Consider the following 144,179-nt stretch of genomic DNA (forward strand, 5'->3'; position numbering starts at 1 on the left):
GTCTTGTTGGCGAACTAACCGGACTATATTGAAATAAATAGGACAATGCGAAGTGATTGTCTACTAAATGGCAATTATCTGTAGGTCTGCAGTGCATAAATAAGCAAATAAATTAAAATAAATATCTCAATTAAACGAAGATCTTTTCTGAGTAAGGAATATGGAAGTGAAAACATTTATAAGACCTGTCATCAGCTGCTTCAATTTATCACATTGCACATTGTGTTATATACACCATTTAATCAATGGTTGCGAATTAGCATATGGAATATTTTTCAACATGTATATATATATATATATATATATATATATATATATATATATATATATATATATATATATATATATATATATATATATATATATATATATATATATATATATATATATAATAAATATTTATTTATATATATATATATATATATATATATATATATATATATATATATATATATATATAAATATATATTTATATATATATATATATATATATATATATATATATATATATATATATATATATATATATATATATATATAAATATACATATATATATATATTTATATATATATATGAAATTATATAAAATCGGAATTATCGAAATAAAAATACCTTCGGTCTATTTTTGTAGACAAATAAAAAATATAGTAGTAAAACAAATTTATTTCATTACTGAGCAAAAAAAAACGTTTTGCACAAGATACGATGGATACACAGCTGAAAATACGGTTTTGTTCATAGTGTTTTTATAACTTTAAATTTTATATTTTTCAGGGTAGACCAGTAAAAGTATAATGGCTGTTTGAATCGCTGTCAATATTTTAATAAGCTGAGCAGTGAAAGATAAATATTAATTAACTCTCAGTATGATACAGATATTCCTGGAGTCAACAAAGATATGGATCCATATATCATTTGACACATGAACAAGTGGGTCACTAATAATTAAACAGCGATGACGGAGTAAAATTTCAGTGAATTAATTTCACACACCGTAAAAAATTTACCGGCCGCAATGCATATTATAATTTTTCAAGCGCGAATTTCATACAAATTTACAATTTTAGCTGTGAGAAAGCTTAATTTTAATTAACGTTATTTTTATTACTGATATATATATATATATATATATATATATATATATATATATATATATATATATATATATATATATGTATATATATAAATATATATATATATATATATATATATATATATATATATATATATATATATATATATATATATATATATATATATATATATATATATATGTATATGTATATATATATATATATATATATATATATATATATATATATATATATATATATATATATATATATATATATATATATATATATATATATATATATATATACAAACACACATACATACATATTTGCAAGTTTAATGGGAATTCGAAATGTCTTCAGTTGAATCATAAAATTGGTCTCTTAAAAAAAGAGTTTTTGCCAAACTAGCCGTAAGTCGTAAGCTTTATGAACGATCACACTGCATTATTTTCCGGGCAACAAAAGCTTCTTCGTCTCTGTTGAGATAATTTAAGTGTGTTATAATCCCCTGAGGGTCAAATCCGTTATTTCAATACAAAGATTGGGATTTTCTCTTTCTTAAGTTAAGTTAGATTTCAAAAGAGACATAAACATATTACATATTGTAAATTTTGTGCACTGAAAGAAAATTAAAGATTTCAAGGAAGTGAGAGAAGGTATTGCTCATTAAAATTATAGTGAGTAAAATTTTTCTATTTAATTACCTTCAATTATTATAAAAATAGTTCAATGCTGCGATTATTGAAATGAGTTTTTGGTGCATGTACCTTAACAGCATTCTTGTATCTATTACTTCCTTGTGTAATTAAATATATGTACATTTATTCGTCAACACACCATAACCTACAAATACTTGTATCTATTCCTATAATCATACACATACATTATTGTGTACCTACATAATACAACACATCTTTTTTAGTTACAAGTGCTTCATTTTTTATTTAAGTTTTACTTTGTAAATACAACTGTTTTATACCCAAATTTACTTTAAAATGGTATTACATATTTTCAACTGTAAAATCGAAGAAAATGAAATAATTCACAACATTTTGAGTGTGTCCAAATACTTGTTCAGGATCTCTGCTTAATAAAAGCTTACTCAATTCAACATAGATGGCTGTTGAACTCATACATACTGTTTCTTGAGATTGATCAATATATCAAGGAGTTCCGAATTTCCGATTTGAGGAGTGTGGTAGTCAATCATGGGTAGAAAGGTGAATGATGAACGTGATCGCTTAGCCACCCTTTAACCAGCCCTATAAATACCTAGACTTCCATATTCTTCATGTATGTTAAGATGTATAAAAAAGCTTCGTTAGACACTTATTAATGGTTCATTCTTTATAAACTCTGCCTTTATAATAAGAAGCACGTTTGCTCACCATACATGACGACATGAGTTCGAATCCCAGTTAAGTCAATATTTATTTAAGTGTTTTGAAAGCACTTATTAGTTTCGCTATTATACCAACAGTAAAAATATCTTGAGAAAGTATAAAACGTTAAAAATTACTTAGAAATTATTAAGACCCATATGGAAATATGTATTTAGGATAATTGAGTATCTGAAAATAAAAAAAGTCCATGGACACTTAAGGAAGCCCACATATGAAATTGAGATAAAATTGAGAAAAGTGGGTTGGTTTGGACATGTGGAACGAATGAGTGAGGAAAGAGGTACAGACAATGACTTGACATGATCAAGTATTTCAAATACTTAAAATTGGTCAGCAAGTCAGGAGTCGGCATGATCAGCTGGTATGTATGAGAGGATACATGAATGTGGAAGAGGCGAAGTTTGTTTGCAAAGACGTATTGGTGTGGCGTTTTATTCTGTGTCTGTCACCATGTCCCTCTTCACCAACGTCATTTGTATTTCATCAAATATACCATATATTATATTTCAATCCTCTTATTTCAATAATCTGGAGGCCAGGGCTTATAATCTTGGCTTCATAAAAATAACGATCTAAAGAACTTCTTCTTCTTTTAGGACTATGTCCTGTCATTCTCCGGTCCACTCCTGGGAGGTGAAAGACCAGCTATCTCTCCATCGTTTAGGTGGTCTTCCTGATCCCGCTTATGCATTTGATTTAAAGACGTTTAAAAATTTAGAAGATATATTTTGATGATAGGCAAGGTTAAATATTTGATTACACCCATATCGCACACTCCCTTCAACAACTTCACATTTCAAAAACTTGATTTTTCAGGAGATCGTTTTTAAAGTTCAAGAATGTAATAAAATGTTTTGAAAATAAATATCAAGCCACTTATTAAACCTTTTACTGTACAACAGATCTGTTTAGATAAAACCTGAATGTTTTTTCTCCATTTGAAAAATATTTAGTATATTTAAAGAAATAATTAAACAATACCTCTTCTTCAAAATCCAAAAACAACAATTTCTGTCCTGTAGGGGGTAATATTATGTTAAAAATATGCCCCTTTTGCTGGGATATAGTACATTCTTTGGGCATCCCGAAAACATGCACAACTGAAAATTATCAATTTTTGATATATGATGTTGTTGAAAGGAGTGAGCGATATGTGTTTTTATTTTGATATAACCAGCATCCTTAATTTTATCTTCCCAGTTTGCTCCAGGACACGTGGGTGCCAGTGACGTCACAATTGGTTTAGTGTGCTCTCTAGTAATGCCATTGACATTACTTGGAAACCACGCCGACATATTATGACCTCTTGCAATGTCAACGAGTGCATGAGGAACAATTCAGATTTAATGTACCTCGATTTTTGCATCCGTTATATTTCACTGAGTCACTTATTTAATTTGTATTACAATTTAATTTGTCTTACTTCATTCCAGCCAATAACCAAAGGTGAAAGAATAAAAAAAAGTAAAGGGGGACAAAGAATTTAACAATATTTAGCTTATTTAAAATTATTTATTGTTCATTCTAACAGTGTGTAATTAAAGGATAAATACCATTTTTAATGTTCAATGTTCAAAGTATAAAGGTGTTTATACAGAAAAGGTGAATTAGTGAGAAAATAGATGTGTGTGTTCAATGTATATAATGTAGAAAGGTATTCATTCAGAGAAGGTGTTCAATCTAACAGGTTTCACTGTACATTTAAAGTTTATGTTTTTTTTATTTTTTTTTATTTAAAATTCTTTTGCATTACATAAATTCAAAAACAAAAAATATTTATAAAAAATAAAAATAAATACAAAAAAAGATCCCACAAAGGCATGGCCTGTGTGTGGGTATACAAAATAAATAGTCATAGTACAGGGTATAAGGGTATAGGTTTCTAAGTATAATTAGTTAATACAAAATACAAAAAACTTAAATTAAATACAAAAAAAAATAAAAATAAAAATACTTGACTCTCAGTGAGCAATTTTTTATTTTATTTTTTTTTAATTAAAACTTAAACATAAAAAAGATGACAAAGTAAAAAAGTAAAAAGCTAGCGATCATGTTCTAAATGAAAAAGGAACTTAAATCTGTCTCTTTTATAAATAATCTAAGCAAATTTTTTAATTTACACGAACTTAGGGAATTAACATCTAACAAATAGTCTTTGTGGAATAAGTTGAACAGTTTTGGAGCTATGAAAAATAAGTGTCTTTGCGCAAGTCTGGATTTACAAAAAGGGATTTCTAATAAATTATTAATTCGTTGGCTAGATCTATTATTATTTTTAGGAAATAAATGTTGGCGCAAATGAACATATTTTAGACACTGTTGGCAATAGATTTCTCGTAGCTCCAAAAGTTCGGCTTCCTGAAATAATTGGTTGGAAGGAAAAGTAGAATTTTTTTTAAGCATGATTTTAATAATAAGTTTTTGGACTGTTTCTAAAGGCTTTAAATGAATATTGAATGCTCCCCCCCATCCAATTATTCCATAACAAAGAGAAGACTGTACAAGTGCATGATAGACCATTTTGTTGGTGTTAGGATGGACATAACTAGACAAACGTTTAAAAATATAAGTCAGATACCTAAGTTTGTTCACAATTTTTTCTATGTGCTGGTTCCATTTGAGTTGACAATCTATTGTTAGACCCAAATATTTTGTCGACTTTTCAGATTTCATTTTTACACAGTTATTACATATGTCGAGGTTACAATTTTTGTTATGAAACATGATGTTAAGATTCGATGAAGGGGCTGACGAGTAAGAATTGTAAAAAGGTACGAATAAAGTTTTTTCACAATTAAGAGAAAGGAGGTTCCGATCTAGCCACTCTTTGATTACTGTTATACATTTGTTGGCTTTGCTGGCTGTCTCTTCCCAGGATTTACCTTGTACAATTATTGCGGTATCATCAGCGTAGGAGAACAGTTTACCAGGTACATCGATATTACAAAGATTGTTAATATAAATTAGAAACAATAAAGGACCGAGCACTGTTCCTTGTGGAACTCCGTGTATCACAGTGTTAGCCTTACTTATAGTTGGTCCAATCTTGGTGCTTTGAAGTCGATTTACTAAGTAATTTTCAAAAAACAATAGACAACCATTTTTAATACCAATTTTACAAAGTTTTTTTAGTAAAATTCCATGGTTAACTGTGTCAAATGCTTTTTTAAGATCTAAAAATATTGTAAGGCATTTCTTATTTGAGTCTAAATTAGAGTAAATGCATTTTGTAAGGTTGTAAATTGCATCTTCTGCGCTATAACTAGATCGGAAACCAAATTGGTTATGAGATAGAAGATCGGAAGATTCCAGAAAAAATATCATTTGGTTTTTAATACATTTTTCTAGGATTTTAGCTAGTTGCGAGATTAAAGTAATTGGTCGGTAATTATCAGTTTTACTTGAGGACCCAGCTTTGTGAATTGGTACTAGATTACATATCTTGAATTGGTTAGGAAATATTCCTTTTGCGAGACATTCATTAAAAATATAAAGTAAAGGTGGTATTATAAATATCTTAATAGACTTAATTGTTGTACTGCTTAGTTCATCTGGCCCATTAGCAGTGTTAATATTAAGTTCGTCAATATATTTTGAAATTTCAGCTTCTGTTATACGCTTAAAGTGAGAAAGTTCAAAATTAGGATTCAGATGGCTTTGTGTGAGAATGCGAGGAGAATGTGAAGAATCATTTAAACGTGTTTTAAGGGAAGGATTATTATCTATGAGCGTTGATGCAATGTTGGTGAAAAAATCATTGAAATTGTTTGCTATTTCTTCTCTATCAGTAATAATAATGTTATCATCAGTTACTAGCTTTTGCGGAAAAATATGTTCACTTTGTTTCCTATTTGTAATTTCAATAATCACATTCCATGTTTTTTTACAATCTGAGTTCGAATTTAGTAATTGATTTGAATAGTAATCTTTCTTGCATTTTTTATTAGAATATTTACAAAATTACGGTAAATGATATATCCTTTACGTTTGTTTTCATTAATAGGCTTGTGATTAGTCAAACAAAAACTTTCATGATTTTTATACATTTTATATAGTTTATTTCTATGTTGAATACAAATTATTAGTCCACACTGTGAAATTAAACACTGTTAATTATAAATTATAATTATAATTAACATATTACAATAACTGTGAAAATCGTTTTCAGTTTAAAGATGGGATCCTGATTAGGGACGTGAATATAATACTGTTTAACTCTTTCAAGCATGGTGGAATTAAAAAAGATCCCACTTTTTTTATATCTATTACAAATATATACGGTGGGTAAATATGGTAAATACATGTTTTTTATACCACCTCAAAAAAATTAAATGACTTGAAGCACAAAAGTTTACATTATCTCCCTCCTATCTTAACAGTTGACAACATTCACCAATAAGCGTCGCATCCATACTTTGCGTAGCCAGTAATCTTGGGCTTGCCAGTTCATTTTCATAGTTCTGTCAAGTTTTCAATAAATAAAATTCTGTGCAACTCTGGGCATTTTTACTGTCTCAAAGAGTTAAATCCATATGAAATTGTTGTATGGGTGCTTATATATGTACTTATACTATATTAGTAGTCCACAAAATATTATACGATGTATGTACATGTGTATATATACATTGTACATAGACCCCAGTATTTCCATAGGGGACCTGAACCATTAAACAATTGAAAGTCGTAATGGCGGATCTAATGTGCCATTGTGCTGACTATATGTACAACATACATAAGTATATAATTTAACTGCTTATTTTTGTATTTATGTACAAGATGTACCTGGCCATGCGTTGTTGTGGCTCAGTCTGGTTAAATGGAAAAGAAAAAATATATAGAGCACACATTTCTCACTTATCTAAGAATCACTTGATCAACTTTTTCTCATAGTATTTTGAATATATTGCTATTCATTTTCCCTTGAAAACCAATTTCAGGTTATTTTTAATATTTCACCATTTTGACAGTTGAAAATTTGTTTCACTTGTTTTAAATTTAATTTTGTACCAAATTCAGATTTTGAAAAAATGCGTTTTATTAAAAGGAACGTATGAATAAATTATACATGTAATGCTTGGTTTGTTTCTGCGTTTTTATATTACAGTTCTATGAGCCTTTTATAAACGATTTGTGTATTAATCTAAAAATATACTTAGTAAATAGCAATGTGGTATTTACTAAGTATTTTTTTAAAATTGAAAATGGATAGATTTTACTACAAAGTGAATGCCGAATCAGTCAATGAGATTTTTTTAATGTTTGACTTGTAGGTGTTTTCCGGTGATGTGTACAAGTAATTTTTTAATGTACAATATAATACATTGTGCATACAAAAACTACTTACTACAGATATTATCGCTCACTCCTTTCAACAACGTCCTTTATCAAAAATCGTGAATTTTCAGTTGTGCATGTTTTCGGAATGCCTAGAAAATGTACTATATCCCAGCAAAAGCGGCATATTTTTAACCATACATTTACCCGCTACAGGGCAGAAAGTGTTGTTTTGCATTTTGAAGAAAAGGTATTGTTTAATTATTTTTTTTAAATATGCTTAATATTTCTCAAATGGAGAAAAAATTTCCAGGTTTTACCTAAAAAGATCTGTTGCACAGTAAAAAGTTCAATAAGTGGCTTGATATTTATTTTTAATACATTTTATTATATTTTTAAACTTTAAAAACGATATCTCCTGAAAAATCAAGTTTTTTGATATATGACATTTTTGAAAGGAGTGAGTGATATGTAAAACGTAATACGTACAAACATAAAGTATTAAATATGAGTATATGTATGATGATTCAAAAGAAGTTCGCTAGATTAAAAAATTTTAACACTCGTTGTATTTACTCACTGTGAAGATCTCGTTCTGGTATTTAGTGACGATAATTTAAGACTACATATAATAATGTTTTAATGTTTAGTTGACACTTTTTTAGGACCTGCTTTGGGACATTAAATAGCGAAGCAAAGTCGATAAGTTTCAATTTGACAGATTGTTGTTTTATTTTTTTATACTTTCACAAATATTTCAAATGAACCCATATATTTGAAGGGATTTAAAAAAAAACATACCTACATTAAAATAAATAATGAAATGCCAGCACTAATGCATGATTTTAATAATATTCATCGAAATACAAGTGCGATTTGAATGCATGTTCACACATTCGTCTATGTATCGAAATACATGTGAGAAAAAGTTTTTTTTCATTAGTTTTATTAACTTAAAATATATATTATTGCACCTTATTATCTTATCCAAACCCTTATCCGCACCCTAATGGTGCGTATGGCACTGCATCATATAAACACAGTGTTATCTTGATTGTTAATACATGAAGGAAAGGTGATCAGCCCTCCGCTTAAGGGTAATATTGAATAAATATTAGAGTGAAAAATCTTCTTCTCTGTCTTAATCCTCATTACTGAGGGTTGTGACCCTTGCGGAAGCATTGAATCTTCTCCAGTTATCCCTTGAATGTGAAACTTGAAAAAATCACTAATATTTATTTGACCCCCTCCCCCTGAGAATCAAACCCCGGACCTCCAGAACTGTAGCCGAGCGTGCTGACCATTACACACGTGCGAGGCGGACGACACCTTAATATACCAAATGGATAATACCGTCATAAAAACTCAGTTACAAATTCTCTTCGTAAACTACATACTTATTCATAAATTTAAACACACACGTTTATATCGAAATTTTACTTGAATTCTCAAATTACATGTTATAAGTTTAAAAAAAAAACGTGTTACGATATTAGACTTAAAATACTCATATTACTCTGTAAAACAAAGAAACGATACTTAAGTTTATAAAGTCGTTCTCAAAACTGAAGTAACGTTTCCATCTTAATTTTTCTCTATCGCACTCTGCTTCATCGGCGGAATACTTTTTAAATTTAATAAGTAAAGTAATTAATTTCTTAACATGTACTAAAATTTTATGAAAAATTATCAAATTAATAAGCATTTTTCTTAGATACCTATGGTACACAAACAAGATGTTGATTCTCTGAGGTTCTTATAATCTCAAGTCACTGCTTACCTGTTTTAACCCTCGAGTTGTAAGGTTCCCAGTAAGTCGCTCAGTGAAGTGTTTATCCCACAAAAGGTATTTCTTGTAACGGACGATAATACGATTAAGTTGGTCCTAAAAAGAGAAGATAGCTTATCATAGTGGACTCTGAGAAAGACACAACTTTGTCCTTTCTAAGAAGTTGTATCTAGAAATATATTTGGGGAGTGATTTAGATTCGGTTTTAATGGAGTTTTGTACTTAAGGAAACATAAAGATACCTTCAGTAGCTGTCTGTAGGTTTTCGTGATTTGTAAGTTCAAATTTGTGATAATCCTAAGAATGTTCTGGAATGACTGATTTTAAAATCAAAAATCATTGCAATTAATAACAATATAATTAAATTTCTCTCAATATAAAAGTGAAAAAACGGTTTTTAATATTAGGTTAGATTACGGATTTTGTAGCATTAAAATAACATTCAATTTTACTGAAAATATCCCGTAGTTAGACATTAAAAATATTTTAGAAATATTGTATTTACGACTAAAAAATTTAAATTATTTCAATATTTTGAGTGTGTTCAAATACTTATTTACAATGCTGGATTATCAATAGGTGTTATTTTAATAGGTGTTATTTTTTATATTATTTTTTTACATCTCAACATAGATGAATAAGAATCCGGAAGAATAACATGAAAAATAAATACTAAAAAATAATATGAAGTTAAAAATCATTTGCAGACCATTAAGAAAAATTAAAAGGTAGCATGAAATTACTGCAGGTATTATTACTTTAAAAAAATAATGATATCCTTGATATTTCAGCTTATTTAAAAGCTTTTATCAAAAGACTAACCCATGACTGTTTTTTGTATGTTTGTTCTGAGACCCATTTGTAATATAATATTTAAATTGAAGATGCTGTCAGAGAACAGTACTACTATGTAGATGAACAGGATAAAACCAGTTTGTGAAGGAAGAGTAGAGTGGTAGATAAGTTGTAAGGTGAACCATGGAATTGTATACGATTGTATACTTAGAGGATTATGACATAGGTTGCATCTTGCATTATGCGTTTGTTACGTATCGAATGTAATAGCCTTTAAAATGAAATCAAGAAATACTATTTCTAGTCTTGCTTAAACCATAATTATACTATGTAAATAATGGATTAATATTTTCTTCGATATTAAAAAAAAACATAAATACTCACTCCTTTTAACAACGCCATTAATAAAAAAACTTGATTTTTCAAGAGATCGTTTTTAAAGTTTAAGAATATAATAAAATGGATTAAAAAAATATCAAGCCACTTATTGAACTTTTTACTGTGCTACAGATCTTTTTAGGTAAAACTTGAAGGTTTTTTTTTTGTATTTGAAAAATATTAATTATATTTAAAAAAATAATTAAACAATAGTTTCTCTTCAAAATGTAAAAACAACACTTTCTGCCCTGTAGTGGGTAAATATTAAGTTAAAAATATGCCACTTTTGCTGAGATATAGTACATTTTCTGGGCATTCCGAAAACATGCGCTACTGAAAATTAACGATTTTTTTATATATGACGTTGTTGAAAGAAGTGAGCGATATTTGGAGCAAAAAAAAATTCTTTCCTTATCTAACTACAGTTTTTGTTGAATAAAAAATCAAGAGTTACATTTTTAAGGACGAAAATTCTAATAAGTGGAGAAGAGAGTATTTTGTAGCCTGTATTATTTTTACTATTTTTTCCTTCAATTTATTATTCTGTACCTCAAATATGAAAGTCTGCTGTATATTTTCCATTCTCATTTATGGGTAAATCAAACCATTTAAACCCTATTTTACTCTTCAGTAGCAAAATTTGGGCTTTAATTATTTGGGTGATAAGTAAACATTTTTGAATATTGAAAGCATTAACTTTGTGGATCATAGTGATATATTATTTTGAGATATAAAATACTTTGTTTTTTGATCTACTCACATTTTTATTAACAACCAACTAGTCTCGGCAACAACCTGTTGCCCTCTTCAGGGTTTAATTTATGACTAAACATAAATATATATATATATATATATATATATATATATTTATTTTTATATATATATATATATATATATATATATATATATATATATATATATATATATATATATATATATATATATATATATATATATATATATATATATATATATATATATATATATATATATATATATATATATATATATATATATATATATATATATATATATATATATAAAAGAAAGAAACAGAAACAGTGTACAAGTTATTGGGTTTCGATAAGGATAGGGGTGGGGGATAAGTAAACTAGTTTTATTTAAAAAAAAAAAAAACAAAATTTAACACTCGTGCTAGGTGCTATCGAAGGTAGGATTTTAAAGAAAATTTATCTTGAGTGCAGTGGCATGCACAGAGTTTTAAATCGGGATAGGCAGTAGAGGTCGGTCGAAAAGTACAGTAGGCACTGTTTGTGTTCCTATACCATGGTATAACGCGAGTAAGAGTTGGGTTAGAGGGTAGGTTCTTCTTTTCTGCCCAAATGATACACACGTCCCGGTTGACTGTACTACAAATCCTGGACTTCATACACGACACATTACCGTAATAAACACTAGAACATATGTTATTCAATGGTGTTTTGTATTGTTCACTTTTAGTTATGAGCATGACCATCTTAAATACTAATAAAAATCGACATTAAAATTTTATGATAGTCGTAATCGCTGTTTAGAAGACAAAGGCTAAACGTATATTATGCAAAACATTGTATGTAAATTACTTCTTATCAAATATATCTGAAGATGAGATGTACAATAAATAATAACCAATAACTCACTTTACCTAGACTTGACCCATCCATGACCTCAGGGTAGCGTAAAAATAAATACTTAGTCACCAAAGGCCACGTTGAATACTAAAAACATGATGATTTTACGAATAACAATAATACTGTTTTATGTTATACATCGTGAGTACGTCGTTAGATTATGCTTTGTTTTTTTTAAATGTTAAAATCTGATAAAACTCTATTTATATTTGTTAACACGTGTTACATAATCTTACACATCAAACTTTACAATAAATGCTAAAATAATACATTTAAAAAGGCACTGCCTTTTTCAGCAGATGTGAAAAAGTGCCTACGCAATCGCGGAAATAGTTAAGAATTACAAGTCATTATATAATTTGAATTACAGCGAATATTCTACATTTTACTCAATATTGCAGATACCTGTTTTCGTTGTATTTAAAATAAAATGGGTAAGTAATATTGGTTCGCGAAAAGAAATAATTAAGAAACGTGAATGTATTCACAACTCTTGTTTTTTTTTCTCAGCAATAAAATGTTTTCGATCATATTTTAGATCAAAGATTTTCATTAATTTAGTTTATCTTAATTAATGAAAATCTTTGTTTTAAATAAAGTTTTATTAATTTAGGTAACACATTTAGCATTTGGACTCACTCCAAAAGTTGATTTTTGTTGATTTTTTTTTCAAAAAGATGTAAAAACATTAAGCCACAATGCGGTCCAGAGTTAAGTTAACATCGTTAACTCTGAGTCAGAGTTTCCAGCTTCGATTCCACTAAGTCACAACTTAAAAATAGGACTTCAATAATTATACTTGAATAAAACAAAAACATTGTTTTTAACCCCTTTTATTATTGGTACGTTTCTTTAACCAATTTCGACAAGAACCTTGTCATTTTTAGGTATGGATATGTACATATCCATATTAAGTACATATCTATCCCAGGATATGACAAAGTTTTTGTCGAAACCGGTTGGAGAAAAGTACCAAAAATAAATGTTGTTAAAATAAAGTTTTAGACTTATTTTTTATAAAATGTGCCACAGTATCCACAAAAAAACATTGAAAAAAAAAATTCTGATTAAAATTATGGAAATATGTTATACATAAAATATAAAAAATACATATACGTGAATCGTATATTTATTTTATATATTTAAACGACCTACTTATGTATGTATATGTTAGAAAATGACATAAGTTATTACAATATCCGTAGTACCTTTGTATGTACGTGAAATCTTTGTATTACAACAAAAATAATACTTATCAACCCATCCGTATATATTTACAATACCTGTATATAAATTTATATATTTGGTACCGGAACAAACGTAGATATTTTTATCAATATAATAATATTAATTTGGTATGTAAATTTTCTTTTCCTTGTGCATTGTTGAGAGAGACAAAACTTATTTCTTACAAAATATGTATTATATTATGTACGAGTAAAAAATAATCTGAATATTTTTAATGTATTAAAATTTTGTTAATGAATTCTGGATTTGTTCCACTTGGAGTTATTTATTCGAGATGAATAAGTATATTTATTTGGGAATATAAGTGTGTAAATTTACAGGGCTTGCGATTTGTCATGGGCTGGTTCTAAGTGATCAAACTATGAACAAAATTTGGGGGTATTCAAAAGATTGTGAATAACATTGGTAAAAATATGTATAGACGTCTCTTAGTATCTCAATTAATTTGGAAAGATTTTACATTTCATAAAGACTTATGCTAATTTAATAATTTTTACTTCACCATAGATGTCATAGACGAAAATTTACTATAAAAGTGTTGTTGACAAGTTTTTAATTTGAAGCATTTTTTTTCCAAATTAGAGTAATATGCCTGTCAACTATCTCGAGTCAGGTTGTATTCCTATGGTAAAACCAATGGCATTAGAACCTGATACGTATTGACCGCAATGGCAGCACCATCTATTGAACGTAACAGCAACACAAGCAATATTAAACATAACTCAGTGCATTATTGACAGCTGCTGTAAGTTTGAGTTGTTTTTTCACTGATTCTTATTTTTTTTTCATTTCATCAGAAGCATTGTCAAATTAAATATATTAGAAATCTGTGCATTATATTTTCTTTTTTTTTGAGCCGCAGCAACACAGTACAGCTAGTTTCGTAAAAAAGTACATTTTGCGGATGAAACGAAATATTCCTTATTTTTTCCAAAGTTCTTTGTTAGATTAAATCATCGCGATGATTGCAATATTAATTACATGTTATCTCGTTTTGCAAAATAAATCCAAACGCGTTTGACGTGCAGAAATAAATGTGTGCATGTATTTGTACTTTAGCACTTATTTCAGTAGTTTGCCTTCAGCTGGTACTCGGGGAGCTTATTAAAATTGCATATTACCTGTAATGCAATCACTCATGGCGTAATAAACCTTATTAGGTACAAAGTAAACTGGCTCAAGTCGCTGCCCTAAAATACTAACTTGTACGAGTATATCAGAGGCTGCAAGATAGAGTCGATATGTCAACAAATTAAATTATTTATTGATTCGGCATTAACTTTGTGTTTCAAAATACTTCACATTATTATCAATGATTCCTCTTCAATCAAAAACCTTGTTCCTTAACCCCCCCCCCCTTCACTACATCTATAACCTATATATACCCTTAAATATATTTTTTGTTCGTTAGTTTTAATTTTTACCAGAAGATGAAAACATCTGTAAGTTTTCGAAACTAGTCGCATATATAAATAAAACTCATTAAGTGGTATATTCAAGTGTTTAATTTTTTTTTAATAATCAAAAATTAATGTTACAATTATCAGTATGCGTTATTTAGAACATCTGCTTCTAAACTAGACATTTTTATTGAATATAGAATTATTAGATCATTGAATTAGGTATTTATCAGATTATTAAAATGATTTATTTTTCACGACTTTAACTATTATACATTTCACATCTCAACCTACACGATGAAGAATATGGAAACCAGGGCTTACGAACCGTCATGGGCTGGTTTAAATGATCACTTTACACGCGGCTGGAATGTATGAGGAGATGCATGAACGTGGAAGAGGCGAAGAATGTTTGCAAAGACAGAGTGGTGTGGCGTTCTATTCTCTCTGCCTACCCCTGCGGGGAAGCGGCGTGATAGTTAGTTAGTTAGTTAGTTACTTTATACACGTTGAACATTCACCAATTCTACCCATTATTGACAACCACACTACTCAAATTATTGGAAGTTCTATATATTTGAACCAATTTCGAATCGTTGTTCTTGAATCACTAGAACTTCACTAGAGACATATTTTGAGTTTCTGCTCAATAAAAAGCTTCTTTTCATCTCACCAATAGATGTCTTTAGTGCAGTTCAAGTGATTCAAGAACAGCGATTTGAAATTGGTTCATATGCATATCATCATTCATCATTCATGGATGATAAGGAGAGTGTTTCATCATTCTACCCATGATTGACAACCACACTTCTCAAATTTTCGGAATTCCTATATATGTATGTGTATTGATCAATCTCATGACACAGTATATATGAATTAATTATGATAAACCAGGTTTAAACCAAACATTATGTTATAATAAGGAATAGTTTTTTGAAATGGAATTATAGACTCCCCGATTATTAAAAATGCTCAGCGATTTCAAAATAATGTAATTTTTTTTTACATAACAAATAAGAGTAAATATGAAATGTATTTAAATGTAAAAAAAAAAAATGTATGTGACTACTTTTGAGTTTATTAATTAGTTTCATGAACTACAGATGTTCTCATCAACAGGTGAAAAGACGAACAAAAAACATTCATTTTGTTGGTTTATCCATACAATTGTTTTGTTTTCATATTCAAATATTCATGTTTTTCCACAAATTTAATACGAAATCAATAACTAATATAAAATAAATACAATGTATATTCACTAAATTTCATTTTATTAATAAAATAGACTATTTAAATATTGAAAAACAATACCTGGAATCATACTCTTTAAATATGAAAAAAAAATTATGCGGTAAAGAAATTTTTAATCATCAACCAGTCTGAAGAAAACTGGTCGCTGGTCAAATAAAATTCATGCGAAAAAAACTACATAGTTTTAATTTTATTCTGTTAAATACAATTCCACCAAGAAATGTCAGTTCAAAACATAAATCTATTTTTTTTCTTCCTATTTTCATTTCATCACTGCATTTTTATTCACGTACATTGGTACCGCATTAGACCCTTGTTAGACGATGCATTAAGTAGGTATCCGTGAATGATGATTCCAATTATGTCCACCAAGCTGCGTACTGACGAAATCCGTTTCTTCATCGCCGGAGACATGCGATATGCTCATCGGGATATGGCTCCGAGGAATCCACTTACCCAAGACTTGGAGACAAAGATACAAATGAGTCGTTGGGGGTGGATGCGACATTAGTAAAAAAATCTTTTCATAAGAGACAAAAATCGAGAAAAACCGCGTCACTTTCTACACGATAGCTATAATTTGATATCCCCTTCGTTGATTTATTGTCACCGCTTTGATTGAGCAATAAGGTCAATTCATATCAAAGTAATGGCGGAGACTTTAGACGGAACGCCGCTCGAGAAAAGTGATTTTCATTTGTATTACTGTTATCTCGGCGGTGCTGTAAGACTCGTTTCTTTTCTTTGCGGGGTATATTTTGCTAGGGTTTTTTGTAGTTCGGGATCCGATGTAGGGTGTCGCGGTCACGTGGAGGGGAGTCAGCTTTCAAGTTATCACCAACACAGTTGTTCATTGGCCGTCGAGTGCGCAGTACGCCGCGCGCACCACCGACCGACCGGAACCACCTTTCTCTTCGAGTGCGCGCATTTTAAATTTTCGACCGATCGAACCCGTTTCGCTTTTAGAACACTTCCGTTTTTCTTCTATTTTTTTTCGCATCGTCCGCGATGGTTTCTGTCACGTAAATTCGGAAGTAGCCGTAGCGCGTTTCGGAAGAATTAACTATTTTGGTGGTGAGACGAGATTTATAATTTGATAAAAAAGACAGGAAATGATTATATTTTTTGTAAATTCAACATAAACTCCGAATCATCATTTTTTTACTAAAGTGAACCTTACATTATTTTGTGCTACGTAAAAAAATATATATTAAACACCTGAATTCTACGCTACAGTTTTGGTTGAATATATTTTTTTAAGCTTATTTTCTTTTATCAAAACCATACATATTTTACAATTAAGTGAGGTGAGTGTTGTACGTGTGAATTCAGGATTTTCATCGGTGCTCACTTTCTATGTGGTCCGACCTGCTTAGAAGGAAACTGTAGCACTAATTTATCAAGGTAATTATTTTAATCAGTTTTCTGTATTGCCAGATGCTATTGATACGATTTTTGTTAATTCATTAATAAAGTAATTTATTCAAATTATTATAAGTAATAATATACTGTATACATTCTCAAAATAATACAGAATTGTTGAGCTTTGAATAATAAACGTCTTTTACTTAAAATTAATGTAGAAACCCTTTGCAATAATGTTTCAAACAGTTGTTTCTATTGCTTGTTGACCGAAATGATATTCGTCTTGTATAAATCTGTATTAATTTTGGAATTTGACAAACAATATTTATCGGAGAGTGAGCCTGAAAAATTATCTTATATCTATTTTTTAAAAAAATATTTTCAAACGCGTTTTTAATCTATATAATATGTTATGTGAAGGCTAGTTCAATTTTTTCTGGTTTTTACTTTGAGAATTTCGAGGGCGGTAATTTATTATAGAAAATTAATAATTTTATGGGTCAGGGTATGTTTCAAGGGATAAGGATCTCATTTTCGTTTATTTTAAAGATGTTGTTTTTAATAGTCTCTTAAATTTCTAAATAAGAGCAAATTTCTCTCCATTGGTTATTTCAGCACATTCTTTTAAAGTCCCTACTTAATTATTTTTAATTGTAATTACTATTTAAAAAAAAAACTATTTCGATACAATATATTTTTCTTAGCTTAATTTATCTTTTTTTAAGTTTTATTAAGTTTTAATTTTTTTAATTACCCATTTTAATTACCATCTAGATTTAGCTTAGCAACACCGCTTATCATGGCCCTACTTAAGCTTCAACTTTATAAGTTTTATAGCCTAAACCTACTTGTGAGTGGATTTACTCTTTATGTTTAAAGTTATTATAAATTCATGTAATTCATGAGTGAAAATTTTAGACAAAAATACTCACTATCTCGCTAAGGCATGGATTTAAACAATTCAATGGTTTTTCATTAGATACTAATTTATATTTAGATTAATTAAAAATGAATCCTCTGTGTCGATTCATAAAAATAAGGTCTTATATTTCATGTTATAAAAATATTCCCATACATAATAATACACATGTACGTTCCAGCCTGATAAGTAATAACTTTAAAACGAGAATTTATTGGGATTTTAATTAAAAGTTTTTAAAGTAAATTAAGTTTTTTTTAATTAAAATTAGGCTTGTGTTTTAACAACAAAAAAACAGATTAAAAAAACAGTCAGATTATACGAAGAATTATGTGAAAGGGGAAACTAATGCTCGTAATTAAGTCATAAAATAGACAATAAGGCGTGTCTTATAACCCATCATCTTCTATGATGTATTTTTAATGACCATAGAGAAATATGGTTAATTTATATTTGAATACCTCATATCTTGGTATGATTTTAAAAGCGATTTGAAAAAACGATATTTTCAAAACTGTTTGGATTGCACCGCTATTCAAATTCGTTTGAAAATCGAACAATAATATGACTTGAATTAAAGTTTAAAAAAGCTTAATTCGAAACTAAGTTCTTATTTCAAATTTGAAACGATTCTTATATTCAAATTCGAAACGATTTTCAAAATAACTGTTATGAAACGGTTAGAAGTACGTTTTGAAATCGCGGTTTCAGTAACTAAGTTATGTAACGCGCTGGTGGAATGTTATCAGAACAGTTTCGTATAACTAATATCGAACTCGAGTCGAATAGCTTTTGTTTATTTCTTAAGTTCCGGCTAACGAAACGTGTGTGTAAGTGATATGGAAGATTTCTTTAATGTACATGTAAATTATTACTGAAAGGGACGCTTAAAATATAATAAATAAAATATATTTATACAATTATTTAAATAAACTAAATAGATAATTATTATCTTCCCAATTTCTCGCAGGCGTAAGCAGAGAAGACATCGTTAAACCATATATCAAATCTTACATATAAATATTGACCTTTGCAGATCTCCACGTTTGTTCTTATTAGTCGCCCCTTATAGTAAGTTTTACGTGTTATGTTAGGTTTTTATTTTTGACATCCATCATAAATGAGTTTCATATCCAAATCTTCTATACATCCCTCTTCCTTAACCCCTATCCGCAGCCAATGGTGCATAGGGCACTGCATCGATGCAGTGTTTTCTTTGATCGTTAATCACTTGATCATCCCTGCGCTTCAGGTACCGGTCCAGGCCGATATTAAATAATTATAAGGGTGAAATATCAGAATATGGTTGGTAATAGAAGCATTTAAAAAATATGCGTCTTTTGTTGGGATATAGTACATTTTCTGGGCATTTCAAAAACTTGCAATATTGAAAATTGACGATTTTTGATTAATGACGTTCTTGAAAGGAGTGAGCGTTTTGCTCTCCCAAGGTCTCCATTGTAGAATTCTTAGGGTTTAACTGTAGAGCTATGTTCTCTGAATATTTTTATGTTATATTATCTTCACGTGGCCTATTAGTGATGAATATATTATCAGTGTCAGTGGACTTTGTGAACCATTAAGTACAACAAGCAAATATGTACTATTTTATTCAGTTGTTTAAACTATATTATCAGCGGTACAGTTTTCACTATAGCACACATTGACAAAGACCAGTCTTCAAACAAAACTTTGTTTAACTCTCAATTTTAAGAAAAACGATAATATTTGCTATTGAGATTGTCATATTAGTATTCATTATTGACTTTTGTATTGTAAAGTAATTTATTATCGGAATATTATAACTAAGTAACTATCACACCGCTTCTCTGCAGGGATAGGCAGAGAGAATAGAACGCCATACCAATCAGGCTTTCCAAACAATCTCTTTTCTTCTTCGATGTTCATGCATTTCCTCATACATACCTGCTGATTATTCCGACTCCTGACCTGACCATTTTCAAGTATTAGAAACATTTGATCACGCCAGTCATTAAAATCTTGATCAGGATAAATTTACATATTATTTTTATAAGTATTATTTAAAAAAATTGTATTTAGATCTGACTTAGTTGTGTTCTTGGCGCTTAATTTGCAGTTACCGCCAAATGATGTATTGAATTTATGATACTTGTTAATACACGATAAATGAATATATGTAGCAATATCGCTCACTCCTTTCAAGAACGTCATAAATCAAAAAACTTGATTTTTCAGGAGAACGTTTGTAAAGTTTAAAAATATAATACAATGTATTAAATATAAATATTAAGCCACTTATTGAACTTTTTACTGTGCAACAGATCTTTTTAGGTAAAATCTGAACGTTTTTTCTCCATTTGAAAAATATTTAGTATGTTTAAAAAAATAATTAAACAATACCTTTTGTTCAAAATGCAAAAATAGCACTTTCTGCCCTGTAGTGGGTAAATATTCAGTTATATGTAAATATGCCGCTTTTGCTGGGATATAGTACATTTTCTGAGCATTCCGAAAACATGCACAACTGAAAATTGACGATTTTTGATTTATGACGTTCTTGAAAGGAGTGAGCGATATGTCAAAAGTATATTTGTATATAATATTTAAAGGGCATAGATCGAGATGTAAAAGTTGGATATGAGAAAATAACTCACTAATCCAGTATTGAGTATGCGAAAAATTACATTAAAAAAAGGAACAAATCATTAAATCATGTTATTTATATAAGCTTGTCTGCTGGTAGGATACAATATATAGTGTAAGTAATTAAAATAAATATATTCACACATTAATCAAAACTATTTAAAAAAAATCTCAAATGAATTTTTGCAATTCCGGGAATCGAACCTGCGACGTCAGTTGCATAGTAGAGCGTCTAACCAGCTACGTAACGGCGCCTTTATATTTTATAGAGTTCATTAAAATAATATTGATATACCTTAATGCCCAATATGGTGTAATTAACTTAAAATTTGTTGTATGCCTTGAAGTCGCGTTACACAATATTATTTATAAAATGACTTTGAGAAGTAAAGGAAGTGATTTTTAATGGTAGGAATAATAATAATTAATAATGTTATGTAAAATATTAGCTCATGGAGTGATTACAAGTATGTATACGGTATTCTAACGTTATTGCACTGAACTTATATGTATATAACGTGGTAATATTTTTCTTTGTAAATTGGGTGTAAATAATATGTAAAGTGGGTGTATAATAATAAAATAAACAATGTGTTGCTTTGTAATTAAAGAAACGACAGTAAAAGTTTATTCTTAATTAATCTTTACAAATAATTTTCTATCTATCTGATTCTGACAGTTAACAATATTATATTTTTTCTATCTGATGTCTTTTGTTTTATTCAGCGCGACGCATGCGACATCTGGTGGTAGAACTGTTTTATGTAGGTACTATTTGTAAGTACTTAACAAAATGTATAGGTAGGTACCTAGGTATTTTATTACATGTATATTCATATGTACATATGGTACTCATACGCACTGCTTCTATTGTACCGGAACTGCAATCTACTCTTGCTTTTTTTTAGTAAAGAGAAATATTTGTGTTTTTATTATTTACACAAATATTTCAACTCCTTACAATTTCTGTGAGCCTAAGCGGCTCATTGTTAGAAACAGGTATCAATTTGTGGTAGAGTGGATTCGAACCGAGAAACTCTGAGTCCGCGACACCAACCACGGGACCACAACCCGACACTACAGCTTTTGACTAAATCGGATCACACTTGAAAATAATTTTAGAAAATTTCTTTGATTCCATAAAAAATACTGATCCATTTATAGATTTGGCGTTCAATTTTTAGAACTCAGTTTTAATTAATACCTTAAAATAAAACACTTATTTTTAGAGTCTACTAAATTGTATTTTATTATTAAAAACACACTGAAATAAAATTTATGTAAGTTGTTTTGCCTTGTTATGGTATTTTTAAACTACTGTCAAAAAATCAGTGTTGATGTTAATATTTAATATATAAAATGAATACTGATTCATATTGAATGAGTAAAGAAGGAACAGTAAAAGAAATTTATGAGGCGAATGTAGCTACAAATAGTAGTAGAGGGAGACCAAGGAAAACTTGGCTTGATCAAGTATTTCAAATACTTAAAAGTTGTCAGCCTGGTCATGAGTCGGAATAATCCGCGGATATGTTTGAGGAGATGCGTGAATATGGAATAGGCGAAGATTGTTTGCGAAGACAGATTGGTGTGGCGTTCTATTCTCACTGCCAACCCTTGAAGAAAGCGGCGTGATGGTAACTATATGTTTATGTTGTAAATACATTTATTAAGTGTCACAAAGTTAATGCCGATAGCATTAATCAAATTAAATGGAATAAAATGTTTTGAATATTGAAAGCATTAAATTTGTGGATCATATTGATATTTTATTTCGAGATTTAAAAATACTTTGTGTTCTGATCCACTCACATTTTTATTAACCAACTAGTTTCGGCAACAACCTGTTGCCCTCTTCAGGGTTTCATTTATTACTATATATATACATAAAAAGGAACAGTGTACAAGTTGTTGGGTTTCAAAAGGGTAGGGGTGAGGTAATGGTGTTTTAAAGAGGGGTAAGAGCAAGGAAGGGGATAACTCTGTTTAGGTTGGGTTTGATTTTATGGGAAAAATATTAAAAATGGGACTTTGATAAACGTTTATTTGGTTGTTAATTATATTTAATTATTGTTTAACCACTTTTTTTATTTCTAAAACCTCTAAATTATTAATTTGACTAGTTCTGTTATTACAATGTAAAATTTCTAGTTCTGTTCTAGTAGAATGACTAGTTCTGTTATTAAAAGTTCTGTTATTACAATGGAATAAAATGTACCTACGAATAAAATTAGAAACCTAAATTTAGTCAACGATTGGAACGGATGTCTTTTAATTAACTTTATTTCACGTTATATAATGTAATTACGTATTTTTATTACATCTCTCGTAGATATAAAATAAATTCCGTTTTATTTACCGCTATCTGTTCCGCAAAATTTGTCCCCGAATCTTTGATTAATGCAAAAAACCGGAAGATTTTAACACGTCTCTAGGTTGCTTTACAGTCACGAACAGTTTTATTTATTTTTAAAAGAAATGGCACTTTTGATCCCATTGCTAAATTATCGACAACCGTTTAAAAGAAAAAAGAAATAAGTAAGAAATTGAAACAAAATGCATAAATGTGTCCAAATACTCGTTCACAAAATCTGGATTATCTCCAATTACAGGAGTTATTTTCATATTACTTTTTGACATCTCATCAAAGATGAAGAAGAATATGTAAGTCTGGGCATTAACGGGGCTGACGAACGTCATAGGCTGGTTTAAGTGATCACTTTACACACATGTAACATTCATCAATTCTACCCATTATTGACATCCACTACTTCCAAGAATATTAGTGTGGTTGTCAATAATGGGTAGAATTGGTGAATGTTATACGTGTGTAAAGTGATCATTTAAACCAGCCTATGACGGTCGTCAGCCCCGCAAATGTCCGGACTTCCATATTCTTCTTCATCTTTGATGAGATGTCAAAAAATAATATAAATAATAATAATATAAAGAATTTAGGTAATGTTTTATTTATTCAGTTTTATGGAATATTTTAAATTAATTTAAAAACATTACTAATTAATATATGAACAAATAAACGAGATAGCTATGTACTTCCCTAATTATTATTTAAGATCAAATTATAATATTTTTTTTGTTTGGTTATTTAATGTTTTATTTACAGTTCAGGGGTCAGTTTTAAAATGACTGCTTCATTTAGCAGTCAGAACGGTTCCATAATAAATTAAAGCCTAAATGTAACACATAATAATAATCATTTTAGATAATTTTAAAAGAACCATTTTCTTAAAATTCTACCCCAAGGGCGCTAATAAAAATATAATTTTAATTAGGGCAGACGTTTATTTGAGCCAAATCCCATGGGAAATACCATACCATGAAAGTAAAAGCAATCGACGCTAATTCATGAGACAAAAATCATGCAATGAAATGATTATTTATCATAATTTTTTTTTAATTAAAAAATAATAAATTTAATTTATTACTGTTTTGTTGTTTTCATCAAAACAAGAAAACAGTACCGTAAAGTGGGTATACTTTGCACCATGGGTGATACTTTGCACCACCTTCTGTAAAGAAATTGTAGAGCTGGTCATTTCTGATACATGTCATTTTTCATTCTACTTTCTATTGTTTCTGATAGATGGCACTTCAATCTACTTTTTAGTTTACGGAAGTAACAGTCGGTCGCTATTGCTTCAATGCGTTTTTCCTGTCCGAACGTAAAGAAAGTTTTCTGTCTGAAAATTGTGCCCGAAAAAATCCAGTGGAATCAGTATACTGAAACTAGTTACAACAAGTGAGTGGTCTCTAAATCGTAGGTAGATAGGCCCTGCTTTTCTCAAATGCTGTATTTTTTAGTTACGTTGTCGAGTTTATGTAAAAATAATATTTTTTTAAGAACTGACTTGTTTTGACCACATTTGGGGTAACATTGCACCAAGTGCAAAGTATCCACAAAAGGCCATAGTTAATTAATTTGATGAAAAGTCTTAAAACGGCTAAAACAACTTGACATGTTTGCTAAATATCTATAGGTTTTGTGTACTTACTTAATTCCTGATGGTATATTTTTTTCAAAAATGTCAAGAACACACAAACAGCGGCCTTATGCCAGACGATACTGCGATTTTACACCGAAGAGAGTGGAGCAGTGTTTGGAGGCCGTTTGAAATGGTACAATCAGTCAAAGAAAGGCTGAAGAAATTTTCAAAATCCCCAAAAGGACGATTAACTATAAGCTCAAAGGTCAGCACACAAAACCTGTGGGAAAACCTCCGATATGTGACAAGGGCGAAGAGCAATCCTTCGTAAACTGCATAGTAGACATGAGTGAGTACGGTTTCCCAGTGAGTGTTTTTAACATTCGCTACATTTTAATAGCCTATTTGGATAGATTTGGCAGAAGAGTACGAATATTAAAGAACAACGTACCAGGCTCTGAATGGATAAGATCATTTTTGCAAAGACATAAAACCTTGACTGTTGCTTAAACTAGTCAGTTGCTTAATCGGTTGCCATTAAAAGCGTATGATGATGACGTGTGCCAGAGTTTTCAACAGTTTTTGGAAGAAAACAGATTCAACCCAAAGAATTCAGTCTTAAAACGCAGGAAAACGATACCGATAGAACCAGGTAAGAGCATTGCTCACGATCCAAATGTCGAAATGAACGTTGACGAGACACAAATGCTACCTGAACCAACTACATCAATGATCCCACCTTCCGCATCAAAACTTCCAGCATATCTAGCATTAACTGATTATAGTTCACACGGAAGCTTTGAGGAAGAGGGAGAAGAACAAAAACGATGACTGAAACCAGTTATCGTATTTGTTCTTCCGTTTCATTAGGACCAGTAAAAAAGAAGGTGGGAGAATATGTCGAATTTCATTATGAAGGAGAAAAATTTCCGGGACAGATTTTGGAAATAAAGAAAGACAGAGCTGTTAAATCCATGCAGGAGAGTCTCAAATCGTGGAAGTGGCCGATGAAGGATGACTTTCTTCAATATTCTTGGAAGGATGTAGCGGGTTCCATAAAAGAACCGAAAATGCAATCCAAAAGAGGTTTCTTTACCGTCCCGGAACTTGACCATATTTAGACCTAATTTAATTTTAATTCCTATTACCTATGTAGTACGATATGTTTTAATATCCACCTTTTATTTCATATAATTTTAAACCTTCAGTATTGAAAAAAAAAACATTTTTGTTAGATTTTTCAATATTTAAAAAAAAAAAATTCTATCAAGTGTCTTATTTTTCCATAATTATACAATATTATAATCTGCATGTAGTGAACTATGAGCCAAAACCCTTCATAAGGTGCAACAAAACTTGTAGGATAGCCTTTACTTTGCATAAATTTGGATTCTAGTACGAAAAGTGTAGAGAAAATATCATGGTGCAAAGTTGTACTTTACCCCGGGATACTTTGCACCAAAATATAAATATAAAAAAAAAATACAGGCAAAATAGATAAAAATTTAAAAACGTATCAAACATGTTACAGGTATATGTGTTATTACATTGCAGTAGTTGAAACCTCAGAAAAAGTAAAAAACCTGATCTGAATAGACAATTTTTTGAAAAAATGCAGTATTTTGGTGCAATGTATACCCACTTTACGGTACCATAAAAAATGAGATACTTTACATAAATAGAAATGAAGTGGATGAAGAAGTTGATATTGATGTAGGACCATATTTGCTTTAACTAACAATTATGTAAAAATAAAAATAAGACATTTAAAACCTATTTTCAAATTTTTAGTGAGAATAATTTTCATACAATTTTTTATTTCACCAAGGAATTCATAAGTTTTAAAATGATCATTATTAAAATATATCGTATATTAAATTCGATCATTTATTAAAAAATATTGATTTTATATTTTTAATGTTTCTCGCATATTCTTTGTGGCACATTTTATAAACTTTATAAAATAAAACAACTTTGTTTTTAACCACTTTTTATTGGTACGTGTCATCATAGATTTAAGAAATACTGGTATTTACCAAGTAAAATTTAAATTATAAATGGATTGATATTACGACAAAGTGACTGCCGAATCAGTTAATATAATTAAATAATAGACGTTTCCTTACTAGATTCAGCAGTAATACATCACAAGACATTATTTATAAACGAATTAAAAATAATATATTGCTCTGCGTCACAAACAACTCGTTATCAGTCAGTAAAAATATTTTATAAAAAGACTTCTGAATTCGGGACACAAAATTATTGTGGTATCTATAGGTCAAATAAATAAATAAAAAACCTTTTCTTATCTTTTTTTCATACTCACTTTCTATTTATGTAAATTATGTAAAAAATAAATATGATAGATGGAGTTGTAAATTTCTCAATAATAAAATAAAGTCACGTTCTCTTACGTATAAATGAGCGTATGTATTCTCGGTAGCCATATGATTATTCAATGAAATCATTCATTTATTTAAATCGGTTGCAGCATCCCATAAAAATTATAATTTTAATATTTTTTACTCTGATACTTCTTATTGAATAATTAAAATGTAATGTTCAATACATTTTTTTTAAATTGGAAATTTTTACAACAAAAAAATTACGAAAAGATACGATTTTTCATGAATATAATGTTACTTACATACAATACAAACGCATCATTGTAATTCTTAAAAAAAACTAATTACTACTATATATGTACGTGAATATTATTGTACGGTCATATGAAATATAGAAATATGTATACAATTACGTTCATAATTATGTATTACTAAATACAGTTTCCTTGTGTGAGTTTAAATCTTAAATAAGGTGTCTCAAATTTAAATAAAATATATATTGATTCATTTAACATATTCATGATACTCGTATATTTAACAACAATGAATTTAAGACAAATTGGTTGATAGACGTCCATATTCTTCTTCATCTATGTTGAGATATCAAAAAAAAAAAAAAAAAAAATAACTCCTATAATTGGAGATAATCCTGGTTTGTGATCAAGTATTTGGACTCACTCAAAAATGTTGTACTAAAAAAAAAACTACATCAAATTATACTTATAACAACTCTGTATTTTTCTGTAACTTATAACAACTCTATATTTTTTCTAACTTGAATTTTTACTTGTAAAAACACTCTGGGCGTTTGTGTGAATAAATAAATAAATTTCTTCCTTTCCGAAAAAATATAGAGAAGCTGTATCTTTTCTCAAAGCTTTGAGGTTATTATTTTTCTCTCGGTAGGTCACTCGTTAGAAGTGGTACGAAGGCACAGATACAAAGTAAACAACAAGTGTCCTCACAATAGAGGTATCTGAGTATTAACCCCTATTTTCCCCGTCTACCTGATATTATAACAATAAAATATTCCCTTGAAATTGCACATGCTACTTTATACCTGCTCCGAGACAATCCACAGGTAGATTTGGTAATTTATCTGGTTAAAAGTTAAAACGTTTTTCGTGTCCGATCGGATGAAGAAGCGTAACCTCGATATTTTTGATGTAGCACAGGGAACAGGTACCCTAGAAAACGATCCGTTTCGAGACCGAGTACAAAAAATGATATTTTTTTGTCGAACAGCTGGTATATTTTTTGGAGATATTTTATCGTGAATTTAATGCTTCCATGAGCCATTAAAGATGGTTGAGTTCTATTTTTTCTAAATTACCTAACGTCCAAGTGACTCTGAAATCTATCTGCGGCTTATGCAACACCACTTATCATGGCCCTACTTAGGCTTCAACATTTTTAAAATTTAAAGCCTATGCCTACTCGTGAGTGGATTTCCTCTTTATGTTTATACTTGTAGTTACTATAATTTCTTGTAATTCATGAGTGAAAATTCTAGGCTAAAACACTCGCTTGGTTGAGTTCTAGAAAAACTATACGTTTAAAATATAGTCGTACTACCACCATTAACATCATGCCGTTTTCTGCAGGGGTAGGCAGAGAGGATGGAACCCCACACTCTAGCTTCCTTCACATCCATATATCAAGTCATACATGCCCTCAGATTACGTAGACTTTTGACACCACCAGATTTTTGAGTTCGATTGATCAGGTCGTCCTTTTCGGCCATCGTCGTTCTGTTCTCCCGTTCACATTTGCCAAATATAATTTTTTAATCATTCTCTCGTTATCCATTCGCTCCAATAAAATAGTCATGGTAACAGTTATAACAAAAGTTGATTTCATGGTTTATGTTTACCTTTTAAAGAATTCTCGAAATATGGCATTTTATGCCGTTGTTTTAATAGATACATACATATTCTTCGTAATATTCATTTAAAACAATATTTTCCTAGTTTCATAGTGTAGTAGTTAATACGTATGGCTAAAGTTCTAGGGTCCCGGGTTCGATTCCCAGGGGGTGTCAAAATAAATTTAAGATAATTTTCACTCAAATATTTATTTAATATTACCCTGAACTATAATACCAGAAGCGTAGAACTGATCACCTTTCCTTCATGTATGTATTTAACGATTTATATTACACTGCTTTTACATGGTGCAGTGCCCTATGCACCATTGAGTAGGGCTATAAAAATATTTTCTGAAAGGTTATGAATGATTGAAATGACTAATATTTTATAATTTATTTATAAATAACTGGTTTATTATATCACACGTACTACGTTAATATAGGTAAAAGGTATGTAACCTCGATTAATACATGATAAAATATCATACACATAGATCTACTTTTTTAAAAATAAACGTTAATTATTCCCTATGATGTACTAAAGTCGATATAATATAACAAAATTGATTCAATATTTATCAATGGAAGACACTAAAAGCGTTATTTTTTCTATCATAATATTACAAATGTTAAAAATCATACTTAAAAATCGTTAAATATATTACTCACTTCACTTTGTTCTCAAATTAAATGCACATAAAATATTTTTTAATAGTTTAGAGCCTTGTTTACAAACAATCAAGTTTTTTATTTTAATTTTTAAGTGAACAGTTTTCATACTCATCTCTTTTGCACGATGAACACGGAATCTTTTTCTTGAATTATAAATTAATACATGAATAATTTGACTTTGTCTACCTATGCGAGGAATTTCGCTGAACTTGCTCGTAAGTAGGTTAAATTGATACTCTTATTTTTATATCAGATTAACGGTACCGTAACCCACAACTTCGATACGTTTCTGATATAAAAACTGCAAATATTATATTGGAACCTCATTAATGCGACGTTTCCATTTTGGCCGTGGCTGAGCGGAATTTCGAAGAGGAGAGATGAAGTAAAAGAGAATTTATATTCCGTGACCGATATATCTCCGCAGACGGGTTCAAGTTCAAGTGAAAGTACCGAGGCACGGAGCAAAAGTGAACGTTCTACCGCGAGAAGGGTAATAGCATTTCGTGCTTGTGTTTAATAATTTCTACTAGCTAACTTCGATTTGGCTGCGGTTTGCGATGGTGGAGATCAGGTCGCAGTGGGCGAAGAGAGTACCGTTGTAAATATGCCGTGGAAAGCCTTTAGGCCAGGGGCTCCCAAAGTGTGCGCCGTAGAAATTAAAAAGGGGCGCCGTGAGTCGATCCTCTATCATTATCCTTAACCACAAATATTTTCATTTTTGTTGTTCTCCGTTTCAATTCTGAATTCTTAAACATATAATAAAACTCAATTTCATATTGTGGACGTCTTAAATTTTGAGCCTATCTACCCAACTACTATTATTGTAGGTAGGTACCTATTTCTTTCGACTATGTGTGTCAGAGATATAGCTTCAACAATATGGCGCAGTTTATATATATATATATATATATATATATATATATATATATATATATATATATATATATATATATATATATATATATATGTGTATATATATATATATATATATATATATATATATATATATGTGTATATATATATATATATATATATATATATATATATATATATATTTTTTTTTATATATATATATATATATATATATATATATATATATATATATATATATATATATATATATATATATATATATATATATATATATATATATATATATATATATATATATATATATATATATTTATATATGTATATATAAATATACATGTATAGTCACTATGTTTATTCCAAAAAGCTTACTAATGTAAGTACGTGACAAAATACTAAGCTTGTAAGTGCGCCGCGGGCAGAAAAAGATTGGGAACCTCTGCTTTAGGCTGTTCTGTTACGGGCATGGGTGACTTCATCACGAACCATATTATATTTGTAATATTAATTCATTTCACGTCCGCGCATTTCTTTCAATCAAAACTGGTTCTTCGTATTAGAATGTATTGTAGAAACTAATCTCCCATTTCTTTTGTCGCCTTACAACAACTGCTATGGCAGTTTGAAGTTTTTATTGTGTTATTTCATTTAGATTTTTGATACAGAGATACTGACATGTCAACCTGTCTTTTATATCAAAAGATCTACTTTTTAATTTCGTTGACATACAAAAATAAACATAACAATTTAATCTGGAATTAAGTTTTATTTATATTTAAGATAGATGATTTATTTTTTTAAATTTTAATTGGTTATATAATTTCCAAAGTCAATTTCAAATATAATATTTCCTGTTTTGAATATTGAAAGCATTAAATTTGTGGATCATATTGATTTATTATTTTCAGAAATAAAAAGACTTTGTTTTTTGATCCACTCACATTTTTATTAACCAACTAGTTTCGGCAACAACCTGTTGTCCTCTTCAGGGTTTAATTTATGAAGTCTTTTTATTTCTCAAAATAATGTGTAATATTTCCTTGTTAAATACTCAAGTGGCAAAAAGTGTTTTAAATATATTTTTATCATGCCTTACCACAAAGTAAATGCCGAAACAATAAATGTCATGATTTGGTATTCGCACAGATTCAAGTTTTCAACTTCCAAGAACGAATAGCGGATTTCTATTGTATGTACATGTTTTTTTTAATATGTATTGTTTTTATTGTCATATTATAAGTTAATACAATAACCACACATTTGAGGCATAAATATAAGTTATAATTAAAATATAACTTTGTTTTAAAATCACTATAAATATTTTATTATAACTTGTTTATAATGTCTACCGATTTAAAGAATGCAAATAAAAATACAAGTGTTTTTATTCGTATTTTTTATATCGTAGTCGTACAGGAGAAAGTGACCAACTAACAAAATATAAAATGTTCAGGAGGGCCATTTAAGCCACTTTTGTTTGGCAAGAAAATAAACATTGATGCGGTTTGTCATTTTTAACAAGTCAGTATATTATACTTCCAAGTTTAAAATCGCTTTGGGAATTTTTCAGGGCAACATTAAGCTAGTAGGAAATAGTCAATGATCACATTTTTGTAAACAAATGCACTTGGTCACTTTCTCCTGTACGACTACGATATCTGTAAATACATATCTGCTAATATATGTATTACACATATTTTATTTCACTGATTTCTTATTACAACATAATAATCATTGTATCGGCGTGAAGTCTTACGTAATGAAACGTATAATTTCTACCTGTAAATGCACTTTGTAATAATTACACCCTCCAACTAACGTATACCGTTGGATTGCAATAATTTCATTTCTGGTAAATTATTGATGCAACGTTTTGTCTGTGGCCATTACACATCCAAATGTAGAACACATACATACATATATTCGTTATTAATTATACATATAAAAATATGTGTAAAATATTCTATATTTATATGTATTATTGTTATTTTATATTTACGCAATTTTTATTTTATTTCATATCATAAAAGATTTTACAGAGATAAATTCACTTATGTATAGGTTCAAAAATTACAACTTTAGATACTACATACAGCATCATAACTGAAATAGTTTTTTTTGTATTTTTAATATTGAAGGCATTAACTTTGTGGAAAAGAACAACAGGTTTTTGTCGAAACTAGTTGGTTGTTAGTAAAAATGTGAGTGGATCAAAAAACAAAGTCTTTTTATTTCTCAAAATGAAATAAGGTATATCAAATAAATGCCTATCAGCGAAAGCTAAACTGGAAGTAGGTACTCAAAAAATCTTGGTACCAACCTTAAAAAATGGAAGTGAAGCATTGAGTTCGAGGCAAGCGAGTAGACAGAATAGAGTCGAAATGCGATCTCTCAGACAAAATGATGTATGATAGATGTTCAAATGATGGTTAGTTATTTTTTTACAACATTGTTTCTTTGTTATATTTGAGAATTTAGAACACCTTTTAGCCTATTTTTAAATGTTGTCACTCTTCATTATATTTTTATACATACTTATGTATTTTTTTCAATAAATTGATTAAAATATGACATTTTAGGTTAATGGTATAAAAAAATATATTAAATTTTCCAAGATTATCGTAAGCCAGAGCGAACATAGCTATCGAGGTCTTGTGGTTGAAGATGTGGGTTCTCAGTCAGAGGGTTTTGATTCCACCTCAACGCTGCCACAACGACCACAAGTCGCTTAAGCTTACCTGAAAACAATATTAAATCGAAATATTGATTTATAATTATTATATAACATAGTTATTTATTTTAAATCAAATTTAATTTATTAAATGTAATTCAAATTGAAAATAACAAGGTTAAAATAGCGATAAAGGTCTAAAATAACGTAGGAATATTGTTAAGAGGGTATTCTCGGCATTAACGTGTGATTTGAAAAATATTTATCATTTTAATAAATGAATCTATTAATATAGATAACCGAAAATCGGAAAAAATTTATATGGAATTTTTACTAAATTGTACACAAGTATATTGATGTTTATCTAGGCACGTTTTCTCGTTCATGGATTGTGTTTTAAATAATTGAAAATAAATTATACTTAAATATTTTAGATTTCGTGAATGGTCAGACAATTATTAGAGACAAAGAACGAGTTCTCTGATTTTTTTACAGGAAGAACTTTGTTGTAAAAGCTCTCCTTAGGTGTTTTTACACGAAAACTGCTCTATATAATTCGGGAAATATTATAATTAGGGAAAAAATCCATGTTGAAATATGTACTCGAATTGTGATCAAGTAGATAAGAAGATAAGTTTGTGATACTACATTAGAGTTTCATCCTTATTTTGCATAGTCTCTTCATGCTTCATTTTGTTAGTTATCAAACAAGAAATGAAACTCTAAAATATAAAATTAAAACAGGCACTTTTTCCACTTCATAAAAACGTATTACACAAACCGGTAACATATTTCATTCTGCATTATATTGCAAATCTTGGATGTCCGGTCTATGCAAAATTCTTCTAAGTCTATTTCAAAGTCAGCCAAATTTAGAGAATTGATTGGTGTTTTTCGTACGTGACCATTTATGCATTGTTTTTGTTCACCAGTCTTGACCCGTGAATGTTACAAAAATCACAAAATCGTGAGGAGACTAAAAAACTTGGTTTAGTATCATCTAAGTGCTTAAAGCATGTTCTATATTCTTTTGTCTTCTGGTCATGACAATGAAAATATTATTTGCTGGTCACTTTAAATATTGGATATTGTATTCCAAGTATGGCTTGTAGCCAAGCTTAGTTTTCGTCAAGGCAGTGGGTTTTTTTTCCAGGTTTGTCATTAAAAAGTCTTCTGTTTTCTGTTGCAAAGCGATATTCTTTCTTAAATGCGAATAAATCAGTTCAGACAAATCCAATATCCTTGCTCTTGATGGACGCACGTTTATCCTTCTTATTTATTTCCTATATCTCTTTTTGGAATTATTTTAATTGTTTTTCCTCGTTTTTTTCTTAGGTTTAATTTTTATCAAGAAATAATATATATTTTGTTGTTTTTCGCTTATCAATTGTATGTATGGTTTTTCCATATCATATGCTTATTCTGTTAAATTATGAATAACATACGTATATATATATATATATATATATATATATATATATATATATATATATATATATATATATATATATATATATATATATATATATATATATATATGTATTTATATATATGTATATAAATGTATATATATATATATGTATATATATATATATATATATATATATATATATATATATATATATATATATATATATATAAATATATGTATATCAAAGACGGGGACCTTACCGCCTAAGCTGTTATTTTCATAATTAAGCCCCAAGTTTTGTCAAATAATGTTGCCAACCTGCAATAACGATAGTTAAGTAACTCGATAATTCATTTAACACTTTGTTTTGTTGTTGCAATATTGTAATTATTATAAAACTGCAATTTCAGTGCCTAGAGATGTGAATCACCTTTCAATACGAGTTTAAAGATTTAGACGAATGCAATGGAAAACCCTTTTGCAATAATCCAAGTTACCGAATTGTTGCCCACTGCAACAGCTAATGATTGATTGCAAAATTGACTGTTATCACCAATCGGGAATTGCAGTTTTAATAAGCTTTCATACCATTTTTAAAATAGCCAATATAATTATATTTTCATACGTAGGTATCTAGTTTTTCGGTCTCTATCTTTCTGAAATATATTCAATTCACATATTTTTTAAATTTATTAAAAGTATAATACTCAATATTCACATCGCAACGAAGATGAAGAAGAATACGAAAGTGTAAGTATTTACAGTGTTTTCGACCTATCATAGGCTGGTTTAAGTGATCATGTGAACACGTGAAATATTCTAACTTCAAATTTTTTTAAAATTTAACTTAGCATAATCAAGTATGTCAAATACTTGAAAGCAGCCGGGTCAGGAGTCGTAATAATCGTCGGGTATGTATGAGGAAATGCATGAGATGAAAATGTAGAAGAGGCGAAGAATGTTTGCAAAGACAGAGTGGTGTGGCGTTCGATTCTCCCTGCGAGGAAGCGGCGTACTGGTTAGTTTGTGAGTTAGTTAAAATTTTGGAAATTATATACTCGAATTTACATAATCATATGTGAGTTCAAATGTGAGTTCTCGGCGGCATCTATGGTTGAGTTATGAAAGAAGTTATCAATTATAACATTTATTTATATATGAGTTATATTTGAGTTGTGTGGTTGTTAATCATGGGTAGAATGTTGAATATCACACGTATATATAGTGATCACTTAAACTAACCAATGACGGGTCAAAATCACTGTAAACACCCATACTCCCATATTCCTATATTGGATATCATTATGTTTAGATATTAATATAATAATAACTCCTAAGAGAAACCCAGGATTGTGAACAAGGATTTGGACGCACTCAAAATGTTATGTGCGATGTCAAGTTTATTTTTAAATAGTAGATAAACCACTTTAATCGAGATATACATAGGTACCACTTATGCGTCCAGCTCTTCAAATGTTTACGAATTAAAATTGTTGTTTATATGCAGTGAACTTGAGTTTTATTATTATATAGGTTATCAATAATTTAACAATAATACATATAAATAATTGGAAAACGAGAATGATTATAAATACTGTTTTTTTTCTCTCTTTTAAACCTTATCTGCACTTAACGGCACACAAGGCACTGCATAGTATTGACGCACCGTGTTATCTAAATAGTTAATTGCATGCAAGGAAGGTGATCAATCGTGCACTTTTATCTCTGGTACATGTTTTATTAAATAAATATTTAAAAAAATATTGTAAACAATAAAAAAAAATATCGCTCCTGAGAATCGAACCCGGGACCTCTGGTACGGGAGCTCAACGCGCTAACCATTACACTGAACAAAAATAGTGATACATTAATTTTTGTTTTCTAGCATATTTTTAATTTTCATAAGGAAGTGAATGATGGAGTTAGCAAAAAAGGATGAAAGCAGACTAAATGCAGTTGAAATGCGTTCTCTCAGACGAATGTGTGGTAAAAGGTTGTATGATAGATGTGTTTGAATGGTGATATAAGGAAAGAATGCAAGGAAGTCTGAGATAAGCATTATCGATAAAATTAAGAAAGGTGCGTTGATATGGTTTGGGCATGAGAATCGAATGAATGAAAAAGGACAGTAAAAAAATTATGACGCGAGTGCGGTTATAATAGAAACAGAGGAATACCGAGGAAAATTTGACATGATCAATTATTTGAGAAAAGTGAAAAAAAATCATTAAGTTTTAAGATCAGGAGTCGGAATAATCGCTGGGTATGTATGAAGAGATGCATGAACATGGAAGATACGAAGATTGTTTGCAAAGACAGAGTAGTGTGGCGTTCATTTCTCTTTGCCAACCCCTCCAGAGAAACAGCGTGATGGTTAGTTAGTTAGATTATTTATTGCATACAGTTAGGAAATAACAGAAAATAAGAGTATAAATATGAAAAAGATTTTTTCATGTCTTAAAAACCCATTTTCTAAAGTTAGTGACAATTGCCTAAATGGGACCTGCATATTCTGTAATTGATATACACATCATGTACCCTTACAAAGGGAACTAAAGGTTACAGTAATTACGGCCCAAGTCAGACTGAGAACCTGCTACATCGAAATAAGAGTGCGGAAAAACTATGTCAAGATCGTCTTGTCACAAGTGCAGCTGGAAAATCGCTTGCAATATGCTTACTGTAACCATCATTCAATTCTCAATGGTTCAGTTAGTCAACATTAGGAAATAAATAAAATAAAATACGAAAATAAACCAAATTTTAAGAAATTAATTACGCTAGACAATCAGTCACATAATTTCCATAACTGATAAATTATTTTGATTGGTTTTAAAGCAATCTTCACTGTTTATCATTATTAATCATTCAAAACCAATAATACAGTTTTTTGTGCAAATATTTACTAATATTTTCGATAATAATTATTCGTTTTACTATATTTTTTTTATTCTTGCTATTTTTGGATTATAAGAATAAAAATATCGCACTTGATGGATTGCTTTAGAATACAGTTTTGATTTTAAATTTTCTTATAATTTCAAATATTTTTTTGTTCTTATTTTACAATTAAGAGAGAATGTAAGGTATCTTTTATACACAAATTTATTCAAAATACAAAAAATGTTACGTCAAGATAAATAATTGAATTTGATGCATATTTTAAAGAATATCCAACAACAATAAAAATTACTTTTTAAAAATAATAATTTTTAATTATTAATGTGGCACTCGAATGGTACTTTTGGTGTTTATTAGACATAACGTACATTAGAAATCACAACTAGAGATAAAATTGAAAAACAAAATAATATTAGTTCAGTGAGTGGTTATATACTTATATTACTAATATTTGTAAAAAAAAAAAGTAAAAATGACTAACCACAAAGCAAATGCTTTAAATATTATTTATTGATTTGGCGTTTAATTTGTAGAACTCCATTTTAATTTTTAAATTAAACGCATATTTTTTGAGTCTACTAAGTTGTAATTTATTTAAAACACATAAAAATTAATAAAGCGACCATTGTTTCGCCTAGTTATGGCATTTTCAAACGAATGTGAAGATTAAATGGACTGACGGTCCTTATATATGCTTTAAATATTAATAATATTCAGAATAAAATTATTTTATTTTATTTTAAGGTTCACTAAGTAAACAACCGTTTCCAATACCACTGTTCCCAGAAACAGTGGTATTTACTTAGTATAACTGTATTTCAAAATGGATAGATTTTATCAAAAAGTGGCTGCCGAATCAATTAATAAAATAAAATAAAATAAATATACCTGTACTCTTTCAGGATGTGCACCGGATACATTAATTATTCTAAATCCGCTTAGTATGGCTTGTTTAGTTAATTAATTATCATTTAAATTCTTGTTTACTTTACGTTATTCGATTGATAATATTCTCAAGCGTTATGTTTAATCTAATAAATGATCATTTCTCATCCATTTGATATTAAGATATCGTTTCATTGAATTATAATGAACCACAGACATTCCACTGAAAGTAATACACACTTCATTCAAATATATATATATATATATATATATATATATATATATATATATATATATATATAGTTGAATGTAGACATTCAAATGTAATGTTTATGAATGATACTAAGAAAAATAACATCAATTAAATACAATAGTTATGGCAGAAATCGAAAAAAATCACATCAGATTTACCAGCGGTACGAAATTCTGAAAAAAAAATTAATTCATTATTTTATTAACTGATTTAACATTAACTTTACGGGATAACGTGAAATTTTTTATAAATAAATCACTTGATTTTATTACGATAAACACGACTAGTTTTGAGAACTCCAGTATATATTGTGTAACAGAATAATCCAATTTGTATTTTTACCTATTGATGAAAACATCTGTAGTACTCGAAAATAGTCGCGTTCAAAAAAGGTATCAAAGAAGCGTGTTATTTTTATATTAATATCTAAAAATGCTCAATCTAAAATTTGTGTCTTTTATCAAAAATGGTTATCTAACTAAAAACGATCTGTTCCTTCCGAAAAATTGCGTGTAATTCGAATGAATTCTCTGTTTTACTCCTAATTTCCAGTTATGAAATTCTCGAAACTAGTCTTATTCATATTGATAAAGTAAAAAATGGTACCTGTTATACAAGTGTTTGATTTTTACATTTAAATAAATTTCTTGTGTAAACAAGTAATAATTATATTAAAACGACATTACTGCTATTACAATTTAATAAAAATATGTAATATTTATAAGTAAAATATATCTTATGTTTTGTGTATTAAAAGCATTATTAACTTTGTGTAACACTCTCCTTATCATTCATCGTTCACATTGTGTAGTACCACTTTAAAAAATACTACTTGGTGACAACCGGTTTCGTAATAATCATTCCTTCGTCAGGTCAAATGAAGACTAAAGTGAAATTATTATTGTGTGCTATTAATATAAAACTAAACTTTGAAAGAGAGAAAGAGAAGATAAATCAGTCGTAATGGGAACATTTTTATTGTATATTTTTATTTTATTATATTTATTTTTTACATATAAAATAAATCTTTTTTACAAGTAAAAATATATCATATTTACAAAAAAATATTTATCGAATTTACAAATAAAAATACTTTATTCAACAATTTTGCTGTGTGCAGTACCGTATCTGAATCGTAGGAAAACTTTCACACAATTTATTTTACTTATTGTATTTTATCAGATCTCTAAGTGACAATAGTAAATAAACCGAGACAGTAAAGATGGCCACTCTTTACTAAGTACCTACGCAAATTCACTTGTAAATCGTTTGGTTTTAATTTATGATTCTATTGAACCACGTTCTCTTTTCTGCTTCGTACGTTTGGTACCTGGCTGCAAAAAGGTTTTGGTTTTTGGTTTTTTCGACAGTATAATATAATAGGTGTTCACGCTTCATTTCTAAAAGACCTATTTGGCTGCATTGTATGCATGTGGTATTGTTATCTGCTAAACGATACAGAGTACAGGTAAAAAAATATGTAAAATGCCCAGTTTTATAAAGTTTCCCCCTTTTTTACGATGTTAAATCTTTATGGTTTTGGCGCCAATCTGTGAGAGTAGGAATGACAAAATCTTCATGGAGTTGTAAAAGTTAATTACTGTGGAAGATTCTAGATCTGATAAATATATTAGTTAACAAAGTTTTAAGTGTATATTCCCCTTAAATATGAACACACACACACACATGTTAAAAAGTCATTCCTGAATTCAAAAAGCAGAGTAAGACCAAAAGAAACATGGCATGATCAAGTACATCAACTACCTGAAAGTGGTCAGGTCGGAATAATGGGCGGGTAGGTATTTATCAGGAGATGCATGAAGGTAGAAGAGGCGAAGATTGTTTCACAAAGACAGGTTGGTGTGGCTATTCTCTCTGCCTACCCCTGCGGAAGCGACGTGATAGTTAGTTAGTTATTTAGTTTGATATATTGTAAATAAACAAAAAAAAACATGATTATTCCATAATGACTGAAAAAATTACTGTTTTAATAAAGAGGAAAGCTTTCTTGAATGTTTTTCGCAGATACTTTGTGGCACATTTTATAAACTTTATAAAATAAAACAACTGTGTTTCAACTACTTTTATTGGTACACTTTTCCCAACCGGTTTCGAAAAGAACCTTGTCATCATCAGGGTTTATGTACTAATTCCAAAACATTGAAATCCTCACAGTAAGGTTATAGAGGAAAGCAGTTAATTCTACATACGAGTACTATATCTACTTTTTACTTTCATACACACATATGCATTAAACTACACATATTTTCACGCCTGTTATTCTTATTACAGTTTTTCAGGACTATTATTTGCATTTTGTCTTCCTTTATAGTAAATCTACCATGCTGGAGGTTTCGGGCTCATTTCCCAGTAGGGTAACAAAAAATATTACTGATTTTTCATTATAATATTTTTCTTAAATATAACCTTGAGCTAGAACCTGAAGTGCCTGCGAGTGTTTTTGCCTAAAATTTTCACTCATGAATTACATGAATTATAGTAACTTTAAACATAAAGAGCAAATCCACTCACGAGTAGGCTATGAAACTTAAAAAGTTGAAGCCTGAATAGGGTCATGATAAGCGGAGTTGCATAAGCCGTAGCTAGGTTTCAGAGTCACTTGGACGTTAGGTAACCTGAAGTGCCAAACTGATCACCTTGCTTTGCACGTAATTGACGATAAACATAACACTTTGTCGGTATGAAGCAGTGCCCTATACATCATTGGTTGAGGATTAGAGTTACAATTAAAAATAGTACAAAAACAGCGGTTTGAGAGAATCCCATCTAAATGTCATAAAATTTCGCTGTCTCCGAATGTACATATGTATAACTACTACCTCCACATGTTCCTTATAAAGTTAGCATGGTATTATCATATTATCAAATTAAAATGATTTTGACATTAATTTACTTTAAAAAACATTTGGAGGCTACTGCTGCAATAATATAAAAAGGGTAGGTACTTGATAGAAATTGGTTAATCAGAGATGTTTTTTGCCGTACTGACACAAATCCATTTCATACGTACTCGAATAAGCAATACATGAGTATTGTGTTAATTTTAATTTAGAAATATAAGAATATCTATGTTATGTATGTAGGTATATTACGAGTAACGGTGTCTAAATCCTTGTTCGCAAGTCAGGGTTTCTCCACTCCACAACAGGAGCTATTTTTTCATTTTTACATCTCAACATATATGATGAAGAAGTCATAGGCTGGTTTAAGTGATCACTTTACACACGTGTAACATTCACCAATTCTACCTATGATGGACAACCACACTACTCAAATTCTTGGAAGTTTTATATTAGAAGTCATATGCTGGTTTAAGTGATCACTTTACACCCGTGTAACATTCACCAATTCTCCCTATGATTGACAATCACACTACTCAAATTCTTGGAAGTTCTATATATTATACATATATGATCCAATTCCGAAAAATTGTGGAAAAATTTGTGTGAAAAATTGCTAGAATTTCACTACAGACTACACTACAGATTGGTGATATGAAATTAAGCGATCACTTTACACGTATGCAAAGTGATCACTTAAACCAGCCTATGATGGTCGTAAGCCCCGTAAATGCCCAGGCTTCCATATTCTTCTTCATCTATTTTGAGATGTCGTAAAAAAAAATCCTATATGTGGAGATAATCCAGATTTGTGAACAAGTATTTGGACAAACTCAAAATGTTGAAAAAAATAAGTTTTTCTTTTAAATAAATAAATGGTTATGAAAATAAAATAGTTATTGAGTCTTTTTTTATATGCTTTCTAAAAAAAGTCAAAGAGTTACAAGTCCATTTTAAACAAAAATTTTAGATTGTTTCATAAAAAAAAATATTTTCCCTTCGGTGTAGTAGTTCTCCATAGGAGTGCTTTGTCCAGGGATGAATGACGTAAGTGCCAAGTCCATTTTCAGATCGCCGTATTGTTTCGGAATACAATGTTTTAATATTCAAATCGAGTCGTCTGCTATTGTGGCCTCAAGTAGGTCGCCATTACGTAAGATACTTTTGGAAACTAAATTCCATTTGACATTCGATATTAGAATCAGTAACAAAATACGTGATAAAGGGTACAATCATTACCATGTGGAGGGTACTTCTTCATCGTGATTTTTTTTAAATGTAATAGTAGGGACTGACCTCCACATTTCGTCGTAACGTAACACGCTACGATGCGAGCATTCGTATAGTCACTACAGCGAGCCGAGCGCTCCATACATAGTTTCGGATGCTCGCTGATGCGCACCGCGAGCGATGTTATGACGTTACGTTACGACAAAATGCTCCGATCAGTCCCCTCCATAAGAGTTGTATTTTTTTCTTCTTCTTCCTGGCTATATCTCAACTTATCGTCTTTGTATACTGCTAGGGTCAGCTCTCCTTGTCCTCAGGTTGTAGGTCCTTCTGTCATGGACAACGTCACCTAGGCCATGTCTTCGAACCATGTTCTCTCTTTGCAGCATCCATGAATTTGTTGCTCTTCCTCTAGATATCTATCGAGAAAGATCCATTGCTATTGCCTGATTTAAGACATATTCGCGTTTTCTGCGTCCTATATGCCCATACCATCTCATTGACTTTCCTCCATCTTCCTATTTAAGTCTGTTACGTCCAGGCTTCCACGAATACGTGAACTCTTTATATTGTTTCTAAGGGACACTCCCGCTGGCCATCTAAGCCCTAAGCATTCGCATTTCAGCGGATTCTAGTTGCCTAGAGAAGGGCAACTAGAATCCGCTGAAGTTTTATTTCAATTTTATTAACGGCCAATGCCTTCAACAATTTTAACAAAAATATGTACTATAACAACAAAGAATACATCAATAAAAATCATCCCTTACAAATAATCATCACTATCAATAACAATCGTAATGGTCAGCACGCTCGGCTACCGTTCTGGAGGTCCCGGGTTCGATTCCCAGGGGTGTCAAATAAATATTAGTGATTTTTTCACTTTAATATTTATTCAATATTACCCTGGAATGGTACCTGAAGCGGAGGGCTGATCACCTTTCCTTCATGTGTAAACGATCAATTTAACACTGAGTTTATATGAATCAGTGCCCTATGCACCATTGGGGTGCGGATAAGGGTTTATTATTATTATTATATCCATAAGAATAGATTTTCAAAACAATTCGTCACATAAACGACTGTTACATACAAAAAAAATTGGAAAGACTTCTAGACTAGTGCAGTAGACTCACAAAAATGAACTCACAAAAATAAACTCACAAAAATGCCAAATTATGAGATTCTATAAAAACAAGAAACCACTACTTTTTAATTACTCGATCAACAAAGCAAACCAATGACCGGTATTAGAAATAGATGATCTAGGTATTTATGCTTATTATGTCTTATTCTTCTTGATTTGTGAACAAAGTGGACACACTGAATAATTGTGAACTAAATTTAAAATGTGGAAGTACCTTTCTTGTTTAATATTTATTTAAATTTTCTCTCTTACTCATGCAGAAGAGTAATTAAACATAAATTACACAAGGCCTGAATATATTAAAGACTTCAAAATACGTTTCCGAGTTTCTGTTATTTTAAGAGCAGAAATAATTACAATTTGCATAATGTATGTACTACCCAATTTTCCCTACAATGTAGCTTTATTTATTTTCACTCATTCGCAAATGGAAAAACCCATTTCGAAATTTTACATACTCACATGTAATTTTTAACCTACTTTTAAAAATAAAAACAATTATTACTCGAGAAACTATATTTCGAGTGTGTCAGACTTTTAGTCAATATTAATATTATTTATCATATCAGATACTGGATGCAATTTTTGGACCTTTATTTTTATCAAATGAGTTTAATATATCGCTCACTCCTTTCAAGAACGTCATAAATCAAAAAACTAGATTTTTCAGGAGAACGTTTTTAAAGATTAAAAACATAATACAATGTATTAAAAATAAATATCAAGCCACTTGTTGAACTTTTTACTGTGCAACAGATCTTTTTAGGTAAAACCTGAATGTTTTTCCTCCATTTGAAAAATGTTTAGTATATTTCAAAAAATGAATAAACAATACCTTTTATTCAAAATGCAAAAACAACACTATCTGATCTGTAGCGGGTAAATATTAAGTTTAAAATATGCCTCTTTTGCTGGGATATAGTGCATTTTCTGGGCATTTCGAAAACATGCATAACTGAAAATTGACGATTTTTGATTTATGACGTTCTTGAAAGGAGTGTGCGATATATTACATATATAAAAGGAGCTTGGGTGGATCTCAAGTGGCTTTATTTTTTTGTATTGATTGGCAGTCACAATCAAAAGGTATCAGGGATGATGAGTGATTGGAAATATATTTAACGACGGACTTTTAGAAAAATCATTTACTTGTGTATTTATTAATTGTAAATTTTTATAAATCGCCTTTTTAATATCTAATATTTCTAAGTAATCTGATTTAAGTCCTCTATTGCATGTGTGTAATATATTTATTTATTATACCAAATATAGTTATGTGTGTGTTAGCTACCGTAATTCATTTTTTTCTTGCATTTTTCTTCTGCATATGACTGTTATGCAATTGAAAAGGTCCATAACGTCATGGTTGCGAGACATTTGGCTGCACTTGTGTGTATGGCACTATAGTAAACAAAAATATTAACGTCAGTCGCGGACCATTAATTTCTGTCACGTCTTTGGGACAGAATGGTAGCTGGTTCGTGTGTACTGCATGTAATGATTTCTAGTCGACGACGTATTGAAATGAGAGTCACTAGCTGATTGAAAGAAATGCAGCAGAGGAGTGACCTTGACACCATTAAAAATCTAGATATACATGTAATATAATGTAATGTAGGCTAGTAAAGCACATAAGTGGTATTTTAAATACTACTATTCATATTACCTATTACCATTAGAAATCCTCAGTCTTCAAACCCTTATCTGCACCCCAATGGTGCATAGGGCACTGCATCATGTAAACGCAATGTTATCTTGATCGTTAACACATGAAGGAAAGGTGATCTGCCCTCCGCTTCAGGGATCAGAATTATTTAATGTATTTCGTATTTCTCAAATGACAACAAGCGATTGAAATACAGTATCCTTTCGATCATTCGGTAAAAAAATGTGGTAAAATATTATTTTTGACATCTCAAAATAGGTGAAGTAGAATATTTTAGGTCTGGGCATTTCGGCTTACGACCGTTTTAGGCTGGTTTAAGTTATCATTTAACATACGTGTGACAATTACCAATTCTACACATGATTGACAACCACACTATTCGAATTTCTTCTTCTAGATATTATTAACCATATCCGCTCCCAAGGTGGAGCATATGGAGTCCACAAACTGTCTCCAGGCTTTTCTGTCGGTTGCCAGCTCCCTTGCATCCTCCCAAGTCAGATCCGCGTCCCGAAGTTCTGACGAGAACTGCCGACGAATTGTCAGCAGTGGTCGTCCTGGGCGGCGCGAACCTGATGCCTTGTAAAAGAGGCAAGCTTGACTAAGGCTCTCAGGAGGCATGCGGAGTACATGGCCAAGCCAACTGAATCGCATTTTCTTGACGACAGTTGTGACCAAGATTTGCTGCGTCCTACGCCTTATCTCTTCATTCCTCACAAAGTCAAACCACCGCACGCCTAAGATTCTCCACAAACACCTATTCTCAAAGCTTAGTACACGGCTGCTCTGGGCCCTTGTAAGGTGCCATGTTTCACAGCCGTATAAGAGAACAGGAGCAATGCAGGCATTGTATAGGCGGCATTTGGTTTTCTTCTAGATATATTGAATAAATTCAATTCACATTTCTTGAACTCGACAGACTTCACGAAAGACATCTATGGTGGGATGGGATGATAATTAAACAGAAACTCTTTCATTTGTATGGAAGGTCCGATTCCTGGATTATATTCACGTAAGCCCTGTAAATGCCCAGACTTCCGTGTTCTTCTTCATCTTTGTAGAGATTTAAAAAAACAATGAAAAAATAACTCCTAATTGGAGATAATCCAGATTTGGGAACAAGTATTTGGACACACCAAAAATGCTGTTAATATTTTTTTATTAGTAATAATTAATAATAACAAATTATTGTCCACTGATTCCCAAATTTGCCTTGAGGCAAACTGTTTATCGTTCGTTGTTAAGAAAACCGTGAAAACAGTTAGTGTTTTATGAGCCACAATGAATATTATGGTATACTTGATAAAGTCAAATCTTGGATCATAAAAAAATTGTACCTTAGTTAAAATTTTTAGACCGCAAACTCAGATAATTACACATTTTGTTGTTAATAAATTATACTGATAGGTAATTTGGCTATTATTACTTTTTCAAAGAAACAATTGATGAAGAAGAATATGGATTTAGAAGAATATGGAAGTCCGGGCATTTACAGGGCTTACGACCGTCATAGGGTTGATACGTGATTACTTTACACACGTGTAATATTCACCAATTCTACCCATGATTGACAACCATACTACTCAAATTCTTGGAACTTCTAATTATTGTTTAATTGCGAAATAAACTAATTGAATTACTTAGAATTTTACTGGAGACATCTAAGATGGTATGAGTGAAGCTTTTTATTAACTTCCATATTCTTCTTCATCTTGTTGAGATGTCATTCTTATTTAAATAACTCCTTATTGGAGATAATCCAGATTTGTGAACAAGTATTCGGACACACTCAAAATGTCGTAAATAAATTACCTCTTAAGGCGTTAAATACAACATTTGCAAACATTTCCTATATATTATAAATATTATTAAAAAATAAAATGATTTCTGATCGTATTTGAAATGATACACATTTTTTTGAGAAAGCGTTATCCTGCATTATTTTGTCCCATATGTCCATCAGGTGGTGTGTAGGGCACTTATTTCGGTAACATAACATAATCTGAAATTATAATAATTTACAATCACAATAAATACTATTATCACTTGTTGTGTTATTCAACAAACATAATTTTCTAATTTTCCCAGAATGAACTCACTCATCAAAGAACCTGGGAAGTCGTTTAAAACAAGTTTAATTGAATATGTCAAATTCTGTTACCAATGTAACAAATTTTCTATTCATTTGTTCTTATATCTTTTTCAAAGATTTATTATATTTTTACAATAATAATTAAGTACGTGTAATATTTGTGCGTTGCCAGTGACCTATTATACCGCGAAGATAACTCATCTTTTCTCATGTGAGTGGGTCATCGCCTTTAACCTATATAGATAACAATCAAGATTCTAGAATCTTCTTTTAAATTCTGAATACGGCCTTGAATTATGTTAAAGTACTTACCCACTTATCAAATCTAGAGCGATATTTTTTCAAGGCAGTTATTTTACTCTAATGAATTATATGATATAAAACACCTCAATGGATTGATTTAATTTTTAACTATTCTTATTTTTAAACTGCTAAGGTATTTAAGTAACATTTAAAAAATTACACGTTCAATAAATTTTTGATGTTGTGAAAAACGGATGACATAATATGTAAAATCAAAATATACAAAACTTTTGTGCGACTCATCATGACAAATCGCTCACTCCTTTCAAGAACGTCATAAATCAAAAAACTTGATTTTTCAGGAGAACGTTTAAAAATATAATACAATGTATTAAAAATAAATATCAAGCCACTTATTGAAGTTTTTACTGTGCAACAGATCTTTTTAGCTAAAACCTGATGGTTCTCAATGTGAAAAATATTTAGTATATTTAAAGAAAATAATTAATAATACCTTTCCTTCAAAATGCAAACACAACACTTTCTCCCCTGTAGTGGGTAAATATTAAGTTAAAAATATGCCGCGTTTTGCTGGGATACAGTACATTTTCTGGGCATTCCGAAAACATGCACAACTGAAAATTTTTGATTTTTGATTTATGACGTTCTTACAAGGAGTAAGCGAAATGGTATCGAAAGCAGAGCGGACATCGTAGTCACAAAAAAACGCGCTAAGAGTGTCAGAAATGAAGACTCTAAGAACCATATCAGGCAAGAGTCTACGAGAAAGTTAAGGAACTCTAAGGATAAGTGAAATATGCGTGATCGAAGATATCGTCAGGTGGGGAAGGCAACGAAGGAGACAATGGTACGCGCATGTGAGGAGAATGGAACCATCCAGACTCCCCCACATTGCTCTGTACGGCCAACCCCAAGGTAAACGACTTCAGGGCAGACCACCAAAGAGATGGATCGACAGCTGGGAATCGACATCGCAGGAGACTAATCCTTCTTAAAAACAGGCCACAAGACCTACACCAAGCAGAAGAAAAAGATAAAATGCTATAACATTATTTTTGTTATTTTTCTCTTTTTAAAAAAATGATAACCCAATTGTCTACCTTCTACTGCACGAAAGTAAACCAAACAATGACATCATTGTAAAATATAAAAATAAATCCAACTGACCTCTTTTAACTTACGAGTATTATATGATTTTTATTATTTAATCGAATAAAATACCAAAACCAAATTAAATAATGACTTCTTATAAATAAGTAGTTTTTTATTCAATCGCCCATCTCTAGAATGAATATTACTCATTCGATATTCGTACTATTATTATGTAAGATGCTTTGCTCTTTCTTCCACGAGTTTCCGGTCTACAACTTTCCGGTAAATGTGACGACATTTTTAACGGAAATATCGCTATTAAAGATATTTATGTAATACAGTAATTGCCTTTCTAGACCGAATTGCCGAAAGAATACACCAAGTATTTGATGAAAAACTGTAATATAAAATGTGTATAATACAGCATCATTTTAGTGTCATCAAAGATACAGTTTCCTCCTTCTATATTATATTTATTTGAAGGTAATAAACAATTCATTATGTTGACTTTTTATATATTTTACAACTGATTTTGAAATGATAATTCAAGTGTTTTTTTAATCAAGGAAGAAAAAAGAGTTAATTTGCCCTAAATTTTGTTTATATTATAGTATCATTCGTATTAAGCATATGTTTATAGTAGCATTCTTATAGCATTTCCCTCCAATTTTTCTGTCAATCGTTAATATTTAAAACTATCTGTGAGTTTAAATCGTCGCCATCTTGTCGTATGAATTTTTAATGAACAAAATGCAAAATTATAACGTATATGATCCTACATATGCCCATCAATTAATCTTCTCATGATTTTATTTTATTTTATCTAGAACATACCTTTGATGTTATTATAATACATTTAAAAGCACTTTAAAGGCATTAACAAATATTTCTTCCCCTTTTTGTCTAAGTAATATAAAAATAATGAATTTAACGATGAATGCACTGATTATTGGATTAATCCAGGGGTCCACAAGGTACACATGTAGGCAATATCAATTTTAATTTTCAATGACAAATTTAAATTTGTCCCGTGATCTTATACCGGATTTATTATAAAAGAAAGTAGGTACTAACATTCAATTCCAATTTGCAAGCAAGTGTTTCAGTCGAATGCGTATAAAAAATATGTACACGTATTATCACTATCTCAGAAAATGTAACGCAATTTTAGCTGCTTTATAAGTAAAATTACTTTCGTAAGATTTGCTTCCTGGTCCGTTCACCTTTATTTTTTTATATCTGGCCCTTTTCAAAAAGGTTACCGATCCCTGGATTAATGTATGAGATTTATGAAATATGCTCACAATTACTATAGAATTAGAAATCACGTAATATTAATATTATGTAATTTTGTAATCTAGGTAAAGCATAGAAACACTAATGGTTAACTGATGACCGTGCGGTTGAAGTAACAGTGCAACGATTTTAAAAATCGTGAGTCGAAATGTCTCGTAGGCAAGCTATAGTTCCAATTTTTAAACATGTAAAAAATGGAACCATGACTATAAATATTACTACATTACATGTTTTTTAAACTAAAAAAATGTCTATTATACATTAAAACACAAAATAAGTTAACAATAAAAAACACACATTTATTTTAACATAAATAAGTTAAATAAATTATTATCGAGTGTAAGTTCCTCTCCAAGCACAAGAGCTTAGTCTTTTTTTTGGAAAGGTACAGCGTGACTAGTATTAGATATTTTATGTGTAGAATTATATTATTTTTTGACATCTCATCAAAGATGAAGAAGAATATGGAAGTCTGGGCATTTACGGGGCTGACGACCGTCATAGGCTGGTTTAAGTGATCACTTTACACACGTGTAACATTAACCAATTCTACCCATTACTGACAATCACACTATTCAAATTCTTGGAAGATCTATATATATGAACCAATTTAGAAACCTTGTTCTTGAATCACTAGAACTTCACTAGAGACATCTATTGGTGAGATGTAAAGATGTGAGATAATCCAGATTTTGTGAACAAGTATTTGGACAAACTCAAAATGTTCTAAGTAGAATTATGTAGCTATTGAATCAAATTATAATATTTTAATAACGATATGAAACTGTTTTTTTAAACAAAAAAATTACACAATTTTGTTGAAAAGCAATTAATTATTTACTATTTTGTTCTAAACTTGAGGCTATCAAACTCTTCAACACATAACACTAAGAGGCCTCTACACTGAGGGGCTTCTAAGATATGTAAGTTTACACGTTTAAACATAAGTTAATTAATTTTCCTCTTGTTCCAGGTAAGGCGATACAATACGTTTGGAAAACTGCATTCTTCTACCAAAAGTATGTCAATAATTGATTTCAAAAGTCGTCAACTTCCGAATGGTAAATAAAATCAATTATAACCTCAAGTTCTATAAATACAGCTCCAAATATTTTATTTTGAATATTGAAAGCATTAACTTTGTGGATTACTGTAATATATTTTGGAGAAATAAAATACTTTATTTTTTGATCCAGTCACATTTTTATTAAAAACCAACTAAGTATTATAGTTTCGGCAACAACCTGTTGCCCTTTTCAGGGTTTGTTTTATGACATAATAAAAACCCTGAAGAGGGCAACAGGTTGTTGCTGAAACTAGTTGGTTTTTAATAAAAATGTGAGTGGATCAAAAAACAAAGTATTTTATTTTTCCAAAATGCCTAATATGTTTTACTATTTGACATTAAAAACTTCAGCTGTAAAGAAATATAAACTAAAAAATAATGAATAGTATCTTAATCGGGAAACCGAACTGAATTAGTTACTCATTAGTCACATCTCTAATTGTTTTTCAACAAATAATTATACAGGAAGCCTTTATTGAATGAGTATTGTATGTAATAACATTTATTGTATAGATTAATCAAGGAGTATTTATATATTTTTTGTCTTCGAGACATAAATAGCTTCATTAGAAAAATGCATAATTTTTTTACACATCACGCAAATTGTATATCTATTGTTACTAGAGTAATGACTACTAATACTCTGTTATCTTTACATTATAAAGATATCATTATACCCTTAAAACGTTGTCTGAATTAAAGTTGAATGTTATTAAACCATTATTATATCTAGGCACGATGGTAAACACGTGAATATTTACTGCCGTAACAAAAAATATAATAATAGATCAATCAAAGAAGGCAATCTCATTTTCTTCTTCTTTTCAAAAAATTTCAATGTATTTTATAATGAATATTACAAATCGCGTAATAATTATTGCAGATTACGCTACTATTATAGTACCTATCTCTCTGGAGGTACCAGCGTGAATATCTATCAAGTTTTCTTGTATTTGTGTTATATAAAATAACATCTGTATTTTTCAATATGAGTAGTGTGGTCATTTATTTTTAAAATAATTTTGAATAATTTCAAATCAATCAAAACAGTTTATATTTAAAAAAATGGCAGTAAAAAACTCCTTCCAATTAATTGAAGATAACGGTGTACCTACCAATAGTTTTCATACAAAGAGTCATTCAGAAATATCTTCTTCACTGTTTTTATTTAAATTTTAATTAATGTTTTATTGGTAAATACCACTATTTCTTAAAATCTACTGTGACACGTGTTTCGATGCATTCCGCCTCATTTTCAAACACCGTATATTTTCAATGATATGAGGTCCCGGTTGAAATATTTGATCTCATCTCACGATGGCAGACATTGTGCGAGCTGCGAAAACGACACAAATAAGCTATAAAAAATTGGGATGGCAAATACAATATTTTCTGTGGATAGCGTGTAACTCTAAAGTGATATCCCCTCATTCTTCGATATACAATGAAAATAAAGCATAGTCATTATTGGTAGGTAGCAATGTCGTAAACAAGATAGCAATTGCCACAATTTCTCCTTTCTTCTGGTAACTTCCATATTACGTGGCTGCACATTTCTCATGGCTTCTTTATTCCCCTGACTCAGTTCCCAAGAGTAATGACTGAGATGTATCAAAGTATAATGATTGTATGTGGGACGCACATCGTAAGAGAAATTGTCAATTCATAACATTGAATTTGGTTCAATGAATGGTTACAAGTATTGCATGTCACTAACTGATAGTACAATTTGAAGGTTTTCTTTTCCTTATTTTTTTTTCGTTCATTAAATTGTTAAAATTAATTTGAAGTTTCCTCTTCTTTTTTTATTAACCTGTCTGGGTGTGAGTTTCTCCGGACAAAACTGTATCTGAGGAGTGAATTTGTTTTTGTTTTTTTTTTTTTACTTTTAAATTTTTATATTATAGTCGATGCTATAAGCAACATGTTTTCTTGAATAAACAAAGATATTTACCCCAGTAAACATGATTTATATCAAAATTATCGAAATATCGATAAATCATGTTTTTAACATGTTTTGATATAAATCGTGTCATAAATCATATTTTGTATCGGCCGTACATGTACGTCCAAACTCCTTTGAGAAAAGTTTGGTATGGCCGTACATGTACGGCCATACTCCCGGACAGGCTAATTTGTTCTAACCTCAAATACAGAAAGAAAATATGTACATTGACGGAATTATTGCTTCTTAACAATATCTTTTAACCTAACCTAACCTAACCCAACCATCTTGGAATTGAAAATATTGCTTCTTTTGTGTTGTTTTATAAGTTATTTTTTTATGTTTTATATTTTATTTTGATGTTGTGTTACTTGTACCTATGTTTTTCATTAGTTTTTAAGTTGTAAATAAGGTAACGATTAATATAAAATGTTGAATAAATCTTTTTGCAATATATTGAGTGATTTTTTCTCAAATTTCTTTGTCTTTAAAAAAAATAAGAATGCGCTAACTACGATTTCATATAAATTTTTGTTAATACATTAAAAATGCTACATATATTTTTTTTTATGTCCGCCTCCATAGCGTATTTGACTGCTATGCTAGAGGTCCTGGATTCGATTCTCAAGGGGGTTAAATAAATATAAGTGATTTTTCATTTCTAATATTTATTTAATATCACCCTGACCTGGTACCTGAAGGGCAGGGCTGATCACCTTTCCTTCATATATTTAAAGATCAAGATAAAACTGCTAATATATGATAAAGTTCCCTATGCACCATTGGGTTACATTTTTCCTTTTTTGAGTTATTAAGTCGGTTTAGATATTGTTCGCCATGCTTAGTACAAGCAACTGACATAATTTTCGATGCTTTATAATCGACGTGTTGAATAATAGTAATTAATTATTTACAATCACTAATCATAATAAAATAGTTTTATAAACGAAACCTGTTTTAAAATAACGCAATGTGGGTCATCCCGTGTATAAAAACACCAAACGAGTATTCTCCGCGCGACTAATGAATATTCTCATAAATAATGTATTAAGCGGCGTACCCACTTCTCTGATGCATAACAAGTTAATAGGGTTTTGTATAATTTTCCTTGGAAAATTAAATCATGCATACAAAGCGCCTTTCCATCAACAACGATAAATTAAACAATAATTGTTGAATAACAGCTACGGTTCTTAGGATTCTTCCTGAGTACCTACCTAACCATGACGTTATGGTGTTATAAGAGATATTTATACACGTATTCAGAAATCCCGTTAATTTTTGACCATGCAACATAAAGTTACCCACTGTATCCTATCCCCATCTAGTGAAAAATATTTTTTATCTACTAAGTTATCTTCGCTCGTTAAAACACATACGTTTTAAAGTAAAATAAAATAAAAAGTCAATAAAATCACATTTGAAATTACTCTGTACTACATTTTGAAATCTTAGCATAAATGAAGAAGAGTATGAATGTCTGGGTGTGTACAGAGCGTACCACCTATCTAGGCTTGGTTTCAGTCATAAATCACTTGTTATAGGCTGGTTTAAATTATCGCTTTATTCACTATTCTACCCGTGTTTGACAACCACGCTACTCAAATTTTGGAAATCATAGTCGTACATAGAGAGTACTTTATTATATCTATGTCGAGCATTCAAAATGAGCAGCGCATTTGAACACTCGAAATGTTTTGAAAAATAAATTCATCCATCGGCTATTTTCAATCATAGCTATAATTATGACCATATTTTTTTAATCACCCTCGTGGGTTTTCGTGATATCTAATTTTTGTGTTACTTATACCATTATAGAATTTGAACTTAACGTTAACACCATCAAATGATATAAACGTATTAAATAATAATGTTAAATCTCCGTGAATATGTACAAAAGAGCTTTTGTTATATTATTGTATGATATATTTTTAATACATTTTATTAAACACAAGAAAAATACTCAGCGGAAGCTAAACTGGCAGTGCACAACGGAGTCCTGGTTCCAACTCTAATGTATGGAAGTGAAACATGGAGTTGGCAAAAGAAGGATGAAAGTAGACTGAATGCAGTCGAAATGCGATCTCTCAGAAGAATGTGCGACAAAACGATGTATGATAGATGTACGAATAGTGAAATAAGAAAGGAATGCAAAGCTGAGATAAGCATTATCGATAAAATTAAGAAAGGTGTGTTGAGATGGTTTGGACATGTAGAACGAATGAGTGAGGAAAGAACGGTAAAACAAATTTATGAGGCGAATGTTAGCGGGAAAAGAAGCAGAGGAAAACCGAGAAAAACATGGCACGATAAGGTATGCCAAATACTTGAAAGTGGTCAGGTTAGGAGTCGTAACAATCGGCGGGTATGTATGAGGAGACGCATGAGCGTGGAAGAGGCGAAGAATGTTTGCAAGGACAGAGTGGTGTGGCGCTCTATTCTCTCTGCCTACCCCTGCGGGGAAGCGGCGTGATGGTTAGTTAGTTAGAAAAATACTCAAACAGTTACGTAAATAATAATGTTCTTCAAAAAAATAATTTCAGTTTTCGACACCAATATATACAACCCACATCCGAAACTGTACTCGGATATTTCCGAATACAATTTTAATCACTTGTCCTAAAGACAAGAAAATAAATATATGTTAAGAATGTATTCCTGTTATGTTAATAGTAATGTACGTCTCCGTTTTAAACTCTGCGTTCAAATGTGCGGTGATACAAAAATCTTGGGTACCAGGAATCTTGGGTACAATATCTACATTTCTCAAAAAATTACGTTATCCATATAATCTTATACATATTTAACTCTTCAATTCAATTCAATTCAATTCAATTCAATTTATTCAATAATTAATATATACATTACAAACAAACATTTAAGGCGTATATATTAAAAAAACAAATTAAAAATTACACAAGAAGACTCTTGTTAAATGTGTAGAAGAATCTCGCTTCGGAAAACTCCTTCGGACACATGGAACAGATCAATATCCAATGTGATATTGTTCAACATAGCGGTAGCTCTTCCTACAGGCATAACCATCGGCAGGTTGGTCCTGTGTATAGGAATCTGAAACAATCTATGCCGACGCTGTCTTAGGTAACTATCGGGAACATACAGACCAATGCTCTGGATAATTTCAGGATTATCGATCATACCGCGCAACAATCGATAAAAATGCGTAATCAAATACGCATTCCTTCTAGTCTCTAAACTATTGTAGCCAAGCATACCCTGGAGAAACTGGGTCGGGTAGAGCCAAGGATAATAGCCGTACTCTCTCATGTAGAGATACCTCAAAAACTTCTTTTGGACTTTCTCTACCATAAGAGAGTACTTAAGCTCGTGTGGCCCCCAGATCATCGAGCCACTCTCGAGTCTACTTCGCACCAAGGAGTTATAAAGAGTTCTCAGCACGCGGGTATTTTCGAAAACCCTGGCAGTACGCAGAACAAATCCTAGCATTTTCAATGCATTACTACTGACTGCCTCTATATGATCGTGAAATGTCAGGGTGCTCACAAATCTAACGCCCAGATCCCTAACATTCGATGCTCGCATCAGATTTTGGTCGTTCATTTTGTAGCGATAAAATAATGTTTTTTGGGCCCTAGTGAAAGACGTGATCGAACACTTGGAAACATTAAACATTAATTTGTTTCGTCTTCCCCATTCACATATATTTGATATATCTGCTTGGAGAAGACGAAAATCGTCAAAAGTTGTCACCTTTAAGAAAAGCTTTAGGTCATCCGCAAATAACAAAAACCGTGAGTTTAAAATTACATTCTTGATATTATTAATGAAAATAGAAAACAATAATGGACCCAGGTTAGAACCTTGCGGGACACCCGAGAAAGTATTGAAGGACTCTGACGCAAATAGACCGTAGGAGACGTATTGGTTTCTGTTTTGAAGGTAGCTCGCCATTAATTTTAGCATACCATCCGAGAAACCGATCTCATACAGCCTCTTCAATAAGACATCATGGTTGACTGTATCAAAGGCCTTGGCGAAGTCATTATATGAACAGTCGACCTGATGTCCCGCGTCTAGAGCTTCTGTGACGTAATTCGTAAAAACCATCAGATTTGTTTCAACCGATCGGCCTTTCCTGAATCCATGTTGTTCATCAATTATAAACGGCTCTACTCGGGAAGCGACGATTTTACTTATTATGATTTCAAATACCTTAGCTGGTGCAGAAAGAACAGCTACAGGTCTATAATTTTCTACGGATGACTTAGAGCCACTCTTATGTATAGGAGTAACCTTTGACATCTTCCATGTTTCCGGGAAGACCCCTGTATTCACTGAAAGATTATACAAAAAACAAAGTGGTCTTTTAATCAAATCCACGCAGCCTTTTAGGAAGAAAGTTGGAATGAAATCTGGACCAAGAGAATTAGTGTTACTTAATTTTTTTATAGTGTCGGCCACATCTTTCTCATTGATATTACAAACATCAATAAACTGCGCACCGGTCGGCGAACATTTCTTGGCAATGCTAATATCAAGAAGCGGAGGTTCATTACTATATACAGTCTTAAAATGACCTGCAAACGCCTCGGCAATGTCTGCACCCCGTACTATTTTTTCACCCCACGTCATGGAGTTAATATTCCCACCATCCGCCTTTTGAGACTTTATGTAGTCCCAAAAAGTATTTGGATCCTGAAGAATACCATTTTCCATGCTGGTAATGAACTCCCGGTATGCTAATCGAATGCTACGTCTCACGACAGATCTGTGATCTGTATCTTCTTCTTATTGGCCTTGTGGCCTGTTTTTAAGAAGGATTATCCTCCTGCGATTTCGATTCCCAGCTGTCAATTCATCTCTTTGGTGGTCTGCCCGGAAGTCGTCTACCTTAGGGTTGCATATTTATTTATTTAAACTTCATATACAGAAAAGAAATATGTAGGTACATTGGCGGTCTTATTGCTAAAAAGCAATATCTTGAAAAGCAAACCGACAACAGACTAATGATATTGGTCAAGACATTTGTTACCATATATAGCTGTTTGCAATCAGAGGGTAGATAGTACTTAAACATTAAAAAAAACATAAATTACACATTGATGACAATGAGAAGGGCAAAGGAGAATTTAAAATATTTTCAAATACTTTTCCCTGATGACGTGCATTTGGGACGTAAAAAGCGAACGAAAAGGGACTCTACTGTATATATTAAATTCAAACTAATATATTATTTTTTGACATGTCAACATAGATGAAGAAGAATATGGAAGTCTGGTCATTTACAGGGCTTACGGCCGTCGTAGGCTGGTTTAAGTATTCACTTTACACACGTGTAACATTCACCGATTCTACCACACTACTCAAATTCTCGGAAGTTCTATATATATATTATCCAATTTCGAAACATTGTGCAAGAATCACTAGAATTTTCAGGAGAGACAAGTCAAAAAATAATATGAAAAATAACTCCTCTAACTGGAGATAATCCAGATTTGTGAACAAGTATTTGGACACGCTCAAAATGTTTTCAAACTGATATGTCCACTTCATGAGTTGGTTGTACTTTTCTCTACTTTAACACTCGAGGTCCCTGGACTCAAAGCTGTAACTTCCTTTTTTAAAAATTATTATTGTTATTTATTAATACGTTCTAGAAATTATGGCCCACCGTGTATAGTCCTGGTAACTAGCAGTCGGTATGAACTACCACACCTTGTTCGACAAGATGTGACCACTGTTACTGTTGCCAGTCAGATTCGACCGATTGACCTACTATTTTAATCCATCTCTAGAAACCCATTCCATTCCAACCAAATATTTATTAATTTTTATTCAAATTCCCGTGTTTCATATCTGAGATATTAAAAATGTTTTTTATCGCATTTTTTTAATATCTCAGATATTTTAATCGCATTTTTTATTTCTGGGAAATTATAATGAATATTTAATTAATTGATTTGGCAGTCACTTTGTTGTAACATCTATCCATTTTTAATTAAATTTTTACTTGCTACGGTATTTGATAATGATGCGGAATGCATCGAAAGACGTGTCATAATAGATTTTAAGAAATAGTGGTATTTACCAAGTAAAACTTAAATTAAAAAATAATAATATTTCCTTAAGTTATTGCGACTCATGTTCTTTTTTTCATTTCATTTTTTTCAAACCCTTATCCGCACCCCAATGGTGCATAGGGCACTGCGTCATATAAAAGCAGTGTTATCTTGATCGTTAACACACGAAGGAAAGGTGATCAGCCCTCCGCTTCAGGTACCAGTCCAGGGTAATATGGAATAAATATTACAGTGAAAAAATCACTAATATTTATTTGACCCCCCCTAGGAATCGAACCCGGGACCTCCGGAACGGTAGCCGAGCGTGCTGACCATTACACTACGGAGGCGGCCTGCCATGTTCTTACAAATTACAAATTGTTTATCCGTTATTTTTCATTTAGAATCATTTTTTTAAAATATATTCGTATAATAAAAAGTAAATATCGTAAAATTTTTATGGGATTATTGACACAGAATCCGTTTGTTGGAATGTTGGGAATTCCTTTAATATTTTTTTAATTCTCTAACGGTAACGACAATCAATTATTGCCATGCCCAGTGACTATTGTACTGATTAAAAACGGGTAAAGAGAATTGCAATATTATGCACAACTATTAGTTTTTAGGAGTCATTGTCATTTTAGAAATTACAACGTCTTTGATTAGTTAAGATAATTTGTATTTTAAAAGCATAACTTATATATTAATTTTGTGGTATGGTAAGATAACACTCTCATCATTCATCGTTCCATCTGATAGTTTTATTGCTTTAAATAAAGCAACATTGTTAGTTACTTTGGCTGATAATTCATAATTTCAATAATGTTGTGTTCATAAGACCGACATTACATAGCGATTTTGACGTTCCGATTTGATTGAAAGCTTCTAACCCTTATCCGCACCCAATGGTGCATAGGGCACTGCATCGTATAGACCATAGACATCAACAAATAGAGCCGCCAATAATTTAGCAATGTTACCAATATGAAAATAAGTCCATCATTTCTCTGACGTTATTCATTACCAACGAACGAAAACAACGCATTTCCGAAGACGAATTTTCCACAAGAAAATGATGAATGAAAATATTGATTATATATGCTATTATAAACACAAAACGAGTCTAATATCATCTTTTATATTATTTTTGACATCTCATCAAAGATGAAGAAGAATATGGAAGTCTGGGCATTTACGGGGCTGACGACCGTCATAGGCTAGTTTAAGTGATCACTTTACACACGTGTAACATTCACCAATTCTACCCATTATTGACAACCACACTACTCAAATCTTGGAAGTTCTGTATATATGAACCAATTTAGAAACCTTGTTCTTGAATCACTAGAACTTTACTACAGATATCTATTGGTGAGATGTAAAGAAGCTTTTTATTATGCAGAAACTCTTATATCAGTATGTGAGATCCGAATCCTGGATTATAATCACACACATGAGAAACGCCAGAAAATACCATTTTCATTTTTATTATTTAAGCTTATAATTTGACCAGACAATTTATTTACAACATTTTGAGTGTGTCCAATTACTTGTTCACAAAATGTGGATTATCTCCAATTACAGGAGTTATTTTCATCTTTTATAGGTTGAATATGTTAAATTAGATATTCCTCCCGTCTGATAATGATCCATTCCTAATTTAAATAATATTTTAAACATAACACCGACATTAGACAGCGAGTTTGACGTTCCGATTTAATTGTTGACTTCCCTAGAGTGTTGCTAACCTCATGTGATTACACTACACTACGTGATGAAAATACCGGGGCCTCATTATACGAACGCGGCAGATAGTTTACTGATAAGCCGCATAAGAAAAACCTCCACCGTACATTAAGTACATGTTTCCAAATAGTTATATAAAACGAATCGTTCGGCATTTAGTAGAGCATAAATAAAATACTTATAGCATCTTCATTGTTATGACTTATGCGTGCAATTTTGTTATTGAGGCACATGCTGTTCAATATCCAATGATAAGTTTCACTTTTGCAAACACGCGATGTCTCTTCTAAAATGGATTCGTGTTTTTAAATTATATAATGATATATCCAAATAAAATAAAACATTTCATTTTTTCCATCTCATTGGATAATTTGTTTTTTACTAAAAAATAGTAATGATATTTCGAGAAATATAAGCGGCAACTTTATTTTGTTGTTTTTACCGATCAACAAAGCCATACATAAACGACAGGTCGGTTGTCCAAACTCAAAAAACAGTAAAGGGACATTTGGTAGTACGTTTTTTTTTGCATTTTTGGACTAAGTAGAATCTACTTAGTCCAAAAATGCAAAAAAAACGTACTACAAAAAAATGTCCCTTAGTGTGTTTTAAGTTTGGACAGCCGAGGTGTCGTGGCGTACTTGGGTAGATCCTCGACTGCGAAGCTGGCGTCGCAGTTTCGATTCCGACATTAAAAATAAATTCAAGAATGATTTATTTTCAATTGGTCTGGGTGTTTGTATTATATTTTTCACGTTTACCCTCCCTATCCTTACTACCCTACCTGCAGACAAGGCTCGGAATGCATAGGCTTTGCGCCTTATTCCTTTTTTTTATCTGGACCATCACTTAGTCATGATCTGATGTAGTGTCTTATGCACAATTGAATGAGCGTGGAGGTGTATATAATTGTTTCAGAAAGCACAGACCCTGTCTCGCTGTCACTTGAAGTCCGAAAATATACTTTAAACCTGTTCATGGGAGAATGAAATTCCCATACTACTGCAACAAGTATTACAAAAATCAATTTCTCGAATGTGATACTTTGTGGCACATTTTATAGGCTTTATAAAATAAAAATTGAAATTAATTTTTAACCACTTTTATTTTTGGTATTTTCTTCAACCGGTTTCTATAAGCACCTTGTCACTTTAGGGATGTATATTCACAGTGTTTATTCCTGATGAGGCCAAGGTACTTGTCAAAACCGGTTGGAAAAAAGTACCAAAAAAAGTGGTTAAAAACAAAGTATGATTTCTATTTTATTAACTTTTTTAAAAGTCAAATTTAAATTAAACAAGTAATTTTTTCGCCCACGTGTAGTAATGATAGTATTTTTATCTTTTTATGAAAAATAGAGGTGTGCAGTTCTGTAACCCGACTTCTCATAAAAAATAGTTAAAAATCACAGTTAATGTATTAATTTAGAAAACTTAAAGTCGATTATCTATCTAGATAAATCTAGATAGAAATGTAGTTTACTTACCGCTATTTATGGTAATTACGGCTGTAGTCCTCTCGGCCAGTGGTATTCAAACCATTGATCCGGACTCCTCAGGGGACCGCGAAAAAATGTTTGAGGGACGTGCCCAAGTATTGTCAGATTTACTTATTCCTATTATAATTTTTGAATACACTCATATAATAATTTGGTGAAAATATACTGATTTTTGCTTTCGTCCACCAAAAATTTGTGATTTTTGACATCGTTCTTCCAAGCAAAAAGTTTTTGGGGCAAGGACCTATTTGTTATTAAGTATTACTGATGTAGTGAATTGGGTGAAAATTTACTGATTTTTTTCTTTAGCTAACCAAATATTTGTGATTTTTGTCATAGTTATGCCAAGTAAAATGTTTTTGGGCCAAGGACCTATTGTTATTTTAGTTAATCGATACGATTGACAGCCAATATTCTTCAGATAAAAAATTGTTAGATGACGTTTTTTTTAGATCGTCAAGGTGACTGTTCCCCTCCCCTCTAATTATTTAAATTTTGACGACAAAAAATATTTGAATACAAATTTGTAAGACCATCTCCAAGTTTCTAGAAGTGCCCCAAGTTAGTTAGTTTATTTAGTTAGCTAGATCAGTGATCCGCAAAGTGTGTGCCGCGGCAAACTGGTGTGCGGTGGTAATTAATTGGTGTGCCGCGGAAAAGGTCTAGTTTTATGAAGAACCACCTAGAAATATCTGAAAGCTACGAATAAAAAAAATAATAAAAGCTACCCCGAGGACGAGATCAACGAAGAGATGAGAGTAGCCTCATCAACAATTAATATTATTATATTATATTAATTTCAATATTAAATAATCGTTTTTGTTTTTTTCTTTGGTGTACCTAGAATTTTTTTTGATTTGACCGGTGTACCTTGAACAGAAAAAGTTTACGGAACACTGAGCTAGATCCTATTCCAACCCGACGTTAGCCGTTTTTTGGGACAAAATTTTACAGGTTGTCTTAAATGAAAATAGATTCCGCACCTCTGCACTAGACTTTAGAGATTAAAATTAACAATTAACCTAAGGCTTTTCATTTAAAAATCGCAATGTCTGATTGGACCGATTATAATAATTGGCCAAAAGAATCCCTTCGTAATTAAATTACAGCCATAACAGCGACGTATTGTGCAAACCTAATCGCTGTTCGATAATAATTAGCTAATAAGAAATTAAATCTTGAGACCTTGTAATTAATAGTGTTCATTCGTGCCTGTCGGCAAATTATTTTTGCCGACATACTGATAGAGTTGAAAATATCTGATGGAGTTGAAAATAACACTTAAAGATATTTTTTTACTAACTAACTAACTAACTAACCATCACGCCGCTTCCCCGCAGGGGTAGGCAGAGAGAATAGAGTGCCACACCACTCTGTCCTTGCAAACATTCTTCGCCTCTTCCACGTTCATGCATCGCATCCTCATACATACCCGCCGATTGTTACGACTCCTAACCTGACCACTTTCAAGTATTTGGCATACCTGATCATGCCATGTTTTTCTCGGTCTTCCTCTGCTTCTTTTCCCACTAACATTCGCCTCATAAATTTGTTTTACCGTTCTTTCCTCACTCATTCGTTCTACATGTCCAAACCATCTCAACACACCTTTCTTAATTTTATCGATAATGCTTATCTCAGCTTTGCATTCCTTCCTTATTTCACTATTCGTACATCTATCATACATCGTTTTGTCGCACATTCTTCTGAGAGATCGCATTTCGACTGCATTAAGTCTACTTTCATCCTTCTTTTGTCAACTCCATGTTTCACTTCCATACATTAGAGTTGGAACCAGGACTCCGTTGTGCACTGCCAGTTTAGCTTCCGCTGATAGGTTTTTATTTGCTATAACTGATTTCAGGGCACCATTCACTTTGTTCCCAGCATTCACTCTCCTTTCTATGTCTTTATCAATCTTTCCATCCCTAGAAAACATACTACCCAAATACACGAAATCATCTACCTGTTCCAAAATCTCTCCGTTTACCAATATTTCACATTCAGATCTGCATTCTTCTCTTTCAAAAACCATGATCTTGGATTTTTTTACTCCTAGTCCGTAATACTATATTTTCTTGTTGGACGTTATTTGATTCGTTTTTTGATACGAAAGCTGTACGCCTCAGAGACATTGACAAAAAATGTAAAAAAGTTATTTCATTTAACTTTTTTCTTAAAACTAAAAAAAAGTTTTAATAACAATCTCAAATAACTTTTTAAACATTTTTCTTGATTGTTATTAATCTTCTTAGACAAGTTTCATTAATTATTTATACACACTTTTTTATTTGTTTAAAGTAACAAAAAAAATACAATTTGAATTCACTAACTACACATCAACTTATAAAAATCTTAACCTATTTACGCTCGCTCTAAAAAAGAGACTCAGCTCTTTTGCTTAGAGAGGGACTTACACTCAATATTTATTTTATAATTAAACTGTAACTTTGTTTTTAAATCACTATAAATATTTTATTGTAACTTAATTATAATGTCAACAGGTTTCGAAGCTAACCGCTTCTGTATCGAGACTGATTAATACTAAAACACTTTAACAAAATTCAAAATATTTTGACGGTTAGGCAAAGGAGCTTGGGTAGATTTTGAAATCTACCCAAGCTCCTTATTTAAGTTATGATAAAATATTTTAAGTGATTTCAAAACAAAGTAATATTTAATTATAAAATGGAAAATCACTAAGTTATATAAATTATATACAATTTTTTTTTTTTTTACTTTACAATTTTTCATCAATTTTCAATACTATTGGTTTTAAAAATTTAAAAGTGCTTATTCTTCTTCATCTAACCTTTATCCGTACCCATAGGACACAGGATAGTATCGACGAAGTGTTATCTTGATCGTTAATCGCATTAAGGCAAATTGGTGAATCCTGCTCTTGTTGTACCAGTCTAGGGTGATAATAAATAAATACTAGAGCGAAAATCACTTACATTCATATTACCTCCTAAGAATCGAACCCATGATCTATAGACTAGCAGCAAAACTCGCTTTCCACTACATTACGCAGGGGGACAAATTTAAAATACTTTGAATTATAAAATAATAAATAAAACACTTGTTTTTTACCACTTGAGTATTATATCTTCACGATTAGGTTCGGAAGCTACAGATGCTTTCTACTGGTTTAGATATAAATGAAAACAGTCTCTGCTTAATAAAAGTTTCCCTCATCCCACCATAGATGGCTATTGTGAACTCGCGCAGACTGTGTTACGAGTTTGATCTATAATAATCTAGAAGTTTCAAGAATTTGAGAAGTGTGGTTGTCAATCATGGGTAGAATTGGTGAATGTTACATGTTTGTAAAGTGATTACTTTGTAATGTCCAAAATTCCATAATCTTCTTCATCTATGTTTAGATGTCAAAAAATCATGTAAAATGTAAACCATTCAAAAAACTTTCATATTAATATGTGTCAATTTTTTATCGCCATACTATGTGTTAATGCGGGATTTTAAAGATTATTGTTTTTTCGTATGTGGTAAAAAATGTACATACATTAGAAACCTATTTTTGTCAAAACACATTTGCAATAATTGAAATCTGCCAAATTTCACGCTGCCGCGCAAAAAAGGTGAAAGCATCTGCTGCGAATTGTGACAACGCAAGGTTAAAGCCGCGTAGCTTTCTACTTCTGCCGGTAGACGACAGTGGCAATAGGATAACGGGGCATGAAGCCAACATTATAAAAAAGCTAATTGACAAATCGTCCAGGAGATAATTCAAGTGGAATTATCAGAAGTGTCAGTAACAAGGCGACTTGTTGGGTAACCGGCTTAACTGAGCGACAGGCTGACCCGTGGTTGTTGGGAATTACGCATGTAATCAGTTACTCTTGCCGTGGCCCAAAATATAGATCAGAGATCGTGAACTTGGAACGCGTATTTCGAAAAATAACGTTCGAAAAATAACGTTTGAGAAATAACGCTTTATCATATAAATAACATGTTAAATAACAGTACACCAGACGGTTACAAATGGCGCTATATAAATTATCCAAATTTATTATTTTCATTTTTATGCTAGGGTTGTCCCTCTCAATATTTTGAGTGCGTGTAAATCTTTGTTCACAAATCTAGGTTTATCCACATGGGAGTTATTTATATTGACTTTTTAACATAGATGAAGAAAAATATAAAAATTCCGGTAATTTACAAAATGACCTGTATTAGGCTGGTTAAGTAATTCCTTTACACACGTGTAATATTCACCATTCTACCTATGATTGACAGCTCCACTATTCCTTTTTTGGAATTCCTATATATGTCATTAATCTCATGACGCTTTACATGCGAGTTCACTGGAGACATATATGGTAGGATTGGGAACCCCGGATTATTTTACATACTTGAAAACGCCTGAAAATATGATTTTAAATTTTATGCGGCTTATAATTCGACCAGTTATTAGCAACATTTTTGCCTTCCATTTTCTTCTTCATCTATGTTAAGATGTCAAAACTTCTACTTAAATAAAAACAAAAATAAAAATAACTCCCAAAATAAAGCCCTGATTTTTGAACGAGTATTTGGACATACTCAAAATGTTGTGAACCTCTAATCTTTACTATTTTTACAATACAAATCTCAAAATGCACTCAACAGGTGAATGAATGTATGCATTTTTGAATGCCATAATTTTCAAATAAAGATTCGTTTTCACTTAGCCACTTAAGAGTGCAAGTGTGTACATATATAGTACATATAAGTTGATCTACATAAAGAGTTTTCTTGTCACACTTTCTATATCGATGAAAACGATTCCAGTTCTGCGATCAGATCTCCCTGACAACGTGTTTGACAACAGCGATTTCAGAAGTATAAACGATATCTTAATTAATCATTATATCCATGATTTCCTTTCAGGTATGCATTCTAAAATAAGTCAATTCTGCATTCTTCAATCGAGTTCACCGAGTTATACAGACTTGCGTATACATTTTCATGCATCGATATTTTAAAATACGAAACAACCTACAATTCAGTATTCGCACACTATAATATATTGAGTAGACCAGTATGTGTGTATGTGGGACAGTTGAAAAAAGCCAGAAGGCACTCACCTATCAAGAAAGTCATCGTTTGAAAGTAAATAACAACATATGCTTATGATTTAAGGTTTATACTAACATTTCTAGGTGAAACTGTGTTTTATATCATAAAAAAAACTGTATATATTTTTCTTAATATGTATATATGGGAAAAAACTATATAGTTGTTATTTTATTATAAATAGGTACTTATGAGTTCAAGAAAATTTATTTAAAAAAAACGTGTTTTGTGTAAAATAATATTTTACCATGAAAATAATAGAGCAGTCGCTAAAGGGCGAAAATTGACAATCCTAAAAATATCCCTCCCTTGGCACAAATATAACACTTCATACTCATCTCCATTCTGTCCACTGTTCTGTCCTGAGGTATCTAAGTCTTGTGTATAATGGGTATATTTATATACGTAAATTAAAATTAATAATTGTGTTTTGAATGTTTGTTATAAAAAAATTATTAATCAACCCATCAAAGTCAGCCGCCAAGACACAATATCAATTAATTTGAGGTTATTCCCACTGTTTGTATGATTTGAAAAAATACACTTTTTATTAACCTTCGATATCAAGTCCCGCAAATAAATATTGTGAACCCAATTTGTTTTTCGTTTAATTTTATCCTTAAGATTTCTTATAAAATAATATAATTTTTAGCTGCGTTGTGTTAAAAAATAATTATCTAACGCGTTTTTTAAAGTATTAATTACTAGTAATCGTTTTCAACAAATTGTCGCCATTTTATTATGAGTTATCTGACCTAGTTCACAGTTTCCACCTCACATAACAGCAATCCACGTACTTCGCTGCACTTGCATAAAGTTATATGCTTGATTGCCTTCGAGTTAATTTATCTCATTACCTTAGTCGTATATAATGCACCCACATAACGCAAATAGATCTAGAAAAATAATAAAATCGTTTTATAAGAAATATAAATCTGAGCTGCTATCCACTCAATTTAACGCTTAATCTAACCTTTATCGACCTTATTTTATCTGGCGTGATAAAACCGTTTTGGGAATGCCCAAATATTTATTCACAAATACTCCCATATTCTTTTTCATCAATGTTGAGATGTCGAAATAACTCCTAAGAGGAGAAACTCAGATTTATTAACAAGGATATGGACACACTCAAAATGTTGTGAATAAAATAAGTGGTCAAATTACAAGCTTCATAAAAATTAAAATCATGTTTTCAGGCGTCTCCCAGTGTGTAAAAGGAAAGGATCTTGCACACATTTAAAAAAATGTCTTTGCTCATAAAAAAAACTCTTAACTAAATCAACCATGGATGCTGTCGATAACTCACACCTAAAGCAGCGTGTGAATTATATGATAAATAATATATGAGCTCTAAAAATTTGAGTTCTGTGGTTGTCAATCAAGGGTAGTAAAGTGTAACCTTGATTGTAAGTTAATCATTTAAACCAGCCTATGATGGGTCGTTAGCTCTGTAACTACCCAGACTTCCATTATCTACATTGAGATGTCAAAGTATAAGCGTTTTAAATTGTTTCTGCGTTTTCTTAGTTTTGAGTTTGAAGATATAAATTTAATGATTAGGCAGAAGATCATACTTCGATCTTAATTCTACTCTTCTTCTTCTTCTCTTTATGCTGCATTTTTTTAAAGGTTTACATCATTACGTTGTCTGCTGTCGTTGTATTCAGCGACTTAGTGCTATTTTGGAATCAGTCTCAAAATGTACGTATTCCAACACTCTCCTTATCATTCATCGTTTACGTTGTGTAATATGGCTTAGCAAAAAAAATATTACACAAAGTGAATATTTGATGAATGATAAGGAGAGTATTATATTACCATACCACAAAGTTAACAATGCTTTTAATATACAGAAAATATGTACCTACGTATTATTCTATTCTGCGTTTACCTTCAACTTTGCTTTCAATAAAATACGTATTATCTCTTATTTCTCTCTCCTTGTAATAAACCAATGCTATTATAATATGAGTTCAAGATATTATTTCAAATAAACCCATCACCACTTTGCTATTGAATGGGAACATAAAATTAACGCATATACATAATTTTACACTATCGACGTTTCGCATTTTATTGTGATTTGTTCTCTGTGGAATAAATACATCATTACTGATATTAACGGAAACAGATGATTTATAATATAAAGTCATGTGTATATGTGTAAATAATGCGGAAATATACGTTATTTGTAATTCGCAATAACGTTTAGTGTACAACATAATATCAACAACAGTCGTTCTAACACCATATCGACACTAAATATAAAAAGAATAGGCTTTCACGATTTATTTATTTAAAAAAATTACATACATAAGTCACATATATAATATTCCCGATAAGTAATTTTCATTACTCATTTTGGGACATGGGAGTAAGCATAACAAGACTGAAAAACAAATAAGAATGTGTTAAATAAAGTATTTTTTCAGCTCATTGATTTTGGATCCTTGACTGGATTCTATTTTATATACTCGTATAACAAACAGCTGGTTAATTTGGGTATAAGCAATATATTGCAAGGACCTTACTCCAAATTTAGTTCTGTTTATCGGCTCTACATGTGTTTCATAATGTTCTCGTGTAATATCTTAGAATTTCTTTGTTAAAAATCGGTATAGTATTGCTATGAGTTGTTTCAAACATTATTTGAAGCATTTTATTTGTAAAAATTAAATTTAGGACATAGAAATGGAAGTTCCTGAGTCTCTTTGTGTTGCTCATCATCCCAAATACGGTAATTTTGCTTATTGACGTGGCCATTGAGCCTGAAATAGGTCTCAACACTGAACAAAATTTAGAATATTGTTTTTGAGTAATTTGTAAACGTTTTGCGGTGTAAGTCTTTCCATGATGAAATGTCAAACAATACTGAACAAAATTACCATGCCAGTTCAACTAGATATAATTGTGATCTGTTAATAAAAGCTTTCTGGAAAAAATGGTCATAATGAATCATTCTGCAGATATACTCGTATATTCTGATATTACTGATATACTGATTTTATTAATTATCTAATTTTGCTAGGCAGTGGGTGTACCGTTTCTATGGTAAAAATCGTGACAAAAAATGGCTGTGTTGTTTGAATTTCCAATTCTTTTGCACTAATCCAATTTATTTTGCCCATCTCTATTTTTATTATGACGTGTTTTACACCCGTAAACCAATACTAAATTCCATTTGAGTAGGTAGATGAAAAAATGACATAAATCCTCACGTTATATCTTCCCGTGTGGAAATGACCACACCCACATATGATTATCTTAGGGAAAGAATATGTGTGTTTGGCAAATAACACTGATTCCAAACAAACATTTTAAAACAACTCAAAGTACAATATTTCATCAAAAAAATGCAAAGTTCACTTTCTCAATGTGTAACGAACCGAGATTTTTTTGTTTACAATTTTATTATTTTATATCATCGCTCTCCCAACTGTCGTAACTGTTTTTTTAACGAAATTTCAGATAAGAACACTTTTATTATCATAGAATTTCAAGCAGTATTCATTCACCTTATGAATTATTCCTGTGTGATTCAGTGCTAAACGGTTATCGAGTTAAAATATTTACTTAACTTATTATTTTTTGACATCTCATCAAAGATGAAGAAGAATATGGAAGTCTGGGCATTTACGGGGCTTACGACCGTTATAGGCTAGTTTAAGTGATCACTTTACACACTGTAACATTCACCAATTCTACCCATTATTGACAACCACACTACTCAAATTCTTGGAAGTTCTATATATATGAACCAATTTAGAAACCTTGTTCATGAATCACTAGAACTTCACTAGAGACATCTATTGGTGAGATGTAAAGAAGCTTTTTATTAAGCAGAAACTCTTATATAACTCCATATTACTCTTACTTAACTTAATAAATAATACTAATTATACCCCATATCTGCGATACGTACTTCAATGCACTCTGAATCATTTTCAAACGCCGTATGCGAAATTTAATATTGAATTAAGAGTAATCCTCTAAGGATCTTGAAAGCTGATGGAATCGTTGAATGATATTTATATAGTTCATTTAAAAAACTAACTAAAAACTAAAATCTGTATATATATATATATATATATATATATATATATATATTATATTTAATAAATAACTCATAAGCCTGAAGAGTTTTGTCTGCATTTAAGATAGTTAGAATAGGGAAGGTAGATTTGAAAGATATATATATATATATATATATATATATATATATATATATATATATATATATATTTATATATATATATATATATATATATATTTATATATATATATATATATATATATATATATATATATATATATTTATATATATATATATATATATATATTTATATATATATATATATATATATATATATATATATATATATATATATATATATATATATATATATATATATATATATATATATATATATATATATATATATATATATAACGTGGTAATATTTTCCTTTTGAAAATTAAGTGTAAATAATATGTAAAGTGGGTGTATAATAATAAAATAAACAATGTGTTGCTTTGTAATTAAAGTTTATTCTTAATTTATCTTTATAATAATTTTATATCTATCTATCTATCTATCTATCTATCTATCTATTTGATTCTGACAGTTAATAATATTATCGGAAGTCTTTTGTTTTATTGTGAGCTGGAACTGTTTTGTGTAGGTACTATTTGTAAGTACTTAATAAAATGTATAGGTAGGTACCTAGTTATTTTATTACATCTCCCCCCTTGGGGATGAAAATTCATAGTAAAATTTTCACTCGTCCTCCGGATCATCTTCTTGTAGTGAATGGACTGGTATAAGTTTAGTGATATGATATTTTTTTTTTCTTTCTTTCTTTTTTCCTTCTTTTTTTCTTTCTTTTTTTTCTTTCTTGTTTTTTTTTCTTTCTTTCTTTTTTTTTCTTTTTTCCGTTCTTTTTTTCTTTCTTTTTTTTTGTATTTTTTTTCTTCTTCTTGACCCTTTTAAAGTAGACACAGTTTTTTTTTAATCCATTTGTTTTTTTCTTTTGAATTCCTTCATTTTTATTCTGATCTCTTAAAGTATCTTCTAATTTAACCAAATTTATAACTTTTAATTGTTCATCTGCATTTTCATTCGATTTTAATACTGGATTCCTGCTTAGACAATCTACTTCTAAATTCTTCTTTCCTGGAGTATATTTGATTTTATCTTTCGTAGAAGTTTTTTCTACTTTATTTTTATTTTTATTTTTCAAGCACTGTTTCTGTGTTATTTGTATGTCTTCATTTTTATTCTGATCTTTTAAAATATCTTCTAATTTAACCAAATTTACAACTTTTAATTGTTCATTTGCATTTTCCTTCGATTCTAATACTGGATTCCTGCTCACACAATCTGCTTCGAAATTCTTCTTTTCTGGAGTATATTTTATTTTATATTTTGTAGAATTTTTTTTCACATTATTTTTATTTTCATTCTTCAAGCACTGTTTCTGTGTAATTTGTAAATCTTCATTTTTATTAATCTTATCATCCTCCTTTGTTTTAAACCAGCACGTTGCTTCAGAGTGATATCGAGTTCCCTTATTTAAATTTTCACAAATCTTACATGGACTTTTATCTTTAATTTTATCACTAGTTCTTAGATTTCCACGTCTTCTTTGATTATCTTCTAATCGTTTTCTTTGATCATCTTCTAATTTTTCTCTCTCACTCCGAACATATTGTAGTAATTGTTTTAATACATCTAATGTTTCATAATCCATTTCCATTTAACAAAATTGTCGTTTTATAACGTGGTAATATTTTCCTTTTGAAAATTAAGTGTAAATAATATATAAAGTGGGTGTATAATAATAAAATAAACAATGTGTTGCTTTGTAATTAAAGTTTATTCTTAATTTATCTTTATAATAATTTTATATCTATCTATCTATCTATCTATCTATCTATCTATTTGATTCTGACAGTTAATAATATTATCGGAAGTCTTTTGTTTTATTGTGAGCTGGAACTGTTTTGTGTAGGTACTATTTGTAAGTACTTAATAAAATGTATAGGTAGGTACCTAGTTATTTTATTACATATATATATATATATATATATATATATATATATATATATATATATATATATATATATATATATATATATATATATATATATATCACAAATACCCAGACCAATTGAAAATAAGTATTTCTTGAATTCCTTTCGCAATTGGTGGTAATCGAACCTGTGACGCCAGTTTATATAAATGTAAATATTAAAACAAGGTGACAACTGATCCATTAATGAATATATTGAAGATTTTTAAAACTCGATTTTAAGACATATGTAGTAAAAAAATGAAATGTCGCCAAGCATATGAAACATTCGTATCATATCATATCAAGCATATGAAACGTTCAAATGCAGATACGACAGTTCGCCAGGGGAGCGACGATATGTCAGTAAGTTTGAGTCAGTCAGTATCAAGTGTTGGTCAGTCACCCACCAGTAAGGTGGTCAGCAATTGACCTGGAAACGAAATCGAGTTTTCCATTTGCACCGGGCTTGCCATAAACTGTTCGCAATCCGGTTTGAGGTAGGCTCTAACCATTCGCTATCTGTTTACGACTAGAATTATCAAAACATTTTTTTTTTCATTATATGTAAACATATAATATTTATCATTGTATGGCTGCGTAGTGAATAGAAAGAAAACATAATTCTTTCTTAATTATTTTTAAACTTCTCACTCACTAGAATGGATTGCCATAAATACCTCAGGAATATTATACATGGATTAAAAAAAACTAATTAACCATCAAGGTTCTCCGCAGGGGTAGGCAGAGAGAAAGGAACACCAGACGAATCTATCTTTGCAAACAATCTTCGCCACTTAAACATTCATGCTTCTTCTCTTATATATATATATATATATATATATATATATATATATATATATATATATATATATATATATATATATATATATATATATATATATATATATATATATATATATATATATATATATATATATATATATATATATATATATATATATATATATATATTAATATATATATATATACATATATATATATATATATATATATATATATATATATATATATATATATATATATATATATATATATATATATATATATATATATTTATATATATTTTTTTTTTTTAACAATATACGTTATTTTATTGAAAAAATAAATTCTGTAATTTTCATAACTCCTTACCCTTCAATAAATATTTTCAAAAGCAAATATTTATTTCGTAGAAAATCTCATGTTTTCAATATAAAACCAATGTTTTAAGCAAAAAAAACAATTACGTCTAGATTTCAAGAATATTGTATTGCGGTATATCGATTATCCCGCCTTAATATGCTGTGCCACACGTATGTATATGTAACATACATTATATAACGTTTGATGAATTTATTTAAAATAATTCATAACATAATTTAATAACTTTATCAATAAATTGTAAATTTAAAATGTGTTTGAAAATATTGACAATTTTTCCCGATTTAGAAAATATCACATGCAACTAGAATGCGGATAGAAAATCTTAGCTAATATAGCAACGAAAGTGATTTCAAGCAGATAAATTAGATCGTCGTTCTACGTTACGTCATAAATGCGGTCAGATCTTTTACCGTATGCACTATGGTATAAAGCAGGGGTAGGCAACTTACGGTCACAATGCGAGTTTCGACATATCAACATGGATGAAGAAGTATATGGAAATCTGAGTATTTATTTATAGGGCTCACGACTTGTCATAGGCTCAATCAAATAGGACAACCCAAAGTGTCATGAATTAAATAACTGATCACATTATAATCTTCATAAAAAAAATTAAATACTGCCTTAGAGACTAAGAGTCTGCCAAATAAAAAGCTAACTCAGATCAACCATTGATGCTGCCGAGATGTCACATATCGCTCACTCCTTTCAACAACGTCATATCTCAAAAAACTTGATTTTTCAGGAGATCGTTTTTAATGTTTAAAAATATATTAAAATATATTTAAATATATTAAAAATAAATATCAAGCCCTTTATTGAACTTTTTACTGTGCAACCAATCTTTTTAGGTAAAACTGAATATTTTTCTCCATTTGAAAAATATTTAGTATATTTAAAAAAATAATTCAACAATACCTTTTCTTCAAAATGCAAAAACAAAACTTTCTGCCCTGTAGCGGGTAAATATTAAGTTAAAAATATGCCGCTTTTGCTGGGATATAGTACATTTTCTGGGCATTCCAAAAACATACACAACTGAAAACTTACGATTTTCGATATATGACGTTGTTGAATGGAGTGAGCGATAAGTTAGCAGGTGTGAATTATATGAGTATAAAGTAATCACTTAAACTAGCCTATGATGGGTGGTAAGTTCTTGAAATAACTGAAGTTATTTCGTGTATATGGAGACAAATCCAGAATTTGTGGACAAGGGCTTGGACACACTCAAAAATTTTCAAAATATTATTCTAACACTTGAGTGTTGAACTTTACACAAGTGTATAAAGTGATCGCTTAAGCCAGACAAATGCCAGGTCGTAAGCTCTGGGATGCTCAGACTTCCATCTTCTTCCATATAAAGAGGAACGATAGATGTTTCATATTAAGTAGAGACTCCAATATATATTTTTTTCAATTCAATATTACTCAATTATTTTAAAGGTTTCTGATGTCTGGTGTTAAAATGAATATGGAATAAACCATGGATTTTTATACTGCAAGTAACGTTGGAACATTAAGTAAACTAGACATTATTCGCTTGAAGAGTATAACGACCATGCAGACATATCGTTACGTAACTCGAGAAGATGAATTATAAGTTTTCGTTACATTTGAATCATTTTTAAGACGATATTATCCAACGTGACACACATTAGTGTGAAAGGATGAGAAGCTAGTGAGAGGAAGATCAAATTAAGTAGGCACTTTCTCTATAAATGCCCCCGTGCACTATCAATATTATTCATCAATAATATTAAAAGGGTTTTGTTTATCAATAATATGGACGAGTCTGAAGTCAACAGGCGACACAAATTTATTGCTCATCATTCAGTATCGGAAAAAAAATTACCAATAAATGTTACATGAGGTTTAAAAATTTTATAATAATTTTTTTTGACCACTTGAGTCTAGTGGTAAAAAACAAGTGTTTTCTTTTAAATTTCATCATGTCTTACCACAAAGTGAATGCCGAAACAATGAATAAAATATAGGTTTAACCCTTCACTGCATAGTGTATCAAATTTGTTACATACCCAAAAGTAAGTTTTAAAACGTCCTTTGAATATATAAGCAATCATTCTTTGTTGTTACTGATTAGATACATTCACAACTCACGTATATAGTTCATAATTTAGCCAAAAGACGCGCTATGAACGCCAAAATAATAACGTCAATGCAATCATGCAGTCATGCAAAAAAAGTCATGCAGTGAAGGGTTAAGAATGTTTTATCTGAATTATTTTAAATGTAATAATGATGTACTGTATTACACTAGGATTAGGATTCATAAAGGCTTTTGTTTGGAGTGTTTTGTTGTATGGGTGTGAAACCTGGACCATCCAAAAGTACAAAAAAGACCGGCTTGAAGCATTTGAGATGTGGGTTTGGAGGAAGATGACCAAAACATCATGGGTCGTAAGGAAGTCCAACGAAAAGGTGTTGCAGGACGTAAAAGAAAGAAGAGAGCTTATAAATCATATTTTGAAGAGGAAGGCCAAGCTAATAGGGCACTCAATTAGACATAGCACCTTTCTTAGCAACATCTTCGAAGGAAGAATCTTGGGAAAACGAACAAGAGGCCGCCCAAGAACTTCATACTTCCAGGATTTGAAGCGGCTCATGGACGTCTCCTCCTATTCGCAGCTCAAGAGGATGGCGACTGACAGAGACAAGTGGCTGACACAACAAGGCGCTGCCTTTAGAAGATGATGATGATTACACTATTTTATAATCCATTCTTCTTATTAAGTAAACTAATAATTTTGTAAAAAACTACATAAGGTATAACTTACATCAATGCATTTCAGTACATTTTGTGTTTTCTGTTGATTTGTTTTATTATTTCAAATTATTTTTATTGTAATGTATTGATCACTTATTTTATATCATCCTTCAATAATATTTCTAGTGTGCGGAGCCCTTAATATAATATATTGAATATTCGTCAGATAACGAGTTCAACTATTGTATATTATAAAAGGATATAATATATGTCCGCCTCCGTAGTGTAATGGTCAGCACGCTCGGCTACCGTTCTGGAGGTCCCGGGTTCGATTCTCAAGAGGGATTAAATAAATATAAGTGATTTTTTCACTGTAATATTTATTCAATATTATCCTGGACTGGTACCTGAAGCGGAAGGCTGATCACCTTTCCTTCATGTGTAAACGATCAAGATAACACTGGGTTTATATGACGCAGTGCCCTATGCACCATTGGGTGCGGATAAGGGTTTTTTTTATTTTTTATTATATAATCATTTAAAAAAAAATCATTTTTAAAAATCAATCAAAAACAGCAAACTTCAAACGTGCAAACATATGATTTGATTAAATTTTCAAAGCAGGATTACCAAATACAATCGCGTCGATATCAAACACCAACGTCACTTCACGACGAGTGTCCGAAGACAATAAATAGAATTTTGTTTGTATTTTGTATTGTTTATTTTTATCTTAATACAGTGTTTATATACTCTTTAAACTTTTTTTATAAAACGGACTTTCATCTTTAACGGACACCCCCTTCCCCCAATTAGCCCGTTATATTAAGGTTTTACTAACTAACTATCCATCACGCCGCTTCTCCGCAGGGGTACGCAGAGAGAATAGAACGCCACACCACTCTGTCTTTGCAAACATTCTTCGCCTCTTCCACGTTCATGCATCTATCTCCTCATACATACCCGCCGATTATTACGACTCCTAACCTGACCACTTTCAAGTATTTGGCATACCTGATCGTGCCATTTTTTCTAGGTGTTCTTCTGCTCCTTTTCCCACTAACATTCACTACCTTTGCCTCATAAATTTATTTTACCGTTATTTCCTCACTCATTCGTTCTACATGTCCAAACCATCTCAACACACCTTTCTATCGATAATGCTTATCTCAGCTTTGCATTCCTTCCTTCGCACATTCCTCTGAGAGATCGCATTTCGACTGCATTCAGTCTACTTTCATCCTTCTTTTGCCAATTCCATGTTTCACTTCCATACATTACAGTTGGAACCAGGACTCCGTTGTGTACTGCCAGTTTAACTTCCGCTGATAGGTTTTTATTAGCTATAACTGATTTCAGTGCACCATTTACTCTGTTCCCAGCATTCACTCTCCTTTCTTTGTCTTTCTCAATCTTTCCATCCCTAGAAAACTACGTTTTAAAACTTAAGGTTTTACTTTATTTTAAAATGGTCCTTCGTTATGATAACATTCAATAATTGATACCATAGCCAAACTGGATTATTTGTTCTGTAATGCTTGTATTTGAGGAGCGATCAAAGACCTTCTCTCATATCAAATGACTTGTTATCATCTCATGTGACCCTTCTGACCACAGATAGTTTATCTCCGCAAATACAAGTATGCTACTAAGTGATGATAATTAAATGTTATAGAAACTTAAATTAGTTCATTTTTTTGAGAATATGTTTATTCTTAGTGCTGACGCATCTTTTATCTAGAATAAAGTATCTGATTACATAAAATTTGTTTCGTGTGCCATAATATGTTATCATCATATTCATATATTTTATATTTCTGATACTTTTTTTTCCTTAAAAATTCCCTGTTAAAAAAAAAAAAACATTTTGCTCATCGAATCGAGCATGTGCAGTTTATTAATAATATATCTTATGAGATGCGTCTTATTTGATGATTTTCTATAAACATCTGATACATTACGGCTGTCCAAACTCAAAACACAGTAAGGGACATTTTTTTGTAGTACTTTTTTTTGCATTCTTGGACTAAGTAGATTCTACTTGGTACATAAATGAAAAAAAAAAACGTACTACAAAAAAATGTCCCTTACTGTGTTTTATGTTTGGACAGCCGATTACTATCATTGCGTAAAACCTTACCGTCTATTAAACCACCCTTTCTTTCTTACAACTTCTCTTTAAACTTCTTAACACTACCACCCTAAAATTCTATTTTAAGGAGGGATAAGCCTCCTTTTTTTAGAATAACCTAACGTCCAAGTGACTCTGAAATCTAGCTACGGCTTATGCTACACCGTTTATCATGTCCCTTCTCAGGCTTCAATTTTATAAGTTTCACAGCCTATGCCTACTCATGAGCGGATTTATTCTTTATGTTTAAAGTTACTATAATTCCATGTAATTCATGAGTGAAAATTCTAGGCAAAAAAATTGCCTCCTGCGATGTATTTATTTATTTTATTTGTTCGGGGACTGTACAGATTTACATTAAAAAAATATTTTAAAAAATAGTTACATTAACAATAATAAAGCCAATTAAACAATTCCACGTTTATGTTAATTTATCTAACTGGGAAGTTATCCATCCATCTCTTTGGTACTCTGCCTGGAAGTCGTATACCTTGGAGTTGGGCGTGCAATACAATGTGGGGAAGTCTAGATAGTTCCATTCTCCTCACTATTGCCTTCTTTGTTATCTTCCCCACCTAACGACATATTCGATCTCGCATAATTCTCTTATGACAACACCGTGCATTTGAAAATGATGCGGAATGCATCATTTTCAAACAAACGGTGTTGTCATAACACGTGTCACAATAGATTACACGCAAAAGTGATATTTACCAAGTGAAATTTATATTTAACATTTACTTTTTTATTTATATCGATGTTATTTTATGATTTTTAATTTAAGTTTTACTTAGTAAATAGCACTTTTTCTTAAAATCTACTGTGACACGTGTTTCGATGAATTCCGCATCATTTTCAAACACTCAGTAAAACATTAATTTAAAAAAAGGGATAGATTTTATCACAAAGTGACAGCCGAATCAATTAATGAAGTCATTTTATGAATTTAAAAGTACTTATATATGTATAAGAACTAAAAAAGAAGGCTAAAAAGCTCAATAGGAATTCGATCGTTCAAACTCTTATGATTTTTTTTGTTGGTTAAACCCTTATCCGCACCCTATGGTGCATAGGGCACTGCATCATATGAACGCAGTGTAATCTTGATCATTAACACATGAAGGAAAGGTGATCAGCCCTTCGCTTCAGATACCAGACCAGGGTTATATTGAATGAATATTACAGTGAAAAAATCACTAATATTTATTTGACCCCCCCTGGAAATCGAACCCGGGACCTCCAGTATGGTAGCCGAGCATGCTGACCATTACACTACGGAGGCGGACTAGGTTGGTTAGCAATGTGCTAACTATAGCTAAAGCACTTTTTTATGATTGAAATATTACGTTTTGTTATGCGAGAATCAATTACCTGGCAATTATAATTAAATAAGGTTTTTTTATAGATGACGTGCGGCATTACCGTCGTGGACAACACGCTGAATCGGTCCTTCTACAAGCTGGGACTGACGGTCGGCAAGCATCCGGGCTACTTCCTCATCATCCCGGTGCTCCTGACGCTGCTGTGCATCACGGGCTACCAGCAGATCAAGTACGAGATCGACCCGGAGTACCTCTTCTCCCCGGTCAGCGGCGCAGGGAAGACGGAGAGGAACATCGTCGAGGAGTTCTTCAAAGTCAACTACACCCATCGGTTCAACGTTGGAAGGATAACGAGACCTGGTAAGAAATACTTCTTCTTATCATATTATTTTTAGACATCTCATCAAAGATGAAGAATAATATGGAAGTCTGGGCATTTACGGAGCTGACGACCGTCATAGGCTGGTTTAAGCGATCACTTTACACACGTGTAACATTCACCAATTCTACCCATTATTGACAACCATACTTCTCAAATTATTGGAAGTTCTATATATATGAACCAATTTAGAAATCTTGTTCTTGAATCACTAGAACTTCACTAGAGACATCTATTGGTGAGATGTAAAGAAGATTTTTACTAAGCAGAAACTCTTGTATTAGTATGTGAGGTCCGACTCCTGGATTATAATCACACACATGAGAAACGCCAGAAAATACCATTTTTATGGTCTTCTATCTGGAAAATACCATTTTGGTGAATCTTCTTCATCTTTGATGAGATGTCAACAAATAATATTAAAATAATTCCTGTAATTGGAGATAATCCAGATTTTGTGAAAAAGTATTTAGACACACTCAAAATGTTGTAAACTTCTTCTTGTATTTAAGCCCTATTATGGCATTATCATGACCTTGACAACAGCTGTTTAACAGCAAGACCCATCCACCTCCTGACGTTCATCATCCTTTTTCTTACTACTCCTATGTTTACTTCGTAAAAAATATTAAGAATTGGAGTCCTGGTTCCAACCCCAACGTATGGAAGTGAAACATAAAGTTGGTAAAAGAAGAATGAAAGTAGTCTGAATGCAGTCGAAATTGATGAAGAGGAGCAAATGAATCCTGAATCTTCATTTTCAAAAGCGTGCACATTCTTTGAAAGATTGAAAACATTCTTCTACACACATTTAATAACCGATGCCGAAAAAAATATTATTTGCCAAGTCGAAAATATACTGTTGACTTAAGAAAATAAAACAGAAAAAAAAATTGATTACAGATTATTTAAAATGCTTTAATTTTTTTAAAGGGATCTATTGATATAAACTATGAATGCGGGAAAACCATGAATTCGCGTTTAACAAGTTAATACGCAATTATGTACCTACTATCGAGTAAAGATACCGTCCTCCCAATCTGCATAACCATTGGTAGGTTAAAATTCTAAGAAGAATACAAGTTTTGGAAGTAAATCAATGTATTTATTTGAAAAAACAAAGCTGAATAGAACCAAAAAAATATTAAAGTTTATTAATTTTAGAATTTAGTCCGCCTCCGTAGTGTAATGGTCAGCACGCTCGGCTACCGTTCTGGAGGTCCCGGGTTCGATTCCCAAGGGGGGTAAAATAAATATAAGTGATTTTTTCACTGTCATATTTATTCAATATTACCCTGGACTGGTACCTGAAGCGGAGGGCTGATCACCTTTCCTTCATGTGTAAACCATCAAGATGACACTGCGTTTATATGACGCAGTGCCCTATGCACCATTGGGGTGCGGATAAGGGTTTTATTATTATTATTAATTTTAGAACTATTCTTCTGAGAATTTTAACCTACCAATATTATGCAGATTGGGAGGACGGTATCTTTACTCGAAAGTATCTCCTTGTGTATTAACTTACATATTATTCCCGCATCCATGGTTTATTTCCAAGGGTCCTTTTGAAAACGATAGATAGATGTTTTCACTTTATTTTAAATATTGTTTTTCTGCTAAGATGGCCCTCATTTTCCTTTATCATTTCCCAATAGCAGAATTTTACAATGGAGTACTACTCGGTGCACGAGCAACTTCAGCTTGTTAAGACAATCAATTATCTGTAAAATCTACGACGCGTATCCGCTTAAAAATTGCGAAAAAACATTGACTTAAGGTTTTTTCTGTCGCAATATTTTGTTACTAATCGAGGTTGATTCTTAACAAAACAAATACATGTTTCTTCAAACACAATCTTCAAAAATATTCAAAAGAAACTAGATGAATAACTGTTAAAAATAACACACACATAGAAACGCCAGAAAACATCCTTTTCATTTTGAATTTAGCTTATAATTTGACCAGTTAATTTACTTACAACATTTTGAGTGTGTCCAAATATTTGTTCACAAATCTGGATTATTTCCAATTAGGAGTTATTTTTCATATTATTTTTTGATATCTCAACATAGATGAAGAAGAATAGGGAAGTCTGGGCATTTGCGGGGCTTACGACCGTCATAAGCTGGTTGAAGTGATCACTTTACACCCGTATAATACTCGCGTTTCCCATGTATGTGAATATAATCCAGGATTCGGACCTCACAAACAAATGAAAGAGTTTCTGCTCAATAAAAAGGTTCTTATATCTCACCATAAATCTCTTATGTCTCACGTGGAATTCTTGTAAATTCAAGCGATCTGTTTCGAATTTGGACAATATATATATAAAAGTTCCAAGAATTACAGTAGTGTGGTTGTCAATCACGGGTAGAATTGGTGAATGTTACACGTGTGTAAAGTGATCACTCAAACAAACATAGGCTGGTCATAGGACGGTCGTAAGCCCCGTAAATGCCCAGATTTCCATATTCATCTTCATCTATGCTGAGATGTCGAAAAATAATATAAAATGCATGTTTAGAGATAAATTTCCATGTTTTTTTTTTACTCGTAATACATACAAAATTAATCAAATAAAACTATCAACATTTCAAGGGACAATACATTTTCATGTTGACCAGTGACACGGGGTTTAGCAATATTATTTTTTTACATTTTTGGAAGTCTTTTGTTTTAAAATAAATAAACATAATGATCATGACAACAGTAAATATCGTTTTAGGCAAACGAATGTTGGTTTAACATTATTGGAAAAGTGATTCACATTTCGTTCACTCACAATATTAATTATTCGTAATTTCATAAACTTTTGCATTTAAATCATTGTGGCTACGAAGATTATGGTCACCCAAATATTATATAGTATATCTTCGCCTCTTCCGCCTTTCTTGTCCGCCTCCGTAGTGTAATGGTCAGCACGCTCGGCTACCGTTCTGGAGGTCCCGGGTTCGATTCCCAGGGGGGATAAAATAAATATAAGTGATTTTTTTCACTGTAATATTTATTCAATATTAACATGGACTGGTACCTGAAGCGGAGGGCTTGATCACCTTTCCTTCATGTGTAAACGATCAAGATAACACTGCGTTTATATGACACAGTGCCCTATGCACCATTGGGGTGCGGATAAGGGTTTAAAAAAATATCTTCGCCTCTACAGTGTAATGGTTAGCGCGTTTAGTTGCCGTGCTGGTGCCCCAGGTTCGATTCCCAGGGTGAGTCAAAATAAATATCACCGAATTTTCTCTATAATATTTATTTAATATTACCCTAGACTGGTACCTGAAGCGTTAATTAATCAGCTCGACTTCATGTAAGTAACGCTCAAGATAAAATTGCGTGAATTTTGTGCACCATTGGGTGCGAATAAGAATAAGAAGAAGATGAAATATTATTTCACCTCAAAAGACTCGTATATAAAGCCTAGTTTTTACGCCAACGGGTATGCAACCCCGATTGCTAGTAATCCACTTTTCTATCCAATATTCCTCCTCTATTTCTTGTCCTATACCATATTACATGTCCCCACATACATTATCTGTATATCAAATATATTCCTAGATCTAAAAATCTGGATCGCAAGACTGATCACCTTGCTTTCTTGTAATTGACGATTAAGTTGACGATCTGATAAAGCGCCCTATGCACCATTAGGTGCGGATAGTAATAAAAAAAACTATTATTGCATCCTCAACCTAGTTCTTAGCTATTTGTCGCTAAGTTCTCAAATAGTAATCACCTCATTAAATGTACCGTAGCAAATTTAAAGAAACATTTTATTTATTTATAAATACAATACATGGGTACTTAATATTGATGACTGTGGAAGAATTAGGTTTAAATGGTGCGTTTGAATAATTGTAATAGATTTTATGATGTTACGCTAGATAAAAGCATACAGTTTTGTCATAGAATTATCAGTGTTTACATGCTTTCCGAGTCGTAAAGACTAAAGCAATAAATATGCAGATAATTCATAGAAATAAATACAGCAGTGCCATACCTATAAATAAAGAAATATGTGAGTATGTTAGGAAGTACGAAATAGCTAACTTGAACGCAACACATAATTCTACGTTCATTCCAACACTTCCGCGGGTTACTAACTTTCACAATAGATTCAAAGACCATCTGCTGCAAGTTCTCGATATCTTTACTATGAATTTAAAAATAACGTGTTAAAAAAAACATGATAAAATAACATGTTTAAAATAACTGTAAAAAAATGACAATAAAATTACTGCAGAATACGCGATATAATTGGTTTTCTACGCCAGTCACAAATTTTAAAATCAACGATGTCAACAATATTATAAGCGTGAAAAAGGAGATAAGTTTATTTGTGACATGTGCAAAAAGGTATTATGTCATCCAACACATGAAGCCGTACTTAATTGCATTTGCTGTTATGTAAAAATATTTATTCAGAAATTGCTACTAATCAGTACATCATGAAACATTTAAAACTGTAATTTTTGGTGGAACTGCATTTTATATAATAAAATAATAAAACAATAACTATAAACATAGATTTTTTCATTTTTATTTTATTAAACCTGGTACCATCACTCTAGTGATGTCGATAACGTCAAAATCCGGTCACTGGTCAGGTAAAATAAAAGTATAAAAAATGATAAATGTAGTTGTTTTATTATACAGTATCTACTCAATGAATTAGGGCCACGCAGAATTTCGCGCAATTTCTCAATTCAAACAGGAATAACTCAGAGAAAACCTTGAATAAAACAACATTGAATTTTATTTACACATGAACACTTTATTACGCTTAAATTACGCATATTTTTTCATATAAATATAGTTAGTATTTAGTATTTCCACCTTTGGCAGAAATAACTGCCTCAATTGTTTTTGGCATACTTAAAATGCACTGTTTTATCATGTTTTTTATTTCTTCGTCTTCTGACCAAATTTTTTGAATATTTTTTTTTAGACAGTCTACTGTCGGATTTGGAAATGAGTATACCTTATTTTTTAACATGATCCATACGTTTTCTATAGGATTAAGGTCCGGAGAATTTCCAGGCCAGGGGAGCAAAGGCAGATTTTTGTTAGACAAAAATTTTATTATTGATTTAGCCCGGTGGCAAGGTGCCCCATCCTGCATGAAGGTGTATGGACCTTCTGTTGGGTCGAGTGTGGTAGAAGGGCAATAAAATTCGTTCGAGGACCTGCTTATAGGAATTTTGGTTCATTGTTCCTTCCACGAAAAACAACGGCCCAGGTAAATTGTTAATAATACATGACCATATCATTGTTGCAGGGGGGTGTTTGATAACTTTTATCACACAGGCCTCATTGTAACGTTCCATTGGTGTTCTCCTGATGAATCGACGGCTCTCTGTCACGGCTTCTAACCGGCACTCATCACTAAAGATGACCTGAAAAATAATGAAAATTTAAGTTTAATTCAAACATATAAGTTTATTTACTAAAATGATATGTTGAAAATTCAGTTTAAATAAATACCTTTTTCCAATCATCTACCGAGTAATTTCTATGTAGCCTGGCCCATTTTAATCGATCCGCTTTCATTCGTGGTGTCAATTTTGGTACTTTTACAGGGCGCCTGCATTTCAGATTTACTTCGTAAAAACGTCGCCTCAGTGTTGATACCGATATATTTATACCCTCTTCTTCCAATTTTATTTTTAATGTTTTTGCTGATGCACTACGGTTTTCTAAGGTACTTTGAACGATTTTTCGATCAGTCCTCGGTGTTGTTTTTCTAATCCTACGACAGTTCTTTCGCCGATTGCTGGTGGCGGGTGACTGATTTTTTATTGATTTTGAAATTCTGTCCACTGTTTGACGAGAAACGTTTTCTTTTTTTGAAATTTCTCTATTAGATAGTATTCCTAATTTCAGTAGCACTATAACACTAGACTTTTTTTCCTCAGAAATGTCTTTACTTTTTCCCATTTCGTCCTTTTCAAAAAAAACACTTGTGTTTACAAAAAAAAATTATATTTTATGAACTAAAATTAAAAATTAAGTTTTTTTCACAAGACACGATAACTATATAACCTCTTTGAACAAAACAACAACCAAAACTCAAGAAACTTCACTAATAAATGAGATAGGACTATTTTTTGAACTTTCAACTATCTGTCTACCTGTGCTAATTAGGGACCTTTCTCAGAAAAAGGGTTTGAAATTTTGTAAAGGGTTAAATAATCCAGGTATATTTTACATATTATTGAAAGTAATATACATGATATTAGATATCAATAGAAAACTTAAAGTATTTATGTAAAATAAATATAATAATCCAAAAGATTTCAGAGTATTCAAAAAAATAATGGGTGGCCCTAATTCATTGAGTAGATACTGTACATCATAAAACACGTATCATCAATATGTATGAAAAACATACAATAGTTATCATTCGTATAGTTTTCTGACGATATTTTGATATCTACCAGGAGTTTCTGTACATTATTTTCTGATATATATGCAGGTATATATGCAGATGCTCACTTCCAACACATCGACGAGATAATGTCATCAACTAGATATGAATTTTAAGATTCATCACTTTAGCTTCAGTCTGTAATGTCAAAACGTGGCCTACAAAACTCCACCATTCCTTATAAGTTCATAACATATTAATATTTAAAAAACTCAAATATTAAAACTTTGTCGTGTCATTTCTTTTGCTACGAATGAACAAGTTTTTAAACAAAGACAAAGGTTAATTGTAAAAATAATTAAAAAGTGTAAGAGTATACCTGAAAAATTATTTACAATGACCAAGTTACCATCAAAACCATGCCCCTCGGTACGGGGAAACCCAGTGAGGGCACATTATTGTAAATCGTTATATGTAATTATGTGTATGATAAAAATAAAAAATACATTTTATATACATATGTATATATTGATGGAAACATGTTTCACGGAATGTAGGTACGTCATGTCAGGTTTGACACACATTGGGAACCATCCCGTGACCTTCAGGCTGAACCAACATACTGGAATCGTGCAGATTTCACTTCCAGGTGAAATTACCGTTAGTTTCAAGTTCTTAACTATCCAACCAGTATAAGATTAATCTTAGCGTACACGCAAATCTGTGATGATTATTATACTGGCCACACTGAGACATAGTTGCAGGGGTGTGCTGCTAATGCGTATGCATTTTCAAGGAGTCTGCCACAAGGGGGTCTTCTTCTCCTTTAGACTTCTGTCCTTCATTCCATTTTTTCGGTCTGTTGCTGCTTGCAGCCGATTTCTACCCTCCACAGCGGCTATGACGTCAGACCATATTTTTGAGGTCTTGAGAAACCTCTTTTATTCTCCCAAGATCTCCATCCTCCAAGGGGTCCATCCCAAGAAGGTGGTGAATTTTTACTTGCCAGCTAAGATACGATAATAATTTGTTTTATATATATAAAATCGCCTCAAGGGTGCTTTACAACACATCATTTTACAATAACGTAATAATTTTTATTCATTTTTATGTAGTATTTTTTAATTAATTAATTATATTATTTTTAAATGATATTTTAAAAACTTACGTAGAAACAAAATATTTTTTACGGTAGCGAAATTCTTTAATAATTAATAAAAAAATAGCATAAAAATTATTACTCGTATTTACTAAATTGAACAAGTCGCGAAAAAAATATTAATATTTATGCACCTTGAGGTAAAAGTAATGAAATATATTATGAATCATTCTCTTACAGACTTAAAAGGTTAAGTATTTAATAAGATTTTGATAATAAAATAAATCCCCGATCTAACAAAGGGATCGCGCAAAATTCTTCAGCACACCCCTGCACAGATGATGAAATTTAAGATCAAGCAGACTTTAAAAGATAAGACATCGTGTATAACCTGATAGTTCCCTATTTACAAGCCCTCTTAAGTGATACTTGTAATATAAAAGATATATTTGTGACTTTTTCACACTCATTTTAATTCAATCTTCTGCGTGAACGATTAATCAATCATCTTTTAAAATCGACCCTGTAACGAACATCAAAAACTATTATAATGTATTGTATTTTTGATTTTTATTCTGATATCGATCGCGGAGTTTCAATTCGGTTTACGATGCATAAATGCATAAATGCATGGTGTGTAGGTACCTAAATAAAAAGCTTGACCTCGTGAATCAATAAAAGGAAATCGTTAGAACGCATGTGTAGCCATTTAAGCAGGATATTAGGTAAAAGCGAGGATTACGACTTATGAAACTTTAGAAGTTGTAATTCTCGTTTCCTGTATCAGATTAAAAGGATTTCTGTTTGTAACATTTTGAGTTTGTCCAAATACTTGTTCACAAAACTAGATTATCTCCAATTAGGGTTATTTTTTCATTAGTTTAAAAAAAGTGTAAAATATGTATTTTAAAAATTATGTAAAAAATAACCGCTAATTCCAATTAAGGGTTATTTTTTAGTTGTTCACAAATCTGGATTATCTGGATTATCTCCAGATAATCCAGATTTGTGACTAAGTATTTGGAGATACTCAAAATATTATAAATAAATTAACTGATCAAATTATAAGGTAAAATAAATTGAAAATCACGTTTTCAAGCGTTTCTCAAGTATGTATGTGAATATAATCCAAGATTCGGACCTCAGGTACTAATGGAAAGAGTCTCTGCTTAATAAAACCTTTCCTTTTCCCACTATAGATGGCTTATTATGAACGAGTTTGATCAATATATCTAGAAGCTTCAAAAATTTGAGTAGTGTGGTTGTCAATCATGGGTTGAATTGGTAAATGTTACACGTGTGTAAAGTGATCACATAATCAAGCCTATGACGTTCGTAAACCCTGTACCTAAATGCACGTTCTTCTTCATACATCCACGTTCTTCTTCACCTATGTTGATATGTCAAAAAAAGGGATTGTTGTTTATCGTTTCGTTTCTTACAGGTCGATTTGGACGTCTGATAGTGGTCACCAAGGATGGCGACCCGAATATGTTGCGATCAGCCGTCTGGAAGGAACTTCGGCTGCTGGACGAGCTGGTCCAGAACGCCTCCGTGCCTTGGGAGGAGGAGACCTTTACGTACAGAGATTCCTGCGCCAGATGGCTGGACAACTGCTTCACCAATGACATCCTCAATTTAGACAAAGTCATAGATGATGTAAGTAGAAAAATAACTATTCCATAAGCTTTATAAAATTTAATAACTTAGTTTTAACCACTTTGTTATTAATACAATTTAACCTACCGGTTTCGACCAGAACCCTTTCATCATCAGGGTTTACTTTAATTCAAAAACATTAAAATACTCTCACCAAAAACTTCCACACATTCCGTAAAATTCCTAAATGTTTACATTATTATTAATGTAAACATTTATATTTATGTAAATATTAACTAAAATAAACCCTGATGATGACAAGGTTCTTGTCGAAACCGGTAGGTTAAATTGTATTAATAAAAAAGTGGTTAAAACTAAGTTATTTAATTTATATTAAGTTTATACTATGTGCCACAAAGTATCTGCGGAAAACATTCAAGAAACTATTCCATAGTTTATGTTTGTTGTTCATTTATCGGATATTGGATTTTGGACGCATTCTTCCTTTCTTTCTATCACCTTTTTCAATTATATTTTCCTTGTTGGCTTTTTGAACGTGACTTAGCCATTTTTGAATATTGTCGATTCAAATTTATTTCTACTCCTTACAATTTTTACCGGTTTGATTAGCGGCATCCAAATACCCATCTTATGAACTATCTCAATCCGGTTTGAATAAAACAAGACTATAGACCAAGAAGATCCAAGTGTCTGGCTTAATTTTTCAATGGTTTAAAGTGGATCAGACGTAAACTGGTTCAAAACTGACCGTCCCAAAATAATGGCGTAATTCTTGGTCCACCTATAGTAATGCACCAGTGGTTACTCAGTTACCGGTAAGCAGTTTCCATTTCTATAGCACTTGTCACATTATAAATATAAAAGGTAAGTAAGTATAATACGTACTCAATCAAGGGTAATAGGTGTCTGCCTCCGTAGTGTAATGGTCAGCACGCTCGGCTACCGTGCTGGAGGTCCCGGGTTCGATTTCCAGGGGGGTTAGTCAAATATATACAAGTTATTTTTTCACTCTATTATTTATTCGATATTACCCCGGACTGGTATCAGAAGCGGAAGGCTGATCACCTTTCATTCATGTATTAATGATCAAGAGAACACTGCGGATATATGCTGCAGTGTCCTATGCACCATCGGGTGTGGATGAGGGTTTGAAGAAGGTTATAGGTACGGCGGTTTCAAAAACTTTTACCGTTTCTAATAAAAATTTCAGACAATGACTTTTTTCTTCCATTTAGGTGGAGCGTGGTGACCTCAACCTGACCTTTCCAGTAATGTTCAACCCCGTAACATGGGAGACGCACGTGTTCCCTGTGTTCTTCGGCGGCACCAAAGTAGACGAAGATGGTCTGATCATCAGTGCTCCTGCAGTTCAACTGGTGTACTTCGTAACGGCAGACACTAAGCTCCAAGACATCAAGTACGTTCATATTCAATTTTAATATGTAGAATACCATATACGATGAAAAATGTAATGGAAGAAAAGCAAACGCCGCCCCCTTGCAGAGGTAGGCAGGGGAAAAAAGCTACTTTAATCTGTCTTTGTAAACAATCTTCGCCTCTTACACATTCATCCACCTCCTTGTACATACCTGCCGATCATTTCGACTCCTCAGCTGACCACATTCTAGTATTTGATGTACTTGATCATGCCAAGCTTACCTTGATCTTTCTCTGCTTCTATTTCCAAATACATTTCCTCATAAATTTGTTTTACCATTATTTCTTCACTCATTCGTTCCACATATCCAAACTATCGCAACACACCTTTCTTAATTTTATTTTATTTCATTTAACTTAATTTCAAAATTAAGGATGCAAAGCCGAAATAAGCATTTTTGACGAATTTAATCAATTTTTAATTTTATCAATAATCTTATGTCGGCTTAGCATCCATTCATTATTTCATCATTCGAACATCTATCATACATCGTTTGCTGCAAATTTCATGTCGTTTCGATTCATATTTTTTCAAATCCTTTTATCAGCTTACGAACGTACTTCAAGCGATTCAGTTACATAGCTGAGAATTTCTATAAGAAGTCGTCAATTTCAAAGGCCCCAAGAATCCAAGGCGCTAAGTGCGCACTTTATGCGCCAATGTGTCAATCCCCCACTGGTCCAGCAAGAGCTCGATCGTTTAACTCATTAAAATCGATGATTGGTAGCAGCCGCTGATAGCAACTGCCAACTTCATACCTGAAGTGCATAGTAATGCAAATGATTTATTGTAACTATTGCACAAAGTTGATAGTTATACTGGTTTAAGTCAGACCAGGGCGATCGAATTAAAGAACTGCTTGATTAAAATAAGTAATAACTCAATTAGGTTTTTTGTAATTTGATCATTTAAAGTTTATCACACCAACCATTATAAAAAATTATTTGCGTATTGCGTATTTCTAGATCCCAAAATATTCGACAATTTGACATCAAGAAATTAAGCAGCGAAAAAATAGAGAAAAATAAACGAATACAATCTCGAATGGGTAACAGAAAAACTAACACTTACTCATTAGTCACATTTCTAGTTTATGTGAACACCACGTCAATCGTAAAAGGTACACATACACATGCTCATTATCAGCACAAAAGCATGCTATTATTGAACAATTGCTACATAGTAATATGTGTGTATGTACTTTGCTAGAAATAAGCATGTTCATTTGGAGTATGCTCAAAAATCGACAGTCGTTTGATTTTCGAGCATGCTACGTGCAGCGCGGTTGGAAGGGGCGTGCTCTAAGCGCGTCTGATGCATGTAAAAGCATTATTATTTCAAGCAAATGAACTAGAGAGCATGCTTAATTAGTATCATGTGTATCTGTACCTTAATTAACGGCTAACATATGTATATATCAATATATCTAGTAGTTATCACCTTCACCTTGAGTCGCTTCAATTACGTCATCTATATCCCACCAAATATTCCACTTTTAGCTCCAAAATCTAAGCCTGATCAACCTGACGTCAAATAAGAGCTAACGTTGATTATTTAATTGTTCTGATTCGATCCTCTCTGTATGACTTAAGTGTGGAATAATGTGTAGGTTTTAGACAATAAGATGAGTTTACGCTATTTTAGATTTATATACATTCTTAGTATGTAGAATATTTCTGATTAATATGTAAATGTGTGCATTGTACTTTGTTAGCTTTTTACATGTTACAGTTATGAATTATATGTTAATTACTCCAGTTTTCTTCTGAAGCTCGCTACTCGTATTCTTTTGTAGGTCGTAATTCGTAATGTCCATTCCTACTGCTGCTGTTACGACAACTTCCATCGGTTTTCCACTTCAATGCACTAATTATTCCATTGAATCGGTGATTCTGACACCTGGGGCTCGATTCAAAACATGTCATTCATTTTGCTTCAAAAGAGCGAGTTTTTAAGCAAAAGCTTAAATGTGGGGGTCCTCACCAAAAGGTTACATTTCCAATATTGCACAAAAAATCCTTTAAATGCAAATCTATTCTGTTTACTGTATTCTATCGAAATCTTAATTGAAGTTGCTACAAAACGTGACCAATCCTGTGTTAAATCAATATGAAATAATTAAATTGCACCAAAACGTAACAATTTTACGAGCTAGAACTCCTGATTATTTAAAATCATTCACAATGGAAATGTAACGTTTTGGTGAGGACCTTCACAAATTAAAAAATATCGAAAGAGCGTAAGAGTAAACATTCAAATTTGTATACAATAACCAAGCTACCATCAAATTCAAATTATATCGCTATCTAATAATTGAAAAAAATATTTCCAATATTTTAATGTGTCCACAAATCTGGATTATCTCCACATAGGAGTTATTTTTTTACTTTTTTGGCATCTCAACATAGATGAAGAAGATTATGAAAGTCTGGATATTTTCAGGGCTTATGGCTGGTTAAGTGATTACTTTACACAAGTTCACAACAACATTCACCAATTTTACCCATGATTGACAACTGCAATACTCAATTTTTGGAACTCCTAGATATATTGATCGATCTCGTGACACAGTACATATGAGTTCACAACAGCCATCTATTTTGGGTTGAGAAAAGCTTTCAGAAAACGTCATAAGCCCTGTTGATAGCCATATTCTTTTGGACATCTAAATGTCCAAAATACAAAAAAAAATGATTTACAATACGGAAATGATGTGATCATTATCTACAATCATTATCTATAGTCTAACATTTTTCTATTTTCTTTAATTAGGGGAGCAGAATGGGAAGAAGTTTTCCTGGACACTGTCGGCAAAGCCCAGGATTCTGGAATGTTCCGTCACATCTCCATAGCCAGATTCGCGTCCAGAACATTGGACCACGAGTTGGAGAAAAACACCAGGACTGTGGTCCCTTACTTCAGTTCTACCTTCATCATTATGTGCCTTTTCTCCATTATCACCTGCATGATGTCTGATTGGGTAAGAAAAATGGAGTAGCCAGACTCTGCCACTCATAGAATTAGGTTATAGGGTAGGGTTATTACATGCTTGTGTGTTTTCATTTCAGTTGTTTTAGGCATTTTAAGTATCTTGAAATACAAAGAAAGGGTGTTTTGCAATACCAGCTAACATTGTTCTGAACAGGTTTTATTTTTCATTAGTGTATTTTTTACCCCTCAAATCTTGGCTATATGGCTTGGATTCTTTAAACATCAAAATGGCTAATAAAACAAATTTATCTTTGACTCAAAATATGTCTTAATTGGAAATTAATTTGTTTTGACAAGAACGGCATACCTTTAAACTAAATTATACAGAACTCTACACAATACTATTATTTTCTATTACAATGGACACAACATGTAATATACCTTATAATTATTAATATTCAGTATCTCAGTCTTGGCTTTGTGCCATGCATCGTAGGGTACATAAACCTATGTTCGACATTGTAATCACGCACATTCCGCTGTGCATTATCCATCTAACGTTATTTATATGTTTTCATAGAACATAGTGAATATCAACATAACAAAAATATAATACGAGTCAGAAATATCCAAAAATTATTCATTTGGTTGGACAGCGAATACTCGAATAGGCAAATTCTTACAAACTACATAGAGGTTTCAAGAATTAACACAATATGGATGTTCGATAATGGGCAGAACAGTGAACGTTACACAAGTGTATAAAGTGATCGATTAAGCCAGTCAAATGCCAGATCGTAAGCCCTGGGATGCTCAGACTTCTATCTTCTTTCATATACCGGGAAGAACGATACATGTTTCAAATCAAGTTGAGACACCTTTATACCTATTGCAAAATCAGCTGGTTTTTTTTTTCAAACGTAACGTATTCGAGATAAGGATGTGTTATTTATATCCGCGAGAAACGTCCTTATTTAACACAGTCAAGATACCCATGTCTTTAGGCATCTTTGTAAGATAATTATATTGACTTTTTTTTAACAGAACATCCGCTTCCTGGTTTAGCTGAACTCGGTAAATCTAGATATTGTAACACGTTTTACGTGTGCCAACTTTCATTCACATTTTGACATTTCAACATAGATGAAGAAGAATATGGAAGTGTGGGTATTTACAGGACTTACGACCCGTCATAGGCTGGTTAAGTGATCACTTTACACACGTGTAACATTCACCATTCTACCCATAATTAACAATTGCACTATATTTTTTTGAACTCCTAGATATATCAATCGTAAGGACTAGAGATATCAATCTGACACAGTAAATATGAGTTCACAACAGCACAATGTTGGATTGAGGAAAGCTTTTATAAATAAAAAAGCAGAAACCTTTTTATTTGTACGCAAGATCTAAGCCCTGGATTATTTTTACATACCGGGAATCGCTTGAAAACACGATTTTTTTATGTAGCTGGTAATTTGACCAGTTATTATTACGTACAACATTTTGAGTGTGTCCAAATACTTGTTCACAAGTCTGGATTTTCTGGAATTATGTAAAAATCTCTTAAGTGGAGAAAATCCAGATCTGTGAACAAGTATTTGGACACACTCACAATGTTGTAAATAAAAATAACCGGTCAAATTACAAGCTCAAGTGTGTCGAAACTTACTGACAATGCATCAATTATGTCACTTTGAAACGATACCGGTTAATGCCGGTTACGCATCAAACGAAGATTGCTGAAATTTTAAATGTCCAATGTCCAACAATGGTGCTCTTACCCTACGCTGAAAATCACGGTCGTTAGAACCTAATATGGGCGTAATGAATATTAATATTATGTATTATGACGATGACAATGCATTTTGGTTGAAGGTCCGCTCGAAACCCTGGCTGGGTCTACTGGGCAACTTGTCGGCTGTGATGGCCACCGCAGCGGCCTTCGGCTTGGCCATGTATCTTGGTATAGAGTTCATCGGAATCAACCTCGCAGCGCCGTTCCTCATGATAGGTGAGTGCTTCTACTATTTTTTCTATAGATTTGGGGTTAAATTTGTAGAACTCCATATTAATTTATATATTAGAATTAAACACTGATTTTTAGAGTCTACTAAAATGTATTTTAATATTAAAACACACAAAAATAAAATTTGTGACAATTTTTTCGCCTTCTTATGGCATTTTTAAACTAATAATATGAAGATTAAATGGACTGGTGGATAGTTAGTTAGTTATAATAGGTTAGTGTCATTTGACCAAGGTATTATCAAGGACTACTATAAGCTTCTGCTATTGTTCATTTATCTTTTTCGCACAATTTTTTGTCATGTTGGGGAATTTTTGGTCAGTTGTCTTTCAAAATATCGGCTTTTGTAATGGTGTTATTATCCCCTCGACGAAAATAAACCAGCACATGAGGTGTGCTTTTATCGATATTTGCTTAAGAAACAAAACGTATGTGCCGCATTCTTGAATGGTTCTGTTGCACCGAAAGATATTGAACAAGCTCTTCTGTTGACAAATCGGTACTAAATCTTTGTTGATGCTATTCAACCTTATCAAACCGACCATGGGTTGTCCATCTTTACGGTTTCGATTATTAACATAACTAATTTGTTTATCTGCAATTAAAAATATTTTTATTGAGTTTTTACTGGTTTTAACGGTTTGTATTTTAAAAGACAAAAAGGTTTCTTTATTAAGTCAAACAGTAATGAATTGTACATTGAATCAGCAGAAATAATAAACTAATAAAGCATATCAACTTTTATTTTTTGATATCTCATCAAAGATGAAGAAGAATATGGAAGTCTTGGCATTTACGGGGCTTACGACCGTCATAGGCTGGTTTAAGTGATCTAAATTGGTTCATATATATAGAACTTCCAAGAATTTGAGTAGTGTGGTTGTCAATAATGGGTAGAATTGGTGAATGTTACACGTGTGTAAAGTGATCACTTAAACCAACCTATGACGGTCGTAAGCCCCGTAAATGCCCAGACTTCCATATTCTTCTTCATCTTTGATGAGATATCAAAAAATAATATGAAAATAACTCCTGTAATTGGAGATAATCCAGATTTGTGAACAAGTATTTGGACACACTCAAAATGTTGTTTATCAACTTTTAGTTTATTTTTTTATAAAAGAGAAATATTTGTGTTTTTACCTATTATTTACAAAAATACTTAAATTTCATACTATTTCTGTGAGCCTAAACGGCTCCTTATTAAAAATAGGTATCAAATTGTGGTAGAGTGGGTTCGAACCCATAAACTCTGACTCAAGAGTCCGCGACACTAACCACGGGACCACAGCCCGACAGGGGCTATTATTCGTGGATATCTTGAAAATAATAATAATAATAAATTCTCTTTATGACCACCATTTTTGGTAATTAGGGGGTAATTTTTAAATTATTACATAGGATTTTGAATAATTATTATTAAAACATTTGTCGCTGTAAAGTTTGTTGAATAAATGTAATTTGACGCGGGTGATATTAGATAGCATCAAAAGAATTATGACAGAAAAGAATCGATAATATTTTGTATTATAGTGACACCTATCCGCTACACAGCAAAGCAAACATAACAAGAAATTAGACGCTCAAAACGTGTGTTTTGAGTATGAGCTAACGCACAAAAATGTGCACACCGTCGCAAAAAAGGTTTCTGTAGCGCACAAATATGGTATAATGGTATGTGCACGCCATAAACAATGTGTATTAAGTATGTATATCTACACATATACAGACATTTATAGCACATAACCAAATATTAAAAATATGTACTTATCAGCCTGACTTATTTGTATGTTCAAAGGCGAATGCTCCGACATTCGGTTATAGTGTATTTTACACTGCAAAGAGCACATAATGCACGTCAATCGGCCTGTACCCATAGTGGCACTGCGCGACTTGTTGAAAACCGATAATAACGCCGGTTATAGAAAGTCGGTTATTGATAGCCGATCATCGCCTGACACCGACTCCACATCCAGATCACAAGTAAAGGACCCGCTTCGAAAAGCGGGTGACAAAAAATTGGTTATAGACTCATTTGAGTGCTCCCCTCCACGGAAATCTTTAGTAAAAGGCGAAAGATTTATTCGTATTGAAGGGAAACCAGAGTACTGAGAGAACGACTCTTTGGGCTCTTATGTTGTTCCTGGGACGCTCTAGTGACGTCTTGCGAACGCATGTGCTGCCATCTACTGAAAAACGACGGAACAGTCGCGCGTTACTACGCGGAACTCTTCCGTTTACTAAGCAACGTTTTCGCAATCTCATTACACAAAATTCATATTTATTATAAGTAAATTATGTTATATGATCAAATAAAGGTATTTCGACATCTATACATAGTTTAGCTATCTGCTTTTTGAAGATTTACGCATATCTTTCTGATTTTTTCATGTGAGTAGTTGGCGCCATTGGTTAAAAAACTTTTTGACGTAACTTGGTTTGCAAGTGGACTACTCATTTCCGGGCAATCTTTGATTCCTATTTTTTTTAATAACGGACCACTTGTGCATACGAAAATAGTGATTGAATAATGAAATTGAAATATTTGTGTAAATTATTATTATTTTAACTATGAGAATGACCCATAGTTCCCTTATCTCGTAGAATAAAACAATATATCTGTGCGTTATGTACATAAGAAATGATATGAGAACAACAACTCTTGTTCCAATTATTATTATTGTGTATTTATCAACTGTCTACTCTTGTTTAAATTATTATACGTACTTTTGACGCAGTAGAAATGATTATCTTTGTAAAAGTGCCCACTTACATATGTATTATGTAAGTAAATAATTTATCCAAATTAATCAAAGCCAATCTGGGCAAACTTAATCTAAATGATATAGAATGTAGATGAAAACGAAAGTTTAAAATTCTCATTGTTTATCTGAAAAATATTGGATTATAAACATAATAAAATTGTCAATGTATATTAAATCGCTTTTTGCAAAAACCTGATTTTATTGTTGAAAATTTTCTTTGTCTGAAGCTTTTACATTTATTTTATTATTTTAATTTCTTGATTTTTAATACAGTACACCCCCCTACAACGTTGACATAGGGTACCCCTTTATTTTAAGGAATTTTATAAGGGGTTCATGTTTTAAATTGTATTTTTTAACTTTTAACTAGCGGAAAATGAAATACAATTTTAAAATATAAACTTCCCTATAACGTCCCCTCTGATAACGCGGTAGCTATCTTAGCGTTATCTTAGGTTTACTGTATTTGTCCGCCTCTGTACGGCCAGCACGCTCGGCTACCGTTCTGAAGGTCCTGGGTTCGATTCCCAGGGGGGGGTCAAATAATCTATTCGTGAAAACATTCGCCAGTGTGTAGGAGAAATATATTTTCTTAGAGATTTAACTTTTTCTAAAAATTTCTATAATTTAACAATATTACATTATTCAAAATGACATTGCACGCGATACAGCGGCAGAGTTCTCTGCACCAAGTCATAATGTTGCTACCTCCTTTGTTCGTTGACTGATGGTAATGGAGACTTCCATCTTGGGAGAACCTAACCGCCAACTTCCTGACAGTAATTCATAATGAGCACTAAGTGTCATTGTGTATTTCATTTCAAGACCAATGTATTCATTTGTAGTAACAACTTTATATAATGTCATCTTTCGCCGTTTTGCAAAAAGCAACGTCTTTGAAAATATTATCAATCTTCTTCTTCTTCTTCTTCTTGGTGCCTTGTGGCCTGTTTTTAAGAGGGATTTAGCCCCCTGCAATGTCGATTCCCAGCTGTTAATTCGTCTCTTTGGTGTCAAAATATGTTTGTATCGTGAGTGTAGGTACTGGCAAAAAATGTCAACTCGTAAATATGCAACTTTGACTTAATGATGCATATTATAAAGTTTTCAATGTTCTATAAACTGGCAAAATACACAAAGTAGTTTAAAATGTCATTTATATATGGTTTTAAAAGTATATTTAACTTAATAGCGGGTATTTTATTCAGGCTAAAAGCTCTAAATAACAGGGATTATTCAAACAGGGATTTTATAGTTAACATTTTTTGCCAGTAAACCCACTATATTTTCCCTACATTTTAATCGAAATAGTCACAAATAATAACACAATAAAAAGCCTGATATCGCGAAAGATAAACTGGCAGTATACAATGGAGTCTTGGTATTAAACCTTAATGTGCGTAAGTGTTGCATGGATGCAAAAGGTGTTAATGTTTTAGCTACGTATTGGATATAAATTTAACCTTATTTCTATTCGGTAAAAAAAAAATTATATCCATAACGTTTTTTCGGTAATTTTAACTTCTGATCGACGCTAGTTTAAAAATACTATTAAAGAAAATAGTTAAAATGTTAACTTCCGTATGTAATCGACGTCAGGTAGGTACTCATAAATTAAACAATAATTTATTTAAAACCACAAAGTGTCATGCACTGAATCATTTTGAAAAGCATTTTCTTTATGTTCTCTGAGGCCAGTTCGCAAAATGTTTTATTGTTATTTAAATCAAGTATTAGTCAGAAGAGATGAAGTTATTGAATTTTTAGTTCTCACATCTTTTTCGGAAGGTGAATAATCTCTGAAATCGTTTTATGTAGTACCCAAGTACAGACCGCCTTTTTGGGTTTCATATTAATTAGTATCAAATTATTAATTATTATTATTATGGGATTTTTAAGATCAAGAATTTAACGTAACAGGCTAGCGCCGCAGGGATATCGTATTCACGTTATTATTAGCAAAAATGTATTAAAAGCATTTTTATTCATTTATGGAATATGCTCTTTGTGACCATTAATTTTTAATTAGAATTTTAAATGTTTGATTTTTATTTTTTTTTTCTCAGTTTATTATGTTACTATGCAGTAATGGTTACTTGTGACATGAATTCTAATATTTTTATACATCAATAATGGAGCAATATTCCATAATTAAAGAATCCAAATTGATACTTGTGAATTGATTGAAACCCGAATTAACTTTTTATTTCTTATTTCAATATTATTATTTTATGTTTTTGATGGCAAAATAAAGTAAGCACTTAAAATAGGGATATTTTTATGTACTTAAAGTTTTTTTTTAAATTGCGTCTACCTGTTTTTCTTACTCTGGTTTATCATATTACATATGTACATAGTTTCGTTACTATCATCATCATATTTATGAGATTATTCAGTCACATCAAAACAAAAATACTACCCGATGTTAATTTTTTAGAATGGTTTATCTCTTGGTTTTATTATATTATAAATTGAAGAAGTAATGTATTACTACCAACGCTAGTTACGTTGTATTTCTGTTGACATTAATTCATTATGCATTTCTTCTCCAGGAATTGGAATTGATGACACATTTGTGATGCTTGCGGCTTGGAGAAGGACTTCTGTGAAGCTGTCCGTCCCGGAACGCATGGGACACACCTTGTCCGATGCCGCTGTCTCCATCACCATCACCTCCGTCACTGACATGATATCCTTCTGGATCGGTGTCATCAGTCCCTTCCCCTCCGTCAGGATCTTCTGCACATACTCCAGTAAGTAGCCAATCTGCTAATCACTGCGCTACAGAGGCGAGCGGTACTTGTATAAAACTAGTTATGGCACTCTAAATAGCGACATAGTTCTTCAGTTGAACTATTCTCTCAAGTTTTTAAGAAAATATATATCTCCACTTTGCCTTGTAATATTATATTTCATAGAGAAATATAATAGTTTTGTTTTTAACACATTGTTTGCTGGATACATTTTGTTGGTAGACAGCGAAGCGGGAGGCTTACTTTTGGGAGTGCGCGAGAGACGCCAAAAAATATCGTAAAGATCGGAATTGGGTATGCGGTTGGGTTACTAGTGATTAATATACTGAGGGTCGGGCGGCAGACTGTCTGAGTATAATTAGGGTCAGAGTTGATGAAAGTTTTTTGCCCGACAACAATAAATTAGTTGAGATTGAGATTGACATCTCAATATGAATATTAAAAATAGTAATAACCCAACCCATTTTTTTTAAAAGGTTTTGGACACACTCAAAATGTTGCAAAATATAAGACTCTCTATATTTTCAATACTAATATGTTTTACATTCGCTTAACACTATTTATATCTTGCAGGTTTGGCAGTTGGATTTACATTCGTGTGGCATCTGACATTTTTTTCATCCTGTATGGCGATTGCTGGCTACTGCGAACAAAAGAATCTTCATTCCATACTTTGTGTAAAAGTCCTTCCCGTATCCAGAGCTATTAAAGGTGATAAAAGACTTACATTTATTATATACTAGCTGTACCCGGCCATGCCTTGCTGTGGTTCAGTCTGGTTAAATAATAATCAAAAAGTAATTTCTTGACAATATGCAGAAACATAATACGATTAATAGTCATTAACAACTCATTTACTGCGACATTTTTGGTCAAGGCTTAATTTATATATTTACTCAACTATATCCGCTCCCTAAGTGGAGTATATGGAGTTAACAAATTGCCTCCAGGTTCTTCTGTCGGCTGCCAGCTCCCTTGTATCCTCCCAAGTCAGGTTCGCGCACCGAAATTCAGACAAAAACTGCCGACAGGTCTTCAACAGTGGACTTCCTGGGCAGCGGGAACCTGATACCTAGTAAAAGAGGCAAGCTTAAATTAAGGCCCTCAGGAAGAATGTGAAGTACATGGCTTGGCCACCTGAATCGCCTCTTCTTGGTGACAGTTGTGACCATAGGTTGCTGAGTCCTATATCGTTATTCCTTTTTCATGTCAAACTACCACATTCCTAAAGCTGAGTATACGGCTGCTCTGGACCCTTGTCAGGTGCTCTCACAGCTATATAAGAGAATAGGAGCGATGCAGGCAATATATAGACGGCATTTGGTCTTCACCGAGTACAAATCTGATCTCCAGACAGCCATCGTACTGCTGAATACGGCACCCGCTAGCCCTAAACGCACTCTCAGTTCCTGATGAAGGCTGCTATTATATTTATTTTATTTAGAAACACTATATAAAACTTTCACATCATTTTTTGACAACATATATATTGTAGAAGTTTGGATTGTTTAGCTGATACCTTCACCTATTATTTCCCAAATGAGAGACATTAACCCCAAGACTACAATCGCAGTTACAACAAGTATAAAGCAAATATATATTTTTTTTACAGAGAAAAGATCGTGGTTGTACAGAACAATGTGCACAGGTGGAATAGACCCCGCAGACCCTGATAACCCCATAGACAATAAAGAGCACATGGTGATGGCATTCTTCCGAGATAAAGTGGCCGTTCTTCTCAACCAGAGCTGGATGAAATGTATTGTGGTTGTGATATTTGCACTATACCTGGCCGGAGCGGGGTACGGAGTGACTAACATCAAGGAAGGTCTGGAAAGAAGGAAGCTGTCAAGAGCTGATTCCTATTCAGTGGTTTTCTTCGATATGGAAGATTACTATTTCAGAGAATTTCCATACAGAATTCAGGTAAAACTATCAAACAGAATTAATAATTGAATATACCCAAACGTGATTAAGTGTTTTCTTAAAATCCTCATTATCTCAATACATAAATCAGTACATTGTGAATGAGCGTATGCTGGGAACAGAGAGATTGGTGCACTGAAATCAGTTATAGCAAATAAAAACCTATCAGCGAAGCTAAACTAGCAGTACTCAACAGAATCCTGGTGCCTACCATAATGTATGTAAAAGTGAAGTATGGAGTTGGCAAAAGAAGGGTGAAAGTAGACTGAATGCAGTCAATCTCTCAGTTGAATGTGCAGCAAAATGATGTATGATAGATGTTCAAATGGTGATATAAAAAAAAATGTAAGGCTGCATATTATCAATTAAATTTAAAAAAAGGTATGTTGAGATGGTTTGGGATGTAGAATGAATGAGTAAAGAAATATTAGTAAAATAAATTTATTAGGCTAATGTAGTTGAAAATAGAAATAAAGGAAAACCGAGGAAAACTTGGCATGATCAAGTATTTCAAATACTGTAAGGTAGTCAGATCAGAAGTCGGAATAATCGGTAGGTATGTATGAGGAGATGCATAAATATGGAAGAGGTAAAGATTGTTTGCAAAGATCAATTGGTCTCCCGTTCTATTCTCTCTGCCTACCCCTGCGGTCAAGCGGGATGATAGTTGGTTATCAAAAAACTTAATTTTTCAGATCATTTTTTAAGTTTAAAAATATAATAAAATGTATTAAAAATAAATATCAAGCCACTTATTGAACTTTTTACTGTGCAACAGATCTTTTTAGGTAAAACTTGAATGTTTTTTTCTCCATTCAATTACACAAAAATATCCACAGATGTCATTGCTATACAAGTTACACCATACTAACTGACAGACGGACTTCGACGTTCATCAACGTCCATACTCCTTTAAAGAAAATTCACACTGATGTTCATTTACATCCATACTTCTGGACTGGTTTTATTGTATAAAGTCAAAAAACAATATCTTTTTAACTGATTGGAAATAACCAGTAAGCAATAAGTAAACATAATAGATATTTAATTAATAATGATTATTGAAACGTTGAAGGTTATTATCAGTGGAGCTTACAACTACTCTGATCCAGTGGTCCAGGCGCAAGTGGAAGATCTGACTCAGAGTTTAGAAAATGTTTCCTACATATCGACGCCCTTGTATACTGAATCCTGGTTACGCTCCTTCGTCAGCTACATTGCAAGAAATAACGAGGAGTACAATATGACGCTTAATGACGAACAGTCTTTCTTGAAAACATTGAAAGAGGTAAACAAAACTTACTAAGCTTTGACATTTTTAAATATAAATATGAATGCATAATATAAAATTAAAACATTAATCTTTCAGATATGGCTTTACCCGTCAAATCCTTTCTCTTTGGATGTGAAATTCAATAAAGAAGAGACACAAATAATAGCGTCGAGATTTTTAATACAAGCAGTAAATGTAAGCGATACTAATCATGAAAAGGATATGGTGAAAATATTAAGGAAGATTTGCGATGATTCTCCCTTGAATGCAAGTGTCTTCCATCCATATTTTGTCTTCTTTGATCAGGTAAGATTCGTTTTAAAATATGTCTCATTAAGTCATACATTAAAACATATCTCTAAATATTTCATTTTCTTTGTTTCAGTTTGAACTTGTCCGTCCAGTTTCGATCCAGAATATGGTGATTGGCGCCATTATTATGATGGTCATCTCCTTCATCTTTATTCCGAACTTCTTGTGCTCCTTGTGGGTGGCTTTTAGTATTATTTCTATCGAGGCCGGCGTGGTGGGATACATGGCCCTGTGGGATGTTAACTTGGATTCCATTTCTATGATCAATTTAATCATGTGCATCGGATTCTCTGTCGACTTCACCGCGCACATCTGCTATGCCTACATGTCATCCAAATCTAAATCTCCAGATGGTAAAGTGAGAGAATGTCTCTACTCTCTCGGACTCCCTATAGTTCAAGGAGCTTTGAGTACTATTCTCGGAGTGGTGGCTCTCATTCTCGCCGACAGTTATATATTCCTCGTATTCTTCAAAATGGTGTTCATGGTAATATTCTTCGGCGCTATGCACGGCCTCTTCTTGTTACCCGTGTTACTCTCACTCTTCGGGCCGGGATCCTGCAGCTCGATCAAAGAAGATGAAGAAGTCAAAATGTCCAAAGTAGAGAAAGCATTTCCCCACCCGTACTGCATTCCCCATCCTCAGTTGGTGTTGAATGAAAGTATATACAATGGAAAAGGATTCAAAGGAACGCCTTTCAAAGGTTACGGAGAGGAAAAAGATTTGGGAATCGGAACATCCGGGGAAGATTCCAGCGAGAGTAGCTCCAGCCAATCCCAACGCCGCCGGGCAGCCGAAGACGAACACACGAGAAGGCGATACGAAGAAGGATGGAGGAGATCTCATCACCAGCTGCCTTCCCAAAGTCAGTTTGTGCCGCAATTGTTGGATCTATACGGATACGATGCGGAGCGCGCTTGGCATCGCCAGCGCCAGGAAGGCAACAGAAGAGCTCCTTACGACGACGCCAAAAGGAACCCGTACGAAGATAGGAACTGGAAGAGCGAGGACAGGTCGAGGAATGGAGGCCGTAGAATGTCACCGGTAGAAAGGCCCGCACGCTCGCACTCTACCCACGCGCTCCAGGCCCCGCGCGCCCCGCAGCGCTCCGCCTCGCATCACAATCTGCAGCACAAATATGTCGCTGAAATGAGGTTCCCTTGAGACTGAAAGACAATATTACTCCCGAGTGACATTATAGTTCTACGGAGCCGAGGAGAGTCGGTGTGACTCCTCCAACAATTATATTATTTACTTATTAGAACCTATATTGTTAGTTCAGTGCCTTATAAAGCCGATTGGTTTGATCTGTTGCTCACTTACAATCACAAATAATTATGTTAATAAATAATGTAAATAGTTAGTTATCATTTATGTTATTATTAAATTAACATAGCTGTATTATTTAAATAATATTTTTAATTAATGACAAAAAACAATTCAAATGGCTCAAATTTTATTTTACTTTCTTTTTAAGTAAGACGAATGTGAAAATCATCAATATCTTTCATTTTACTGAATTTATGATATTTTTCAGTGTAAAGCAGAAGCGCAAAATAATGATCAATGAACAATTTTATTGATATGACAATATCAAATCGTAAATAAGTTGGTATTTTTATATGTACAACATTATAATATGAGTAATTTATGAAATCACGATAGAATCTGTGATTTACTGAATAATTGAATTTGTGATTGCAGCATTAAGTTAAGTAGAAATATAAATTATAATGTCGAACCCATGTGCTTTAAATCATACAATTAATGCAATAAAAAATAGATTAAGTAAAGTTCATTATATTTTTTCAAATATAAAAAAACTAGTAAAATCATCACAATTTTGCATTTCTTTTATTGTTTATGTAAATATCTTTTTATTCCTTACTTGTTAGGACTGTCTTAAAAGCATTATAGGTAAATCAATGCTGTGTAGCCCCGACACTAGACTTTTGCTCTAAAAATAAAACAAATAATTTGGTAATAATACTAAATCTAAATTAAATATCACTTTTATAGAAAAAATAAATGAAATCAAATTAGGTTAAGCAATACATCATGGTTCCCAAAAGGTTCCATGAAAACTGAGGCCCTGAGCAGCCGTAACCCAGCAAACAATCCTGCAACTCAAAATGATCAACATTAACTTGTTAAAATAAATTTAAAAAATCAAGAAATGATTTTTTGTATCCCTCCTTGAATATGATGTAAATATTAATTATATATGTAGTCTATAGGTAGATAAATAAGTAATCTAATAACTAAGTGACAATAATAAAATTCTAAGTGTGTATATTAATATCAGTGAATACAAGTTCACTTTATCCCAATATGTATTTTTATATATCTAGTATACACGTGAACTTAGTACGCTAGATCGTATTTTAGGTCTGTGTATAAAGTAATACATAAATGGTTTATAAGTCATTTCAGAATGAGCCAATCATCTTAAATCGTTATGTATAACATTCTGTACTTTTATACCTGTTTATATATATTTGTAATACCACATTCAGAATGCTCAAATATTATTGTTGGTGATCTGCATTGAGTGGCAGCTTTTGAATTGAAATTTTCCTGCCTCTTGGGGTGCTTTCAAAGAGCATGGATTTATTTTGCATGTTGTACCTACTTTTAAGCTTCGATTACTTGTAATGAATATCAACTACAGAAAATGGAAACCTTTCTTAACACTTTAAAGGCCGGTCCAGCGCTAGCGCGAAAATTTGAAATTTTTTATTTGTGAAAGGAAATTTATTATTAGGTTTTTATACTAAAATATTTTTAATAAAAACAATGTGATGAAGATAACACTGAACACATTTCTATATAAAGCGGAATAAATATAATATTTCCCATAGAAGAAATCTTCAACATAATAATGCAATAGCATTCTCTTGTTTTATGAACTCCAAAGTATTATTTAAATGTTTCAGCAACATAGGCACCTATTTTTCTGACAAAATTAAGATTGAATTTTGTATTCCGCCATTCCTAAAGCCAGCGAAAGAGGTTCAAGGAATGTTAATGGAAAATTACCCTTTCTGAACAGAATGTTGTAGTTAACAGTTTGACTAAAATTATTATGAAATTACCTAAGAGAAATAATAAATTTCATTAATATTGTTGCTTCCTACAAAAGACAGTAAATAGGAGATTGACAAATAAAACTTGTTTTTTTTTTCAATATCTTATTGTGATACATACTACTCTGCTATTTTGCATAATTGCCAGTAACATACATATTATGCACCATGGGTTTTATTTAATATCAAAGAAATATTTATATAGCTCCGAAGGATTAATAATTGTGTATCTTTTATTAAAATCTGTCATTGCCTTTTGAATTTTTAGTACAGTAGCACCTTGGTCACAATTTGTAAGCGCTCAGAAGATACCCTGTGAGCCAGTTAAATATTTATTTATTTTTCATTTCCATTATCAACATCCTTTAGTATAAGTTTAGGAAAGTTGTTACCTATGTCAATAATATTATTACAAAAGCGTTTGTGCAAATTAATAAAGTTTTTTATGGTTTTATTTTGCGCATCATTATTTGAAAATAAAAACATGACGTCATCATCACCTAATTATCCTGTAATTTTTAGTATTATGTACTTTGAAATTTAGCTTTTTAAAACCAAGAACATAAAAAAATAATGACATACTTATCCTTTGACATGGCACCTTACAGGAGCCCAGAGCAGCCGTGTCCTAAGCTTTGAGAATAGGTGTCTGCGGAGAATTTTAGGCGTGCGGTGGTTCGACTTTGGGAGGAATGAAGAGATAAGGCATAGGACGCAGCAAATCTTGGTCACAACTGTCGTCAAGAAAAGGCCATTCAGTTGGCTTGGTCATGTACTCCGCATGCCTCCTGAGAGTCGCCATCAAGCTTGCCTCTTTTACAAGGCATCAGGTTCGCGCCGCCCAGGACGACCACTGCTGACAATTCGTCGGCAGTTCTCGTCAGAACTTCGGGACGCGGATCTGACTTGGGAGGATGCAAGGGAGCTGGCAGCCGACAGAAACGTCTTATACTCCACCTAGGGAGCGGATATGGTTTAATAATATCCTTTGACCTCATGCACTCCTGATACTTTTCACTACTACTTAAACAGACTTTATGTGAATTTTTTCAAATTTTATTTTTTATATTTAATTCTCATCAGCTCCTGGCACCTCGGTAATGTTTTACAAATGAAATTAAATGGACCATTAAATTAAAAACCATCTCACCCACTTATTCTCATATGCTCCTGATACTTTTTAGTGCATATTATTTAAATTGGTGTTACTTGAACATTAATAATTTTCACCTCCAAAGCTTCATACGGTCTTGTTACTTTTCAGTGTTATTGAAATTTACACAGATTTTCTATTTAATCAATAATACTCTTTATTCTCATATACTCTCAATACATTCCATGCCTTAATTATTTGTTATTTTTTATATTAAATTCTCACAGATTGCTTGCCAACACACTGTTGGCGAATAAACGATAATGAAAAGGAAAAATCATTTTGCGCCAATATTACAAAACCATTTACACACTATTTATTTGTTTTTCTTTGTACATGAACCATACAATATGTATAAACCAAGATCTTAAACTAATATTTATAACAATACATACATGTAATGTAACTTAGTTTCATATCAATTTGGGTAAATTGTAACTTTTACATTTTCAATAGGTAATCCAAAAATTGTAATTTAACTCAAAAGTCAACAAGAATAACTCGAACATTTGACATTCATTTTAAAATTTTACAAACAAAATAATGAGTAATAATGAATAGTGTAAATATATCCATAATAGTTACAAAATCTGGTAGATATATCGCTCACTCCTTTCAAGAACGTCATAAATCAAAAAACGTGATTTTTCAGGAGAACGTTTTTAAAGTTTAAAAATATAATGCAATGTATTAAAAATAAATATCAAGCCACTTATTGAACTTTTTACTGTGCAACAGATCTTTTTAGGTAAAGCCTGAAGGTTTTTCCTCCATTTGAAAAATATTTAGGATAATTAAAAAAATAATTAAACAATACCTTTTCTTCAAAATGCAAAAACAACACTTTCTGCCCTGTAGCGGGTAAATATTTAGATAAAAATATGCCGCTTTTGCTGGGGTATAGTACATTTTCTGGGCATTCCGAAAACATGCACAACTGGAAATTTACGATTTTTGATTTATGACGTTCTTGAAAGGAGTGAGCGATATGTATTTAAAAAGGATTTTTTTTACAGACAACTTCAATAATCAGTTATTATTATAAACAATATCAATACATGATAATTTAAACTACATATTATACGAGCATTTCAAATAAAATGTGCAATCAAACATATTTTTTTCAAAAACATAAAATCTACAGAGTACATAGTTTCATACACCATGTATTAATCACAATTTACGGAGAAAAAAGTATTTAAAAAAATATAATGCAATTTGCATTATATAATATAAATATTTCTGGCAACACAATTTTATGCCAGAATTTAATAATCCACAGGGAAATGTTTATATGGCACTCCCAATCCTACTTTTTATTTCTCAATTATTATGTTCCGCTAACATGCTGCAGATGATGAGACCAGACGTTAAAATAAAATCATCCGTTCTGTGCGCTATCAAATTGAACATTTTTAATGAAAATTATATAAAATACTGTAAATAATTGATAAAACCTCACCAACACCGCAAAACAAAGAAGTCCATATTCAATGATGCTTCCCAATGGGCAAGTTCATCAAAATCAAAATCAGTACATCAAATTACATAGATTTTCCATGTCCTCTATTAAGCTTTATTTATTTTTGAATTGGCAGGCTCCATTTGAATATACAACTCATTAGTGTAATTATTTACTGAGTAGGCAGGCGTAAACCCTGTAGCATTGAATAATAAAAATTGAACATATGGGCACAAATTTATAATATTTTATATCAAAACTACAACTACAAGAACTACAGAACAAGAAAGTGAGCATCAAATTATAACTAGATACATACATATTTTTACAATGTACACCTAATTTTAGAACTATTGTCTCTTGATTGGCAACACTTCGGGACACGGCGACGGGTATCAGAAAAAAATACAGACAGACCTTTTTGAATAAGATATGTATTATATTTTTGCAAGTTTATTTAATATTGTTATTTTTGTAAAAATCAAATGTGCAATGTGATAATTAGAAATGCTTTTATACTCGACAAATTAAGAGAGAAAAAATGTATCAATGTGAATTACCTCTCAAAATGAGTAATTCGCATAGTAAAATATGAAAAAGTTGCTCCCTTAAAAAGCGACATTTCACATAAGTTACAGAGAAAATAAATTTCACAATATTCTCTTGTGAGCCGGGATTTCCGCGCCAGTACATTAAGTCTGTGTTTCACTTATCGAGTAAAGATTCTGGAACGAATTATGCTTGTTATGAGAGGTTCCACTGTAATTATATCAGAGGAAAAAATAACTGCTAGCTAATAATCCAAGATTTTCAGATATCCAGACAGGTGCTCTATCCTCGGAAGTAAATAGTCTGGAATCCTAACTGGGAAATGATTGAATCCTATTACATAAATGATTTTTGACACTCTAGTTGATACTATAACAAGCATATCAAATTATCAGATCTTGGTAAAGCTTTCACAATCCTACAGTAGAGAGCAGAATTCTGTTAAAAATATTTATAAATCATTTTAATATATTAGTTTTTCGCTTCCAACCGTTAATGACAAAACACTGATAGTTGGTTTTCTACTTGAGAAAACAACTGTTACAATTTTGTAAACCACTAAAATGACTTTAAATTTGAGCTAGTCTTGTAAAAAGGATATTTACTACACACTAAAAAATAGTAAAAAAAAAAAGTTATTATTTAATAAAATTTTACATATTGAGACAATATTTTCTGCAGCTGAAATAAAGAGCAATTCATCCTAGAAACATTTTGTGTTTATTAAAAATATTGCCTTCAACATGCAAAATTTTAACAAATAATACTGAATATTTATTTATTTCATTTTTAATTCTTAGTAAATATCTTTTTTGAGTGAATAGTTCAGATATGAAATCAAAACAGTGATTTACAAAATTGTGAGAATTATTTCCAGTATGTAAAGTAGAAAAACCGAGTAATCGGTGTTTTGTCTTTACGGTTGGCAGCGATAATCCGACTATGTAGTCGGCTTTTGGTAGTAAACGTAATAAAAATCACATTAATCAAACGATTGGTATATTAACTATGGATGTTTTTGTCAAAATGTACATTAATTGCTATTAGTTCCAATTTGTTTGGTTTTTACGGAAAGTTGTTGAAAAATTTGTTGATAAATACATAAATGTTTTTACATCAAGGGGCACACAACAGGTGCAAAAAACTCTAATTAAAAAATTCGTAATTTACAATTTATTTTAATGATACATCATTAAAAAATAATAATAATAATACAAAAAAAGAAAAATGAAGATAGGTCCTATTTATAAAAGGTATGTATCACATTAGTATACTTAAAGTTTTATACAATAAAATAAACAAATAAACAAATTACAAATAAATAAAGCTATGATAACACTAAATTAATTATGTATGTATGTATGTACTATGAATTGATCATTTTTCAATCAGTATAAGTATGTAATGAGTAAAAAAAAAATGTTTTGTCATTAGTTTCTTCAATCAATTAATACATCATGTAAGGACAAATGACAATGATAATGGAATTATTTACAACAAAATGAACAGTTGATGAAATAAATAAAAAAAAGAACAAGTCCCAGTCAATGATGAAAATTAAAGCGAACATACACATTGCGATAAATGTATTCATAACACAAGGATTAATTTCAAATTGCCGTAAAAGCAAAATTGTCTTTAAATGGTTAATTACGACCACTGAAATGGTCAATTACGACCACTGAAATGGTCAATTACGACCACGGAAATGGTCAATTACAACCACTGAAATGGTCAATTACGACCACTGAAATGGTCAATTACGACCACTGAAATGGTCAATTACGACCACTACTCATCACATGGAAGATTTTTAGCCTGCATTCTAAATTTGACTGTGAAATATTTGTGAATAATATTTTCAATATACTGTACAACTGCGGGATTATCAAAGCGACTTGGATTAAAGAATTTCTCAATGTTATTACTGATGTACTCTTGTATTGCTGGTTTTTCTAGAAGTTGATCTTGCATTTCGACGGCCTGTTCGTCCGAGATGTGTTCCACCAAGTTGTCCTTTAGGAATTTGAGTGCGGACGGGTACTGCAACAATCTCTTCTGCAGATCCGCTGCATTCTGTTCCAAAATTTGCTCCGGATTTGAGGTGACTTCGCATGGAATCTGAAAACAAAATATTTATTATGTGGCTATAGAAATATTAAAAACAAAAAAAAAAATTGGCTACTTCAAAACGTTCTCAATCATGGTGAAAACATTTTGCTAAAAAAATTATTTTTTCATGTCAAATATCATTTTGTGTGACAAATGCTACATCCGTTTTATTAACAGTTTTAAATTATTAAATAAAACGGATGCATTTTTTGCTATGTTATTAGATTAAAACCAATATTTTTAGCTTTTCCACTTTATTTTTATTTGACCAGCGACCGGGTTTCGTCGTTACCGACATCATCAGACTGGCATTTTTTGCATTTCAAAAAACATTCCTTGGGAATCAAACCAGCAATCTCCAGCATGGTGGTCAAATGCGCTAACCACAACAGACTCTAGTCTGCATAAAGTACACACCAGTATTATGAGTATAATGGATTTTTACCTCTTCAACGTGATCTTCAGCTTCAATGAGTTCAGTTTCAATCTCGGTGATGTTTTCTTCCGGTAGACTGATTTTTGGTTTCTTACATGTAACACCCGGACTTTCCATTTTTCTTTTAGTTCCTCTTTCCACATTTTCAGGGACCACACATTCATTTTCATCAACCAGAATACACTCCGGTGAAGGCGGAAATTCTACTATCCCTGTATCGCAAACCGAGTCTTCGCACATATCGGCCGTTGTATCAAAACTTTCTTCCATCATTAGTCTCACCGTTGACGAGTCATTTGCGAGATCTTCTCCACTCGTGACTGACCCCACATTTTTGGAAGACTCATCATCGTGGAATTCCAAAACAGGATTGGCCGCAGTTTCTTCAACCTTCTCTTTGACAACTTTTTCATTGGACGTTTCTTTCAACATTTTGGTTTCAAAAGCGGCGAGAACTTTCTTCACCGTTTTCAACTTGGGGAATTTTATCGGCAATCGGTTGACTTTCAACTCTGTCAATTTGGCTAAATCTCCGACTGTGGTGATCTCAGATTTGATGTCGTCCAAGAATGTGTCTTTCCACATGGGCGATGAGAGTTGGGACGCCAACTCGCGTATCGGGAAGCTACACTCGCACAGAGAAGGGTACACGGGCAGCGTATCATCCAGCAAATGGAAATCGGTGACATCCATGATCTGTTGCGAGTCGGCAACTAAGGAACACAGATCGGAGAGATTGGAACTTTTGGATGCGGCACCGTCCGATATCAATGTGACCAAATTTCCTTCCGTTTCCATTTTCTTTACTAGGCACTTGACCACTCTTGGCGATTTCATAAAGCTGAGTTCATCCTTGTAATTGCGGACCTTGGACTGAGGAGATTTCACACCCGATGGATGTTCTATGTACCTTTGAACTTTGATAGAAGTCGAAACTGGAGGATCGTGAAAACTGACTCTCTTTTTCTGAAAATAAATAAATATATCAACATGTTTTCAATCTCTAATTCTTTCGAATGTTAAATTTCTAACTCTCATCTGCATCCAGTAATGCATACGGCACTGCATTGCATTTATGCAAGGTTAAAACGTTTATTCAGTGAAATATTTTAACAGTCCAGATTTCAAACATTCAAAAAAAAAAGTAATGGTGGCAATGCAATACTTACTTTGCTGGAAGGAGAGAGAGTATGATCTTCGAGATTTTTCTTTAAAATTGGTCCAGCTGGCGAGGCATATGGCGACGGAAGAACTTTACTGAATTCTAATATTTCCGAATCTTCCGGTTTCTTGTTCCGACTTTCCGAACCGTTCCCGTATGTATTGTGCAAGTTTTTTCGCGCTATGGTTCTATTGGGCGACATGTTGTTTATATCGTGGCATCCCATGCTGTCCAAGCCAACTTTGCACAATCCTAACATTTGGGCGGCCCTTCCGTTGATCCTGCTCATCATCGGGCGATTTCTCTTTTGGTCTAACATGCTACTAGGGCTAGACACAGCGGGGGCGGGTCGGGGAGGTGACACATTACTGTCGGCGGTGGACGGTCTATCCGGAGAAATCTTTTCCCCGCTAAAGATATCAGGGGATAAAACTTTTCCCGCGGGCTTTACCGGAGAAATAGCTTCGATCACTTCATCGACAACTTTCCTAGGCGATACTCTTGTAGGTGACAAAACTTGATCTCCGTCATTGTGAATCCTGTCTGGCGATGATGTACCGGGTATCCCTATACACGCTTCATCTTCTATACACGTTGCATCTTCAGATAAAGAGACACTCTTGATTGGCGATATGTCAATTGTACTATTTAGTAACTCGGTGTTTCTGTCTTCCATGTCGTCTTTATGTGGAGAAGACAAAATTGTTCTGGCGAGTGGGTTCGTCGATTCTTCATCATCGGACAGTTCAATGACACAATGGTCTTTTTCAATAACATCATTTGTTTCAGTAGTGTTTTCTGTCGTTAAAAGATTATGAGCTTCCGTCTCATCATTGACATCATTGTTCAGAACTTCTCCATTTGATGATTCCTGGTCGAGTGATTCAGTACTAGCTTCTGCTACTTCCTGCGTTGTTAAACCTGCCAATGATTCATCATTCTCGTTTAATTCATCATTATTAACGGGCAATGTATCCATTTCTGCTATTTGTTCCGAGGATAAAGTGGTTATTTCTTCAGACTCCTTGGTGGGTGAGGGCGCAGCCAGGGTTGTATTTTTATCTAGACAACTTTGGTTAGATTGACCATTGATAATTATGGAGCTTTTGGCAGTTGCTGAAATGGAATATTCAATATTTGAAGCGGGAACATCCAGAATTGTCGTATCTTCCGGATTGTTGGTTTCCATTGGACACAATGTAGGTACAGATGATGTTGCATTTTCAGGATTACTTTTGGGTGTTTCGGCAGAAGTTACGGGGACATCCTTCACTGAGATTTCTTCATCCGATAAAAGTGTCACTTCTTCGGAGTCTTTGATTTGAATAGGCTGCGAATTAATAACAACGGGAAGCGGTGTAGCCTTCTTTGTTGAAATTTTCAATCTGGCAAATGATACTCTTCTAGGCGTCTTGACTAAAGATGTACTCGAGTCCTGCGAGCTCTCTATAACATCCTCAGATTCTGGCAATGTCGGCCCAATCTCATTATCAGAAATAATAATTAGCGATTGATTTTCGGTTGATGTATTCTTACCGTTATCCGTGATAGAATCATTCAATGTAATAACTCCAGACTCTTGTCTGTTCACATTAGCCGATGTTTGAGCCGGAGCAGCATTTTCATCCGAAGAATTTGGAGTTTGAGGTTTATCCGCAACTTTCTCATTATTATCACAGGAGGGTGGATCGGCAGATTTTTTCGTTGTAGAAATTCTCATTCTTTTATTTCCATTTTTTTTAGTACTCTCGGGACCGACACTTCTTCGTCTGCTTTTATTGGGCGAACCGCTGAAAATGTCCTTGGCAGGATGTCCCTCCACGGTATCGATTTCTAATTCTTTCATGAGTCTGGATTTCTTCTTTTTTATTTTAGTAGGGGTGATTTCAGTTTTTGTAATATTGGGTTGGGAAGTGTTAGTATCCGTTGACGGATTATCATCTGGGAGAACTATAACGGGGTCAGGAATAGGGGAAGGAGCAATTACTGTCACTCTTTCATCAATGACCGATGTTGAAGCTCTTCGCTTAGCTATGAACTGACTATCGTCAGGATCAAACTTGTTGGGTTTTCGCCTCATCCTGAGTGGGCGCTCCGATTCGGGAAGAATAGGAGCACGAGGATTTGGCGGGGGACTAGAATACCCGTTAGAAGACATTTCTTGTAACTTTTTCAAATTCTTTTCTAATTTGGATTGGATAGAAGCTTTCTTGCTCAGTTTATCGATTTGATTCGGACTATCCGCAAGTTTTAAATCAACGTTTTCTATATTTCCATTTGCGATTTCGGAGCAAACATTCTTCGGTGTCGATGATTTTTCCTTCAAATTCACTTTGGAAGGATCAAGAGGAACGGGATTGGGTATATTTCTTAAAACTTTTTTAGCTGCAGTTTCATCGACATTATTATTTGTCGCCGATACGGGAGCCCATTTCTCGGGGATCGTTTTAGCATCCTTTACGGCATCTTCTTGTTCGCGACTTCTAGAAGAGTCACTCACGGTTTCGGAAGTATAGCCGGCGGGCTTCCAAGGTTTTATACTATAATCGTCCTGAGACTGTGACAGATCTTCGTAAAGCGCCGGAATATTCTCGCGACGTCGCGTGAGCACTTCTTTCTGATGCTCCGTAAGCTTCTTGGGATCAAATTTCCAAGTTGGTTTAATAAGAACAAACACATCATCGGTAGTAGCTTTGTTGTTCTTGCCATTCTTGGATTCTTTCGGTGTGCCCTTATCATTATTAGTTGTATCTTTTTCTTTATTAGGCGTACTTTTTATTGAGGCATCGGGGAGTTTGGTGATGCCCCAAAACCCTCCCAAAATTTCTTGTATTTTTGAAGATGCGCTTTCATCAGTGGCCGAATGCTTCGTAGTTTCACATATCTTTAATAGTTGATTCAATACATCGAAACATTTGCTTTTGATGGCGGGAGTGTTATCTCGTTTCAAAATTTGGGTTATTATATCTAAAATCAATTTGTTCAACCGATTCTTGAACAGTGAAATAGTAAAATATGGCATGGTATCCAGTAACTTCTGTACATGCAAATCCAACTGGCACGCGTCCCATTTCTGAAAAAAGAAGATAGTATCAAAAAATATATCAAAAATTGACCACACTTATTATTTACAATTGTTAATAATTGTTTTTATTTTCTACCTGGTTGATCATAAACATGACAGACCCTAGCATCATTTCTGAAACCTTCGTGAGAGTTAGAACGTATGGAGGTGTGGCTCTACGGCTGTTATACGCAGATAGAACGGCTCCCAATCCGTCAGCAACTTCGCAGACAGCAATTACAGAAACATCCGTGACTTCCATCTTTTCAACGTGACATAGAAGGCTCTGGATTCCTTCCAAAGCTGGTGAAATATAAGTCACATGTCCAGCTAAAAAACAATATTCGATAGATATAGAAAAATCAAGCAAACAATATTAGTTTGTAATTCAAATTAATTAAATACAGCCTCATATTACTAAAGAAACATCAATAATTTATGGCCAGCTGACATTTGTAACTTCGTGTATTTCCCATTAAAAAATAAATCTGTAAGGATTAGAAAAAAATAATGACTTCACTCCAATTCACATTCCATTCAAAATCTAAATCCTTTTTTTCTTAACATATATCTTGGATCATTTAACATGTTGTAAAAAGACTGCATTATCTACCGATGAAGGGATTCCGACAATTCTTTTAACAACAAAAATATGAGTGAAAGATATTTTAAGCAAAATTATTGTCTCTCCGGCCTTACAGTGAAAACAGATGGAAAAACCATAGACACCAAGATTACAGAGAGGGACACGAAGTTGAGTCTTATAAATGCCAGCTTCAACCATAAACAGTTCAGTAGCCAATTATAATCACGGGCTGATTTCACATTCTTTTAAAGAGACACAAAGCAGTGTCAAAATAAAAGTGTTACATTTGTAACAAAAAACTTGAATTTCAAATTTTTATGAATTGTTATCATATTCCTATCATACGCTTGCAAACACAGGGTGGCGCAATGGGTATTGACGGTTTTTACAGTGTTATCATGGATATGCTAATCACACAACCAAATTCGAAAACAGATTTTTATTACACATGCAGTCAAACCACTTAATGCTTTTTAATGAGCAGTATTTGCGAACGGCGCATGTATCATAGTGCGTCAACCAGAACACTGCTCTTGGGATTTTGACTTATTTGCATTACATAAGATAAACAACTCAATAGAGCCTGTTAGTTACTACTTGATGCTTTTTATTGGAATTTATTCGAAATTGTACAATAAATAACAAAATTTTATATATTTATTGCGGGATATCCTAGATAGACCACATCTCCAACAACAGGTACTACGATTGATCAAAGAAAGGAAGCACCTACTTACGACTATCTCCAAAAGACGCGCCGAATGGATCGACCACGTGCTAACTCAAGAGGGTTTCCTGCACAAAATAATAGAGGGGACGATCGAGGGAATAAACGCCAGAGGACGCCCACGCCGCGAATACCTAAGCGACTTATACGAAGACATGGGCTGCTCGACGTATGAGGAGCTGAAGAGGACTTCCGAAAATAGGCGAGAATGGCGAAAGAGATGTCATCTGTTGCTATAGACCAATCCGCAGGATTTAGACCAGAGAGAGAGATTGTTTTTTGTGAAGAAAAAAAACTAGCGTTAAGTGGTTGATAATTTTTTTTCTTCTTCAAACAATTGTTCCAGCAAGAGGGAGCAACAAGCCATACTGTGCGAATTTGCATAACTGCTTTAAGAAATATGTTTCCTTAGTTTTCTTTTTTTGGATCATGGTCATATCATTAATATTTCTATAATAAGACTCGATTTCTATAATCATACTCATTGCGCCACCCTGTATAACACTTCCATTCTGACACTGTGCAAGTATTACATGTTTCACACTTACCAGGGTGATCTTCAAGTCGTTTCTTTATGATTGACGGTAAGATATACATAGACATGAGGCATCTGGAAGGGTGGTCCAAGTCTTTTGACAACCTCAACACCGTATCGAGGATGTTTTCGTCAAATAAATTGTTCAAATTTCTTTTTGAAGTGGAAACTTTCACACACAGAAATTCAAAGAGCTTTTTCCACGATGATGCAACATGTGAAATCTGCAAAGGATTAAAAATTTATTGAAAAATGGAGTAAATTAATAAATAATAAATAAATGAATATGGTCAATCTTTCTCTCGTTGTATTACGTACAATGTTTTCAAAAAAACAAAATTACTCTGATGATTTACAACATTTTAAGTGTGTCCTGATACTTGTTCACAAATCTGGATTATTCCCAATTACAGGAGTTTTTTTTGTATCATTTTTTGACATCTCATCAAAGATGAAGAAGAATATGAAAGTCTGGGCATATATGCTCTCATGATTATTTTAAGAGGTAAATTATTCTCAAAATAAAATAAATTATTAAAAATGAAGCCAAAGGCGATGACCACTACACTACAGAAATGGACAAATTTAAGCATACGTAAAAAAAACTCATCAGAGATTTTTTCATCACAACTTCTCACCACAATTATTACAGCTGGTAAAACTAAGTCCACAATCTCTTATACCATTATATTTTTCATTCTACTTGTATTTTTTTTTTTACCTTTTGGTTAGGTACATCCTGGTTGAGCAACCACAGGAGAACGGCGTTGCAAATGTCCTTATTAAAGGAATATTTCTCACTAGACATGTCCTCGGCCAGGCTACACCACACCGCGGGACCGTGACCCGCGCTGGACAATTTCGGAAGGACCCATCCGCAAAAATCAATGACCGACAGTTCCAATCCCGCAGTAGTCAAATTGGTAAATGAGTACCATTTTGAATCCATGGAGTCCCTGAAAATATAAATTTATACCAATGAAATCATTACACAATATGTACAAGTAAAAAGTAAAAACAGGAAACACATAAAAATTCTTCTTATTCAAACCCTCATCCGCACCCAACGGTGCATAGGGCGCTGCATCATATAAATGCAGTTTTTTCTTGACCGTCAACACTTGAAGGAAAGGTGATCAGTCCGCTTCAGGTACCAGTCCAGGGTAATATTGAATAATATTAAGAGTGAAAAAATCATTTACATTTATTTGACCCCCCCCTGGTAATCGAACCCAGGACCTCCAGTACGGTAGCTGATCGTGCTGATCATTATATTACGGAGGCGGAGTTAAAAATTTGAAACATGTGCTTTTCCTTATTTTCTTTTCCATTTTGGGCCAGGCTGAGCCACAGTGATGGGTGGTCGTGTCAGCTAGTATATAATAAAAAAAACACATGTACAACTGACCTATGATAAAGCGATGGTGATAACAGAAGCAATATGAGTGACTGTATAGGAGATAGTTCTGATTCATCTTTCTTGATTATTTCATTTAAGAATGTTCTTGAATATCCTTCGTTTGTATTTGCCACAATAGGTAATATTTGAGAAACCATTAGTTCCGCCAGTTCCGCATTTTCAGCCGATTCCTAAAAACATAGTAATTAATTAATCGATCAAAATAAAATAAACCACAAGATTTAAAATGTAGAAAGACATCAAACATATCGTAGTCGTACAGGAGAATGTGACCAACTACCAAAACGTAAAATATTCAGGAGGGTCATTTAAGTCACTTTTGCTTGGCAAGAAAATAAACACCAATGCAGTTAGTCATTTTCAACAAATCAATATACTATACTCCCAAGTTTAAAATCCTTTGGGATTTTTTTCATGGCAATATTAAGCTAATAAGATATCAAATAGTCAATGATCACTATTTTGCAAAAAATGCACTTGGTCACTTTCTTCTGTATGACTACGATATACCACGTTTGGTCCTTTAAAGCTTTGAGTATTTCGCAATAATGCTTTATAACCTGCTCCCATTAGCCATAAAATCATTAAATAATGGGACTATTTATAAAACAGCTATTAACACATCGTTTGCGGTAAACGTTTAAAAAGTCATTGACATACTTTTGGTAGAGAGTGGGAGACGCTTATAAGCATTCTATTTGCTTACTTTTGGTAAATCGCGAGAAATACCAAAAAACAAAGTACAGATCGGAATCCCCTAATTAGTACTATACTAATTAGGGTCGGGGTTGTTGAAAAAACTGCCCGACAACAATGTGTTAATAATTTTATAATGGAGGTGGGTAGATATTACATAGATCATATCAACGACCATGTCATCCATGATTGCATTATGTATTGATGACAAATAAGTATTGTGAAATATGCCCTCGGCTTGGGGAAACCAAAATTGAAATTATTTATATGATCAAGTAATAAAAAAATGTCTTACCGATGTCAAATTCTGAAGAGATGATAATACATTCCCAAACACCTTGGATAATGCATCAACTTTTGAAGAAACATTCACCAACGACACCCATATGCATCTCAAATACTGAATAAACGTATGTCGTTGCGATTCTTGCGCTTGCGATAAATGCTTACTAATCAAAATTGTAATTTGCTCCGCGACAATGATCCAACGTTCTGGAGATTCTTCAAAGACGGCATTGTTGAGAACGGACTTGTTTATCCTAGGAAAGCCATCGCTGATGCATCCTGGACATTGTGCCTCATGCCCGAAGAGCTCTACAATCGCCTGAATTGTGGATCTCTGCAAGTTTGAGAATACCAAGCCGGGTATAATATCCTCTTTCTTGATCTTCTTATTATCCATTATCTTGTCACAGCCGGTGCAAAAATGCAAAAAGGGATACAGATTCGACTCCTTACGGATGTCAATCAGGTCTCGGATGACTATTATAAAATTCCACCACAAGTCAAACTTGACAATGGCTATTTCTTCCGTCTTGGCATTGTTCACGACAAACGGCGCAGTCAGGAGCTTTATGGCTCTGTAATTGACGTTGTCGTTGGCGACGAACATGTCTACGATAATTTTCCAGCATGCGAAGGATTCCTTGCGGCTGGTTTCGTTTTTGAAAGTGTGCTCCAATACGGGCAGTAACCCGTTCAATAATGCGCCGTTCTTCTTTAGGTATTTTCCGATGAGCTTTATCATGCAGCAAAACTGCCTGGACCATAAAAGATCGGAGCTTTCAAAGAGACGTTGAATAAACACGGCATACCTAAGAAAAAACATAACGAGTTACGATATGTATTTTTATTTACCTGTACATTTTTCTATACTTTAAAATATAATTTTTATCATAATATAAATATTATTTCGTCACTGATGTTTGAACTTTCAATGAATTTGAAAATAAATAAAAATTGTCACGAGACAAAAATATGAAAGTGGATTTGCACAATTTAACTTCTTACCCTCTTCCACACCTAAAGATGCATAGGGCACTCCATCGAATTGACACAGTATTAACTGGATTATTAATCTCAAGGAGGCAAGGTGATCAGTCTTACACTCCACGGTAATATTAACAAAGAAAACATCCGTTATATTAACTTTAATCCTGCATGGAAATTGAACCGGTACCTCAAGCATAGTACCCAAATGAAGCCGACAAAGTGAAGAGAGATTGTTAAACTGTGCAGCATTATTTATTAAAACTATATTATTTACTACAGGACTATCACCAACAATATGACAAATTTTATAGTTAAAAAAGAACAGCCTTCAACCCTTAGCACCCATTTATTTTTTATTTTTTATTACTATTTTGTAAATTGATTTACAGAATAAATTTAAAAAAGGGCCTTAGATTAGTTATGTATTTGAACACTAGTGTCCGAAAGGCGTGCAAGATGGATCGGCCATGTAATACGTCAAGAAGGTCTCTTGCATGCCATAATGGAGGGTATGACCGAGGGGAAAAACTCTAGGGGACGCCCACGCCGAGAGTACCTGGAGGACCTGTTGGTGGATGTGCGCTGCTCATCATATGCAGATTTCAAAAGAGCCGCAGGACAGGGAATAATGGAAGAGAGGAATAGATGAAATTGCTGCAAACCAATCCCAGGAAGGAAACCAGAGAAGAAGTGTGCTAATTTTTCAATACATATAATTTTAGAAATTGCACCATATAAGTCGAGCTAGAATTAACATCGGAGTTGGCGTAATAAATACATACAATGTCGAGCCACACTCGACATAGGAGCACTAAGGGTTAATCCGGTATCTCGAGCCAATGAACTCTCAAAAATTCCAACTCACATTTCTTTATCCTTGATATTATTCCGAACGTGAAGCCACTTTGAGTTGTTTTCGTAGTCAATCTCGTTCAGCTCCGGCAGTATACTCTCTAGAGCCTCCAGAGCGACTTTCCGGTGCGCGTTTCCCGGCACAAACAGCATCGGTATGAGGTGGGAGAACCAAGTGTTGAGACCATCGGCCACAAACTCGGTTCTCTTGTTCGGCGGTATCACTTTCCACCAAACCAGGAGCAACTCCAGTATCTGAAGATAGAAACAAACAGACTAATTAACACATTGTTTGCGGGAAATGTTTAAAAGCGCCTTATACATACTGTTGGTAGAGAGCGGGAGATTCTTATAATTGTTCTAACTAACTAACTAACTAACCATCACGCCGCTTCTCCGCAGGAGTAGGCAGAGAGAGTTGAACGCCACACCACTCTGTCTTTGCAAACATTCTTTGCCTCTTCTACATTCATGCATCTCCTCATTCATACCCGACGATTATTACTACACTGACTCCTGACCCGGCCGCTTTCAAGTATTTGACATACCTGATTGTGCCAAGTTTTCCTCGGTCTTGTATAATTGTTCTATTTGCTTATTTTTGGTAGATTACGAAAGATGCCAAAAGACATTGTACAGATCGGAATTAGATTTGCCGTTACTTGTGATTAGTATACGACCCTAATTAGTACACTAGTTAGGGTCAGGGTTGATGAAAAAACCGATAGACAACAATGTGTTGTGACAACAACATTTTGACATCTCAACATAGACGAAGAATATGAAAGTATAAGTATTTACACACTATTTGAATTTCAGGTCACAAGCCCTGTGAGTACCCAGACTTCCATATTCTTCGTCATCTATGTTAGGATATCACTACAAATAGCTTCCAAGTGGAGACAAACTTAGAATTTTTTAACAAAGAAGACCAAGGGTGGCCAACCTGTGGCCCGCGCGCCGCATGCGGCACTCTTATGTGCGGCTCGCAGTCATGTATGACGAATATTTTCTTTTCAATATCAGGTTCTTCAGAATATATTAAAATCATATTTAAGTTTTAACCCTGATTGTACTTTCTGATTACCCCTGCATTAAAATTATTTATAATATTTAATAATTGGATAAAAAATCAATAAGTATTTAATTTCGGTTGTAATATATTTTTTAATCATTAATGTCTGTATGCAGCCCTCAGGAAAATTTTAGGGCATCGATGCGGCCCGGGGTGCAATTTCGGTTGGCTAGACCTGATTTAGACACTCAAAATATTATTAATGAATGACATCTCCCTGGCTTATATGTGCCAAAATGTTGTATGATAGATGTCTGAATGATTTGGCTTCAACTTTCATAAGTCTAGTCGTACATTCCTCGTAGTCACATAGATTCTCGACTGTTGAATTTGCCAGTTTGTAATGGACTATCTTTAGTGGACGATGACATTGTCCCCGTTGCGGGTAGTAAGTGGATTGAAAAAGCCCAAATGAGGGAAGTCTGGAAAAAATTAAAAGGGTCCTACGTCCAGCAGTGGAGTGACGGCTGTCAAAGAAGATTGGAATTGGACCTTACCGATTTTTTGATCAACAGATCGATGTTGGAATTCCCCAGGTACTGTATCATGAGGGTGCAGATCCTCTGAGGGTGCTCGGACACCACCTTCATCAGGCACGACTCCGGATAGCTCATCAGGACCTCCAGGCAGGTCTTCTGGACGCCCTGCACTTGGTGGAGCGGAGCTGTCATGGCCAGGAGGTCAAATATTGTGCTAGCAATACCTGTCAACTGTGGAAAATCTGGATATGTTCCATCCTGCAAAAAAAAAAAACAAATTAAATATGAAACATACAATATTGTGATAGTTACTTTTCGGTCACCCATTTGGGATAGTATTTGTTACTTTTTTCTGTTAATATTTTTCTCCAGCTTAAGTTATAGATACCAAATTGTGTAATATATTAGGGGATAGAAATACGCAATATGCATCCAAATTTGTGCACTGATTGGCTTGATTAGCCTTAAATTATTGGAAAAAACGAATTGATTTACAAATCTTTAAAATAATTTATTTAATATTATCACCCGGGTCTAGTGTAGGAATGTAGGAATGTGTATTTGATTACGCATTTTTATCGATTGTTGCGCGGTATGATCGATAATCCTGAAATTATCCGGAGCATTGGTCTGTATGTTCCCGATAGTTACCTAAGACAGCGTAGGCATAGATTGTTTCACATTCCTATACACAGGACCAACCTGCCGATGGTTATGCCTGAAGGAAGAGCTACCGCTATGTTGAACAATATCACATTGGATATTGATCTGTTCCATGTGTCCGAAGGAGTTTTCCGAAGCGAGATTCTTCTACACATTTAACAAGAGTCTTCTTGCGTAATTTTTAATTTGTTTTTTTTAATGTATACGCCTTAAATGTTTGTTTGTAATGTATATATTAATTATTGAATAAATTGAATTGAATTGAAATTGAATTGAATAGTACCTACCCTATCTTACCGGCATAAAAATATATATAATATTGAATGAATTTATATACGAACAATCCAAGACATTTAGCAAATTATGATACATAATGTCAATGATATGCAAAAACTATCAACTATGAATCACAGTACCATCCAGCAATAATACAACAGCATCTTAAAAGCATTAATCAAATGTATCTCAGTAAATACCACTATTTCTTAAAATCCACTGTGACACGTGTTTCGATGCATTCCGCATCATTTTCAAACACCATATGTGAAGCTAATTTCAAATTTTAGAGTTGATTCCTTGGGACGTTGATGATTTTAAGAAATAGTGGTACATATTTACTAAGTAAAACATTAATTAAAAATGGATAGATTTTACCACAAAATGACTGCGGAATCAATTGAAGAGATAAATGTATCTCCTTTATTTCACACATCGCTCACTCCTTTCAAGAACGTCATAAATCAAAAAACTTGATTTTACAGGAGAACGTTTTTAAAGTTTAAAAATAAAATACAATGTATTAAAAATAAATATCAAGCCACTTATTGAACTTTTTACTGTGCAACAGATATTTTTAGTTAAAACCTGAAGGTTTTTTTTCCATTTGAAAAATATTTAGTATATTTAAAAAAATAATTAAACAATACCTTTCCTTCAAAATGCAAAAAATACACTCTCTACCCTGTAGTGGGTAAATATCAAGTTAAAACTATGCCGCTTTTGCTGGGATATAGTACATTTTCTGGGCATTCCGAAAACATGCACAACTGAAAATTGCCGATTTTTGATTTATGACGTTCTTGAAAGGAGTGAGCGACATATTCAAATGTTGACTTATTAAACCAGTAAAAAAAATTGCAATCGCGTTAGTAAGATAAAGCAACAATAAAGGCGCTGCTTTTAGCAAGAAAAAAGTGGCAAATTTTGTTCTCTTCTGTTGTTACAGCTATTAACAAAATATAACATACTTTTTCATACAATCCACATTATCGCCGTATATTTAGCGAACAAAAAAACATGAAACACCGTGATAGTGAGGGAGTGAATATTTAACAAATTTCCTCAGTACCTTGTAAGAAGGTAGCATTTGTTTAAAATATATTGGATATACCAAGAATGGATGAGCCAAATTGACAAGTGTATTAAAATTGAAAATAAAATCATTGTTTTTCCTGTTAAAAAAACTCTGCATGCTAACTAACTAACTAACCATCACGCCGCCTCCCCGCAGGGGCAGGCAACGAGAATAGAATGCCACACCACTCTGTCTTTGCAAACATTCTTCGCCTCTTCCACGTTCATGCATCTCCTCATACATACCCGCCGATTGTTACGACTCCTAACCTGACCACTTTCAAGTATTTGGCATACCTGATCGTGCCATGTTTTTCTCAGTCTTCCTCTGCTCTTTTTTCCACTTACATTCGCCTCATAAATTTGTTTTACCGTTCTTTCCTCACTCATTCGTTCTACATGTCCATACCATCTCAACACACCTTTCTTAATTTTATCGATAATGCTTATCTCAGCTTTGCATTCCTTCTTTATTTCACTATTCGCACATCTATCATACATCGTTTTGTCGCACATTCTTCTGAGAGATCGCATTTCGACTGCATTCAGTTTACTTTCATCCTTCTTTTGCCAACTTCATGTTTCACTTCCATACATTAGAGTTGGAACCATTTCAGTGCACCATTCACTTTGTTCCCAGCATGCAACTAATATAAATATAAAACATTCAAAACATGGTATATGAATATTGTAGATAAATATTTAATCCTAAGCAACGTATTTATTCCTTAAATTTAACATTATCAACTCACTTTTATGATAGAAGCTTCTTTAACCACACCTAGTTTATTTTATTTTATATTAAGCGTAAGATTTACTATAGATAGAGTTACTTTGCTTGGTAAAACAATTGTTAGTCCAAATCAAGGAGAGAAATCCATTAAAAAAATGTAATTAGTTTTAATAAATAAGAAAAAAGTTGATGTAATGTTAACCAATAAATATTTAAAAAAAAAACAATTTTAGGGAAAAAGCGAAAGAACTCCAAATTTCATCACCATAGTCTTGAAACATTTAGGAAAAAAAACATGAAATCACCATGTTTTTATAAAACAAATGCACGTACGTCATACAGAGGTAATATTTTTATGACATGTTTGTACTAGTACCAAATGAAAACAACGAACAAAACACACCTTTACTTTCTTTAAAACGTTTTTAACTGTCGCCAACATGGAAGAGGAATTCTGAATATCCAACAGCATGTCCTTCTTAAATAAATTAAGGATAATTTCCACTTTTTCCACAGGAATGCAGCTGCTTTCAGACGACTGAAGGACATGGCGATAAGTTTTAATTTTCAAGTGCTGTTTCGAAGGATCTTGGAGAATTTCAATGTAACTATCCATATTTAAGATGTTCATTGTTGAAATCACAGATTTAAATCAACACTACAATAGAAAATTTCACAAAATCGAAAACAATCGCACATCATGCCGCAGCCGGACAATAAAAAAAATGACACTCGCCGACTCGACGATTCTGGCGCGAAAATGTGTTGCGCACTCAAAGACTCGAACAATAGACAAACTAAAAGGTTGCCAGCTGCTTTTACTGCAACTAATAAACAATACATATGTACGTATTACATAGCGGGGAGGGTTGTATAAAAATATGTTTTTTTAGTTCTCCATCGAAATATTGCATTATCGAAGGTTATCAACAACTTTTTGAAAAAATTATGAAACATTCAACTAAAAGTATAAAAATATTATTATCACGTGCATTTAAAAAGGAATTACATTTTTCGAGTTATTGAACAAAATAAAAAAATAAAATTTGATGATCATAATTATCTTAATATCAACAACAACAAAAAATACATCCTCAATAATCAACATCACATTTATTTAATTAAGTGATGAGCACATCGCTCTAATTATTTATTTTTATGTTTTGATATCTAATAAAAATCATAACTCTATATAAATATTTTCAAAAGTCGTAATCATTTATTATATTGCCCCACGCACCATTGCGTGCAGGTAAGGGTCAGAAAAAGAAAAATATCTATTTGGTTTATAATCTAATGGTTAGTTAATAATGTTTTTATTTTATAATATAATAATATAATTATTTTGTACTTAAAAGTATGTACAGCATAAAACCAGAAACGAATACATCCATCAATCGTGCCATGCCCTTATGGTCAACTAGATAGACTAAAAATTGATATATTTCATGATAGCTTTACTTTATTCAAAGGGAAATATAAAACCGATAATAGTCCATTTTTTAACGAGTTCAAAATTGTAATTTACATGATAACTGAAACATAACTGAATGATAATTGAAATTGTAGCTATGATGTTATTTACATTTATTTCAATTTCATAATTAACGTTGTAATAACTATTTTAATGCTTAGCTAATAAATAAATCATAAACCAGGTTCAATGCCAGGCGAGATCGCCTCCAATAATGTTACTATTTGATACTGTAGTATTTAATATGTTACTTTGGACTGGCACCAGAAGCGTATGACTAATCACCTAGTTTTCATATTTTTTTGGGGAGACAAATTACAATCAACCCAGTAATGCACCTTCTTAGAATATTTGGGTATCTCACCGATAGATGGCAATCTACCATTGCTCTGCATTTTTGTATGAAACCGGAAAAGTTTCACATATAAATTTATTTTAATGATTACGATTTGTGATTGTACTATTCGCCCGAAAGTGAAAATTCTAATTTGATCTTTATATTATGTATACATTATTTATAAATCTACTATTGGGTACAGGGGGTAAGGATTGATCTTAACTCTTTTTTATATGGATTTTCATTACAAGGTCAAATGTTAACGGGATTTCTGAATAAGGATATAAGTAAAAATTAACCCGTATGCGTGAATAATTTATTGATTTTTTTGACAGCGTAAGAAAAAGAAGCGAGGGCCCGCGATCACGGGCAATATTTCGATGCAGTGTCCATTGCACCACTGAGTGAGAATACAGGAAGAGACAGAATTTGTAGCTTGCAAAAAATGTTCTGTAGTGTTGAAATATCTCATTTATTACGAAACTTAATTGAACGTTTTTCGGCTAATAATCTTAGATTAACAATAATTATTGTGCACTATTATTGCATAACACGTATAAACATCAAATTTAACGGATACCATTTGCATTCAAACGCGTTTTATAATGACGGATTAATTAAACTTCTTTAATTTTCTCCCGCCTTTTCTACATTCTGCGAGCGCGATGGCGCGCATTGCTTCAGATTTCGCAGCCAGTGGCATTCGGAGATTAGTTCGAGCAGTACCTACTTTCCGCCAGCGTGCGCACTCAGCGCTTGAAAAATCGCGCGAAACGAAAGTTAACGTGCCGGCTAGAAAAATAATACTTGAAATATCATATACCCTTGCATATGAAAGGAGTATAAAAATATTATGTAATTTGATTTCTCTGCTATCAGTGGCGATTCCGACTGTTAATTATTATCGAAATAATAATAATTAATTACTTGTATTTACCGTGTTTTTTTACAATTGAAAATACTGATTAGATGTGAATTAAACATAAAACAATCTTCAAAATGCCGGGAAACGCGACGAATTATTGGAGTTCCATGGATTTTGGTAGTGAGGAAGAGGAATCGTCTCCTTCTAAAGCTCCTTCTACACGCGTGTACGTAGATCCTTGGGATTTGGAAAATTACGCTTTCATGAGAAGGCACTTAGGAGACACTCCAGATCCCAGCGATCCACCGAGTCCCGAAGGAGAACCTACTTCATCCAGCTTCTACTATATCGCGTCCGAACAGGAGTACAGACAAGACGCGAGAAGAAACTCAACCCAGAGGAACCTTCTTCACGTGGACTCGCCGGCAGCTTTCGCCAGCATTGACGAAGTCGACTTCCACAATGACAACTTCGAGATGCCTTCTGACCAAGGGATCTACTATCATCAGCCTTACGAAGATTACCATCGCGAGAGGAAGTTGCTGGTACCGAGGCCGACGTTTACTTCAGGTATGCCGCAGTATACTATTTTTATTATGATTTAGATAATAGGACGGATATTTTGTAATTTTCTATTGTTACTCACGCTTACATGTCTGTTTTATAATTATACGCCATAAAGAAACACCTCGTGTACATATGATATTAAATATTCATCTGCAGATCGCAATGTGTATCTATTATATATTTTACAAGTACATATTCGTAGTATTGTTATTATACATACATATGTAAATCCTAGATAGTTACATATGTCGACTAATAAGTGTTAATTTGACGTAACTTAATAATTAGTAGTACGTTATTTGGACCGTGAAATTCTACATAGATCATGTTTTCCGATATTTAATTAAGTTAAAATGAAAGGGATGCGCGATAAATCTCGGAATTAATATTCGTAACTAAGAAACTAATGTTTGATGCTTTTCTATATCAATAATTTTCTATCTTATAGATGCAGAATTACCCTATATCGCATGTCAATATATTTATTTTTTGCAGAAAGTTCTTAACATAAATAAATACAAATTCTATCATTCCGAATCTAAATATTGTAAAAAGAAAATACTAGTAAATGATTTAGAGAACTCACTTCCAAAATTTTCATTGTATTCCCTATTAAATGTCCTTATGTGCAATTTGGATAGATATCGCTCACTCCTTTCAACAACGTCATATATAAAAAATCAACAGTTTTCAGTTGTGCATGTTTTCGGAATGCCCAGAAAATGTACTATATCCCAGCAAAAGCAGCATGTTTTTAACTTAATATTTATCCGCTATAGGGCAGAAAGTGTTGTTTTTGTATTTTGAAGAAAAGGTATTGTTTAATTATTTTTTGAATACACTAAATATTTTTCAAATTTAGAAAAAAACATTCAGGTTTTACCTAAAAATATCTGTTGTACGGTAAAAAGTTCAATAAGTGGCTTGATATTTATTTTTAATACATTTTTTAATATTAAATTTTAAAAACGACCTCCTGAAAAATCAAGTTTTTTGATATATGACGTTGTTAAAAGGAGTGAGCAATAAGCATTCATGATAAAATACTTAAGTACCTACGCTTATTTTTTTTTGTATTGATGTTGAATGGAGAAAAATGAATAAAAATCAACAGTAGTTATAATGTAATATTTTATTTACCCTAGTACTATATATTGTACTATCTTACTATTGTTATAAAATTGATACTTATGTTATTTATGAAGCAAAAAAAAGATGTGAACTGTTTAAAAAACCCAGAATAAGAAACTATCAAGCAGATAAATGAAAAAATAGTACATTAAATATTACTTTTGAACTCGACATTAATAATTTTAAAAAGGGTTTGAAGTATATTTATTTATTATATTATTATATACATAAATATAGTATCTAAAAGTAGTACTTAACATAATTTAAAAAAAATATTATGTAATAAGTACTATATATTCTAATCATTTATGATTTTTTTTTTATTCTGATGTGATTCCATTATGCAAGGCGTCAAGAAAACTAAATTTTCATACAAGAAATCGCAACAACTTATTCTAGTTTCTCCGTTACATGAGTTTTTTCGTTATTTTTTTCTCTTAAGTCAATTTATTTGAATAAACCTGTTCATTGCGTGAATAAAATAAGCGAAAGTATTTTTTAAATTGATTTCGGAAATAAATAAAAAAAGTTGATCATGTAATAAATTGCTCCTTGTCACCGGTTATCCCATAACACAGATGTTTCACTTTTACTTGTTCGTGCTCCAGGCTATTATTTTCATTTAGTTAACACTCTTCCATATTCAGACTTCCATATTCTTCTTCGTCTATGTTGAGATGTCAGAAATGTTAAAATAACTCCTAAGCGGAGAAACCCTGGTCTTTGGACACACTTAAAATGTTGATAGTAAAAAACTTATCAAATTATAAACTGCATAAAATTGAAAATCATATTTTCAGGTGTTTCCCAGTATGTAAAGTAACCCGGTTAGGATCCTTGCCTGCTTCCAAATAAAAGGGTCTCTGCTTTCTCAATCCAACCATATATGGCTCTAGTGAATTCGCACGTACATCGTCATGAGAATAATGATATATCTAGGAGTTCCACAAATTTGAGTAGGTGTGGTTGTCAATCAATGGTGAATGTTGCACGTTTATAAAGTTGTCACTTAACTAGCCTATGACAGGTCATAAGCCCTGTAAAAATACCCAGACTTCCATATTCTTCTTCATCTATATTGAGATGATAAAAATTTATCACGGTAAATCGATGAATTCCTGTCGAAGTTAATAGAAACAATCTCTCCCATTTCTATCCACCCTGATTTTCCAGCAGAAATTTTAAAACTGGGCAAGTTCCAGATGAATGTAGATTCGACTCCGGTCATTCACTGTTCCATTGCTAACAAGAACTAAACTGTCAACAGTTGTTATGGGCATTAGAAAGCCTGACAGCTTCACGAGATGAAGTTGCAATAGGAATACTGGCGACTGGACTGGCCAAACAGCGAAACTGCATCGGCAAAGGAATTAACTAAACAATTCTTCGCAGATCACACTTGAATCACACTTGATCAAACAGAACCGGATTTAAAATAATAAAATGACATTATATTACAGATATTTTTTATTGCGAATGAAATTTACTTCCTGTCTTATAATATTTTAATACACTTTCTTTCTCGTTTTTTATGCATCATAAAAAAAAGTTTTACACTAAGTTATGATTTTAAATTTTATGCAGCTTATAATTTGTCCAGTTAGTTTATTCACATCATTTTGAGCGAATTCAAATACTTGTTCAGAAATTCGGGTTTTTTCACTTTTCAGATTGAGTTTTTTTTTTAAATATTTTTGACATCTCAATATAGATGTAGAAGAATATGGAACACGCGTTTTTGTACACGAGTGCTCCGTACGTACACTGATTTATATTATATAATGAAATATATCATACGTACATTAAAATACAAATAATTTGAATTTTAAAGGTGTGTGGATTGGCTATATTATATATTTATTTGACCCCCCCTGGTAATCGAACCCGGGACCTCCAGAACGGTAGCCGAGTGTGCTGACCATTACACTACGGAGGCGGACAAAAGTGTCCGCCTTCGAAGTGTTCTGGAGGTCCCTGGTTCGATTCCCAGGGAGGGTCAAATATTTATTCAATATTACCCTGGACTGGTACCTGAAGCGGAGGGCTGATCACCTTTCCTTTGTATTAACGATCAAGATAACACTGTGTTTATATGATGCAGTGCCCTATGCACCATTGGGGTTCGGATAAGAGTTTGATGATGTGATTGGCTATTGTTTTAAGGCCTAACGGGGTAAAAATCATTCAGAAGTGGCGCTATTTTGTATTGCGAAGTTTTAATTAATACGGTCAAATGTGTATGTTCATTTCAACCCTATTTCCATCTAAATACATACACTTAGCACAAGACTCAAGTATGTAGAGATATGACGTATAGATTATTTTACCAGCGCATAGTTCTCTCAATGTCACAATTATTACGGCAATTAGCTGAAATTTTCATTTCATTGTTATTTCATATCTCACTTTTCGGTCACAAAGACATTAATGTCACTGTTTAGAAAATTCCATAATACTAACTACTGAATAATTTACTTTGTACAAACTCTACCTATTTACTTATCAAAATATAATTCATCGCACTGAATTGCAGTCATTATTTATCGTTTAACAGCCTTTTATAAGGCGCATTTTCAGTCCGATTTTGAACGCAAGTTCTTTGTTTGCTACCAATTATTTTGTACCAAAAACTAAAAAGCAAAAATAAAATATCTTAAAATATATAGCATAAAACACATCCAATATCAGTTTTTTAAAAAAAATCGTTACTTCTGAAATGAAAATTCTCCATGCTATTATGTACAAGGATTTATGGAATACTCAGTTTACATGTCTTAAAACAATAAAACTGTATGTGTATATTAAATAATAAATGAATACAATGGATTCAATATCTTATATCAATCAAGATTCGTCACATAATTTATTTATTTGTCTTATCCGTCTTGTCATATTTTCTCTATGTGATGGATCTTTATACCCTATTCCCTCATAAATTTTAGTCAGCTGCATACCTTCTTTCACACATTCTGTTTCCAATTCAATTTTTTTTAAATGGACATATTATCCACACTAAATGAGGGACATTTTATGATGACGTCTCATCGCATTCACAAATACAGTTTTGTCTAATCATAAAACGGAAGATATATTCTCTAAATGCTCCATGACCCGTAAAAATTGGGTCAATGCACAATTCAATTTATGGTTTTTATGAAAATTCGTAAAAATTTGTATACTTGGGAAGGAATTTTTCGTAATTTTCGCTGTTCTGCTCCTGGTTTAGAGGCTTGTGATGTGCGATCAGAAAATCCAATGATAATGGAAACAAGAGAATTTATTAAAATAGAGTCGAGAAATCAAACTGCTCGGCTTGGTTGGATAAGAGGACATAAAGAAATATTTGGTAATAAATAAGCAGATGCTAAAGCTAAAGACACAACAAAGACACGACACCGGAGTATAATTGATTTCCCCTTAGTTTTGCTGAGAAATTGATACGAGAGAATGTGTTAAATATACAATAATTTATTTCCCATCATCGTAATAAGTTTTGTTTGTTTAGAAAAAAAGGCAAATAAGTAATAAGTGCCCTTTTACATTCAATTTCGATAGGATAACCGATTAATGTATAATTTCCAATTAATTTACTTGGCGCTCAGTTTAAAAGACAGCCTTAATCCGCACCTGTGGGCTCTAGTTGACCAGTTTGACCGGAGAGAGGAAAACGTTTGAGTAGCTCTCTGACATTGCTAAAGGCGATTATTTTGAACGCATGAACTGGGAAGAAATGGAAAGTGCACGAAGGGTCTACAGTAGGTTGAGTCACGCTTATAGTGTTACATATTTTTCAATTACACTTGCCTCAAAGGTAATCTATGGGTTTGTAGAAAAATCTTTGAATCGGCTCTTTTTATTGACTCGAATAAACAAGAAAAAAAAGCATTTATGACATCTCAACATAGATGAAGAAAAATATAGAAGCTCAAGTGTTTACAGGGCTTACGACCCATTATAGGCTGCTTTAAATGATTACTTTATAATCGTGTAACATCTACCATTCTACCCATGATTGACCACCACACTTCTCAAATTTTTGGAACTCCTAGATGTATTGATCAATCTCGTGAGCCAGTACATGTTAGTTGACAACAGCCATCTATGTAGGAATAAGGAAAGCTTTTATTAAGCAGAAATTCTTTTTATTTATATGCAAGGACCGAATCCTGGATTATATCCACATACTTGAGAGCCGTTGTGCAAATGTAAAAAATAACTCCACTAATAAGTGGAGATAATCCAGATTGGAGAACAAGTATTTGTACAAGCTCAAAATGTTGTAATGAAAAAATAATCCTTTTTTTGCATTTTTAATAATTTAAATAATTAAATTAAATAAATGTGTATTTTTTTACAAAATGTAACTTTTGAAACCCCCGATTTTTTTATTCATTTTTTTAAAATGACACCCCTAGTCTACAGTGCCAGTACCTATTATATTTATAATGTGACAAGTGCTATAGAAATGGAAACTGGTCGAGTACCTACCGGTAACTGAGAACCTACTGATGAATTCTTCGATAAATTGCTTTCTTTGTTGGCCTGATTGCCAATTTATGAGTTGAGGGAACACGTAATTCAAGCTCCCTATTTGGAAAACATATCTACGAATACCATTAACATTATATAGGTACCTACCTATTTTCGTCACATCGTTATTTTGCAATTAGTCAACACTTTATAGCATCCATAGACTTATATATAATGCATTCCTACTTATTTATATAACTCTAGCAACGATATATATATTTTTTTAAATCGAAAACCCCATTTTAATAATTTTTTAAAGTGAAATAAATTTCATATAAGTAGTTCATAAATTTCTTTCAAATACATATAACAAAAACTATCCAAAAAGCCGCTGCACTGCAAGGGTAGGCAGAGATAAAATAACGCTATATGAATCTGTCTTTGCAAAAATCTTCGCCTTTTCCGCATTCATACATCTCCTCTACATACCTGCCGATTATTCCAACTCTTAAACCTGACCGCTTGCATCATTCCAAGTTTTCCTGTGATCGGCTTTTATTTCTTGAAATATATGTATTTTCGATAAATATTATAATGATATACGCAGTCTAGCGATTTTAAGGATTTTATTTACTGCAATAAAGATAATAATAATACGATCGTAAGTAGGAGAGCATTTTTCGATTATAAAGTTCAAGGCATACAATATTTTAGAGTGCAAATCAATATTCAATATATGACTCCTTGCGCTTCTTTGGAATAGCTTAGGAATGGATTGGTTAATATTATGTTGTGATTAATAAAAATCCCACGTACTTGACGAAGAATCAAATATGGTGATGTAATAAATTGAAAAATCAATTTAAAGTGCGAAGGAGGAAAGGTGACGTCATCGAAAGCAATTAGTATTCTTGAAATCATCTCTACGATTGTCATACGAAGTCGTTGATCCTTAGCAACGATATTTAGCAAGGATATGAAGTTACTAAATCCGCAACGGTGAAAGTTATTAAATGTTTGTTATTTAATCTGAAACTATTACGAGTACTTCAAAGGCGCGAAAATTCCGGTATATATATATATATATATATATATATATATATATATATATATATATATATATATATATATATATATATATATATATATATATATATATATATATATATATATATATATATATATATATATATATATATATATATATATATATATATATATATATATATATATATATATATATAAATATATAAATTATTTTAATAAAATAATAAGGTATTTTTTCATATTCATACATATAAAATTAATGAATATTGAAATACACTATGTATTTTTTCGTCAATGACTATGTATTTTTTCGTACATATTTTGAAAGGATTTTCACCGATAAAACTCTTCACCTAGAATTTTAAACCAATGGATTATCATATGAAATCGAAACACGTTGTATAAGATCATAATAATTTCTTTTGACACATCATGTAAACTTAACAAAAAAATAATTGGCAATACTCTAGTCCATATATTTTTTATTAGACTAATTTTACCGCTTATTTTTATAATTACGGTTCAATAGACCGACATTTTATTTCGTAATTTGCGGTTTTGCAAAATATCGTTCAGAAGAGCATATTGTATTGCGAAACTATTAATAGTAATCGCTTTCTCTTCTTAACGTTGATATAATATAATAATTACACAATAATTAAATTGATTTATTCTAATAAATGTCCCCATAAAACACATTTGAAACACCGCTAACTACACAACTTTAGTAATTTTTATCGATTATTATTAAAAATACCGTTAATTTCTTGCGCTAGATATGAACAGCTTGCCTAGAAAGATAATTATATTAATTAAAACTAATATGCACTTAGAGCATTATCGACATATTTATTTTATTGAAATTATAACAATAATAACTACATACGTTTGAAAATTAATTGTATTACATTCACAAATATTAATACCGCTATACAACGTAGGTACAAAATCTTATATGGTTTATGGTGCCTGCATAATATTATTGGAATATCTAAGGTATAAAATATAAATTATTCGTAGCATATGGAATTAGGCGGGATAATCGATAGCCAGCAACACAATTATCTTTAAACCCAGGTAACTTTTAGCGTCATAATTTTTTTGCTTCAAACACCGTTTGTATTGAAAAAATAAGTTTTTCTTCGAAACAAATACATGGTTTTGAAAAGAAAAGAGTTATTGAAATGTAAAGAGTTTAGAAAAAAAATGAAAATCAATATACGAGTACATGTATATTTAAAAAAATCTTATTCCAATATTTAAAAAAAAGTCCACGGAATACACGTGTGGCTTCTCATGTAGCCGGTGGCGTGCTGGATTGTAAATCTGAGAGTACACCCTTAAAGAAAGCTACGTCAGCATAGCTTTTTTTTTATTAAAAAAAAAAAAAAATTAATTCATAGGCAATTTTTCGTAGTAGCTTCTGTTGGTTTTGTGCACTTGTTTTATTATCTTCCTCCATACTTTAATCATTTTACTACTGACTTAAGTTGTTAGCCTCATGTGCCCTACGTCATTTAGTAATGGGTTATTTCTAGATTTATCAGTATACCATTATTATGATTTCACTTTTACGCTAGAAAATATCCTTTTCATTTTATTATTTTAGCTTAAAATTTGAGCAGTTAATTTTTTCATGTGATTTAATAACTCCTATAATTGTAGATAATCCAGATTTGTGAACAAGTATATGGACACTCTCAAAATGTTGGCTTCTTTCTCTGCTTAAAAATTATACATGACTTAACGTAGAAATTTCGATACTCCACTTTCTGCTTCACGTTGCTCTGCTATTACATATTTTCAGCGATGATAAAAAACGTCTTGCATAAATGGGTGTAACACAAACACCCCGATTCGGATATTCAAATACTCAGAACCAGGAAGGACTTCGCCAAATAACCGTATAATTGATCGATTTGATGTATTACATATACATAAGCTTGCCGTTAAATCTCGTTATTTTTTCGCCATATTATGTAATTTTAAATATGATTTAAATTTTTGCATACACGTATGTATGTTACATGTATGTTATCAGTCTCAAGATTATTGCGTAACACATAGTTTTAAATATTTTAAATGAAAAACACTTGTTTTTTTACCACTTGAGTTTATTTTAAGATGACTAGTTTCGGAAGCTATGCTTCCATCTTCAGGTCTAAATGTAAACTGATCTAAATGTACTAATCAAAATAAACTTAAGTGGTAAAAAAATAAGTGTTTTTCATTTAAAATTTCATCATGTCTTACCGCTAAGTGAATGCCGAAACAATAAGTAAAATAGTTTTAAATAGTTGAAAAATCAATATAAGTATTTGGTAGCTATTATATATAATTTATATTAATTAAAATTATTTATTTTTTGTCGTTTTAGATTGTCACGTAATTGACCTAATTGTCACGGATGAAAGTAGACTGAATACAGTCGAAATGCGATCTTTCAGACTAATATGCTGCAAAACGATGTTTGACAGATGTTCGAATGGTGATATAAGATAATAATGCAAGGCTGAAATGAGCAACATCGATAACATAAAAAAGGTGTATTGAGATGGTTTGGGCATGTGAATCGCATGAACAGTAAAATAAATTTATGAGGCTAACGTGGTTGGTAATAGAAGTAGAGAGGAAGACCGAGGAAAACTTGGCAATATCAAGTATTTCAAATACTTGGGCGAGGTCAGATCAAGAGTTGAAATAATCAGCGGGTATACATGTCCGCCTCCGTAGTGTAATGGTCAGCACGCTCGGCTACCGTTCTGGAGGTCTCGGGTTCGATTCCCAAGGGGGGTAAAATAAATATAAGTGATTTTTTCACTGTAATATTTATTCAATATTACCATGGACTGGTACCTGAAGCGGAGGGCTGATCACCTTTCCTTCATGTGTAAACGATCAAGATAACACTGCGTTTATATGACACAGTGCACCATTGGGGTGCGGATAAGGGTTTTATTATTATTATTTATTTTACATGAGGAGATCAATGAATGCGGAAGAGGCGAAGATTGTTTCCAAAGACAGATTGATGTGACGTTATATTCTCTCTGCCCACTCCTGTGGAGAAGCGGTGTGATTGTTAGTTGGTTAGTTTTTTTTATGTACATTATTGACTTATTTCTATATTTTGGCTTGCGGGGTTTCCAGTTTTGAGATGTCATCGATTTGACATGAAGGAATTGATGCTTTAAATCCTTTTATCTCCAGTTATCATTTTTTTTAATGAAACAACAAAAGTTTGGTTAGCAAAAATACGATAACCCATTAAGTTTGGTTTAAAGATTTCTGCTTTGTTTCATTCTACAGTTTCTTGCAATCATTACGAGCTGTCTTCTCTGAACACAACCAGTTATTATTTGAAGCAATTTCCCTCTATTAACTCTTGAACTAAGAGTCCATGACAGTAATGAGTAATGAAACATCACAAGGATTACTGTTATAGAGAGAACAAGTCGTATTACACCGTTTGGGTCCATTTGACACTTTCACTATCGATCAGCATAATGAATTATTACAAAACAAGAAATATAAAGTATCTACCCGTATTTAGGTACAATGAACACGTCAAACTTTGACGTTGAAATATAACTTATTTAAAATAATGTAATAAAATCATATAAATTATAAATAATCGTTAACATGCGCCATTTAAGTAATAGAAAATGTATTTTTATGGGGACTGGGTTATAAAATTACGGACAAAAAACTTACTTTATTACGTTTTATTGAAAAATATCAAGCGTATTTATTTCAAATCATAATAAAATATATATTAACCGACAACTATTTTCATCTCCTCTCTGAATAAGTTTGAGTAATTTATGAACCAACTCTGAAAAATAAAAGTTTAACCTTACGCTGTTTGACTAAAGATATTTATAAATTTGTATTTTTTTAAAATCTGATTAACAATATTTTTTTAAAACTTAAAATGTTTCAAGACACAAGGGAAGATAGTGAGTAAAAACAATCAGAATTTTATTTTCTTAAATGTTTTTACAGATAATTTGTGGCACACTTTATAAAATTCATAAAATAAAACCAAAACTTTGTTTTTAATAACGTTTGTATCGGGTTGTGGTCCCGTGGTTAGTGCCGCGGACTCTCAAGTCAGAGTTTCTCGGCTCGAATCCATTTGATACCTATTTCTAATAATAAGCCGCTTAGACTCACAGAAATAGTATGAAATTGAAATATTTGTGTAAATAATAATAAAAACACAAATATTTCTCTTTTTCAAAACAAAAAACTACCTTTAATTTTGTTACATTTCTCCAACCGGATTCGACAAAGCACCTTCAAGCATCTTCAGGGATGGATGTGTACTGAACTTTAAACTGTGAAATATTATTTCAAACTATGAAAATTAAGTTTTAAATTTAGTACATATCCATCCCTGAAGATGATGACAAGGTGCTTGTCGAAACTGGTTGGAAAAAATATCATTAATAAAAGTGGTATTAGTTTTATTTATACATAATTTTATATATTATCCTCGGAAGTTTTTTTTATATATTGAAAACGGCTAAAGTCAAAAGGA

General features: G+C 32.1%; 3 protein-coding genes and 1 non-coding gene across 4 annotated transcripts in view; 2 read left to right on the top strand and 2 right to left on the bottom strand.

Annotated features, from left to right (window-relative positions):
* The first annotated feature begins 17,088 nt into the window (after positions 1–17,088).
* Positions 17,089–109,005, top strand: Ptr (patched domain-containing protein). The gene is made up of 12 exons (XM_088270992.1): positions 17,089–17,650; positions 81,509–81,785; positions 90,724–90,938; positions 92,135–92,316; positions 95,110–95,317; positions 97,150–97,285; positions 102,618–102,818; positions 103,392–103,529; positions 104,431–104,744; positions 105,820–106,032; positions 106,114–106,323; positions 106,403–109,005. The coding sequence occupies exons 2-12, from the start codon at positions 81,509–81,511 to the stop codon at positions 107,492–107,494; spliced, it is 3,186 nt and encodes a 1,061-aa protein (XP_088127118.1). The 5' UTR covers positions 17,089–17,650; the 3' UTR covers positions 107,495–109,005.
* LOC148302815 (U5 spliceosomal RNA) lies at positions 99,290–99,409 on the bottom strand. Its single transcript, XR_015838586.1, has one exon. It is a non-coding gene; the product is annotated as a U5 spliceosomal RNA (small nuclear RNA).
* Positions 109,006–114,224: 5,219 nt separating the features above from the next.
* Rif1 (Rap1 interacting factor 1) lies at positions 114,225–130,479 on the bottom strand. The gene is made up of 11 exons (XM_088270984.1): positions 130,149–130,479; positions 127,015–127,254; positions 125,456–125,697; positions 123,614–124,412; positions 122,611–122,792; positions 121,924–122,158; positions 121,216–121,426; positions 119,452–119,684; positions 116,298–119,363; positions 115,138–116,094; positions 114,225–114,701 (listed from the first exon to the last, which is right to left on the bottom strand). The coding sequence occupies exons 1-11, from the start codon at positions 130,374–130,376 to the stop codon at positions 114,372–114,374; spliced, it is 6,723 nt and encodes a 2,240-aa protein (XP_088127110.1). The 5' UTR covers positions 130,377–130,479; the 3' UTR covers positions 114,225–114,371.
* A 1,772-nt stretch (positions 130,480–132,251) lies between these two features.
* Positions 132,252–144,179, top strand: part of LOC148302817 (uncharacterized) — a 39,470-nt gene continuing 27,542 nt past the window's right edge. The window contains exon 1 of the mRNA XM_088270985.1: positions 132,252–132,991. Coding sequence (XP_088127111.1) covers positions 132,556–132,991 — 436 coding nt within the window. The 5' untranslated portion in view covers positions 132,252–132,555. The remainder of the gene's footprint in view (positions 132,992–144,179) is intronic.

Source organism: Brachycentrus maculatus, unplaced genomic scaffold, assembly GCF_059751285.1.
Source record: "Brachycentrus maculatus isolate JH-2025_06_01 unplaced genomic scaffold, ASM5975128v1 h1tg000407l, whole genome shotgun sequence".
In the NCBI taxonomy this organism is placed as follows: Eukaryota; Metazoa; Arthropoda; class Insecta; order Trichoptera; family Brachycentridae; genus Brachycentrus; species Brachycentrus maculatus.

Bases quoted from the DNA above. Each gene is read 5' to 3' on its own strand.
- Ptr (XM_088270992.1), top strand. From the start codon at position 81,509: ATGACGTGCGGCATTACCGTCGTGGACAACACGCTGAATCGGTCCTTC. The intron at 81,786-90,723 runs GTAAGAAATACT...CGTTTCTTACAG, and splicing joins TGGAAGGATAACGAGACCTG to GTCGATTTGGACGTCTGATA. The intron at 92,317-95,109 runs GTACGTTCATAT...TTCTTTAATTAG, and splicing joins ACTAAGCTCCAAGACATCAA to GGGAGCAGAATGGGAAGAAG.
- Rif1 (XM_088270984.1), bottom strand. From the start codon at position 130,376: ATGAACATCTTAAATATGGATAGTTACATTGAAATTCTCCAAGATCCT. The intron at 122,793-123,613 runs GTAAGACATTTT...CTATGTTTTTAG, and splicing joins CTCTTCAGAATTTGACATCG to GAATCGGCTGAAAATGCGGA. The intron at 116,095-116,297 runs GTAAGTATTGCA...ATTTATTTTCAG, and splicing joins CTCTCTCTCCTTCCAGCAAA to AAAAAGAGAGTCAGTTTTCA.